General features: G+C 46.2%; 4 protein-coding genes across 7 annotated transcripts; 1 reads left to right on the forward strand and 3 right to left on the reverse strand.

Moving 5' to 3' along the window:
* Positions 1 to 279: 279 nt before the first annotated feature.
* On the reverse strand, positions 280 to 26087 carry LOC129208663 (alpha-2-macroglobulin-like protein 1). 3 transcript variants are annotated; one of them, XM_054831807.1, is made up of 27 exons: positions 25963 to 26087; positions 25169 to 25352; positions 23856 to 23900; positions 23376 to 23520; positions 22680 to 22732; positions 22343 to 22363; positions 21628 to 21787; positions 20926 to 21010; positions 20436 to 20550; positions 19027 to 19135; positions 18078 to 18187; positions 17121 to 17285; positions 15642 to 15875; positions 14704 to 14767; positions 14063 to 14208; positions 13356 to 13502; positions 11985 to 12158; positions 10323 to 10428; positions 9020 to 9199; positions 8754 to 8875; positions 8526 to 8577; positions 8121 to 8204; positions 7375 to 7551; positions 6060 to 6141; positions 5807 to 5963; positions 4329 to 4403; positions 280 to 394 (listed from the first exon to the last, which is right to left on the reverse strand). In XM_054831807.1, the coding sequence occupies exons 1-23, from the start codon at positions 26028 to 26030 to the stop codon at positions 7442 to 7444; spliced, it is 2679 nt and encodes an 892-aa protein (XP_054687782.1). In that variant the 5' UTR covers positions 26031 to 26087; the 3' UTR covers positions 280 to 394; positions 4329 to 4403; positions 5807 to 5963; positions 6060 to 6141; positions 7375 to 7441. The 3 variants fall into 3 exon arrangements, with proteins under 3 accessions (XP_054687782.1, XP_054687790.1, XP_054687799.1); XM_054831815.1 differs by lacking the exons at positions 280 to 394; positions 4329 to 4403; positions 5807 to 5963; positions 6060 to 6141 and having other exon boundaries at positions 7514 to 7551; positions 8028 to 8204; XM_054831824.1 differs by lacking the exons at positions 280 to 394; positions 4329 to 4403; positions 5807 to 5963; ... (2 more) ...; positions 8121 to 8204; positions 8526 to 8577 and adding an exon at positions 8379 to 8525.
* A 1755-nt stretch (positions 26088 to 27842) lies between these two features.
* LOC129208645 (alpha-2-macroglobulin-like protein 1) lies at positions 27843 to 54995 on the forward strand. Of its 2 annotated transcripts, XM_054831736.1 has the most exons (36): positions 27843 to 28065; positions 30475 to 30661; positions 31000 to 31162; positions 31910 to 31962; positions 32262 to 32282; positions 33677 to 33830; positions 34264 to 34348; positions 34900 to 35020; positions 35854 to 35971; positions 37056 to 37165; positions 37510 to 37680; positions 38250 to 38474; positions 38609 to 38672; positions 39200 to 39345; positions 39499 to 39648; positions 40501 to 40698; positions 41389 to 41476; positions 42113 to 42266; positions 44106 to 44334; positions 44688 to 44811; positions 44978 to 45099; positions 45523 to 45574; positions 45961 to 46044; positions 46438 to 46614; positions 46942 to 47023; positions 47638 to 47794; positions 48594 to 48668; positions 48837 to 49008; positions 49448 to 49662; positions 49974 to 50189; positions 50629 to 50744; positions 51425 to 51515; positions 51805 to 51873; positions 53109 to 53211; positions 53894 to 53935; positions 54822 to 54995. In XM_054831736.1, exons 1-35 carry the CDS (start codon positions 27995 to 27997, stop codon positions 53932 to 53934), a joined length of 4404 nt encoding a protein of 1467 aa, XP_054687711.1. In that variant the 5' UTR covers positions 27843 to 27994; the 3' UTR covers position 53935; positions 54822 to 54995. The 2 variants fall into 2 exon arrangements, with proteins under 2 accessions (XP_054687711.1, XP_054687721.1); XM_054831746.1 differs by lacking the exons at positions 53894 to 53935; positions 54822 to 54995 and having other exon boundaries at positions 27849 to 28065; positions 51307 to 51515.
* Positions 54996 to 55711: 716 nt separating this feature from the next.
* Positions 55712 to 79923, reverse strand: LOC129208649 (alpha-2-macroglobulin-like protein 1). Its single transcript, XM_054831760.1, has 35 exons — positions 79865 to 79923; positions 78914 to 79097; positions 77793 to 77955; positions 77177 to 77229; positions 75067 to 75087; positions 74422 to 74581; positions 73914 to 73998; positions 72464 to 72575; positions 71691 to 71805; positions 71160 to 71269; positions 70492 to 70659; positions 69258 to 69363; positions 68780 to 68925; positions 68337 to 68486; positions 67944 to 68096; positions 66893 to 66977; positions 65985 to 66099; positions 65106 to 65331; positions 64850 to 64976; positions 64122 to 64243; positions 63565 to 63619; positions 62863 to 62946; positions 61685 to 61861; positions 61462 to 61543; positions 60524 to 60680; positions 60210 to 60284; positions 59662 to 59824; positions 59030 to 59244; positions 58679 to 58894; positions 58447 to 58571; positions 58038 to 58128; positions 57245 to 57313; positions 56828 to 56930; positions 56656 to 56697; positions 55712 to 55842 (listed from the first exon to the last, which is right to left on the reverse strand). Exons 1-34 carry the CDS (start codon positions 79921 to 79923, stop codon positions 56657 to 56659), a joined length of 4113 nt encoding a protein of 1370 aa, XP_054687735.1. The 3' UTR covers positions 55712 to 55842; position 56656.
* A 4168-nt stretch (positions 79924 to 84091) lies between these two features.
* LOC129208712 (alpha-2-macroglobulin-like protein 1) lies at positions 84092 to 108837 on the reverse strand. The gene is made up of 36 exons (XM_054831915.1): positions 108753 to 108837; positions 107988 to 108171; positions 106931 to 107093; positions 106529 to 106581; positions 105574 to 105591; positions 104906 to 105065; positions 104211 to 104295; positions 103261 to 103375; positions 102812 to 102926; positions 102292 to 102401; positions 101655 to 101822; positions 101100 to 101330; positions 100631 to 100694; positions 99693 to 99838; positions 98541 to 98690; positions 97989 to 98105; positions 97278 to 97425; positions 96702 to 96819; positions 95203 to 95428; positions 94956 to 95082; positions 94548 to 94669; positions 94032 to 94086; positions 93261 to 93344; positions 92828 to 93004; positions 92560 to 92641; positions 92043 to 92199; positions 91771 to 91845; positions 88248 to 88410; positions 87398 to 87615; positions 87000 to 87215; positions 86376 to 86500; positions 85914 to 86004; positions 85415 to 85483; positions 85093 to 85195; positions 84959 to 85000; positions 84092 to 84318 (listed from the first exon to the last, which is right to left on the reverse strand). The coding sequence occupies exons 1-35, from the start codon at positions 108809 to 108811 to the stop codon at positions 84960 to 84962; spliced, it is 4335 nt and encodes a 1444-aa protein (XP_054687890.1). The 5' UTR covers positions 108812 to 108837; the 3' UTR covers positions 84092 to 84318; position 84959.
* Between the last annotated feature and the right edge of the window lie 32594 nt (positions 108838 to 141431).

The following is a 141431-nucleotide window of genomic DNA, read 5'->3' on the forward strand; positions in this document are numbered from 1 at the left end:
GCTCAAGTACTTTGACTACACAAATTAAGCATGGATCACCTCTGCTGTTTTTGATTAGATTTTCTGGGTCTAATAAAGCTAGAGACTTTCACAGCTTCATTAAATTACCATTTTCTGACAGAAAAGCCAATCAGAATAGTTAAGTTTCCCAAACCACTGCAATTAAACCCTACAGATATCAGGCCTTAATCACAGTCATTATCTCTAGAACCTGAAATCTTCTAAACAACAACAACTTACAAGTTTCCTTCTCTAGCATATCCAGGAGCTGCTGTTTCATCTCCATGTCCTTGCTCAATGTGAAGACATAAGCCATCAAGGCCTTGACATAAAGACTTGTCTTATCAAGTGTTATATTCTTGAGGCAATGTAAAGCATTATCCAGCATGGTGTCCTGAGAAAGGAATCCAAACCCAGTGAATTTCCTCTGACCGCTTCTTGTTGTGAAAATCTATTCCCAACCCTTAAGCATGCCAGCTACACACTTGATGTATTTCAGTGCTAGCATATCTCTCAGGCTGTGGAACGTGGAGTAGACAAAGACCCACTCACTGTGCATTGAAAACAAAGATGTGATGGGACATATCACTGGAACAGGGGATTATTAATACACTGGAGAATCCAGCTGTAGGAAGTGTCTAGTAACATGCTGGCTCAGAACTGTCAGACCTGCGTGCTATGGGTCTCAGCTCCCGAGGGACTACAATGCTGTTTTCGGAGCTTCTAATAGAATCATAGCATGGTTTGGGTTGGAATGGACCTTGAAGATCATCTAGTTCCAACCCCCCCTGCCATGGGCAGGGACACCCTCCACTAGACCAGGTTGCCCAAAGCCTCATCCAATCTGGCCTTGAACACTTCCAGGGAGGGGGCCTCCATAACTTCTCTGGGCAACCTGTTCCAGTGCCTCACCATCCTCACAGTGAAGAATTTCTTCCTAATAGCTAATCTAAATCTACCTTCCTTCACCTTAAGGCCATTACCTCTTGTTCTATCACTCCATGCCCTTGTAAACAGTCCCTCTCCAGATTTCCTGTAGGCCCCTTTCAGGTACTGCAAGGCTGCTCTAAGGTCTCCCCAGAGCCTTGTTGTCTCCAGGCTGAACAATCCCAACTCTCTCAGCCTGTCCTCATAGGAGAGGTGCTCCATCCCTCTGATCAGCTTCATGGCCCTCCCCTGGACTCACTCCAACAGTTCAATGTCCTTCTTATGTTGGAGGCACCAGAGCTGGACGCAGTACTCCAGGTGGGGTCTCACGAGAGCAGAGTAGAGGGGCAGAATTACCTCACTCAACCTGCTGGTCATGCTGCTTTTGATACAGCCCAGGATGTGGTTGGCTTTCTGGGCTGCAAGCGCATGCTTCCGGCTCATGTCGAGCTTCTTGTCCACCAACACCCCCAAGTCCTTCTCCTCGTGGCTGCTCTCGATCCATTCTCCACCCAGCCTGCATTTGTGCTTGGGAGTGCCCCGACCCACGTGCAGGACCTTGCACTTGGCCTTGTTGAACTTCATGAAGTTTGCATGGGCCCACCTCTCAAGCCTGCAAAAGTCCCTCTGGATGGCATCCCTTCCCTCCAGAGTGTCGACCCCACCACACAGCTTGGTGTCGTCGGCAAATTTGCTGAGGGTGCACTTGATCCCATTGTCCATGTCACTGACAAAGGTGTTAAACAGCACTGCTCCCAATACCGAACCCTGAGGAATGCCACTCGTCACTGATCTCCATTTGGACATTGAGCCGTTGACTGCAACTCTTTGAGTGAGACTGTCCAGCCAATTCCTTATCCACCGAGTGGTCCATCTGTCAAATCCATGTCTCTCCAGTTTAGAGACAAGGATGTGATGTGGGACAGTGTCAAATGCTTTGCACTAGTCCAGGTAGATGACGTCAGTTTCTCTTCTCTTATCCACCAATGCTGTAACCCTGTTGCAGAAGGCCACCAAATTTGTCAGGCATGATTTGCCCTTAGTGAAGCCATGTTGGCTGTCACCAGTCACCTCCTTATTTTCCATGTGCCTGAGCATAGTCTCCAGGAGGGTCTGCTCCATGATCTTGCCAGGCACAGAGGTGAGATCAACTGGCCTGTAGTCTTCCCCGGGTCTTCCTTTTTTCCCTTTTTAAAGATGGGAGTTATGTTTCCCTTTTTCCGGTCAGTGGGAACTTCACTGGGCTGCCATGACTTCTCAAATATGATGCATAGTGGCTTAGCAACTTCATCTGCCAGTTCCTTCAGGACCCACAGATGCATCTCATCAGGTCCCATGGACTTGTGCACTTTCAAGTTCCTTAGATGGTCTCAAACCTGATCTTCTCCTACAGTGGTGGTTCTTCATTCTCCCAGTCCCTGCCTTTGGCTTCCATGACTTGGGCAGTGTGGATAGAACACTTCCCAGTAAAGACTGAGGCAAAAAAGTCATTGAGTACCTCAGCCTTCTCCATATACTGGGTAACCAGGTCTCCCATTTTATTCTGGAGGGGGGCTACATTTTCCCTCATCTTTCTTTTATCACCAACATACCTGTAGAAGCTTTTCCTGTTGCCCTTGACATCCCTGGCCACATTTAAGTCTATATCAGGGCTTTAGTTTTTCTAACTTGTATTCCTCTCAGGCTACCTGCCTTTGCTTCCACTGTCTGTAGGCTTCCTTTTTGTGTTTGAATTTGCCCAGGAGGTCCTTGTTCATCCATGCAGGCCTCCTGGTGATCCTTGAATACTAGCCAGCTGTCTTGGGCCCTTCTTCCTTCCAGGATGTTGTCCCATGGTATTCTACCAAGTAGGTCCCTGAAGAGGCCAAAGTCTGCTCTCTTGAAGTCCAGGGCAGGGAGCTTGCTGTGCGCCCTCCTTGCCGCCCTGACATCTTGAACTCCACTATTTAATGGTCACTGCAGCCAAGGCTGCCCTTGAGCTTCACATCCCCTACCAGCCCCTCCTTCTTGGTAAGAACAAGGTCCAGCATTGGCACCTTGAAGGTGACAGAAGTTATCATCAATGCATTCCAGGAACCTCCCAGGTTGCTTATGCCCTGCTGTGCTGTCCCTCCAACAGATGTCAGGGTGGTTGAAGTTCCCCATGAGGACCAGGGCTTGTGAACATGAGGCTGCTCCTATCTGCCTATAGAGGGCCTAATCTGCTCGGTCTCCCTGGTCAGGTGGCCTGTAGCAGACCCCCACTGTAATGTCCCCTGTCCCTATGCTCCCTTTAATCCTGACCCATAAGCTCTCAGTCAGCTCCTTGTCCATCCCCAAGTGGAGCTGATCATTGACATAAGAGGGCGACACCCCCTCCTCGTCTCCCCTGCCTGTGCTTCCTAAGGAGCTGGTACCCTTCCATCCCAACAGTCCAGTCACAGGAGCCATCCCACCACGTCTCCGTGATGCCAATAAGATCATAGCCCTGCAGGCATGGGCACGTCTCCAACTCCTCTTGTTTGTTCCCCATGCTAGGTGCATTTGCATAGAGGCATTTCAGTTGGGCCCCCAATGAAACTGGCTTACTGGCTGGAATTCCTTTAAGGTATTTTACCAGTGTTTCTCTGTTGGCTCCTTTTACCTCAGGAGCCCCTGGCTCATCTCCATAAGATTGCAAGTGTGCTGCAGTATATGCAGCACATCTCCGAGCAAGACTAGGGCCTTTGCTAGCACCCAGTCCCTCTGACTTTGGTGTGTCATCCCACAGCTTGTTGCAGGCAAGTCTGATATTATCCCACTCCCCCTTCAAGCCTATTTTAAAGCTCTGTCAATGAGCCCAGCAAGCTCCTGAGCAAAGACCCTCCTCCCCCTTTGAGAAAGGTGAATCTCATCTGACGCCAGCAAGCCCGGTGCCATGTAGGCCATCCCATTATCGAAAAACCTAAAATTGTGGTGGTGACACCAGCCACGGAGCCATGTACCAGTAAGGCTGGAATATCAGCCCATTGTGGCTAGAACAGTCTACACTTGGCTTGAAGATCACTGCTTTCATTTCAGGTCTGAAGGAGGGGGGAGTCCATACCTGAAAGGTGGTCTTTTTTTCTTCCTTTAGCTATATTGGTCAGTCTAATGAAAACTATTGCCTCTCCCCACAAGCCCTAAGCCATTTTCAGAGACAGTTGTTTCCCGTGAGATCAGCTGGGAATGGCAGATGCTCTACTTTGCTGCAAATCAGGCCATTTATATTAAGAACTCCTCACAAAGTTAAAATTTTCCTATTGACCTTATTGTGTACAAAGGTGGGACATGACAGAAACTTTCGCCAACTCAAGCTCGCTACTCCCTGAAACCACAATCCTGGGGAGGAACGAAGGGTGGAGCATGCTCCCAAGCCCTGCAAGAGTTTGGATGTGACTTACATTCTTCTCCAGATGGAGCTCAACCAGTGCAGCAGTGATATAGGCTGTTAACGAGATTGTATCGTCCACACCACCCTGCAAGTCACACAGACAAACATCAGAAAGGGACAAAACCAATCATTGCTTGCCTGTCATTGTAGAGCCACTGAAACTGCTTATGGATGGCGTATCTGAGAGAGTACAGTAGCATGCTTCTGGGTATTCTTGGACGTGTGAGCACCGAAGGAAAGCACTCCAGGCTCACTTACTGAATATCATGAAAGTCTGGTGTTGAGGGTAGCCTCAGAGCCATACTGTGCATACAGCCTAGGCATACTTTCTTGTAGAAGGGCATGGAGCAAACTGTTAAGCTATTTATTTTATTAAATATGTTACAACTGGACACTTGAACAAAGTTTTTATGATGCAGGATTTGCATACATGAAGCAATGCAAGTTTACATATAATTTAGCTGACTGTGAGAACCTACAGGTGAATATGGGTAAACAGGCTCACAGGAGCCTCTTTTCCCATCAGAGGACATTCATTCTTGGGGAAGCTCTACTTGCATCCTCAGACATGAGACAAGACATCTAAAATGAGGGGGGAAATTTGGGCTGAGATGCTGAGAAGCATCATTCACACTAAATAGCAGAAACTTTGCAGTGTAAGGGGGTTTGTGGGGGGGCAAAACCTATTCCAAAAAGTTCTGTTCAAATAGAAAGCCTAAGCTGAGAAATTAATGAAAGTCAGACAAAGATGTACACTCTGGTTTTTACTGCATCCAAATTTTAAGAAAAATAGTGTAACCCTTTGCTTTGCTAAAATACCAGCCTGCATTCTTTCATAAATCTGCCTTGTATTTCATATGGGCGACTTTGCAATCTGACCAGTCTGGATTATTCTTACCTTTACAAAGACAATGAACCAAAGTATTACCATACTACATGAACGTTGTTTGATATCTGAGCACTAGGGCATGTTCACCAGGAGTTTGGTGCATTTCCAGCTACACTGCAGGGATCATTTTGGGGATGCCAGGCTTCAGGAGAAGTCATACTTTTTGTGTGGTGGCGAGACAACTGTGTCTTCAGATAATCCCATATTAGAGCACACAGTCAGGCCTATCTGGAGAGTATTGTGCATCATAAGGCATGAGAAGAGGGAGAATCCAGACAGGGTATTCTAGACAAGCACTAAAATATAAAAAATATTTCTCCCTGTGCCCTTGAAATGCCTTGGCATAATTAGCCATGGCACCTTTTGGCTAAAGTAAAAATGAAGAAAGCCTAGCAGAGATTAAAACCTCACACAGAGGAAATAAACGCCTGCTGGTTTAGGCCACGCTTTTTCATTCTGCTCTGGGAAGCTGCCTTGGCTGTGCTAGACCATGGGGATATTGCTTTGTGCTACCATGCACCATGGAAGAGCCTGGGGAAGCAACCCTGTGCCCCACATTGTGTTCCTCCGGCTCCCACTCACATGTCTGGCAGCCATACCTTCAAGTCGTTGTTGAAGAGCTTCCCCACACTCTGGAAGCAGCCACTGGGCAGCTGATGCTTCTGCAGCCAGAGCAGAGCGTTGCGCACATGGTCCTTATTGATGTAAATGTAAGAGCTGGCTTGTCCAAAGGACCTGGCTACAAAAGCTGTCAGCCTGTGGGCAGAGCACAGAGGAATCCCATGTCACGACCAGGAGCTGAATCAGCAAGGACACTAGGTTTGGATGACAGTACTGACTCTGGTCATTTACCATGTGTTTCCCTGGTTGTCAGCTTTCCCAAAGGCACTGTAGGAGCCATCATCATGTTTGTAGAGCAGCTGACGCTGGTAACCTACGAACACAGGTGTCAGGACAAAACTCTCATTGTGAGGGCCTGTAGCATCTCAAACTGTATCTCTGCTGTGGGAAGAAGGCTTTGTCTCTTGCTGTGGCAAGACACTTCACCAGGTCCTACAGCCAGAGACATTGAGGCAAACCTACCACCCCACAATTCCCCATGCATCCCACAGCATCGCCACGACCGGAAGCATCACTGAAGTGCGCCACGTGACTGCTCTATGTTACTAGAGCTGCTATGTGCAAGTACTGGGGGTATCTGCCCTAATGTTTTGTGAAATGGTGACATGCTCACACACCTTATGTCTCCCCGTGGCCCAGGAAACTCTCACTTGCTGTGAATAAAAAAAGCTGTAGGAGTAAGGAGAAAGGCTTTTACTAGAGGGGACCAATATGAAACCCTGTTTGCTTTTCAGCACTTCTGCTAGCCCTGTTGGGACTCAAGAAAGTGCTTTTTATGGGACATACAGAAAGCGACAAGGCTATGCCTTTAAGCTCAGAGGGCAGAATGCTGTTTGCATCAGTTTGCTCTTCCTCCACCCTCCTCACAGCCTCGCTGTTCAGCCTCCACCTTGCCCCTCTGCTGCTGCCATTCTTTTGAGTATGCCCCCCTCTCCCAGACATCCGTCCTAACTCACGGTACAGGAGAGAAATGAGGAAGGAAAGGGAGTAAAATCCTATGCATGGGAGGCTGCTGAGCTTGCAGTGTAGCAGGATAAGGAGACTGACAGGCTGGAATGTGAGGTACATTGCAAAATGAGACACAGACACTGGCACTGTACTAAATTCAGATTATATTGGACAGAGCTGACATGCCCCCACAATACGTGTCCTAAACCACGGGAAAACACTAAGCTACAAAATTCCTATCTATCCACAAAGGCCATTCTTTATTCCAATTAATAGCTGATGCCCTGTTTCCACGAGGGACTTCGGTGTGCCTTGGACTGATAAGGGAACAAACCACAGGCATCACATAATGATGGAGATCATTAATTACGCACCCCCTTCTCAGAAAAGCAGGCTTAGTACCTCAATAGCAGGCAGAGACAGAAGTCCTGCTTCTTCAGAAACACACTTTTCCTCCCATGAGACATGTCTATTATTCTCTGTGATATCTTCCTTTGTCACAGCTCTGGCGGTGCTCCCACTCCTGCCCTGCACCTCCCCACCAGACCAGTGCCCCACACCTTCATTTTGCAGCAAAAGGAAGATGGACAATGTTTACCTGTTCTCAGGAATTTCAGTGCTTTATTTTCAACTTCTGGGTCCAGTTGTTTAGTCTTGTTCAAGTACTAGAGTATGAAGATGTTTGGTGCAAACTGAACCATGTTCTGTTCGCCACAGCCAAAGGGCATCTCTAGCAGCTGGTCTAAATTTTGCAGTGCTGGGCCCATGATGTCCCCTTATGTTTGAGGTGGAGGGGCAGGAGAAAAGAAAAACACAGACATTCAGCAGTATGAAATGAAGGGACTGTTGCCTTCTCAAAACTCTACTGGGATCCTGGAAAAGAGCCAGCTCCTCACTGAACAGAGATGATTAAGATTTCTGCTGACCCCTCCTAGATTAGACCAGCACAGAAAGGGAAGAGGTCATGGTTCTGGGAGGAGGGAAGGAATGCAAAGATGAGGAGATCTGAAGAAAGGTGAAGACAGCTATCAGTCCTGAGTGGGTATCAAAGAGGGAAAAGAATTATAGAGACAAACTAGGTGGAAATCTGCAGAGGGATGGTTTTAGTTCAGTGAGGTGGATGGCAGTGACAGACATCATAGGAGACACCCCGCCACTTGGGCATCACCCAGGATCATCCCTTATAAAAGGAATAAATATTGCAAAAGATTACTTGATCTGCATTTCTGAGGCCAACGTCACACCCCTTACAGTTTATCTCATGAGGAACTAGGTTGATGCATCGCTAAAGCATTGTGGAAACTCTTCCGCTGGGGACCCAAGAGCAGGGAAAGCCTTTCTCACCAATCACAGAGAAACTGGCTCGGCCAGATCCCTCCAGCACTTCTGCAGGCAGCATCAGGGAGAACTCTTCAGAGACAGTGTTATCTGAGGAAGGCAGAACCCAGAAATTTATCCCGTGGAAGAAATATCACACAGAAGTGTAACATACCAGGGAGACCCAGGTGAGGCTCAGTGTAATGTTGAGTCACAGCAGCTGAGACTTGCAAACAAATGCCTCAGTACAGGAAACTTTGTCAGGTAGAAGACAGACATGGACTAACTATAGTAGTTGTTCTTCCAGGCAGGGACAGTGCCACCAGCGCTTGCTCTCTGACAAATTCTCCCCACCTCTGGGTACTTGCAGTAGCCCTGTCCCTTCCATCCTGCTCTCATGATCAATAGCAGTCAAGGATTTTTGTCCCGTACCTGTAGTACAGAGAAAGGCATTTTGGGTCTTCTCTTGTAGGACACCTCCTGGCTGCAGATGGAGAAAGAGTAGTTCAGATAGGGAAAGCAGGAAAGGAAGTCACCATGCCTCAGCAGGCCTGTCTGCTTCCAAGAAGAAAGGGCTAAACTTCCTCTTAGCATCTTGCTAACTTCCTCAGGGGACGACCCGCTGCTCCCAAGTGTTCTCCACCCTGAGGTCTGACTAACCTTCACAAGCAGAGGTTTTATCACAGTGTCTCTCTCCCCTTGCAAAGGTGTCACAGCAATCCTGTTATCACACAGATTGTGTGAGTCTTCTGCCATGCTGCTCACAGTGACATTCACTTTACCTGCAAGGAGCACAGGGGCACATCACTGAGCACTTGCAGCAGACAACTGTATGTACCAGCATTGGGACCAGACATGCAGAGGCAGGCAAATTCCACCCCTCCCACCTCCCACTAGCTGCCACTCATCCCTCTGCTCAACCTCACCCAGCCTGGTGGCTATTACGTTCCACTCAAAGGTTTTTGCTTCGTTGGCACAGAGGCAGCTGGTGAACCGGCAGTCTGGACAGGCATCCAGCTTTAGTTCTGGGGTCTCTGCGAGAGTGGTGCGCATCTGAGTGTGGTGGGGTGTACAAGCACACGTTGGCATAGTGTTAGCACCAAGAACTGCACAAAGAACAAACACCCCAGGTCACAAACTGCAAGGCTGTGCTTTGTGGCCCCAATGCCAGTATCTAGGGCTCCTGAGAAGCTCATAGCTTGCCTTTGAGCCAAGTTTTTGCTCTGACAGAGGTGTGTTATTGGGGAAATACTCACCTGGATACAGTCCTTGAGGTAGTTGAAGACAGTGGCTTTTATGCTGAAAGTCTCTCCTTGGATCACAGAGTATGGCAGTGACAGATCTACAGAGAAAGGCTGGAAGACCCTAAGAGTGGTCAGAGGAGAGAACCCAAAGCCAGTATCGGCAACACAGAAGGTGTTGGCATTCCATTCTGTGATGGTGTCAGGTACAGCAACTTGGACAAATGCTTGCCCATCATCCCTACAGCAGGAAGAGGGAGAGGAGAACTTGCTTAGAAGCAGTTAGAAGCCTCCAGAGGTCTCTTTGGGGAAGGCAGGTAGAGGCTGTTACCAACCTGACAGGGACCAAATCCCAAATCCAGGTCTCTGGGAAAAGTGTCCGTGGTTTTGGCTTCCTCATGTTATTAGAGTGAGGTGCAGAATCACTATGGTCAACACGATTTTCTGCAGATAGGCAAACAATACCTCAGAAAACAGCATGTGTAGCTCCAGGTGAAATTAGTTCTTCATTCACAGGCAATCTAACACAAACTGTAAATGCTTTGTGACACAGAACAAGAATGGACAGGGTTGGCTTTTCAGTGAGGATCTGGCACAGTGTATCTTTGAGGAACACAGCTTTAGGGAGACAGAGTTGGGTGAAGTTTAGCCTGATAGATCCAGCAAGTTTGGTCTGGATCCAGGGGGAGACAGCATGCTCAAATGGAGTTGCACTCTCTTAAATAATCTGTGAAAGTGCTGGTGAAGAGCATACTACATTTCCTGTGAAGAGCACAGAACACAGGGACAGCCAGTAAAGCACAGATATTTGAGCTTTTATCTGTGATTTATAAATCAGGTCCATTGAACTGGACACAAGCTTCATTCCGCTCATATACAAACAAGAAACACAGCAGAGGGAAGCAAGAAGCAGAGTCTCAGCTGCAGGCTGGCCAGAACTGGGAGAAGGGCCTCTTCAGTCAAGGAGATGTACATGTCCGTTCCTTACCAAGAAGGATGTCTTTTCCAGAATACTTCTTTTTCTCAAAGCCTGGTTGCATACAGGAAACTGGTTTCTTGATTCTTGTATTGGTTAATATTTTCATGCACAATAGCTGGGAAAACAGTGAAGAGAGTAAATCAGTGATAAATAAAAGGGAACAAGGAATGTTGAAAATATCTCATGATAGCAGGTATCATAAGGGGGCTGGTGATAGCTGAAATATTTTTAAATGCTGCTTGTTTATATACGTATGCATAGACTTACAGGCTTAGACTCTGGCCAATGCAGGAAGAATGAAAAACAGCTTCTGAGCAATACTGGGGCCAATTATTACCTCTCATAAAAGTAAATTTCAACTTCACATGCCTAACTCTAACAATGAGCCAGAGTCAAACACCATATATCCCATGAAAAACTTAAGGAAAAAAAAAAAAATCCAAGCTTTGAATCTCTGCACAATTTTAGAATGGAAAGATCTGACTGGTTGTTCACACAAAACCATTCTTAACAGTCCTGGCTTAAAAAACTTGACGGGGAACTCAGTCGCAACTTAGTATGGATTCTGCTTTTGTCTGAATGAGACTCAGACTCTCAGAGCCTTTGCTTTGCAAGGTGGGAATGTTGGACTGAATGCTCCCTCATGTGCATGGAGAAGAAGACATCATCACACCAAAAGAACACATTTGATCCTGTGAGCAATCCTTGCTTTGATTTAAGGATCTGCAAGTCACTGAGAACTCTTCTTTCTTGAAGTGTCAAAACTCTTCATGGAGAGTATGGGTCCTCACTCTCTCTGTGGAGGCTGCACATGCCTGTGGATTTAATCATATGCTACAGGACAGTCATCTGTTACAGGGTCACTAATAATTGAGATATAGTAGCATCTCCTTTAACTAGCATCCAACATAATCTAGGAGTAAGTATCTAGAAGACAGCGGAGTACCATGCCTTTGGAGGCAATCAGGATCTGTATTTGTAAGGAAGAGTTCTGTCAGCCTGAGAAGCCCATGCAGCTCAGACTACATTTTGGGTTGCTTTCAGTGTGTTGTTACCCTCTTCTCCTATTTTGAGGTGCTTTTGCTTGCATATATTTCTTTAAACAGCATTCTGTCAGAAGCAGCACCACTTGGGTTTCAGTTAGCAGATATGTTGTTAATCTTTTTCTGGATATTGTGCTTGTTAGTAGATAAGCTTCTTCTGTCATTTGTCTTGACAGTTAGCTATAAAGTCAAATTGTGAAGGACTTCTTTTTATTAAAACTGCTTTGAGGAGAAGTAACAAGAGATTCAATGAAACACAGAGTAAAGGAGTTTGCAAATAAAATAATAGCCAAACAGTGATTGGTAAAAACATGATGAGGTCCTCAGGTCTTACTGGGATATTCTTGCCACTCCCTCTTTGTAGATATGGTAGCCTAAACTAAGTTTATTCATTTTTACACTGTCTTTCTCTAATCAAATGGTTTGCGCTATTCTTACTTGTAAGTTTCATTTTTCCCCATAGTCCCCAAATTAGTGTGGCCACACAGATGGACAAGGCACAGATGACTTGTAGCAATGAAAATCAGGGCAGCTGAAGTTTGCTAAGAGTAAATTCTTGTAGGCATTCCGGGTTGCATAGTGGCAACCGCTGGCTCAGGAAGAGTTTGGTACAAGTGTAAAGACTCACTTTAAACAGATTAAAGACATCACCATCACTTTGGTACCATGGTGCTCCCATCTGAGTCTTTTTGTGGAGACTGGACTGCTGTGGCAAACAAGGGTATGCTTCAAAGTCTTCCAAGTGATTAGGGAACCCTCGTCCTCCAATTACGAAGCTGTCATCAAAGATCTTCTCATACAGCTGCAATGGAAAAATAGAGGTCTTCATAAGGAACTGGCCAACAAGCATGAGTATGGGTCAAATATTTGGATTGTAGCCCTCTATTATACTTTGTAAAGTTTTGCAGTTGAGGAAGTTGGCACTGGCCCAGCTTATACTAAATGACATGAAGCCCAAGGAGTGGATGTAAGCAAGTAACTTTTAGTCTGCAGACTTTCATCTCTGACAGTTCAAGCCTTTTACCTCTAGGGTGCAAGATTAGGATAAAACGCATGATTCAGTTTGAGCACAAGTCATTGGCACATCTGACTCACATATTTAATGATCGCTACTTTATATAACTATTAGTACATGATGCAAGTGTTCTGCCCTAGAAGAGCATTCCTGTAAAATGCAACACCAGATCACACTCTCGGTCCTACCTACAGGTGCAGCAAGTCCCCCTGGATTTGATGAACCTTCCTTGTAACAGGCTGGCCTGCTATAACCCAGGTTACAACTTTGCCCGAGGCATATATATGTGTATTATCTCTGATATACATTGTGGCATTATGTTAGGATTTTCAATTCTTGCAGTATTTTTGTTCTAAGTCTTAAATTCATTCCTCTGAAACACACAACTGCTTTAAAGTAAGTTCCTTCTGCTTTAACCTAAGTTCCTTCAAACCTCCTAGATTCTCAGAATGCACCTGGGTGCCGACAAAGTCCTGACCACTTTTCACCAGCCACTGTCTGCACGGGGTGTTGTCCCCTAGCTACTGTTTTCTAAAGAACTGCTCAGGTGCTCAGCCTGATCTGTCGTATGGTTATAATTCAGCAATGTTTGGGGCAGAGGGATAGGAGGACCCTACTGGGGCAGAATTCCATTTGAAAAGTTTAGCCTCACTGCCCGTTGGAAGATGGAAGAGCAGAGAGACAGGTGGATGTGAGGAAAGCTGCTAAGCACTGTCTTTCCAAGGGGAAAGCACCAGCATCTCTTTGGAGCTGCTCTCTCTGCCTACCCCTGCAGTGCCATGCAGCATCCACCACTCTCACAGTGCAGGGCTGATCCACGAGGAACATGATCACCACCTCAGAAGAGGCTGAGGAGGGGGATGCCAGGGCAGCCACCTAACACTGCAGCCGTGTCCTGGGATCGACTATGGGCTTCCTCCCACCAATGCGTGGAGACAGAAGGCAGGCAGACATTAGGGGCTGATCACTGCAGGCTGCACTCACTGTGTCTGCTGTTAGGGTATTATTATTCTTCAGGAGGACACTCTTGTCAACAGCTTGGACAGAGCACAAGGACCCTGGAGCAGCCTTGAGGTCCAGACTGACTCTCGATCCCGGGACTTCCTCTTTGTGTGAGAAGTCCAGTGCCACCTGCAAAAGAAGACAGGGTCAGGGGGCTTAGCGTTGGAGAGTGGGACCCTATGACTCTTAGATGTCTAGGCAGCAGAGGGAAAGACAGAGAATAAGGTAGGGAAGGGTGCTGAGATGCTGAGACAGGTCCTCCTGGAAACCCATCAGGAAGGTTACAGTGTGTACAGCGCAGCCAGAATTTTCCTACAACCACACACCCACCACCCTCTGATCCAGAGCTAACACAGAGAGCTAAGCAGGCAGGGTTCTCCTCTCTGTTAGGGAGAACATGGGGGACAGCGTGTTCCAAAGTCAGTCATGGGGAATGGGGCAAGAAAACAGAGTTCAAGGATGCCTGATTTACTCCTTGGGAAAGGCTTGCCCATCAGTGTTGGGGAGGGCAGACTAGGAATTCAGGGAAGAAGGAAGTTACCTGTTTTGTTTCCCAGACAAAAATAGTGGGCATCTGGTTAGGCGTGTATCCAGCTTACACCACTTGGCTGAGAAAAAAAACAGGTCCAGGAACCACAGCAGGCCAGAGCACATCAATGAAGCTGTCGCGCTTGTGCGTTTCTACTCACCTTGTGTCTAAAGCACTTTTCTACTTGAAACTCTTCCACATCAGCCACCACCTCTCCATCCAAGAAGACTGCATACAGTAGAAGCTTGATGTCAGGCAGGAAGTCATTGCCAATAGTCAGAGTCAATGAGAAGGAGCCCTGCAGATCTGCACAAGATAGCAGCAAGGAAGAGAGGGAAAACATTTGATTGAATCAGCTCATTGGGGTAGGACACACAATAAGAATAAAAAGAGGGAATTTAATAATTTTTGCCTGCAGATAAGAACATCCCACAAATACCGTCATAGATTATCAACAGGATACTGGCTACTTCTTTGGCTCAAGTTTGGCAAAAATATTCCTCTTCCCTACTGCACCTTAGATAAAAAGGCAAGCTACACAAATTTTATATCTTCTCCAAAAGTACAAGCTATCAGCAAAGTCATAAGGTTGGATATTAGAACAATTAGACAAGGCAGGAGAAGGACAGTCACCTAGAAAGACACTGAACTGAGAGGAGATTGTGTTGGTCTAATGTGATGGACCACCACTAAGAACTCAGATCCACCTGTGGATAAGAATAACACCTGCAGAGATTGTCACTGAACAGTGGTCACAGTTTCTGCGGTGTGTTATGAGGCACTTCATGCGTTTCTACTCACTCTCATGCTGGATAATTGGCATCTGCTTCTCTCCACTGAAAAGGATCTTGCCTTTTGCTATCACCTGAAGAACAAAGAGAAGAGCCATTCAGGGGCCTGGATTCTGACAGCATGAGGAGAGTGGGAAAAGAACAAGAGAAGGGAGAAGGACGACTGACAGATGTTGTCACAGAAGCTCCTCTGGCAGGACATGACCCAAAGAGCTCTGCAGCAGAGATGGTGATAGCATAGCTAGGAAAGAATTTGAGAGGTGTTGGTTAGGCAATGAGGAGACATGGCTGCTTGCAAAGCCAGAGGTACATCTGAAGCTAAGAGCAGCTTTTAAGCCCCAGTGAACTCTGATCTTCACATTACAAAGATACAGCACTTTTTGACCACAAGAATGAGCCCAGTTCAGTAACCAAGATACTCATGACCTCTCAGCTAGACTGTACTCCTACTCTTGCTTTGGACTCACTTCCTCGAGAGTGGACTTCATCAAAACATGATTACATATCTCTGGAGTGCATCAAAACCCTGTGCATTTTTTCCTGTAAATATGCAGGCCAGGGGAGGTCAGCTGCCCCAGACATTGCCTCTTAGTTCACAGACAGATTGTCCCAGACCCAGATGGAAATCTGGGGCAAACCTGCTGGGCAGAAACCAAGATAGTCTTCCACTGCCACCCATGTGAACATAATAGAAAGTAGGATAAATGGCAGGCATCTATCACCCAAGCTATGTCAAGACACTCCTTACAAAGCAAAGCAGCGGGGGGGTAGAAGCAGGTCCAGGAACTGGAAAACAGGAGGAGGTTTGGGCAGAACAACTCACAAACTGACTTATACTGGCCTGGGAGTAGCTTACCCTTTCCCGTGACTATCTATGTGCTGTGTGAAAAGGGTAAAATGCCAGTAAGCATAATCTTGCCCTGAGATCCAGCTGTCTTCTGTGCTCACCAAATAGTAGAAATCAATGTGTTCTGCTTCAGAGCTGAGTTTATTCCGGTCAAGAATATAATCCACTTGCACTTCCTGCTCTTGATCACAGGGCATCACATTATTCCTGGCCTTGATCTCAAGGAAGCTGTTGCTCTCAGAGTAGAAAGATTTCAGCCAGTGAAAGCTATCCTCAACTCCTGGGTAACTTTCAGAAGAATCTTGCTCATCGTAATTTCCAAGGTTGTAAGTACCCTTCAGAGCACAAAAACATGTGTTGGCAATCAGTATCAAGTGATACAAGGGAGCTTGTATACCTGCTGAAAACACTAAGTTATTACCTGAGCTGATGGCAGACCACATATCTGTATGCTTAAAATATTCTTTTGTTTAAATGTAATTTTAAAGTGTCTTATGAGACTTTCTCTTACGAAGTTTTAGCAAAAATCTAAGTCTAGTAGATTTGCCCGCAATCTCATTTTTCTTCCTTTATCTTTCCATGGGGACACAACCCACACCAGACTTTAACCACAGCACCCCTGTTTTCAGTTTGTGTTTCTGGTCAGATGCCCTGAAGCACAGCAGACACCAAAACAGCTTTTGTATGGTAAAGCTCTACTTCTCTGCAGATAATTTAGGGCTCTGTGGACAATAGCCATGGGCCTAGGAACAAGAACAAGAGCCTGTCCCCAGGCTCACTGAGGACAGAAATCTACCTCCTAGATAACAGAATCTCTGATCCCCAAATCCTACCCAAACAAAATTAGGGAACCTCACTCTGGATAGACAGGGGTCTCAGGGAAAAATGTCCAGAACAATAGTTGCAGTCTCTGAGAAATGAATGGCAACAGGAGATAGTACTGCTTGGGCATGAATCCCACATCAGCTGCAGGAATGCAGGTAGTGGGAAGATGACTGTACTGCCAGGTTGGTAACAACAAGCTCCAGGTGTGGGATCAGAAGTTGTGAGAAGAAGCCAAGTGCTTCAAGGCCTGGTATTCAAAGTGAGGTCAAGAGCCACTACCTGCCAGGCTGAGCCTGCACAAGCTATGTGCTGCTGCGGGGCAAGGGCAGCCACTAGAAGTGGAGTTCAAGAGAGACAGGTGTCAACTGCCAGTTCTGCTGAGCCACCTCCAACATGTCCTAGAGTGGAGAAGGGGAGATTTCCTCCAAGGAAGTATTCAGAATAACAGATGTTTTTAATGGAGTCAAAGGAAGATAAGGCCAGAGGGGTTGGGGGGAGGGGTACAAAAGATTAGGGTTGTGCTTCAGATCAGGACAGCAGAGCACCTTTGGTGACCATTTGGTTTAACAGTTGCAGCACAGCCTCCAGTTTCCCTGAGGAGATGGCACTGGAGAGTAAAGATGCTTCCACAGACATAGTCAAATGAGATCAGAAGACAGAGGATGGTGCTCCAAAACCTCAGATTTCTTCCACTTTCTATCCCTTTCCTCAGTCTACCTTCACTTTATCCTCCTTTTTCTTTGGCTGATGCTCACCTTCAGAGAAACCAGTGTGCCATTCCAGCTGGTGGTATCCAATGAAAAGTGGACTTCCCCATTCTCATCTGTGAGGAATGACAGGTGTCTCTCCTCATCGTTGACATCAACTGTTAGGTAGACCGTTTCATGTCTGAGGGGAGACTCGTTACTGTGGCAGAACATCTGCAGGGAAGGGGATGAAGTTAATACCCCATTCTGCCACACTCCAAGGCACTGCCAGTGCTTAATATTGTTTCTACCACTGGGTTTCCTCAACCCATCTAGCTTTCAGACAGGTTGGAAGGATCCAAATAAAATGTGACAAATACACAAAACCAACAATGTGCAGCTGTTCGGGACTAGAAATAAACAGTAGGGCAGCCAAATGAGACACCTATACTGAGGGGGGGAGGTGATTTCCTCAGATCCTGAGCTTTTTCTTGGACAATGCTGTAGGATCCTTGATGATGAGAAACAGTCTTGTCTCCAGCAACTTAACTCTTGCTGTTTCTTGTCCTTCTTCATGCTGGGGTTAGTAGTGGCCCAGATGAAAGTGTTTCTAGGCCCCATGGGACAGCAGTCCTAGCATCGCCCAGGGAACTTGACTTAGAAATGACTGCCAGTGAACTGATATGCAAGGCTTCAGTGATTTCTGCCAAGTTACCAGGAATATTTGTCCAAAGGGAATGTTGTTTCCCTGTCGACCCCACCCCTGTTCCATATGCCTTTTATTGCACAGACTAGTTTCAGGAGCTACTCCTGGGGAAGCCTCAAGAGACTGCAGCTGGCCCTAAAATTCCTGACCAGGGAATATACTAGGTTAGGATGGGGAGAAGAAATTGCTTCTACAGGATGCTTCACTCATAGTTGCTGGGTAGCAGCAGAGCAGCACGTACTTTCCTGGAGATTGTTGCTTTCTGCCTACAGAAGATTAGACCTATGATGTGTAGCAGAGAAGGGATCCATGGGTGTTACCTTCCCTGTGTACGGTAGTCCACGTTTGTAGAATGGATGGATGTTGATAAACTCTATAGACTTCATTCTTGTCGCAACAGGAATTCCAGAAATTTCCTTAGTCTCTGCTCCTGGGTGGAGAGATAAGAAATCTGTTAAACCCTAGCAGTGCTCTCAGGGAAGCAGAAGACAAGAAGATGTTTCAACATCCTACAACATACCTACAACACCTACAACCTCTAAATTTAGGAAAGAAAATGCATTCTTCTAGGATATGATTCACTCGACCTTTCTGGGGCCTCTGCTTCATGACATGATGCATTGTATCCTATAATTACTTATTTCTCTTTTTGAAGATAAACTAGAAGACTGTTTAGTTACAGACAGCTACACTATAGATGCCTAAAAGTGGCCTGAAGGACCCCACCCACAGTGTGACAGTTTGAACAATGGACACGTCCAGCTGCCAGAGCTAGGTGCACATTAACACTGATATTGAAAACTTACCTCCTTATAGTCAATATTGTGTCAGACTAAAAGTGAGCAGAATGGGATTCCTGACAGCAGGAGCGTGCATAAGCAGTCCTGCCTGAGGCTTAGGAAAAGAGAGGACAAGAGACTGTGGGTAGGGGCTACCTGTTAGGGTGGTGCACTACAATTACCAAGGACTGCAAGGGCTTGTTGCAGACTTTTCCATGGCTAGCAAGGGCTTTGCAACTGGCTGAGGAACAACTTGGTGTCCAGGCAATCACTAAAATGTTATATATGTGCTAGTGGAGATGAAGGGTGGAGAGAATTAGGAAATCTGGTAATAGTACATGGAAGAGGTACCAGAATAGAGATCATCATCATGCCAGAAGACTTGGAAACTCTCAAGTTACTTTTTCAAAAGGAATTCAACTGCCACAGAAAGGCCAAAACCAAAGAAGTTGCCTGCAAGGAAGAGAATGCTTCACATATTCTCCAGTACCTGTTCCGTCTTCCACCATTTCTCCTATCACAATTACGTAGCTGTTAGTTTCATTTAATTCCAGAGTCTCTGTCTTCACTGTAAAAGTAGTGCAGCCATCCTTGTTTGTCTGCAGAAAAAGAGATATAAACAGAGAGAAAGAGCATGTTGTGGAGGAAAACAAACTATTTCACAGATGCTGGGCAATCCTAAAGAAGTATTTCCAAATATGTGTGGAACGGATGGAAGCTCAAAAACCTGTAACTGCAGAAACCCACCATGGATACCTTAGGCAGAGAAGAAAATTGACATGCTTGGATTAAAGAGTCACCAAAAAAGTGACAGAAAAAAGTGCTTCAGGCAAATCACATAAGGGTTAATTATGTTACAGACAAACTCAGGGGACTGTATTAAATCCAGATCCTGCAGCTGAAAGAACATGAGTGTCTTTACCTGAGCTAAAGGTAACCTCCTCCCTGAAATTATATGGCCCTGATGAATAAAGCCTGACAGTGTGGCTTTCCAGTCAAGACCATCTCTGTGATGTGGCCATGTTAAACAAAGGCATCCAACCTGTTACAGATTGCAAGAGCTTTGCCAAGCATGAAGGCGGAGACTAGGTACAGCCAGTCTGCCAGAGAGGGGAGGTGGACAAAGTGGTTTTAGTCATGCCTGTTAAGTTCTGCACAGAACCTTGCAGGGCCTCTTACATGCCATGTGAGAGGGAGCTGGCATTCAGTTGCTGTTTTGCGCAGCTAAGACTGTACAGCATTCCAGCTAGAGATATTTTGCTACTGTGTGCATTTTAAAAGATGCAGAGATCCAGCTGGATTTTTACAGTTTGGCTTGTTACCGACTGGTCTGACATTTAGAAATATTTTCTTGTGACTTTCAGGCTGAAAGAGCTGCATCTGAAAGCCATGGGAACAGCCAAGTGTGGAGCTTAAGCACAAATGTATAATGAACACAAATGTGCATAAACTGTAACCAGCACTGGACATAATCTCAGACAGGAAACTATCAAGCTTAAGATGATCCATTAACTGCATGGATACAGCAAGAAAGAGGGCATTAAGCCACAGACCATCTGATGCTCTGATAGCCTGTTCATTGGTGGGAGCGGTCACAGGACAGAACAGACCAGTGATCTGAGTGCATACAATATGATATAGACACTTGGGAAAGACCCGAGGCATCATTACTTACACAGAGCTTACACCTTCTCCTGAAACACTGAGTCAGATATGGGCAGCTAGAGCAGTAATTCAAGTCACAGGAAGAGGAATCAATGGTCTGGTAAGGTCTAAGCAAGTGGGAAGACACCAGACTAAACAGGTTGGTGCACATCAGAGGTGCATCGAGGCAGGTTAAGGTGACAGACGTACATTTCCAGCAGGTTATACTTTCCACTCTCCTATTTGTTCACCTACCCAGCTGTTTTGCTTCCTCATCTCAGTAGAACTTGATAAATTGCCTTCCGAGAACTGGGATAATGTGATAAAAGTAATACCTATTTTCCCTTGAACGGGCTTCCCATAGGTATACCTGTGTTAAAGGGGAGAAACGTTGACCTGAAGACTGGCCACTTCAGCAGAAATATTGATCCAGGCCACACACACACACACCCCCATCAGTGGGGAAGTGGAGCCTGGAAGAGCTTTGTACCTTGTATGCTCAGGAACTTCAGCTCATCCCTTAAGATCAGTTTGCATCCCTCTCCACCACTGTACCCCGCATCCTTAGTGTCTTTCAGCGTCACAGTAAGTGACCAGGTGTGAGAAGGAGCCCATTCCAGAGAGTGATCTGTTTTCCCCAACCACAGGGTAATGCAAGAACATCATACTGGAAGCCACTTCTTGGCTATGGGCAATCTGGAGGTGATTGCGGAGTCGAAGGCCAGAGATCACATCAGGTACTCACTTGCTACAGACCTTCAGCTGAAATTCTTCTTCCGCTGTAGTGATAAATGGAGGGTGCTCAATCTGTAATTCAATTTTTTTCAGCACTGCACAAAAGAGAGGAAGATAAGGATGGAGGAAAAAAAGCAATTCTAAGTATGGACATTGACTGTAAGTTTCTGTTACAGCTGTGGTCCAGATGCGGGGAAAGACAGTAATGTCCCAAGTTACTCATCACCATGTTGCAATAGGGGTTACTCCCTTCAGCCATGCCACCTTCTATTTGCTCCTACAGTTGCATGTGGGACTGCTTTCTACTCCAGCTCAGTCAAGCATGAACATTGTAAATGGCACGGGGTTTTGTCCTTACCTGCATCACTGCAACTGAATGGGACTAAGACATGATGCCACTTCCTATTATAGCAGCTGACTGGAGTGGATAGTAAACCTAGCTTAGAAGAGGGTGACAATGAGCAGCAGAAAGCACTCATTACAGGGCCCAGCCACAGCTAGAACTAGATGTTAGACCACAGCCTCTCCTTTGTACCCTATGCAGCTGCAGAACCTCCAGCCCAGCAGGAGATGTATGCATAGACTCATCTGTCCCTGTCCCCAGTCTGCTGTTCTCCCAGGGAAAAGGTCTGATGAACATGGCTGCATCAGCCTGCTCTCCTCTCCAGCTACCCGCACTGCTTTCCCCCCACCTCTGTTGTCCAAGTCTCACCATATTCATCAACAGTGAAGGTTTTTTGAACCATGTCTTGTTGCACTGAGATGGTATACTCCCCAAGGGGTGCTTTGGAGGCCAGGGGGAAGGATAGATCCACAATGCCATGTCTTGACTTTACATTCAGCCACTCAGCAATGCGGTTATATTCAGGATCCTGTTTGGGAAAGGACATGCAGAGCCACCAAGTCACACTGGGAGCATGGGTACCTGGCAGGTCCAGCCACAGTCAGGCACAAGAACGCACCACGAGGGCTTACCCTTGCCCCAGTAGAGAGGACACCAGATCACCAGGCAAGATTCCTTCTCCTCTCTCCAGTATCCTTTCACTGAACTTTTGAATTGCAAAGGCTGCCAAGAACAGTAAAAGTAAAAGCTTTACTTCCTAGTAAAGCTACTAGGAAGACACCATAGCACTGTGGGAAGGAGAAGCAGCTGTGCTGCATCTACTGAGCAGTTAGCCTTGTGCTCTGTGCAGACAAGGTGTTGGGCAAAGGTTCATTACTGCCCTGCCTCTAGCTCAGCTATGTGCATCACAGAGGTGCTGGTTTGAATGAAGAACCCAGGCTGACCAGGTAGAAAAGACTGGAGCTGAACCTGAACCATAACCATAACCTTATGAGGTTACATTTGTGGCACAACTCTGTCCAGGAGTGAAAGGGCACAGTGAAAGAGACAGACATCTCCCTTTGGTCAGTTCTTTGTCACTTACCTCCAGCCATATCTGGGAATACTGTAAAAACAAGAGAAATAGAAGCTCAGTTTCGTACAGAGCAGAACAGCATCCATGTGAACCAGTATTAATAATACTGCCTAATGTGGACCCTGACCAGAACGTTCTGCCCCATCCAGACCCCACACTAGGTTTCCTCCTCCCTCTGTACTAGCTTACGCTGCAGTATTTCTCCAAGGGACCAGTGGATGAGTGGTTTCCCTTCAAAGATCATTTGTTCTTATGGTTTAACAGACATGAAGGGAGATGTCTCTCATGAGCCTCTCAATGTGTCTCATGCTGAGGTTCCTACTTCTAGTAAAGAACAAGGTGATACCCCGTTTTTAATGACCTTAAGATCCTCGTCCAGGTTCACAATTCGAAATTTCACTGGAGATATAAAGAAAAGGATAGTAAAGCATTCTGGCTGCAACATGTCCTCGCACAAATCTGCTTATCCTTTTCTGTGTTCCAGTATTCTTGTGTCTCTGTTTACCTCAGAGGTATTCAAGTCTTTCCTCAAACAGCCCTCCCCAGCATCTCCCACCCCAGGAGATTTTGTCTGGGAGGTCTATATGCAGCTGTGAGCTGTAGAAACTCACTTCCTTTACCTGGAAAGATTACAATGATGTGTTAAACAGTGGGGGTGGTCTGTGTGCAGTCTGTTCATATTGTGAAGACTGTGGACTAACTCTGTATTTCTATAGCTTGGAACTGTCGCTCTAGGCTTTACTCAGATATTAACAACTGTCTTCAAAAAACATGAGATTTTTCAGTGTCCTGGAGAGTCCTGGCTTTCCTTTTAGGTGTCACTAGAGATACCACACCAGAACAACACCCCGGAGCAGCGGGCTGGGAATTTGGTGTAGCACAGCTTGGAGGGGAACATCCTGACTCATACTGTTCCTGGAAACAGCTGATAATAGAGATCTACATTCTTTCATCTCCAACAAGCTTAGCTTGCTGCACTTGGTGAAATCTTCCCGCAAGATGTGGCTGTTACCTTGTTCCATATACCACCTTCTTGCCTTACCTGTTTCTCCAGGTTTGTATAAGCTCTTGTCTGTCTCTACCAGAATTACATTCTTCTGGGGCTTGACCAGAACTTTCTTGCGACCCTCAAAGAGCACGTTGTCCCCACTGTGGATCAGGACATGCAGAAAAACCACCTTCTCTGGCTGTCAAGTTAAAAAAAAACCAAACTGCCTGAGACTACAAGTAGCTTGAAGGAGAGAGGAATCAACCTGTCCTACCAAAATCTCCGGAGAGCCTCCCTTTCCCTCCTTTGATTTAGCTCTCTCCTTTCCCTAGTCATAGTCTTCTCTCTGATCCCCAACTTCCTCATTCTCTTTTCTCTGCCTTTCTCCTTGTCACGTTTGCCTCTTTTCACATTTCTTTTTCCCCATTACTATCTTTCCCACCCTGCCTCTCCAACATTAACATGGCTCAGTCGCAGGAGAAGCTGAAGCCCTCTAGTTTGTTAGAGGAGAGGCAGTCAAGAGACGTGTCTTACGTGTGATGTGGAATCATTTCTTTTTCTGGGAATCAATTCTGGCACCTAGGTTGATTGATACAAGACAACAGAAAACAAATTCGTCAGAAACTTTCCATATTATGCCAGATGTGAGACATCATATCACTGTTAAAAAATCCCCAAAATTCAGTGTCCAAATTCCACTGTATGGTGCTGTCTCTAACCCACTTGCCATTATAGGGAGAAGAAGCAGTCACTGCCTGTCTCTTATTCATGAACCTGAGAGCAAGTGAACTGACATGTCATTCTCCTACTTCAAATAAATGTGAGATTTTTATGAAACCAAGAAAAAACATAGGGAAGTCAGATCTGGAGCTGACCAAGACAGTAATGGGAGATGAGATACTGATCAGGAACACCAGGACATCTCAGTATCAGAAAGACCGAGCTCACCAAGAGAAAGGTTCCTTTTGCTAATGGCAGACTTTCTTGGCTTTCCAGACCCAGGACTTGTTCTCTCCTAAGGGGTGGCACCAAACACTTGGTTAATCATTGTCTTGTTGATGCGAGAACCAGAAGTGACTACAGCCCCACCTTGAATCCTGCTGAATCTGCAGGACAATCAGGGCATAGGCACAGCGACTTTGTACAGTGCTGAGAAAGACAGGGGCAGTTTGTAGAGCCTCAGCACCAGGCACATCTCCATGGCTCTCTAAAAATGTAACTGAAGGTCCTGTCATGCCTCAGCCTTAGTGTGTCTAGTTAAGCCAACTAGAGCAGCAGAGTTGCAATGACAGGAACTCAAGCCACCCAAGAAACATCCAGGCTGCTTAGGTGAAATTCAGTTCATTGTGGGTTCAGCGCTGTCACCACCCATCACAGCTAAATTAAAGCAAGCTCAATGTCTGTGCAGGCTGCAACTACACCTTGCAACATAGATGCAGCTTTAGAGAAGAATGGTCCTCTTGGAGCTGGAGGGACAGGCTTCTGAGGAAGTGAGAATGAAAAGAATATATTCCTAATGCATTGACTTGCACTGTGATATACAAGCATTTTTAGGGACCAAACTCTGAGTAAACTGAAAGTCGATGTTTTCCAACAGGCTTTAAGTAGGATGAAATGGTCTAATACAGATCAAAAGAACAGGTTTTTATCTACACAGGGAAGATTCCCTACTTTGTCAGGCTCCAAGACACTGCTGTATTCTGCCTGGCACTGGTAGGAGAATATACTTAACATGCTTGCAACCCATGGCAAGGCAAAGGACAGTGTACCCAGAGAAGTGCTGGGCTCCTGTCTGAAGAGAAGGTGAGAGTTTCCACTGCCAAATCAGCAGCCACAGCTACACTCACCTGGAAGGTGATGCACTGAAAAGTGCCTGGCTTCTCCACATCCTGTTCCACCAGCGTGTGATTCTGGGTTGTCACCTCCAAGGTGACAGCCAGGTGAACGGCTTCAGTCAGGGACCTGAGGTGAATGTAGAGTTTCTCGTCTTGGGAATGGTGAATGACAGCAGGAAGCACCACCATATAGTGACTAGAATAGAGCAGGAGATGTTCAAAGACAATTCAGAGGATGAGGTGGACAGGCCAGAATCCATCTCTGCTGCTTTCATGAAGAGGTAGACCAGGGGTCAGAAATGTCTGGAGGCCTGCAGTGAAGTGCAGCTCCCTTTCCATATCAGAAAGAAGCAACATGCCCAGTGTGGAACTAGAGAGCTCCTGATATCTGTCACCACCTTGCCACCAGCCAAGACTCAGCTGCCCAGTGTACAATATTCCAACTGCAAGCACACAGAGCAGAACAAGGGTGAGTGAGGAATGAAGCCAAAGACTCAGTGACTGAGGCGTAAGGCTTCAGTCCTCACACCAAATTTCATCTCCACCAGCACAGGATGAACAGAGGCAAAACTTGTGACCTCTGAGCTTTGCAGTGTGTGCAGTGCAGTGCCTGCACAAGCAAACACCAGGGGCTTCACCTGCAGTGGTGCTCGACACCCAGTGCTCCAGCAGGACTCAGTAGGAGCTGCTTCTGCTCAGCCTCCCCACCATTCAGCTGTGTGATGCTAAATAGTGCAGGACCTCAGCACCACTTTGCAATGACAGTCCCTTCCACCAAGCCCCCCGAAATCAAAAGATCATCTCACGGTTCCAGGCTTGCTGCAGCTGCGACTGGGAATAGGGTCAGGGCTAATAGGAGCACTGGTGCTCCCATTGCTGGGGCTGGGACAAACAGCTGACAAGATCCACACAGCAGGAGAGAACTGCCTGTGCTTATAGGCTGGAGCAATCCTAAATATCGCCCTCAGATGCTCCTAGGTCCAAAGAGTGGGGGAGTTGATATATGGAGATAGTATCTCTTTCAGGCTAATGACATTAGCTAATATTTACTTGCTTCCACCAACAGCAGAGTAAAGGCCACAAAGCACAGTTCTCCACCCACATCTGCATTTGGATGGTGTTCCAGGCCATGGGGTACCAGAGCACTGGATGGGGGGGAGATGTGGGGTGGGTGAACCCTGACCCAGGCTGAAGGGGACTTAGGAGAAAAACTCATCTCAGCTGTGGCTGGTCTGGATCCTGGCTGTAGCATACGATGAGAGCCAAAGCTGCACACCAGCTACTGTGCTCAGCTTGTAAAAAGCATTGTCAGTACTCTTTCTGTGCACCATTAGTGATCTTTCCCTCATGTAGTGTTTAATCAGAGCTTGGAGTAAAAACCTTTCAATTCACCTCCATACCCTGCATTGCTACCTCTGTCCACCCATCCATCCCAGCCATGCCTGATCCTCCTGGGTACAGAACCTTTTCCAGGGCTGCTCCTGCCACCCACCACCAACTCCCCTTGTAGCTCCACTGTAAGTCCTTTCCAAATAAAGCAAGAGATTTTAACTCCCTACATATTTTAGCAAATCTCTACTTTACATTCCCTCAAGCCAGATGTCCGATCATCTGCCAGCCATAAGGTAGTTCCACACTGACACCACCACTGGTCTCCTCCAGACTCTTCTCAGGCACTGCAACTTTTTGCTTCCTTTTCCTGGGTGGCAGCAGTGAAGTGAACAGGACTTAAGTGTATTTGCCCTCTAGTTACAATCTCATTTGAAGGTGGATGTCCTCATCCTACCCTGCTCCAGCTGTGTTTTTGCAGACCATGACCAAAAGTACACAATATAGAGTGAATTTGCCATCCACTCTTTGCTCCCAGCTGAAGCAATCTCCTGGATTTACTTTGGCACAGTCCCCATATGTGTGCTTAGCATCCACCCTCTTAGAGCACAGTCCGATGTAACAGGAACACAGTAGCCTTTAACCTAGCACTGACATTGCAGATAATCTGCAGGTTTAAAGCACTGTATGTCACTGATCTGGGAGCATATTTGATTCTCCAAAGTCAAGAGCGTTTTGAGTTCAAGCATAAACTATCGGGACAAAAAACCAATCTGAATTCTGTCTGATTTCAGAAACACTCCCTGTGGCTCTGCATCTCTGAATGGTCATCAAGTTGGCTGTCTCTGAAGTTAAATGGGAAGAGATAGACAACAAAAAGATAATAACATACTAAAGTTCTTCCCTTCTTCCAGGGAGGAATAGGTGCACTGGCAGAGCTGAGTGTCAAGCTCTGGGCTGGTCTGGCTGGGGTCTGCAGGGCAGGAGTGAAATTTCAGTAAGAAGTAAATAATACATAAAAAATAAGTTCTACAGAAGAAGAACCCTGAAGCAAAATCCACTGACATCACAAAGAACGGATTTGCCCCAGGATGTTTCCGATGAAATCCTGGTAAAGACATCTTTCTAAAAATTGGGCCTCTGTCCCAAATGTAGCAACTGAGCACTCCTACTCCCATCAGCTGTGCTGCATAAGGCAGAGCAAGACACTTCCCAGAGAAATATCCACAAGCCTTACAAAGTCTCAAGGCAAGTGCCTTTGGTGTGTAGGCAATAGACATTGTCTCCGCCCCTTCCACCCGCCCACATCCCAGCCCCAGCCATGCGCAGCGTGATTTCCACCTTCTTGGTTTCGAAGCCAAGAGAGAGACAGGCACCCTGTCGGGGCAGGAGCTGAGTAGTCCTTCAGCTCTGGATGAAAGGGAAGAAAGAAGACAGCAGAATCAGGGGTGAAGGGGGGACAGAAGAGAGACTAAGCTTTCTGTAGAGGGATCCGACCTGCAATCAGCTATGTGGACCATCGCTTTCTTGTGGGGCAGCATCCTTCTCCTGCCTAGCACGGCTGGAACATCCTCAATGCTGTAAGAACCTCAGCTGCTTCGCATATGCGCTCTGGTCTGTGGGGTATGCTGGAGGGGTGGAGGTGTGACAGAAACAGGACAGAAGTTCTAAGACCAGGAGTGTTTTTCCAGGGAGGCATAATTTCTTGTATTCCCAAGGTTTCGCTTATTTCTCACCCCCCCGCCCCTCCTCACTGGTTCTCCCTTTAGTGCCTTTGATGTAAACCATGTATTTCTGCACGACTCAGGCAGAGCAACTCTGCCAGTTTTCTACTTGTGTTTAATTCTGACCTGCCAACATCTCACGTCTCCTGCTGTGCTCCAGAATATATTTCCTTTTGGGCTATGCTTTTCTACCCAGAGTCATAGGTAGTCATAGGTCACCATTTAAATCTAGTGGACAAAGCTGAGTGCCTTTACAAACTGGGAAAATGTGAGCTGGAATGCTCTCTGTAAAGCAGTGTGTTCATTCTGGCTTGGCTGGCCATCTGCTCCCTCCATGCCTTTTCTCAGACCTCTGGCAAGGACAATTCCCAGCACTGCTTCTCTTCATATACTTTATCAGGAATGCAACTCCTGTTCCAGCAGGCACTGCTGTGATATACTGGCTTGTGAACTTGCTCTTGCTTTTTGAAGGCCTTTGCTTTTGCAGCCATGGCCTAAGTGCAAACAGAAATGTGGCTGTGCTTGAACAGTAGATATTACAGCAGGAAATATGTTGCTGGGTTGTAGCTGGGTTCTCTCCTGCCATGTGGTGTGGCATGCACAAGTCTAGTTTTAAAAATCTTTTCCAGTGGGAGTACAGCCTCTTCCTCTAGGACATAGGCTGACACAGCTCCCACTCAAATGATGTTTTACTGCTACCTGTTTCCAACTGTGACCTTCAGCATGAAGCTTTGCTTATGGAAATACTGCTTGCTTCAGCAGGCTGTCTGCTGTCCCGCCTGTATGTCAATGGTTTTTATAGATTCATGAGAAAGTAATCCAGCCTGGCCTTTGGGATCCTTCAATGACAGCCTCAGATATGCTGTCTAGTATTTTTATAGCTCAGAAGGCAAGGACAAGACATGAATTGTCAAAGGGGTGTGAGAAAATGTTCCAGAGTAAAGGGTCTTTAGGAGCAAAAGAGGTATGGGAGGTTCAAGCAGTGAGTCTTTAGTGCTCATTCCATCCTTTGGCCCAGTGGCAGGAAGGAGGCACCATGAGTCAGCTTAAGTAGGAAAATCAAAATGTTGTCATGTTGTAGTTTAACCTGGCAGGCAGCTAAAATTGTTCACACAGCCGTTCGCTCAGTCCGTCCGTCCCCCCACAGTGGGATGGGGAGAGAATCTAAAAGGTAAAATTTATGGGTTGAGATAAAGACAGTTTAATAAGACAGACAAGGATGGTGATGATGATGATGATGATGATGATAGCACATACAAAACAAATGATGCACAGCACAATTGCTCACCACCCAGAATGGATGCTCAGCTAGTTCCTAAGCTGCACCGCCTCCTGGCCAACACCCCAGCTGGGTGCTCCAGATGGAGCATGACGTCATATGGTATGGAATATCCCTTTGGCCAGTTTGGGTCAGTTGTCCTGCCTGTGTCCCCTCCCAGCTTTTTGGGCATCCCTCACCTTCTTGTTGGCAGACCAGTATAAGAAGCTGAAAAGTCCTTGACTGCTTGGCAACAACTAAAACATCAGTGTGTTACCAACATTATTCTCATACTAAATCCAAAACACAGCATTATACCAGCTGCTAGGAAGAAAATTAACTGTCTCCCTGCCCAAACCAGGACACGTTGTCATCTGTTAACAGATCCCCTAATATTAGCATCAGACAAGCTGCTCAAGGCAGCTTGACAGCAGTCAAGCGTGAAAGCACTCAAGACTCCTGGCAAGCAGGACTTTGACTCCCTCTTCCAGGGTGCTGAGCTCCAATGAAGAACTGCCACCAGGTCACATCCCTGCTTCTTGCTGTTCTGATCTTTCCAGGCCCTGCTCTCCCGTTGCTGCAAAACATGCCACTGCTGAACCTGTCCAGAGGCAGTAAGCAGGATGAGTCAATGATAAGAGTTTTCAAACCTGCTTGAATGTTGGCTTTTCTTTGGTCCTAGTTGCTGCAGTGCAGTATAAAAAGAAAAAAAAACCAACAAAAAAAATTAACATCATCTTGGTGTCGTCCATGGGCACAGCTATGAGAGTAGCCACAGAGGTGTGAGATCTGGCATAAGAGAGCAAGGAGGACAGGAGTGTCAGGAGCTGAAGAGATTCACTACAGTACCTATAGATGAGAAGAAGGGTGTGATCTTGTCCCACTGGCATCGTGACAGTGGAATGAAGAGACCAGAAGTCTTGTTAGGAAGTACCCAAATCCTGTGGTCAAAACCTGTCCTCTTAGCAAATCAATTTCACCTGACTTTTTTTTTTCTTTCTTAATAGAAATTATGCCGTGGCAATACCATCTCAGCTCTACTACCCCTTCTCAGAGACAGTGTGCCTCCAGCTCAGCAGAAAGCAAGCAGTCCCGATCCATGTGACAGTAACCTTGCAAAGCAGAGCTGGGAATGAGACTCTGATCACTCAGTCCATCTCTCAGCTCACCTTCTTTCATTGCACAAGCTTCCAGGTGAGGAAGATTTTTTCAAGGGTTGTCAGTAGGGTGGACAGTGCATGAGTTCTGCTCTTGCCAGGCAGGAAGGCAAAGAATTGTGTCTTCCCATGGAGGCATCTTAATTGGGCACTGAATCTTCTGCTTCAGCCTGTATAGGTCTGCCAGTGTCCTTCCTGCTGTGTAGTCCCACTGATGTTTTACTCTTCTAGAAAACATTCTGAAAAGTACTGTGAGGTCTTTCAGAGCAAGAAGAACTGGAGCAATATAAAAGCAGTATGATAATTGTTATTCCAAAAGCCTAGGGATCCATGGATGGGATCCACCCTGAATGATGGTTACAACTATGCCTACAGGTCCCTCCTCCTGTTGGAAACCCCGATGAAGTGGCTTTTATTGTTATCACAGTCCTGGAAGCCAACTCAGAATTTCAGAAGAAACAGAAAGTCCTAATCAGGCATGCAGACAAGAAGACTTTTATCCAGACAGACAAACCTGTGTACAAACCTGGACAGATTGGTATGGACAGAATGCCATGTCTTGTGAGAGAGGCCACAAAATACGGGGTAGCCTTTAGCACTTGGAGTGGGACCTGCTCTGCAAGGGACATGGGTCACAGGCTTCATCTCCCTTCTAGGCTTTGAGGGATTTGGGGATACCTCTCTCCTACATCAGCACAGCGCATGTTTTCTCCAGTACTAGCCATACTCAGACAGCATGCCAGTGTGAACAGGGCTTGTGTGTTTTGGCTGATGCGTGATGAAACGTTCACATGCCAGTGTGCTATATTCATGATTGCTCCAGTCAAAGCCACAATAGTCTGTCAGTGCCCCAAACCCCTCTCTCTCCCACAGACTCCCTCAGAGGAGGATCTGGTCCTGCTGGCCCCATCACTACCTTGGCACAGCTCAGATCACCACAGGGTCCAGCTGTTTCTCCCATGCCTCTCCACACTTTCCACTGGCATGACCTTCACTGCAGGCAAGACTGAGTGTCCCACCACAGGTCCAGTGTCCAGAAAAATGCTGTTTCTCATCAGCACAGCCAGCCTTCCCAGAAAGCCCACACAGCCTCTCTTACCTCTTTTTTTCCAGCAGACTGCCAGCTCACAGCAGGGCTTTGAGCATAGGCCCAGGAGTGGATGGCTCTAGCTGCTGCCCACACTCAGTGAAGTGCATGGGCATGTCTTTCTTAGCCATTCATTCTTATTGTTATTAACAGACTTGATTTCATTTCAGCCAGTCCTGTTTTTCTTTTGCTCTATAGTCAAGTTGCGAATTGTAACCTTGGATCAGAACTTTATTGCCAGCAATGAAACGGTAAGTCCAGAAGGGAGAAACCTTATTAAGTCTGAAAATGCTATGGGCTGCCTCCATGACTTCTTGATCGGTGCTTGGCCCAGCTGGGTGATCCTTTTGTGGACAGCTAGTCTCAGTGTTGCTTTCGCTGCTTACAAACAGCATTGGGCACCACCTGCAATGAGGTGCTGGGTTACAGGAAATCCCTGGGAATTGCTTAGGAAAAACTCATGGATGGTTGGGGGATAAAGAAGTCCAGGAAGGTGGATGGCATCTTACCTGAAAACATCCCACCAGTAACTGTTATTTCCTCCCCACAGCACCGCCTGGTGGAACTGAAGGTAAAGAACCTACTTTACTGAAAGTGGTGATCTCTTCTCACCTTGGGGAAGACACAGGTTTGGAGATGGTGGTGGGGAAATATGGATGCAGACACCTCAGAATGAATGGGAACAGTCCTTGATGACTTGCCCTTCCTTCCTTCCTTTAGTATCCACACAAGTTTGGCAGTGCAGAGTCATGATACTGATCACACAGGGGTCCCTAGAGTAAATGATGGGTGCCACTGAAAATCAGTCCAGAAAACTTTTCTAGAGTGGTCACAGGACTTTTAGTCCCTCTGCCCTGTGAATTGAAGATTTCTGAAAAGTCTGAAGTTTCTTTAAGGAGGCTTTTATATTTAACATACAGAAAATAAAAGTTTGACCAGTTAGTGTGGTGGCTACACAGCTAGAGAAAATTCCTAAAGCAGCATTCAGTATATTGTTCTCAAAATCTCTTAGTTTAGTTTCAATATGATAGGTAAAATATGGACTGCAATCACCTGAGCTAAGATACCTGAAAGTGGTGGGGCATTTGTAATAACCCATGCAGAGAGGTCACAGTTCCAACTAGCAATTGGCAGTAGCTAATGCACATTTGCATGCAGTATCAAACAAGCAATCAATACATAAACATATGGTTTCAGAGACACCTATGCAATGCTTTATGCCAGTTTATACAAACATTGTACTCTGATCCAGCGTCACCCTTTCAAACAACAGTTCCCATTTGTTCCATATGTTTATAAAGCATCCATCAACTCATCAGAGTCCTTCCTGGCTGGGCAGTGTGACTGTAGCCAGAGTTCTGCATCTTGCCCTCCCAAGAACCAGCAGTGGGAGAACACTGTCCATCATGGATTGAATGTGACAGTTAACAAAGCCTCCAAATGCCCTTGCATCCCAGGTCTTTACAGCCTCCTTTCTATACTGGGCCTCATGGTCCCCTGCATTCTGGGGACTCATTTCCCTAGACTGTCCTGGGGATTCAAGACATCAGACTCCCCAGTAATCACTCCCAAGTAGCTCATGCCTCAGGCATCATGTGTTGTCAGGACCGACCTTCTCCACAGTGATCTGGGGGCTATGCCAGCTCAGATTACCACAGGGGTCTCTAAGAGGGACCACCTCTATCTCTTAGTGAGACAGGTAGGCAGTAAACCACAGTTTTGCAGTAGTCATTGAGATGGCCGTGCCACCAGAGAGCAATAATATGATAGACTTTGTCAATGAGACAGGGAGAAAAACCCTATCCTCTTCGAGCTCAGACTCACCTGAGCACTGTAGCTGTCATAGACCTGGACTCTCAGAACAAGATGATATGTGCTCAGACCATGCGGTGGTAGCTTGGACATCCTGCAAAAGAGTCTCTTTTTGCACTGGGAAATAACTATGCTCTATTACTGCCTATGCAGGACCCCAAAGGGAACCAAATTGCACAGTGGCTCAATGTGATGCCTCTGGGAGGCATTGTGGATCTGTCCTTCCCTCTGGCTGCAGAAGCACTGGTTGGAGAGTACACCATCAAAATGCCTGACCGCACACATACCTTCAGGGTCGAGGAGTATGGTAAGAGTTTCAGGGAGCTGACGGCAGCAGAGAAAGATGTATTGCCTCCAGCCCCCCTCTCTCACATGGAGTTGGATGGCCCATGCAGCTTGTGAACAGCTGTGCTAGTTGTGCTAGCACCTGAGATGTCCAACTGCCTGCCAGCAAGTGTAATCACTGACTTTTGCTCAGGCCCACTGGCTTTCTCCTCCCCCATGTCCTAAGGATGGACTGAGGCGCTGTTCCACAGCTGTGCTCTGGGGAGGAGACTAAGGCTGTCTGCTCCCACCACACTCCTCTGGCTGGGCTGCTGGTGCATTGCTACCAGGCCCTGTGCTGGTAGTCAGGGAACAAAAGGAGAGATTTGTTTTCTGTGAACAACCATTTGGGAAGGATTAGAACAAATGACCTGTCTCTGTTCTCACTGAATTATATTTCTCCTGCTTTTGCACAGTGCTTCCCAAGTTCAGTGTCTCCATCCAGATGCCTCAGGTGGTCACCATCTTAGAGGAGAACTTCCGTCTCCACGTCTGTGGCATGTGAGCTGACTTATTGTGACAGAAGGTGCATTCTTACTGGTTTGAAAACTGCACAGCTGTCAATAACTGAGCTCCAAGTGGTCTCTGCCAACCCTACCCCCACCCCAAAGCCTGGTACCCTGTCATCCTTTGCTAACGAATTCTCCTAGACTCTCACCTTTCTCCATATTCTCTCTCCCTACTTCTTTCTCTGTGAGTTTGAACGTGTGGCAGTGGATCCCCTCAGTGGGCCATGTGCCCTACAATACAGTACCTCTGCTGCATTGATTAGTGCCCATGCGGAAGGAATAATGAATCAACTTGTGACCAGCACAAGGTCCCCTAGCACTGCCTGGTAGAGCTAGTGTTGTCTTGGAGAGAATTCACCCTCCACTGCCTCCTGTCTCAATCTGATAAAGTCATTTTAACTTCTTGGCCTCTGCTGAGCTCATGAACCATGAAGATAGTGCTGGCTGCTGGGTTGTATAGCTGCAAACCACAGGCTAAAGCCGATACTATTCACCCTTACGCCAGTGTTTCTGTATGTAAGTCCTCTCTGCTATGTTTCCCAGGTACACGTATGGGAAACCAGTCCTAGGTAGTGTGAAGGCTGTGGTCTGCCGTAAACATATACGCTATCATCGGAAGTCTTCCAAAGCCAAGCACAGTATTTGTAAGGATTACACTGGCGAGGTGAGCACGTGGGAGATCCACTCCTCTTGCAAAAGAGAGCAACAGGGGCCAATAGAGGGAAGAATACCAAAGGAAGGAGTGGTACAGACATCAGCTATTGAAGCAGCATGCTCTTTGCTTGGGGATGAATAATGAGTTAAGGACTGGTATGTCCTTAACGTCCCAGTGTAGCAATCTTAGCCCCTGTCAGTGACTTCTCTGACTGCACTTAGATGCACTCAAAGTAAGAAGCATCTGTAGGCAAGCTAACTATTTCAGATTTTCCTACAAAACAGGTATTGCAACAGGGCAATAAAAAAATACAAACACTGTTCACATCAATTCACTTTCACTGGATGCTTTTTAGCACCACCTTTTAATCTGGTGGAAACATCTATGTGCTGTTCCCCAGAAACAGCTGTTTTGGAGACACAGAAATTACCTCTTGCATCTAAGCAAGCAATTACGGTTCAGCACAGACTTTACTCATTCATCTCTAGGATTGAATGAATGTATCTATATTTTTTAACATATTTTTAAGTAACCCAGCACATCTCTTAAAGATAAATCCTACCCTAGCAGAAGAAATCATATTGTCAGGGAGAAATGACAGCTCATGTTTGCTACTGGCACATAAGTGAGTGTGTAAAGATGAAACATGTGTGAAACAGCATCTCCTATTAGTGACAGCTCCACAGAAAAGAAGTACGTTTCATGCCAGTGTAGGAGTTGCTCCTTTAATTCAAGTGTCTTAGTCATGTACTTTTAGACTTCTGGGCCTTGGGTTTGATCTGCACTGCAGAAGGGATTAGTGCATTCATGAATGGTTAACAGATACAATTTCACATCCCCAGACAAACAAGAATGGCTGCTTTGACACTGAGGTGAATATTAAGATCTACCACCAGAAGCGTAGTGACAATTATGATTTCAACCTGGAAGCTGTGGCTTTTCTGAAAGAAAGTGGAACAGGTAGCAAAAACTGATTCCACACTTTGTGGAAAATCTTTTAATTTTGTAACACTCATACAACATGCTTGTAAGACTCCTTATAGATCCTTGCGTCTTCCCATCAAACCACTGGAGCTTTCTGCACTGGCTCCCATGGGGTCAAGTGTTCAGAGGGTTGTGTCTTCCCTGGGAGCACTATGGCAGCATGGATGTTCTCGTGTACCATACCACCCAGGGCTGACTTACACAGGACATGTGAGTTCTCCCAGTTGCAGAATGGATTTTACCAGTAGACTTGCTCCTCCACAAGCTGTTGTGGCCAGTCCAGCTCTGCCAGTCACTTTGGTTTAGCAGAGATGGGAAGAGCTGCTTTTTCTCATCTTCTAGTCACAGAAGAAATGTGCATAGAGGTGGGCCAGGCCAGGTGTTTTTGTTCTTAAACCATACTTTAAGAAAGTCCATTGGAATGAGGAGATACTCAGAGCAACCAGCGACAACCAAGACCCTGACTGTGTACTGTTAATAGCTCCTCGTCAGATTTATCTCCACATCCCAGATAGGGCGATGAGGCTACTTGTCCAGAGCTACTGTTAAATATTCCATCCTGTAAGGTTCCTTCTCTTACAAAATTTTACAAACACTTCCTTACAAGAACATGTTTTGCAGCCCCTTGCTGAAAGCAGTGACGCACGTTCACTTAGCAAACAACTGCAGTGATTTCAAATGGGCACCACAAGACAAGACAGCAGATTGTAAACTAATGTGGTGAAGGCAAGGAAAAATATTGCCTTCTAGTGACTCAGCTGTGAGAATGGGAGGAGAATGGAAGTGGACAGTTATGAGTAGGACCATCTGAAACAAAGTCAGAAAGAGCATTTGAGAAGTGTCTGGCAGAGACCTCCTGGTTGACTGCTGTCATTCTAGCAGGTCAGAATGTAGGAGGCACTATTGCTGAGCGCGTGTGTATTAAATGACTCCCGAAGTTATATGGAGAACCTACAATCCCCTATGAGTGATAGTCCATCCCTTACCTCGGTCCACCCAATCTTGCTGCCTTTGCTCAGATGCATGATACTCACCTGCATGCACCTCCTGTCTTTCCTAGGGGTGGAATTCAACACTACTGAAAACTGCAAGGTCACTTTTGATATCACAACTCTCCAATTCTGGGGGACAAGCTACTACTATCAGCAAGGAGCTCCCTACTATGGACATGTAAGTGAACACGGCAGAAACATGGAAAGCCTGGCAGCTGGGCCTAAGGGGATGGTGGGCACCGAACTACTGAGGGGTCCCCTTGCTCTGCGCTGCCCAAGGCTGCTAGAACAGTCCTCTGTCCCAGTCTCTCCTTTGACATCTCTGCCAAGATGTAATCCAAAGGTGTGACCACAGGATAGACACATGGCTTTGCCAGATGAGATGGCTGCTGCATAAACGGGGAGGGATTGGAGGAATTAGAGTTCACGCTGAGAGCCCCTTGCAGAGAGGGGAACTGGGACTTCTACCAGGAGGTAGATTTTCAGTCTCCTATTCTCTGACTGTTCTCTGCATCATTACAGCTGGAACTCAAAAGTGCCAATGGGACACACCTGAAGAACAGAGAGGTGATTCTTACAGTGTCCTATGGTAGCAAGAAGCAGACCAAGACCTACTTCACGGATGACACTGGGATGGCCTCTTTCACCTTAGAGACGTTAGCATGGGACAACAGCAGTAAAGTTCTACTACAGGTCAAGCCCAATAATTACATTGGATTTGGCTAGCACTAAGCAATGCATCCCTCAGACCTATAGACTATGTCATTGTCTCGGTATAGCCAAGGAGACAGAGGCATGGAGCAGTGAAATGACAGATCTAGGGCCAGAGGAATAGCCCACAGCAGAACCAGAGTTCTGTCCCCTGGTGCCACACATGGTCCCTGAGCAGTCAGGAGACATGATGAGAGATGGGCCAGTGAACAGAGGCCCCATGAAGTTGTGACTGAGGTCTACCTACATAGCACCTCTCTCTGAGGTGGAAAGGGCTTTGTGGGGCTGGGCAGGAACGGGGAGCAAAGGAAAAACTCCAACATGGTATGGAACAGAAAGACAGGAAAAGAACTAGGGAAGAAGCATCCCAGAGCGTGGTGGAGCGGGCAATGCCAAGCACCACAGAAAGGGTCTTACTGAGCTTGGCTTAGGTGGAAATAGACACCTTACCATGGCAGAGTTCAGAGACCACTGTCCAGTCAGTCTTGGTTTTGGTGTGGGGAGAGCTGTAAGAAACCTTCAGACATCAAGCCACCTTTTCTGTGCCACAGGCAAAGACCCAGCCGGAGGACTTAAGCGGTCGAAATGTGAGGGTGTCTTATGGCACTGCATCCCTCACACTGAGGGCCTTCTACTCTTCCAGCCGCAGCTCTGTGAGGATCCAGCCAGTGCAGGTGATGCTGCCCTGTGGGGATGTGCAGCAGGTCACTGTGCACTATCGCATCCTAGCCACAGAGCTGGAGGACAGGGCTGCCAGAGCAGACTTCTACCACCTGGTGAGTGCAGGGCAGAGCCAGCAATGAGGTCAGCTTTGTGATGGGTCTGTGTCAGCACAGGGCCATTTGCTGGCCCAGAGACACGGAGCAGAGAGAGGCACTATCAACCCTTTGCTCTGTTCATTACTCTTTAGGTTTTGGCCAGAGGATCCCTTGTGCATCATGGCCAAACAACAGTACTTCTTGATACAATATTAGGTAAGAGCTTCTAAATACCAGGAACAGAATAAGGATCCAACAAGAAAGCCCCTCCAGCCTAAATGGGGAAGGAGAGAAAAGAGATCTGAGACCAACAGGAAACAACAGAGCTAGCACAAAAAATCAAGAGGAAATGGCAAATATGCTATCTCTCTCCTGTCTTTTAATTTCCCTAATTTTTTTTCTGATCAAATGATGAAGTTGTCACAGTTTATCTGCCAAGCAGTAATTATCAGAGACCTCCAAGAAAACTCACGGGATCTTTTTTCTGGACTCAAGTGGAAAGTCATTTCTCTTCCAAGTGCACACTGTTGCCAAGATCCCTCATGATGTAAGGTCACTGCTATGAAATGGACTAACCTACATCCTGGTCTAGCTGTGGCCTCCCCAGAAGCAAGACAGAAGAGTTTTTATCCAAATAACTGTACAGAAGTATTATAGAGGATGAGCATGTTGCTGCTGTAATCCTGGGAGACAGACTTCCTTGCCTCTTCCTATACTTTTTCTGTTTTTCCTTCTTCCTTCAGGTCAGTATAGTGGGGATTTCAATGTCACTCTGCCCATTGACCTCATTTCACCCATGGCTACCCTCTTTGTTTACACTGCCTTCCCTGAGGGACAAGTGGCAGCTGACACCTTCAGTCTGAAAGTCCCCAAGTGCTTCAGGAACCATGTAAGTATTGCGCAAAACATAAAGGGACAGGTAGGCTGGAGGGTAGCTCATTAACTACAAATTGGCAATAGATGTCCAGCAGAATCCAGTAGTCAGTCTCTCCTTTCTTTCCTCTGTCAATGTCTTCAGTCCCTCTTTCTTCTGCTGTTTCAGGTGAAGCTTGGCTTCTCAGACACAGTGGCTCTACCAGGATCGGCTGTGCATCTCCATTTGCAGGCTGCACCAGGCTCCCTATGTAGCATCCGTGCTGTAGACCAGAGCGTCCTTCTCCTGAGGCCAGAGGCTGAGCTATCCAGGGATAGTGTGAGTCGCTTTAGTGCTGAGTCTTGCTAATATTGGAGATGCCTTTTGAGTATCTGGTGGCAGGCACTGGTTAATAAGGCACAGTGGATATACCAACAAGTACTTGAATAGGGACAGGACATGGGAAGAAAATGAAGGCCAACATCAAACACCAGTCAAAACTTCCAGTCTCCACGGAGGGATCTAATAGAATAACCCACTGTTATTCCCCAGTACAGCCCAAAGTCACATCCTTGTTAAACTTAGAGTGCTTTGCCACATTGGCAATCAGATGGCAAGAGAGTTCCATCTCCTGGACTAATTCACGACAGTACTCTGAAAAACAGAGTTACATTGAAAAAAAAATGCCCACTGTGTGATAGGCTCCATGTCTCTGTTCTGGCTGACATGAACCAGACAGTCCTTCCGTTCAGAGACTGGACTGTAAGTGGTGCCTTGGGAGTGGAAGGGCCCCATTTCTCCTCTAGACCGGGGATGCATTTGGACCCTTGAATTGCCTCTTGCCACTGTCTTGGTGGATCCAGGATGTGCCTTTGGTCAGACAAGAAGCTGTCTAATGACTCTTACAGGGAAGGAGTCCTCACTGTATGCATTGAGTTCACAGGTACAATCTATGAGCTAGAACTGGCCACAGCTATGCAGCTGTACCCTAGAGGGGTTCACGTTCATCTCTGGTGCTGTGCATCTAAAACTTGTGGAGGCTCTACCTGGAGCTCAAAAACCTTTGGGGCTGGGCTTTTGTGGCAGGCAGGATCCAAGCTCTGCTTCTGTGGTCACAGGAAATCTCTGGCTAGAAATAAAAAATTGCTACTTCTCACACTGACCTGTACTGTTTTCATTCTCTGTCTACAGGTGCACAATATGTTCAGCTCTTCTCAGGAGCACCCCAGCACCCTCACAGACTCTTACAGTGACTACTGTACTATCCACAAGAGCCCAGGAACCATTGGTTCCCCTCAGACCACCCTTCCACCAGGAACAATGTCACCATTCATGTACAACAGATACGCTTATGCAGTGTCCCAGCCAGATGTTTATGAACTTCTGAAGGTAAATCCAATTTCCAGAAAACCTGAAATATCAGAGCTGAGCCCTTTTGTATCCCAGGTCAGCACTGGGTAGCTTCACAGAGTGTCTTTCCTGTAAACACTGGCAACTTCAGGTTCCGAATTTGCCAAACTTCTGAACTAGAGATCTCTGACACTCCATGCTCCCAGCTTAATAAATTCCCATTGATCAGGCAGGTCCCTAGAACCCAGCTGCCCATTTATCCCAAGCTCGACACCCTCAGACTTTCCAGGGGTTGGAAGGAGAGCGTCAGCCTGAGTCACAGAAAATTGGAGGTTGGAAAAGCAAAGCACCTGAGAGAAAAGGGGTACTGGGGAAACGAGGGAAAAAATACTAGAAAGGAATAGCAGGTGAAAGACGAGAACAAGTTTGTGTTAGGGTGGGGAGCAAACTGTGGCGCCAAAATAATGACTTTGGGTGTGGGCACACACATCCGAGTGGTCAGCCTTACAATCCTGACAGGAGAGAGCCTCCTTTGGCGTGAGGGGCCAGGACCAGGTTTCGGGAGCAGGGTGGTTCTGCATTCTCTCCCTATACAAATTCACGCGTCAGGCTGAGGTGCAACAACACAGGGTGGTTGATATGCTGGGAGGCGGGGGCAGAGACAGACCCTCAGACACACCACTCCGTCCACTGAAATCTACCTTCTTTTCTTCCCCTTCTTTCCTCCAGAATTCAGGTCTGACATTTTTAACCAGCCTTAAAATCAAGTCTCCAATTGAGTGCCGCACGCAGACCACTTTCTACTACGACTACATGTGTACATCTCGATTTATCCTGTTTCTTTGGAAATCACGGGTAACATACAGGCTGCATGAGGGCAGCTGAACATGCAGTATGCTGAGGAACTGGGGATGGCTTCCAAAGATGAGTGGGAGGTTGCACAGGAGATGTGCACTACAGGAAGAGGGGAAGGGTCGTGACGTGTGTGTGTGTCCAGTGCACTGGAGGGGCGGAGAGGTGTCTGCATAGGATGAACATGCCTGGAAGCTTCTGCTGGCAAACAGGAAGATAAGATGGTGAAGGGGGGAAATGAGGCAGCTGTCTCAGGAAAAAGACATCTGTTTATAAGACTAGGAAAGGTCTTGCTGGAAACCAGAGAATGAGCCAAGATTGGCACTGGGCAGCATCTAGGCCCTTCTGCAGGGGCTGAGAGGAAAAGTGTGAGCAGGTAGAGTTCCTCATGGGGGAGCACACACATACTGGCATCCATGTGGTCTCCTGGGTCGTCTCGTGGAAGACAATACCTACTTCATGTAGGTTGAGGGTATCTTGCAGAGGACAAGGGGGATTGGAGTGGGAGTGGGAGGGACAGAGATCTGAGCTTTTCCCAGCTGAACTCTATCCTGATTTCACAGTTGCTCTGCCTTTGAATGAATGCTTGTATTCCCAATAGCTTATGGCGAGCTGGCAGACTTGGACAACTTGGACCCAGAAACAGATGCTGCTGTTGAACGTGCTGAGTCAGAGCACGTTGAGCTGGGTAGCGAGGCAGGGCCAGTACGTACCTGGTTTCCAGAGACATTCATCTGGACTCTGGTTCCCATCAAGTGAGTAATTATGGGCTGTGGCGTCACATGGATCCAGACCTCCTACCAGCCACAGCAGAGAGGGAATGGGCAGGAGCAGAGCCAGGGCATTATTGCCTTCTGTGCCCACAAAGAAAAGGGAGGTGTGAAGAAGTGGATAAGGCCAATGGAGGTTTGGTTCAGTTCCTGGCTCTGCCTGAGATTTTCCAAATGATCCTGGGGAACTTAAAATCACAGACTCCTACAGGGTGGAAGAGGCCTCCAATTCTCTGTAGCTCAAAATCCTGCACAAGGCAGGTCCAGTTAGATCAGATTGTAGTCAAGTTCTCTGTATCTCCAAGGATGGAGATTCCACAAACTGGGCACCTGTTCCAGTGTTTGACCATGCTCATGTTATTTTTTTTTTCTTATCTCAAGTCAGAATTTCCCATGTTCTAACTTGTGTCTGTTACTGTTCATCCTATCAATATATACCTCAGAAGAAACTGGTTCCATTGTCTCTACACCCTCCCAATATGTAGCTTTAGAAAGCTGAAAGATCTCTCCCTAGCCTTTCCCTCTTAAGTTTGAAAACCCTGGTTCTTTCAGCCATTCCTTGTACATGAAATGTCCCAGCCTTCTGACGATCTTGGTAGTCCTCCACTGAATACATTCAAGTATATCAGTATCTTTCTTATACTAGAAGGCAAAAATGGGACACAATACTACAGATGTGGTCCCACAATGAAGGAATACAGTGAAAAAAGAACTTTCCTCAATCCAGTGGCTGCAGTCTTCTTAACACAGTCCAGAAGTAGATGGCCTTCATTGCTGTAAGGGCACATGACATGTCTCGTGCTCAACTTGTTATCCACCAGGACCTCCACCTCTTTTTCTGCAAAGTTGCTTACTAGCCAGTCACTGCCTAGCCTGTACTGTTGCATGGTGTAATTCCATCCCAGATACAAAATTTACCCATGTTTGAGCCCATTTTTCCAGCTTGTCAATCTACATTTTAATAGCAACCTTTCCCTCCAGCATATCAGGAACCCCTTCCCAACAAGGTATAGTCTAATACACAGCAAGATTAGTCTGCTAATTGCTGAGGATGTCCTCTCTCCTATTATCCAGATCATTAATAAAGCCATTAAGCAGTATTGGCCCAAGCGTCAGTCCCTGAGGGATGCCACGGGTAAACAGCCATCAGATGGACTTTGTGTCACCAATAACCATCCTTTGTCCCCAATGGTCCAGTCAATTTTCTGCTCACCTTATCATTGACTTGTCCAGTACACACTAATGTGACTACAAGGATACTATGGGAGACTGTGACAAAGGCCTTGCCAAAGTCAAGTTATGCACTGTTCTCCCCTTATTCACACATCTCATCCTAATTCTCCCACGTGCCAATGTTCTCCATCTGTAAAACAGGATCTCTGCCTCTCCATCTCATTTGGCTGGATTATGCCCATTTCAGGGCAGGGACCATCTTCCATTTTGTGTATGCAGATCTGTAAGTGACACTTATAATGATGTCTGCCGAGCTGTGGTTGCAAGTTTGGGTAGTAGTGCGGTGGAAGTGTCACACAGTAGTCCCTGGCACAGGCCAAGTATATAACATGGATCCCTGGGAACCCTGTGTGCCCACACAAAACAACAATTTAAAGTGCAACACTGTCAAGAAGTAAATTTTGGATTGCATTTGCCTCTCAGTCCTTCCTTGCCCACCTATTTGCTAACCTTCCCATACATCTGTCCTACTTCCCAGGAATCCCCACATCTTCACACACCCTTCCAGTTCATAGTCCTTCTGTATTCATCTTCCCAAGAGAAATCTTTACAGGGATGGAGACAACGCCTTTCATTCTGTTTTCTCCTCAGTGATTCAGGGGCTGCTGAGCTAGCTGTCACAGTACCTGACAGTATCACAGACTGGAGAGCCATGACCTTCTGCATCTCAGAGAGCCATGGCTTGGGAATCTCAGATACCACCAGCCTACGGAGCTTCAAGCCCTTCTTCGTGGAACCCATCTTGCCCTACTCTGTTTTCCGAGGAGAGTCATTTCCCCTGAAAGTCAAAGTCTTCAGCTACCTGCAGCAGTGCATGGTGGTGAGTGGCTCCCTCCAGGATGGTTTTTGGGCTGGGGGATGTGTGGTAACAGTACTTCACTGACAGAGACCCAGAGAAGGGGCTGCCTCCCCAGGTGCTGGGCCAAAGAGACCAAGGAAGCTCTTCACAAAGCTCCATGCAGAGCCATTTCTGTCCAGCTTACCCCTCCCCATAAGCTCAACCCTACAGGACTGCAATGTCCGCGGGCTGTTGGTTCCCCACAGATATTGCAACAGGGCCATCATCATACTCACCCTGGGCTTCTGAGCTTGACTGACATTTGGATTAAGGACCAGAAAAGAAAAACAAAGCAGCAGCTCTGTAACCCGAACTCCCTTTTGTTTCACCTCTAGCTCCAGCTTAGCCTAATGGACTCCAGGGATTTTGAATTCGTGCATGCAAATGTCAAGTTCACTATTTGTCTGTGTCCTGATTCAGCAAAAACATTTTTCTGGGATGTGAAGGCTACAAAATTAGGTAAGGGAACAAGGGAGGGGCAGGAATGGGAGGCACTGGCTTGAGGAAACAAAAGCTGGGCTGGAAGGGAGAGTGTGAGCAAAGCATGAGTGAGCAGCCTTAGGCTGAGCAAACTAAAATGTATGCATGGCTATGCCAACTGGCCTCTTGATGTTTTGTTCTTTAGGGAAGGTGAATGTCACTGTCACTGCTGAGGTGATGGAGCAGGAAGATGTTTGCACAGAGGGTACAGCTGTTGTGCCAGAGTCTGGAGGGAAGGACACAGTGGTTAAACACCTGCTGGTGAAGGTGAGAGTATGCTTCAGGGTCCTGGCAAGGTTGGAACTGGGCCAGGCTTAAAACAGCCGAGTGGGAGGCTCTGGGAAGGGAGAGTTGGCCAGGCAGGTAAGCACGTGTCTTGGGTAGGCTGCTGAAGGAGTGATTCTAAGGGTAGGTTGGGTTGGTGCATGAGCTGAGCACCTCCGCTTGATGGGACAGACACTTCAGAACTGCTTGCTACCAACGCAATGGGGGCAAAGGCCACGTAGCAGCTTAGAAACCTGCTTCCCAGTGAAACTCCACTGTCGGCACGTACATCCCTGCTGTCTGCATGAGGCCCTGTCCATGGCCCATGAGGATGGAAAAGGTGCTTGCAGGAAGGTGGGGTGCTGTGCAGCTGCTTTCTCATTCTACTGCTCTCCCTCCTGAGCTGACCAGCCTTTTCCCCATCAGGCAGAGGGACTGCTGGAGGAAAAGACCCACACCTCAGTCCTGTGCCCTAAAGGTAGGTGCGGGTACCCCAAAGACAGGGACTGTCTTACCACTGGAGCTGTACATGCACACAGAGCAAGGAGACCAAACAGAAGCAGTGTGGTGTGTGAACAATTCTAGGTCTACCTGAAGGTGCATGGGGAGGGGAAAGTCAAGGATTTTGGAGCTTTTATGGAGAGGCAAAGCCATTCAGCTATACCCAGTACTACAAGCTCCTGGCAGCACCAAGTCACTGCCTAACCACCTCACAGTGACTCATGAGTCATCCTCTCTTTCGAATGCTGATTTCAACAACTGATGAGGTGATCCCAGCCTTGTTTACACCATCTCCTGAGTATGCCTGTGGGTCTGCCATCTCCCTCCTGCCTGTCGTTGTTCTGATGCTTTTGCCATTTGCAGGAACTTCAGCTTCAGAGACGATCACATTCAGTATGCCAGAGAACATGGTCCTTGGGTCGGAGAGAGCCTACATCTCTTTCTTAGGTGAGATTTAAGACGATCTTAGAAAGTAAGATTTTTCCCAGCAGAAGTCTTTTCTTCTGGTGCCACCATGTCTGCTTCAACAAACAGAGTAACAAGAGGGAATGTGTACAGGGAGGTGTGATACTGGGCCCTTATGTCTTCCAGAGAAGCACCCCATCTCTCGTATACAAGTGACGCTGGGTCAGATGGGTGTATAATTTCACCAGCCAAGGGAAAGATAGACAAGCACAATATCACTGTTCCTACAGGGCTCTATAAACATTAAAGTCACTCCAGTGTGAGCAGAGGTGAACTGAGACCAGTCATAGCAGGTTATCTGAGAATCAATGAGACCAGATATTTTTTACATGCAAGAATAAGTAAAGCCCCCAAAGCTGTGGTTCTGTCCTACAGGTGACATTTTGGGGACAGCACTGGACAACATAGATGAGCTCCTCCAGATGTCCAGTGGCTGTGGTGAGCAGAACATGGTTCATTTTGCCCCCAATGTCTTTATCACACGATACCTTGAAGAAACAGGACAACTGACTCCAGAAATCAAAAAGAAGGCAATTGGCTATCTGGAAAGTGGTAAGTGGATTTCTGCTCATGTTGGAGTTATTAAGCTGGTGATGTCCACTACAGTAGATTGTGCAGTGGGGATCTCAGCAGAGGCTTGGTGCTGAACAGGATTTGTGCAGCATCACTTGCCTGACGCCATGGGAATTACAGCACCGTAAATCAGGCTGCTGTATCTCAGCTGAACAAGGGGTGCATGGCACCCCTCTGAAATCCCTTTGCTGAATTCTTCAGAGACAATGCTCTCTATAATGATCAGCAGGATTGGTAGGGCAGGTCTTCACCTTGAGAACACAACAGACACAGAGCATCTTCACTACCCCCAGCCTCTTCCTGCAGGATATCAGCGGCAACTCCTGTACAAGCACACAGATGGCTCATACAGTGCCTTTGGGGAAGGAAGTGAGCCAGGGAACACATGGTAAGCAGAGATATCCAGACACCATTGAGGAACAACAGCTTGACATGGTCAGGCTCAAGCTGGCTTGGATTTTGGTCTGGGGAAACAGGGAGACTGGAGGTATGGAGTTTTGAACAGAAACTGCTCCTGAGACTTTTTGGAAGAGAATTGTGCCAATGAACTGACTTGAATTACACTTGTTTGATTGTTTGTGCTTGGGCACCCAAACTGAGAATGATTCTGAGAGCTTGGCTGCAAAGACGCCCTCTTCCCAGGTTTTACAGAGTGCTTTGTGCCCAAACAGTATTGGGAAAGGGGCTGAATGAGCTCACTAAATATCAGTCCTCTTGGCTTTAAATCACACAAGTGCACCCCGTTGGAACTGGCAGAGCTCTGGGGGAGGCACTGAACTGTTGGTGAATTTTTTCTCTCTTCCTGCAAATGGATCTGAGCTCAAGCTTCAAGAGCACCTAATTCATGCGTTGCTTCCAATTCTCCATCTGCACAGAGGCTCTGGCCTGCCGGTATTTCTCCAGGGCTGAGATAGTGGAAGACACAGAGACTCCTGTCTCCTGCTGGAGATGGGCATCAGTGACTGGTTCAATTCGATTTTATTCTCTCTTCTTTGGTTCTAGGCTTACTGCTCTTGTCCTCAAGACCTTCAGCCAAGCCCGGGATTTCATCCACATAGATGAGCAGAATATAAAGGATGCTGCCAGTGCCCTGATTAAAAGTCAGACTCCATCTGGCTGCTTCAAGAGTGAGGGGAAGCTCTTCAACAATGGTCTGATGGTATGACATGTCCTGGCTGTTCATTAGGTACCTCAGAGATCCTTCACTTTCTGATCCAATTTGGGTGCCAAGAACAAACAAACCCTACTGCAGGAGGGAGGCTCTGATGTGCCCAGGGTCACCCTTGGGTGACACTCAGGGTTGTGCTTAGTCATGGTGGCACTTTTTCAAGTTATGAATGATGGAGGTTTGCATGGGAACTGAACCAGTGCCCTGCCCTAGCCCCATCTCAACAGCTACCATATGCCTCAAAAAACCAAACCAAACCAAACCAAACCAAAACAAAACAAAAAAAAAGTTTTCAAGCTCTGTATTATTCCCTTGGTAAACTGGTTTAGCTTCCTTTCCCATTATTGAGCTGCCATTTCTTCCTTCAGTCTTAGTTCCCCCCTGTACAGAGGGAGTCAGAAATTGAGTGGATGGAGATTGATGGCAGCCACTCATGTGAGATTCACCTTACCAGGGATGTGCCCTGAACACTCAGAAACACAGCATTTATGCATGCACAGACACACACAGAGTACCACCAAAGTGGAGCTAGCAGCAGTTCGGTGGACAGGACCTCAGATAATCCTCTAAGTGAAGAGAATGGTACCTTTCACTTCCCCTTGCAAAAGATACCTTTTTTGCTCCTCCATACTCTAGCCACTGTCCTGGCCCTCAAGTGAGGTGCTGCCTTGCAGTGGGGTTGTGGGAACATCACTTTCCCCTGGCACTGAAATCTGCTACTGAACATTTTTTGCAATCTTTTTCCCTTCTCATGGCAGCCCTCCTCTTCTCTGTTTTGTGGTGGCTGCAGGGTGCAGTGGAGGAAGGACTGGGGCTGAGCTCTGCAATCATCACAGCTCTCATACACTCAGGGATGTCACGCTCCGTGAGTATCGGCAGCAGGGACGTTACCCTGGGGTGCACACAGGGCTACGTTACCAGTTTTCTCCCCATGTGTCCCGTCCCTGTTTCCACCCTGGTCTGCACACATCGAGACTGCATTCCCTCCCCATACACCCTGCCAGCAAACGGTGTGCTTTTGATTGTATCCTAGGATCCAGTTGTGTGGAAAGCTCTGAAATGTATAAAGGACCTGGTCAATGCTGATACTGGCAGTTCCAACCTCTACAGCCTGGCACTAGCCGCAAATGCCTTTGCAGTAGCAGGTGATAAGGCCCTCAGGCAGAAAATACTCAAAAGATTGGACAAGGCTGCCATAATATCAGGTACCAAAGACTGTGGGGCAGGAGAGAAGGCCATTGGCAGAAATGTGTGGAGATCCCAGGGCTCAACGACCAAAGGAATGGTGGGCAGGAGTGGGGGGCACTGGCAGAGCTCTGTGGGGAGCCCAAGGCTTGGACAGCCTCTGTTTGCCAAGCTGTCACAGGCTATATCCATACTGTGAGACGGACTTAGTCTCATAGTCCTGGTCTCCCAGTCATCCAAACTAGGGGACCTTCATGGATGTTGTTGAGCTCCTTCCCAGCCCACAGACCTAGGTTTTTACTGGGAAAAGCAGGGTGTGGGGGGCAAATAGGGAGATATGCACCCATATCTTGTCCTAATGTACATGTTCACTAGGTACCTAGGCACAGGGGCTGAGTAGGACTCCAAGGTCATTAGATACAGCTATGCACTCCATAAGTGTTCCCACTCCTCCTCTAGATGACCAAATATTCTGGAGTCAACAGTCCAAACAGGAAGAAGACTCCCTATATTGGTATCGGGCTCCATCTGTTGATGTGGAATTGACATCTAGTATCCTCATGGCTCATCTTTCAAAGTCAAGTTTGTCTTCAGATGAAATCAGAAAGGCATCCCAGATTGTGTCATGGCTCACCAAGCAGCAAAACCCTTATGGAGGCTTTGCTTCAAGCCAGGTAATCCCCTTGAGCCATCATTAGCAGAGAACCTGCCGTCAGTTATGGTTTGTGCAATGGGTTCTAGCACAGCCCATAGTAAAAACAAAACAAAACAAAACAAAACAAGAGATGTATGGATTTACAGCTCCTGTAAGTTGGGAAAAGACAAATACTGGTATTACTCTGAGCTAATCCCATCCTAAAAGTCCAAGGGGAAAGTTCAACCCCTATTGTGCTGTGGCTGCAGTTTGAGGGAGGGAAAGGCTAAGGACTGTGCATGCACAGGAAGCAAGGACACTATTTTGCCCAATGTGTGTCTCTTTCCTCAGGACACGGTGGTTGCTCTGGAAGCCCTAGCCTTGTATGCAGCCAAGACCTTTAGCAAGGATGGCCCTGATCTTGAGGCTTCTCTCTCCTCTGAGGGTTTCAACCAAAACATCCAAGTAGACAACACCAATCGCCTCCTGCTGCAGACAGTGGAGCTACCAGCCATTCCCCAGGATTATACTGTGCGTGTGCAGGGCCATGGGTGCCTCTTCCTGCAGGTAAGCCCAGCCAGGCAGAAAAGGTCTGTCGGGGGAAAAGCCTTGAAAGCCAGAGGACCTCTCACCTTGCTACTTAGCCAACACTGAAAACAGACTACAGCAGTGATTTGCAAGATCAGGGCTTCAAGGCTGGTAGGAGTAGCTGGGATCCAACAGGAAGGGAATATCAATTTCCCAAATGACATCTGGACCATCTCCATCTAGTCAGAGCTGCACCTCTTCCCCAAGAAGTTCAGTGAACACCACTAGGAGCAGTGCACTAGCAGAACCTCCACTTCCACAACATAGTTTTCTCTTACACCAGTGCAGGGCAGCAAACAGCAGCCAAAAGCTAGACAAGGATACTCTCCAGAAAAAAAAAAGAAAAAACCAACAACAACAACAACAACAAAAAAAACCCTGTTATTTTCTACCAGCTAGCTTCTTTCTGTCCTCGCAGGCCATTCTGCGCTACCACATCCCTCCACAGAGGAGTGACGTCACCTTTGCCGTATCTGTGCAGACAGAGTGCACCGCACCCAACGCCACCCAGTTCCCTGTCACCGTTCATGCTCGGTAGGAGACGCTCAGCTGCCCCTTGCCTCCCCTGTGCCGAGAGGCTTCTTGCACCACACCAGTCTCTTGATGGCCAGGATTCTCCTTCACTCATGAGGTCTAAGTGCTATGTCCCCATTCATTTAACTATGCTCTCTTCAGCTGGGTGAAAGGTACAAGGCTCCAGAGGGATGGCACAGGCTATAGTCCTGTCTTGTTATCATGCCAGTCACCACAAATTCTCTCAAGGTCTGTGGTCTCAAGGTCACCCCCTTCTAGGATTAGGACTCAAAACACTAGTGATGTGAAGGTCCTGTGGGACTGACTGCTGACACTTATTCCTAAGTCTTCCTTCCTCTGCTCCTGGTTGACTGTCACACCACTCTCCTCTGCTGTACCCCTGCCTGACTTGGGACAGAAATGCCAAGAGAGCAGGCGGAGACTGTGATACTCCCTGTCATGCCTAGAGAAGATAACTCCAGAAGCCTTCCAAGGAATTTATTCTCCTTGGCTCAACACAATTAAAAGAGAGATCAGGGGAAGCACAAAGATTTGTTACAGTACAGAACAGGTATGCTTACAGGAGAAACACTGGAAGGAAAGGCAGATTCCTCCACCTGAGTACCAAAGCTGGGCTGGAGTATCTGGAGATCATGGCTCAGAAAGTAACATTAGTGCTGTCCCCTGGGTTCCTGCTGCAGCTACACAGGGAACCGCGTGTCCACCAACATGGTCCTGATCCAAGTGGAGCTGCTGTCTGGATACAGCCCCATGGCAGGTTCACTGGAAGAGGTGAGACCGCGAGTTTGTGTCCAGCTGGGGTGGGAACAGTGATGGATGTCCGCCATGCAGAATTATATGCAGAACTGTGATCGCTCCTGTGGGCAGAGAAACACAGTTCTTTTCTTCCCAAGAAATTTTTATACCCAAAGTCTCTCCCAGGCCACACCTTGCCTTCCCCTACCCCAAGGGCTTCCTTGGCCATGTGAACATATTGTCCATGCTCTTGCAAGGGCAAATATCCCTGAATATTTCTGCTTTCTGTTAGAGTCTTTCTGACAATTTCCCCCCCTATTTTCAGCTAAAGAAAATGCCTTTAGTGAAGAAAGTTGAAAGCGAAGCTGACCAAGTCATTCTCTACCTGGAGGAAGTGAGTGGAATTTAGGCTAACATCATCATTAAAAGGACTACAGACTGGCAGATAGCTTTTAGCTTACTCTTGTATCTTGGTTCCATTAGTATTGTAAGTATCCAGAGCTGTTGTTCCTGCATACCAGCCACGTTTGCTGACCTGAAAAAGCGTGTTGTGTCGGGCTGCAGTAGTTCAGCTGTAGAGCTTGTATACAGGGTCACTTGAGTGAAATGAGGCTAGCTCTGATGTTAAGCCTACATCTGTTGGCACTGTTCAGAGATTGTTGAAAGTCCATGTACAGTATCTGATCAGGATTGGGGAGTAGTAGTAGGATCCATCTAGTAAATTCAAACAAGCCCAAATTCTTAGAAAGCCCTTAAGCAGCCTGAATGTAGTAGGGAGCATCCAAGATTGCTCATGGAGTTTGCCAAGATCACTCAAATTAAACCAGATGGTTGTGTGAGCAGCAGTGCTTGCTCCACCGCCTCATTAATCAACAGATTAACAACCACTCCCACTCCAGCCTTTCTGTAGCTACAGCACCAGAAACAAGATCTGGAATGAATTTTAAAACTTCAGAGTTTCCAAGGAACACTTCTACATTTCTGTGATTCTTCATTCCCAGTCATCAATAAGCTGAGCTAAGCTAGCCTCATATTAAGCGGGTTATTGTCATGTGGATGCAGCAGACTTGCAGAGGTGCTGCTTTCGTTACATCTACAGCACAGAGCAGAAAGGCAGCACAGAGAAAGATTTCAGCTCAGGCTGCCAGGTAGCACAAGGTGGAGCCCAATCAACAGAAGGTCATGTAACTACTACCATCCAGCAGATGTTTATCCACACCTTGCATTTGTCTGCTTAATGATGAGGGTTGTGTGAGACTGGAGAATAAGAGCTGAGATAATGGGACTGTGTATAAGAAAGTAGCCACTGAGGCAAGATGCATGAAGGAGCTCAGAGCAGAGCTGGATGAGAATGTGGAATTCATTGGGAACACTAGTGCTACATTTAGATATCTAATGCACATTGACTCTGCGGGTTTGATGTCTCTCATGAGCTGAGTTAAATTTGGTGATCAAAAATGGGAGATGGCCACAGAACGTAAAGTAAAAGGTATTTCTGAGATGGACTGGAAAGCAGAACAGATCTGTCACAGTGGTAAGGTCTCCACGGAGCCTGAGTGAGAGCAGATGGAAGGGATTGTCTCACAGGACTTTGGTTCTGGCTGTAATCCTTGCATCTCTTGGTCTTAGCTGACTAGACAGCCTCACGCCTACACTTTGCTGGTGCAGCAGGACATGCAAGTGAAGGATCGTAAGCCAGCTAATGTCAAGGTCTATGATTACTACATGCCAGGTGAGTTCAGATGTTGTACTGCAGAAACTACCCAAATGTACCACTGGAAAGAATTTTTTTTAAGTTTTCAAGTCTATTAGACACATTTATCTAACTGCCCCTTAGAAGTTCTCTAGTGATGGACTTACCCTCTTGGGTTTCAAAATGGTAGATCCTTCTTTCTCTGGTCCCAGAACTTGCAAGCTTTAAGCTGGCATGTAGATCCACTTAGGGTCTAACTCTCCCAACAGGAGGGGAGCAAGGATCTCACAGCCATGATTTTGTACACTCATTTTGTGGGAGGCAGGAAGGGCAGAGGGAAGGGATGGCTTAGAAGAGTGAGGACCCCCTTAGAAGAATGACACTGAAAACAACTTGTCCTCTGTGGTCCCCAGTGGGAGGAAAAGCTAGAAATGTGCCAGGGATTGCTATTGCTTCAGAAAGTGAGGAACCCATAACTGTAATGCAGCTGTTTGGGACTTATGGCTTCAAAAGATGGCAAGCCCCATGACTTGGGCAAATCCAAACCAGCTGCACATAGAGTCTTTGACACATTCCAGTGGTTTGATGTCTCACAGTGGAGGGGAGTCATGGCCTTTAGGCTGAGGGAACGCCTCTCCTAGAAACAGAGGCACAATGCTGGGTTGTTTTAGTGAGTTTCTGGCAATTGTATCTCACCAGCACTTGTTTTCTCATCTTCCAGAAGAAACTACAGTGATGAGCTACAGTGCCCCATGCGAATGAGGTGAGGACTCAACGCCTCTTTTGTCATCACAGGCATGGTCCTGAAGGGTATGGAGAGGGAAGGAGATGCAGACAAAGGCCCTTGGTCAAGCAACTTGCCAGGCTGCAGGTTCAGTGTAGGAAGTGATTAGCAATGCTAAGTAAGGATGAGTTCCTGTATCCCAGTGGTTAAACTGAGGGAAAGGGAGAACTTAAGTGGAAGGTTTGAGGTGCCCAGCTCATGACAGAGTTGGAGGTATGTTACAGAAATCAAGGGCTGCCTGTCCCGAGTCCTACCACCAGTCCTAACATTTTGCATCAAATATAATTTCCTCAAGTTAACATAGTTCCTTTTCCTGGCATTTTTCCTGCGGTTCCACAGTCCTCCAGCCCTGTGCACGCAACATGCCACATTCACCTTCACTGCAGGGCCTGACTCCTTTTCATTGCCAAGCCTTTCACAGTCTCAGCCTGGCTTCTGATCCATCCTAGGGAACAGGCACCTGCCCCTCCTCTTTCCAGGCTGAGCAAAGGCAAAGCTTGAACTTGACCAGTGCCTGCTCCTGTTCTAAACTTTGCTTGCAGCTGTATGCTTCCTCGCCCACAGCACACGAGATGGAGAAAAACACCTGCTTCATCTATCACCTGTGGGAGGCACACAGCCCTGCTCTGGGGTGCCTGTCACAAGCCCCACACTCTTAGTAGAGATTCTGCCATAGGCTTTGTATGGCTAGAGTCAGAGAGAGCCCTGTCCTTGATGGTTTGGCAGTCCCGTTTGGTCCTGAGGTGCAAAGCACACACCTCACACACACACAGACACACACCCCGCCACCCCACCCCGAATTCCCAGTGGTTAGTTTTAATACTTCAGGAACACAGATTTTTTTTGTCCTTTGTTGTCTTCACAGGAACAAGGACAGACCCATCCTCTGCAGTCTCTGTCCATCAGTCCTTTGTCACCCCTGCCAACAGCCACCACATGGAGATGAGAGGCAAAGAGAAAATACTTGAAATTTCCTGCTGAACAGTTAGCTTCCAAAAGGCTCAGACTGTGCCTGGCATCTTATTAAAAGTCAGGAGACTAGAACTGTCTGATTGAGTGATTATTCAGGTTTACCGTTTTTCTCCCAAACCAGGAAAACTGCATTTAAGAGCACCTGGGAAAAATAACTTCTTCATCTCTGCTCTGTGTGTGTGTGTACATGTACACATGCAAAACTCTGCCCTCCAGCAGCGGACTTGCACAGGAGGAGGTAGAGCATGCACCAAAGCAGAGTTGCTGTCTGGGGGAGGTGACCATCACACAAGCTGGAGCTGAAGGCAAGGGAGAAGTGGGATATGTTCAATAGTTCCTTTGGCCAACGGTTGCATTTAGAGACCTTTATCAAGAGCAGTTGGCAAGGCTGTACTGCTGAGGGCAGTGAGGGGCTAGAGTCTCAATGCACTGCATTACTATCTGGACACTGCTTCCAAGAAGAGCTGATGGCACAGGAGCTTGCAGGATGGGCACAGGAGATACAGCTGTCATAGCATGTTCAGTTGCATCTTGTATGCCAAAGCTGCCTGAGTCATACGGCAAGAAGTATTAGGAGAAACCACAGGAAGCATGAGGAAAGACCAATAGAGGAGCTAGAAGGTTTGTACATTGGCAATGGCAGAAACCCAATCTTCATGGGTTAAGCCCATGTTCATCAACAATTGGCACAATGGCAGCGAGGTCAGGGGTCATGCTTACTTTAATTCTTCTTCCCAGGTGCGTACCAGATATGTGACACCCCCTCCCACCCCAACCCAGGCCCTCACAGTGCAGGCACAACTGCTGGACTGTTGTGATCCATCAGTCCATCCACTCAGGCGCAGAACCACATGGGGTCAACTTTAATGTGGGTTGTGTCCCACCTGGGGCACTTCCTTCCATTCTGTACCAACCTGAAATATTGGGCAAAGGCAGGAGTCATGGTGTAGCAGTTCCTCTCCTTTCCTTTATCACAAATTTGGGAGCTCCTACACCCATTTCTGAGGAACCATGTGGGGACAGAAGGTAAGACAAGCAAGGAGGGCATGATCCAGGCCCTCCATGGCTATCACCAGGCTGCGGAAGGTGCCTTGTCTTGGCTAGTAGTGGGGGTGGCTCTCCAGGTAGGTCCCTAGGCAGCACTCTCTCTGAGGAATGGTGTCAGGATGCAGCATGTGCCATGTCAAGATTCTGTCTTATCCTTCCAGAAGGGACTTCTCCAGACCTGTCCTGGCTTCAGGCCACCCCCCTTCTGGCAGTTGGGTATGTCACCCCACAAGACAAAACATTACATCTTCCCAGATTCAGCTTGCTCCTTTGGCTCCCTGAATCCCCCTTCCTACCCTGCAATGAATGTAGCAGGGAGTGGAGAGAAAGGAGCATTGTCCAGGTCTGAGGGCCCTTGTTAGCACCGGCTGCTATAGCTCTGCATTCTCACTCCACATGATGCTCAGCCCTTCCTTCCTCACTCTCATTTTGAGAGACGCTGTCCCTGTCTCCACCTTCCATCAGACCCTTCCAGCTGCCTCCCTGGCTGTAAAAGAGCTCCAATAGCTCTATACACCTAGCCACAGGCAACTGCCAGTTCATCTTTCCAGCTGGATATATGCTCCCCACTGATTACCATCCTCCTTTCTGTCTTTGATTGCTTACATTCCTTTTTTCCCACCCAAGACTCATCATTTCCTGATGCCACTGTTTGTGCCATGCAGGGACTTGCTGCCTACCTCAACTACAGACAGCACTGTAGTCAGCCAAGGCTCGCTCCTCTGCAAAAGGAAATGAGGAAGTCGATTATACACATGCATGCACACGGAGAAGAGTGCACAACATCTTTTCCAGTCAGAGAACTAGCAACCCAGCTCCCAACCCCACAGTAGGAGGGACTCTGCAACTCACCTGGCTGGTAGTAATCGTAGACTTTGATGCTGGCTGGTTTCAGGTTCTTCATCTGAATTACTTGTTCCAGTTGCAGAGTGAAAGTCTGAGATTCATCATTGAGCTTGTGGAGATGGAAAGAAATTAGCAAGGAAGGGGAGAAAGAAGTCATTGCATCTTCATCTTCCCTAGCTTGAACGTTTTCCTGTACTAAATCTCTCTAATCCATTAGAGATTCTGGATTTTAGAAATGGAGTATGTGTGAGGAATAGCAAAAGTTAAACCAATAACAATGAAATTGGGGAAGCTTCCTCTGCCCACAGTTCTACCAGTGCTCTTTCCCCATGCCTAGCCCAGCCCTGAGCTGCTCACACAGCTCCTTGTCCTCTGGCCTCTTGCTCTCGCTGTGCCAAACCAAATGCTTTTGTTTCCACTTACCTTCTCCAGATAAATGTAGACCACATCAGCTTTCACTTCTATTTTCTTAATGATAGTTCTGCGCTCCAGCTGGGATAGGAAACAATAACACAAGGAAATTCGTTAGCACTTCCCTTAGGGCTTCCCGACCCTGGGGTATTGAAGGTATGGTGTGGAGTTGGACTCTGTGTGGAACTGCGTCTTTCTCACACGTAAGGGTTTTAGTGGTTATATCTTTGGTAGTCCCCCCTGGACATCCCTTGTGAGCATCTTGGTGATGAACTATGCTGTCCCTGATCAGTTAGAGAAATCTCCCACTCTGAGGACAAAAGGCCGTGTGCATAGGACTGATGTCAGCAAACACATGCAGGCACCAGTAAAGATTCTTGTTATCTCACTGACTGCTAGACTGCTTTTAAAAACCTGCCTGGGGGCTGTGCAAATCATAGGTCTTTCAGTTTTATGACTCAATTGGAAAAATATAATCTTTTTGGCTAGAACTAGAGTCTCTCTTATAAATCCTGTCTTAGAATTTCTGGCAAACAAATCCTGGTGTTTAGCACACCCAGCAGCACATTTTGTTCCTGGCCCAAGGCAGAATAGTGTCAGTGGGAGACGCTGAACCACCTCTGATCTCCCATAGCCAGCCTTTGTGGGCCCTTTATGGAAATGAGAGGTTTTCATTCATTTACAACACCAAAGGGCCCCTGCGAATTTAGTTACCTCACGGCCTGAAACGAACGGTTCCCAACAGGAGCAAGCAGGTGGCACCCTTCACCACAGACGCTTTTTTTTTTAATTCCAAAGTCCTTACCAACATCCTGGATCTGGGAGCCAGGGCAAATCCAGACAGCAGGGAGACCTCCACCATCACCATGTTGGATGTGACTCTGCTCCCGATGTAGCTGTAGAAGAAGAAACTGTCAGAGGGTCTGACTCTGTGAGAATAGTGTCCTCCCAGCCCCCCTTCCCTCCACCACCATGCCCTGTGTGCAGGACCCTGAGCCAGGCAGCCCATCAGGGACTGGGGACGCAGCAGCCACTGCTCCTCTCGCAGGAGGTAGTCAGCACCTTCCTTCCCCACCCCTTCCACCTATGAAATTCACCCTCTATCCTGTCCGCCCCAAGTGCCAGGTCCCTCCATCACAGCTCTGAGACACTCCCGGCTGCTGTCCGCAAGCACAGCAGGTCTTACTGGAGGAGGAAACAACCCTCGGGGTCACCTGGCAAGGATGTGGACAGTGAGGACACGCGCATTGGCCTGGCTACAGTTGGTCAGCTCTGTGTTGACACGCAGAGTGAAGGTTACAGCAGCCCGCGGGGGAGGCTCGTGGTACCTCAGCACTGTCTGCAGGGCGAGGGCCAGGAGGGGAAAAGACAGGCCAGGCATGATCTCATGCTGGGAGAAGAGGCAGAGTCCTCTGCTTCTCTCCCATGCTTGTCCCACCACCTCACCTGAGCAAAGATGCAGCTGCTGCCATGGACCTGCACCAGGAACTGCCCTGGGACCTCTGTCAGTGCTGCCTGCTGCACCAGCAGCCGCTTCTGGCGGTTGACTTGGAAAGCCTTCCCGAAGCCCCTCTGGGACTTCACCCTCACAAGCGCCTGGCCTGATGCGCTGAACGTCCTTGCTGCGTATTTTGCTAAGGCTTGCAAGGCAACAACTGTGTCCTAGGGAGGGAGAGACAGTCACCCCTCTGAAAGCAGCTCTAGTGAAGCCGACTTGGAGCAGGAAGACCTCAAGAGGACTCCCCCTGCCAACCTCGGGTGCAAAAGTAAATCAATCTACAGGTAGCTACTTGTTACCTGGGTGGAGGCAAAGCCCCCGTAAGCGTTCTGCTGCCGGGTCAGCCATGCCACAATACCAGCTGCAGTTGTCATGTCACCTGCATGCACCCGTGGCTTAGAGACGTACGCCAGGAGCACGTAGGCTGTCAACTCTATGTCCACTGACTGAGTACCAGGCCAGAAGTCTGTGGAAGCTGGAGAGCTTGGCTTGGGGCTCCAGTGGATTTCTCCTCCTGCAGAAGGAAAAGGAGGATGCAGGCTATCTAGAGAGGACATAATTGGGGGTTCACAGGAAACAAAACCCAGAGTGCTTTTAGGGCTCCTTCAGCTAATTCCCTGTACTCAGGCCAGGATCACTTTCTTCAGTTTATTCTCCAGGACTTCATCTGGTCTTAGCTGACAGATTCCTACCTCCTTCCTACCTTTCAAGAGGATCTTGAAATCCTCCAGGCTGAGGAAACTCTTTCTGATAAGTCACCCTCAGTTTGTGAAATAAATTACTGTATTTTTAGTCACACAGTTCAGCTACTGCACAAATACAAGGAATATGTGCAAATGCATATGTCATTTTTAACCGCTCCAGCTGGGCATACGTTATTCCAGATCCCAGCAGGTGGACGAGAAGCATTACCCCAACCAGCAGTCAGCACCTGATTTGATGGCCTGTTCCTCCAGTTTATACAGCAGCTCCTGAGTTGTCTCATAGTCCCCAGCCAGGGAAAAGGCATAGGCCAGCACGGCTTCTGTGTATATGTTGGTGATGTTGTGAACTGCCCGCTGCAGGCAGTGGAGGGTAGTCTGCATCAGCTTGCCCTGCATTAGGAAAAGAGACGCATACCAAACTCTTGACAGGAGCAAAACAGGGGGCAGGGAAGCTCATTCCAGGGAGCCAGACTATGTCTGCCTGATGTAGCTCCAGAGAAACCCATTAAACTACACACTCTCTTGAGAAAACAGGCAGCGCAGCCCCAGTGTGCACTGGGAGCCACAGCCACCAAACACTTGCACCATGCCAGTTTCAGAGCACTGTCTCTTTAGAGGAATGACTTCACAGTTTGTCCAAACATTGGCTTCCTCCCAGCAGCTCCCGACCTGTGCCTGGCCTGGAGATGCCAGCATCACAAGCTGACGTATCCCCATAGCGGTGCCCGGGCATGGGAGCGTACAGGAGAGCACAAGGGAGGGGGAGCATGCTCACCTTCAGCGGCTGACCCAGCTCCAGCAGCGCTGCAGCAACATATGCCCCCAGGGAGATTTCATCATCCACGCTGCCCTGTGAAGGGAATGCACCTTTCACTCACACAGTGGTGTCTGGACATCACAGGCAGTGACTCCCCAGAAGGAAAAGCATCCTTTTCATGTTCCCCACCCAATACCCTGCTCTCTTTAAGGCTGGTTGCACAGGTTGCAGGAGTGACTTTCCAGGATCCGTTGGGATCCCACAATCTTTTGCTGCCACAACATCTCTCCAGCCATTCCCCAGCTGTGCTGCCTGGCTTGGCCCTCATTTACCTTTAGGGAGGAGTGAAAGAGGCTTCCTTTGGTCACAAAGCAGCCACTGGGGAGCTGGTTTTGCTCTAGCCAGCGTAGGGCATCCTGGACATTCTTGTCGTCTACATAGATGTATTTTCTGGCTTGGCCAAAACTCTTGACTACAAAAGCTGTCAGCCTACAAAGAGGATGAGTTGTGAGATAAAGAGAAACACAAAAAAGGTAAAGAGAAATTCAAAGGCCTCCTGGTGCTCGTGCCTGAAGTTAACACTGATATAGTGGGGTGCGAAAAAAGAGTCATTTTCTTACAGAAAAGCAAGCTAAAAGTGGAAATGGTCCACAGGACCCAAGTGGCTCCTCTCCCTCAGCCTGGCTCCACAAATGTGCTATTCATGTATTACTGCTTTACCCAGTCATTTCACAGGTGAAAAACCTCTTGCCCCTTCTACTTTTACCCATTCCAGTTTATCTCCCCCAAATACCTAGAGACAATCTTGAATTTCCCATTTCTTCCTCCCTTCCTTTCTCCATTTCTCCCAGCCCAGACACCACAGGGTCAAGCTGGGCCAATGAAGCTCTTTCAAAATCTCACAACAAAGACAATTTTTTATTGCTCATCCTGATCTACCTCCAGTCAGTATTGACCGCTCTTGGCTGCTGGGACACCACCAGCAGTACCTGGTGTTGTCTGTGGGGCAACAGCAGGGCCATAGAGACAAAAAGGGACGTCCCAGCCCCCTGGGACCACAGCTTTGTTGTTCCACTTTCCCAGAAAGTCTGCTGCCCTGCCTCACTGCTTTTTCAAGTGGCTGGAGTCCCTCAATCTGTCTCCCTGCCAGACAGCTCCTGGGATCTCCATCCAGAAGAAGGAACACACAACCCAACAGCTTTCCCAGGCACATTAGCTGCTCTGGCCCAGACAGGAAAAATCAGGAGTAAAGGATATTTGTAGTGCTTACCAAGTGTTCCCTTCCTCATCCTGCTGCCCAAAGACACTGTAGGATCCATCTCTCTGCCTATAAAGAAGCTGCATCTGATACCCTGGGGAGATGGGAACAGTGATTAATACAGCACAGCAACACAGAGGTGCCAAAATCAACAGAGTGAGAGCAAAGGGCAAGAGCTATTGGTAGGCTGGACGCAGGGGAAGGCAGAGGAGCAAGGTGGGTCTGTTGTCCTTGCCATTGCGCAGGAATCCTGTTGCCCTCTCCTTGATCTCAGGGGTCAGCTGCCTTGTCTTCTCCAGGTACTGCAGCACATAGACAATGGGGGCAAACAGCACCATGTTCTGCTCCCCACAGCCATGGGGCATCTGCACCAGACGGTCCAGGTTCTGCAGTGCCGTCCCCAGGAGGTCACCTACGCAAGGATGTAAGAAACAAAGCAAGTGTAAGTATGATTTGAGGAGCTACTTAGCCAGGCAGTGGATAATAGTGCTTTATCTCAGCACAGGAGGAAAACACTCTTCCCAGTCTGGCATCATGATACAGGGTGACCACACTATGGAGTCCCTGAGGAACTTTCCCTTATCAGCCTTTGCAGTCAGAAGGGCTCCAACCGTAACAAGTACTATTTGTAAAAGGCTATGAGCAGAGCTGCAGTTGCTTAGTGTGTGTCACACAGACAAATATTAAAGCACTTAGGGAAAGGTTGAGATATTTCTGGTCTTTAGCCAGGCCTGCTCTACCTGGCCATATGTCAAGCATGAAAATGTCAGTAAGCCAGCAGGAGTGCTAGTCAGCTGGTGTGAAGGTGTCCATATGTCCTCCAGCCAGCCAGAAAAGCCTTGTATTCAGTTTCCTCCTTTGGGGCTCTGTTGCATAATATCCATAATATCCATGGCTACTTATGCCAGGCCTGGCTTCTTACCAATTCTGGCATGGGGGCAAATGAGCCCAGTGCAAAGAAGTGTATTGAATGGTAGGTATGTCTGGTCCCAATAGCCTCTCAAAAATGTTCTTTCGTATCTTAGCAATGCTGAGAAGGATTTCTTCTCTCCAGGACCTTCTGTTATACCAGTAAAACTTAACAGGGAGACAAGGTGGTTTGCTGATTGTATATACACAGAACTAGCCAAGGTCCCAAAGTCCCAGTAAAAATAATGGCCTAGAGTCTCTGCTCCAAAGCCCTAGCTAGAAAAATAAGGATTATTCTCCTCTGCAGATTACTTTTCCCATGAAAGCCTAAGTGCTGATCCAAAAATCTGAAAGCCCAGTGTTGGCAAACCTTGCAGAGGATAGAAACACAGCATTGTCTCTTTTGAGCAGTTTCATGTCAAATGGATCCCCTGACACCATCACCAAGTTAAGCCTTGCTCATCTGTAACAGCAGTCAGTGAGCCCACAATAGAAATCACTTACCTGAGATGGAAATGGAAGCCCTGGCAGATCCCTTTACTACATTGTCAGGGAGCTGAAGGGACACAGGTTCTTCAACCATGTTTCCTGATAATGACAGGATAAAGGTGTAGCATGAAAAATCAAGCCAAATGCATCTAACCAGAGGGACTAGACTGGCACAGATAAATGGGACACTGCCTACATCCCATCCTGCTCACACAGACCACTCCCTACAGTCTGTCCCAGCCATCACACCAAGCTCCATTGCCTGGAAACTTTTCAGATTAGAAGACACATGAGAGCTGCTGGCCAGGCTGAGGGCTCACCAAGCTTCACAACTCAATTCACTATGCTTCACAAGCTTCACAAGAATCACAGCTGGCCATCACTGGGCAGGGGGACATCCTGGAGAGCCTTGCAATGCTGCAGGGGCAGGGTGGGAGGGCTGGAGCAGCTCTCGCTATCAAGCCCCAGGAATGCCGGGGACTACAGTGTGAGAAGGAGGCTACAGGGCAGGATTTTGTCATCTATACTCAGTGGCAAATTCAGTAGGACAGCACATGTGGAAATAATATTTCTTGTTCTTTCCTGTCTAATAGGAAGTGAAATTTCCTACATGAAAAATCATTTGAAAACATTCTTTCATCAGACCTCCCACAGTTTAGTCCTACTCTCAGGTCTAGTTATTTCAGGCTGGAGAACCCATTCAGGCTGTCCACATACCTCCTCTCGGGCACAGAAAGGAGCTGTAAGACTTCTCCACTAACACACCTTCTGGCTGCCAGGGCAGAAACACGAACATAGGACAGGAGAAACAAGATCACACACAAAATTTCCAAAACAGAAGCAAAATTTCAGAGTAATTTCAGGTCTTTTAATTCAGTAGTTAGTCCCCGGGCTGTCAGGGGACTCCATCCTCCTCACCTTTGGCAGGTCTGCACTAAAGCTACCTGCTTCACTGCTCAAAAGAGCAAGAGCAAGCCTGAGGAACAGGGCTCTCTGGTCAGTGAACATATACAAAAGCTCTTGTACAATGGGTGATTGAGCGGGGAAAGGTACAGGGAGAAACACAGACATGGTGTATGAATGCAGCTCAAGAAAGAGTACCACAAGAAGGGAATAGGCTTGGCTACATCCTGCGGGGAACAAAGCAATCAGATTTGGTATGCTAATGCTGGCCAAAAAATGAGGAGAGAAAAGTCATTTATCCCAGCTCAGCCTCCCTTCCCCCAGTGGCAGGGGATACTCAGAGAAAGAAGAGAGCCTGCTCTCATACTGACCCGGACCAGCAAGTGTTTGACCACTGTATGCCTCCGCCTCATGGTAGCTGGCAAGGGCTTCCTGCCCCCACACCGTGGCGTGGTGTCCAGTACCTCTGTCCTCACTGTGATATTCAGAGTCCCTAGCAAATAAATTGAACAGAGCCTGTTTCTTATACCAATAGACAAATGGAGTCAATTTGCTTTAACTGACAGTGGTCTGAAATCCTTCAGGTGGCTGGTCTTCGTAGCCTCAGCGGTGTGGCCAGTAAAGGTGAACAAGCCAGTACTGATGGCTTGTTCAGACACCCTAAGCATGAGGGAACTAGGTAATGTATCACCAACAGTGACTTCATTGCGCTACATATGACTATAACCAGAGAAGGTCCAGAAGCCCCTTGGACCCCAGTATCCCCTTCTCATTGCATATGAAGCACAGCACCAGCAATACAAGGTTTCCCCACCCACATCCACGCAGCCCCCTCCCCCCCAGCTGGTACCACAGCCCTCTTTTTAAGAGTTCTCCATGCCACCCATTCAGTTCCTACCCTCTCTGATGAGCCTGTCTAAGAAAAGACAAAGAAAGCAGACATGATGGATCACATGCTTGAACCACCACACATAAATTTCGGGATCCAGAGGAGGCAAGGCTCTGCCAGCTTCTCTGGAACTCTCACTCCCTCTCACTCAATGGTGATGGGTTTCATTCCATTGGGAACCCATCACCATTCCCATTTTTGCTGCCGTACCCAGCTGGACTGCTGTCACATTCCACATGAAGGTCTTGGACTCCTCTGCACACAGACACTCCTTGTCCCTGCAGGTCCGACATGGCTCTACCTGGAAGTCTGAGGATTTAGCCAGGGCCACATGGATCTGAGAGAATGACAGATGCAGGTGAGCAACTAGGCAACTCAGGAGAGATGGCTTGGCAGAACACGCTCTAAAACTGGAAGTCATGGTAGGTCTGTCCTACAGAGTGTTACCTGTGGCACAGGCACACACCTGTACGCACTGCTGCAGGTAGTTGAAGGCAGTAGCTTGCAGCACAAAGGTCTCTCCTCGGATGACAGAATATGGCAGTGTCACATCCACAAAGAAGGGCTGGACCGTTCTGAGGCTTGTAGTTGGGGCAAGGCCAAATCCCCTCCCAGCCAAGCAGAAGGCCTTGACTTTCCACTCTGCGGCAGCAGCAGGCGCTGTGACCAGGACACTCCTGCTGCCGTTGGAGCTAAGAGGAAGAGAGCACTTGCATGAAGAAAGTCATCCCACTCCGCTACATGACCCTGGGTGAGGGAGGCTGTGCAGGTCCTCATGCTCGGAACAACCTCTGCTATATTACCAATGACTTCTGCTCCAGTGGCTCACAGCAAGGCATCTCTCAGTAATTTGTTCCCTAAAGCCATAAACCCTGCTTAAGTGCCATTGGTAATGGCTTTGTACCCTTCTCCTGAGCAAGACATTGCTTGAGCATTCCAGCTCTGAACACTCAGTCAATAGCACAATGTTCTGGAAAGCAGCAGCACCACATCCTCCTGAGTCTTAATCTAAGCACTGTGGCAACTATGGCTACAAATTTAGCTGGTGCACCCACCAAATTGAGAATTTAGTAGAGTGTACCCCAATGGGTAAAGAGAGAATACTTGGTGGTTTGGTCTTGAACTGTATTGTTCTTCTCTACACCTGTGTAGACTTCAGTTCTACAACTCAACATCTATTAGTCCTTCAGTTTGACACGCTACAAATGCAGGGAAGAGCCACAAAATTCACATGCAGACCTCTCTTTACACCTATGGCTGGACTTTTGCACAAATGCAAGTCAGCCAAGATTCAATAACAAAGGGATCATCCTTCTGTCCATTTCTAAAGTCTGGCATCACTTACCCAACAGAGAATAGATTCCAGATCCAAGTCTCAGGGAAATAGTGGTGAAGTCTTTCATGGGTTGTAAATTGGGGTTGTTCCTTAGTGATTCTTTGGTCTTCTGTAGAAGGCCCCCCTGAAAGAGAGAATAAGGAGTCCCACCAGAGCAGGAGAGGGGAACTCTGCCAATGATAGATAGCATAGCACTGGGGCAAGAGGCAAAGCAAGCAGTAAGAGAGACATGGGAAGAGTTTGGCAGAGGAAAACACAAGGGAGTGGGCTGATTTGGTAGGAGAGGGAAAATAAGAAAGGAAGAGAGAGTGGTAACAGGAGAACCAGCTTGCAGTGAGCTGGTTGCAAGTTTTCCAAGACTTAGACAAAGCCTCTTGTTGACCTGACCCAGAGTTGGTGCTAACAAGACTTTCAGAGAGTCATTTGAACCAACACTTCTGTGAATAACAATATTGTTTGCTTGTCTGCAGAAAACTCACAGGCCTCTGCAAGCAATGGTTTAAATACAAGCAGGCATGTGAGCCAGCTTAGTATGATTATTTAGCACAAACTGAGACACAGAGGAAGGAAGTGGCTGTCCCTGCAGCCGCAGGTGGGGACAGAAGCCAGGTCTCAGCACAGCCTGTGGGGTAGTCACTGGGAAACAGATCCTGGCCCACACTTGGGTTTGTCTGTGCCAGGAAAGGGATTGCCATCCTTTAATCTTAGGGAACGTCCAGCTAGTGATATTCTTCAGAGCCCTTTTTACAGGGACTGGGTCATTCCTGCCAAGGCCGGTAGACCAGGCTGCTAGGCTGCGGCAGCCATACCCATTACTCCTCAGAAAGTCAATATCCACCACCAGCAAACCCCAGAGATCAGAGGGTTCTTCCATGTCGGTGACCTCATGTCCCAGGTAGGCTGAAAGTGCAGCTCACCAATGGTCAGCTTCCTATCCACCCGATGAAAGCACTGAGATGGCTTCTTGATTACAAGGTTTGAGAAGATTTTCAGCCCCATGTTCTGTTAGGAAAAGAAGGAGGGCAGGGAAGGCAGAAAAGCATCTGTGAGTGGGGAAAAGCAGCCACTGCTCTTCAAAATTACTCTGAAAACCATCGGGGCTAGGACAGCCCCCAGAGCAGCACTGGCCCAAGCAGACGCAGTGCTGAGGGAGGCATGGCACAGCCTCCCTGGTCCCTTCTTTCTCAGGACATCACTAAACCACCACCTCACTACTGGGGGACACCGGGATGTCTTGCTCTTCTCAACACATTTCCAGTGGCAAGATCACAGAGGAGAGGTGTCAGTGTCCTGCCCTGTCCCCTCATGCATGCTGGCGGGAACAGCTACATGAAATCTGCTTTCTGAAGTCATACAGAGGTGTGATGGGGAGCACATCCTCCCATTCAGCCCTTGGGGCTGTGACATGGTCCTGTCCACAAACACAAGAGATGTCCCTATGCTGTGAAAGAGCCTCTTAGGATGTGTTTCTATTGCTAAACAAAAGAGGACAGGATCTGATCCCAGGTCCAAGGCCAAATGGCACTGCCTATCTTGTGTCCATGCTGCTTAAGGCTAGCACTTTCTAGAGGAGATCTGCCTGGGAACAGCCCAAAACAGTGCCAGAGAACAGGCTAACAACCAAGCCATGTCAAAGATCTGTGGTTTAATGCTTGGGATCCCTCCATGTCTCTCTTTTCTCTAACACTGTAGATAAACAGTACAGCCCAGGATCTCATTCCCAAGCCCAAAAAGCTGGGTTTTGCTGGTCCAGGATCTCATTACTGTCTTGCTTTCTGCTTCTGTGGAGGGGAATACAGATGTTCATACTCATAATGGGATTGTACATCTCTTGAGACAGCACAGCTAGGTTAGGACAGACAGCAGGGGCTGTCTGGAGAAGGCAAGGCATTCTCAGACTGCTTGAGGAGAAAGATGTCTCAGATGGTCATAGTTTCAACAACTCTGGGAAAAGCACAAGGTGATTACCCGGAAGAGGTTAAAGATGTCAGGCTGAAAGGAATGCTGTGGCTTCCCTCGTAGCAGAGGTGACGTGGACTGGGGCTGAACACAGTGATGTGAATGCTCTTCTACTTGGGCAGGGTATCCATGTTTGTAGGCAGCAGGGAACAATCCATAGACCTAGAGAAACCCACAGGTAGGGAAGAATTGGGCAAGGAGCAGATACCTCCAAATGCTTCACTCCACCCTCCCCTGGCATTCATATCTGCTTCTGTCCACCTCCCTAGGCAGAGCTCACTTTCTCCTCCACACAAAGTCCTCCTCATCCATTGGCCTCTGGCTCTGCTTGCCACAGCCCCTGCCTGCCTCCCCAGCTCATCTGTCACGCCTGTTTTTTTGCCCAGTTGCACAGACACTCACCATTTGGCTTGTTAGCTTGCTCTCTGGTCTCACAAAGAACATGTTTTCATCCGCTGCCTGTACTGCACACAGGGAGCCAGGGGCTGCCTGCAGTCGGAGCTGCACTGTTGACCCCGGGTGGGCTTCTTTTGCTGGGAATCCTACCTTGACCTTGAGCAACACACCAGGAAAGGAAATACGAAAAAGAGAGAAAGAGGGGTAAGGAGGCTGATAGACAGGCAGCACAGACAGAAAGAAGGAGACCAGCTGGAGTCTTCCCCACTCAGCCACTGCTATGAGCAGAAGTAACTGCTGAAGCTTTCCTGGTCTGTGGGCACTATGCTGCAGACATCCCCTTCTCTCTTCTCCCCAGTTCTCTCTTTGAAGGATCTGAGGGTCTCCTTCCCTCAGACCTGCTGACTCCTGCTTGTCAGCTCTCCCTCAGCCACAGGAGTAAGTCTTACCTGATTTTCAAAGCACAAGGCAACATCGAAACGGATGCTGTCTGCTGTTACCCCTCCATTGGGGAAGATGGTGTACACCACTAAGGAAGGTGATGGGGTGAAGTCAGCGGTGAAGGTCAAAGGTATGGAGAATGAGCCCTTCAACACTGAGGAAGGAAAGGTAAAATGTTTTCATCACAGCCCCACCGAGATGTCCTTCTGCCCTCCTTCCTTGTTCTGCTTTATAATCCCACAATGTCAAACCAATTCCTGCTGCTGCTCTGTCTGCCATCTCCTCCATTCTCTGACCCCAGGTGCTCCATCTTCCCACAGGTCCTCCTAGCCTCTCTTCCATAGTTCTGTCTTTTCAGCCTCTTCCAGCTGACACAACTGCTTCCTCAGCCTCCCTCTGTCCTGTTCACTGACTGTCCAGGACCTATAGGTTCAGGGAATTTGGGAGAAACTCTGGCAAGTCTCACTGTCCAACCTAGAAACACACCAGGCGCAACTGTTTCCCATGGTTCGGCTGCCACAGACTTACTGTTCAGCTTCCCAACCTGGACAGTCCTCTGGCCCCTGACAACAATTCCAGCCTTCCCAGTGACCTGCAGGAGGAGTGACACAGGATGAGCAGACTGCTGTTTGCCACCGGAGTGCAGTCACACTCATCCATGTGCATCTTGCTCTCCTAAAAAGCCTCAGAAATAAATTGTGGGTCCAAACCAACCCCACACCTCAGGTCCAGCACATTTGCAGACATCATAATGTGGGAAGAGAAGCTTTAACGTGTGAGATTCTGGTCTGACCTGTCCAGTTAGGGCAATGGATGGGTAGTGGGTTCACTGGAGATGATAACTGAGAGACAGTCAAGGTATTTCCGCTCTCCTAGGCAGCACTCCAGACCGGACCAAAAGCCATTTCCACTGAGCAGCTGTTTGATAACCAGAGTGAAAAAGTGATCCCCCATCCAGTTTTACAGGGGGAAGAGCTTGACAGCAAACTCTGCACAAGACACTTCCCACTGCAGCCTTGGCAGAGGTTAAGTGGGCAATGGGCTGCAAAGGTAGAAGCCTCCTCTCATGCATGGAGGTGACTGGGGGCCTGGTACCAGGATCACACTGTGGCCAGGATGAGCTGTACTGGGTATAGCATTCACCCAGTTCTCCAAGAACAAGTTTTTCCTGTCATCCCTCCAGAGATGATCTAAATTACACCCTCAACATTTCACTGGGGTCTGGTCCCATCAGTGCAGCCTTTCCCCCCAGGTTCTCTACTACCCTTACTCACATAATACGCAAAACCTATACGGCTGGTATCTTCTCCCAGGTCATCCCGACTGAGAGTGAAGGTCACCTGGATGTTCTGCTTCAGCCCACAAGGCAGTATTTCTGCGAGTGGGTGTATGTCCAAGAAGCTCTTGGTTGTGACATGGAAGGGTTGCAGGTGATGATAAGCATTTGTGTAACTGAAGTCAGTTTTTCGAGGTGTGTGTGTGAGATCCTCCAGTATGAACCTGCCCTGAGAGGGGACCAGAGACACACAGAAATCAAGAGTTTCATGCTTCAGTGCTTTGTCAGGCTGTCATCAGCTTGGTTTGGGAAAAGCTGCCGCTTGGTGCCTTCCAGGCACGGAGCCCAGGCCTGAGCTGGCAGGGGGGCTGCAGGGCAGCAGTGGGGAGCACTGGCAGAGCTCAAGGATTCTCACTTTCCTGTATGCAGGAAAGTGGGATTTACCTCCAAAGAGACTGATGAGCTGTTCCAGGCAGTTGTGTCCAGGTTGAATGATGCTATTCCACTGCCATCTGTGATGTACGTTTTGATAAACCGACGCCTCATGAACTTTATCACAAGGTAGACTTTTCTGTTTTTCATACCATTTCCATGGTGATCCTGAAGCTTAATCTGGTGACAACAGGGCAAGGCAGAAAAGCCAAAGTCAGATATTTCTTCCAGTGTCGTACCCAAAACATTCCTCCCTCTGACAAACATAGAGCCTCCTATGCAGGTGGCCTTAACTTCAGCCTGGCCCCAAGAAGACAGGAGACCTATAAAACTCCCTCATCTCTAAAGCTAAGTTGAGAGTGATTAAAACCTGTCTGCTCCAAAAGGTGTGTGTGGCTAGAGCATGAAGAGGTCATCTCCTAGCCAACAGCTGAGACATCCTTGCAACCCAGCATCCCTGCTGAGACATCACTCATCACTCTCAGCAGAAGCTGGAGGTATAAAAACATCAGGGAATCTGAAATGCAGAAACTGGAGCTGCATTGTCAAGTAATGTGACACATTGCAAGGTAAAGTACTCTGTCTCAGGAACAGAAAATGGTTTGGGTCAGCAAAATTTACTAGACACTAAATTCCTTGGCAAATGATGGGGAGGAAGAAGCAAGGGAAAAAAAAATCACCTTCCCCCTGTAGGGTACTCCAGGGATGTAATATGCATTTGGCATCTCAAACACTGCCCTTGCAGCTATTCTGGAGATGAGGATTTGGCTGGAGGTGTTGATCTGCACCCCTGTTGGAACACAGAGTGCAAGGGAAGAAGGATCAGTATCGGAGGTGACTACCACACCCTAGTTTAATCTCACTTTGTTATTCCCAGCCCCTTTAAGCAGCGTATCTCAGACTTCCCTTCCAACACCAGCACCCTTCAAGGTTTGGAGGCTGTTCCTGTGGCAGCTCTTTCTTTAGTTAAGATGTCCCCAAGCCCCTTTGTGGCCTCACGGACCACGCTCCCAGCCACATCTCATCCGCCTGCTGCTGGCAGCATAGCTCTCCGTGGGCACAGCGAGTTTCTTGGGTGGGACCGCTTTCCATGTTCTGTGATGGTCCCAGCACCAGGCAGAGGAGAGGAAGAGGTGTGCCCACACCGACTCTCATGCCCCCCACAATGGTCCCTCTCACCCTTGCACCTTCTCTGCTGAACCCGTGGGTACCTGTGCCCATCTCTAGGAGAGAGGCTTCTGCATAGAGCTTGCCATCTTCCTCGCCAGGAGCCAGGTTGAAGACTGACGTGCTTACAGAAGGGGTGAAGCACCCCTTGCTCACGGTCTGCAATAGGAAGTGGTAGATATTATTTGGGGCTGGGGAGGAGGGAAGGAGTCAGAAGTACAAGGTATTAGTCATTCTGTCATAACTGTTGACTGCAACAAGAAATAATGCAGAATCATAGATAGATAGATATGGTTCACATTTTAAATGCTGTATTTTCTATTTTCTATGCATGAATATGTGTGATTCACATTGTACAAATATAAAACAAAGCACGCATCACAGTTTTATCAAAGTTACAATGCAGGCAAGTTTCCAGCTTCAGTAGAAATCCAAAGACTGCACTAACTGGATCACAGAGCAAATATATGAGTATTTTAATAGATCTAGCTAGAAGAACTGCAGCATCAAATGAAAATTCAAAGTAACGAATCATTCCCAGAGCTGGAAGATTACAACTACTGTAACAAGTCATAATGACAAATCATAAAGCATGAAAAGTTTTCAACCATATATGTACAAGGGAAGAGTCCAGCTATGAAATACTTTGTTAGGAATGCATTAATTGAATAAAAACAATTACTTATTAGTCTACATACACATTACAGAGATGGCAAACCTTCCCCACATAGCAATTCAATCTGCTCACTCAGCCCTTGACACTTCATACTGTGTTGTGCTCCTTCACTACCCATGTATCTTCCAGGACTTTACTCACCAGACCGCTGTACTCCCTACAGATGTCCCTGCTGGCATTTTGAGGACGCCTCCTTGCCTTCTGGCACAAAGTCACCCGCATGGTCCCTTGCACTGCTCTCCCATAGCTGTACCTGCAGGGAGAACACCAGAGGAGCTGCAGCGCAGAGGCACTGCGTGTTTTGCCGAGCACGTTGCTCCACACAGGTGGCCTTCCTGATGAAGGGCTTAATGAAGCCTGTAAGCAGGCAGGCATAAATGAAAATACAGCACACTGTGTACTTGGGGCGTGCAATAGCACAGTCCTGCATCCAACAAAGGCAGAAACAAAGCACAGACAGGAAAGGACCCACACTCTCCAAAGCTCTCCCACTTCTGGGCACTTGCTGTCCTGAAATTGCTGGCAGACACAGAGAGCAGACCTGAGCTGATGTGTCCACGCAGCACAGAGCAGCACCCAGTGGAAATACTAGCTCAGGTGTGAAAGCAGCAGAAACCTGTGTCCCTGTAGACAGCAACAGTAAGTGCATGTTATGGCAGTAACAGGGCTACAGAGTGACCTCAGACCTGCATCACTATGGGCTTATTGCATGATCTGAACTCTCGTTTTCATCATCAGGCCTGCTCTGCTCTTTTTTGCAAGGTACAGCAGAATTGTACCCTTGGCAGTGCAGGCATTGCCCCTGCCTGCCTTGCTGCCTTTCCCTGCTTTGACTCCTCTCTGGATTTCCCTTTGGAGCAATGCTCCTGACAGTATCAGTAACAGGAAGACATCTATGACCCATCCTGGGGATGCAGAGTGCTGTACTGTTTTCTACTAGAGCGTCATATGGTCTAATTTTAAATGAGAAATTATGTCAGACCAGCAGCAAAGAGACACAGTCTCTGGACAACCCAGCCCCAAATACAAATGAGTTCACGCCCTTTATCTGTCTGCAAAGTGCTTCCCAGATGATTCTCCTTCCTTCTTTGTGCTTATATTGTTCTGAGGTCATGCCTTCCTTCACACTCACATCTGCTCAGTTTTTGCTAACAACTACACAACTGGAGAAACCCACTTGCTGCTTCTAAGAAGGTAATAAGTCCAGCAGCATGTAAATGAGAAGGAATAGCGTAACCTTCTAAAGAAACAACAGTTCCTCAGCAGATCTGTCCCATATCAAACATGTATTTTCCCCCACATAAGGTCTTTCAAGGCTGGACACACACAGCTTCCAGAGCAGGGTATCACTTGCCTAGGGCAAATCTCCCTATAGCTGGATGGTCTCTCCCAAGTATGACTCATGTACCTCTTCCCCAAGGAAGAACCCATTGGTTTGACTCTTGCACTATTTGGGATTCTTCGAAAGGAACGACTGTGTTTGGCCCTTCTTCAGCCACTTCTCCTTGATGGACTCAAGATATAGCAGACATACAGAAGGAGAGACACAGTTTTGATGAGCTCTTTCCTCTCCTCTGAACATCCTCCTTACCTGCCACACACACGCAGTGGGAAAGTTTTATCTGAAGCGTAAATCTGAGCTGGCCCCTCGAAGAAAACATCAAACTTTTGCAACACTGGAACAAAAACCACAGAGTTACTCCATCAAAGGCAACAGACTACCGAGACATGGGATCACAAAAGGGAAGAGTGTGGTCTTGAAGGAATGCGTTCATGAGGTAAAAGCAAGGACTAATTAGAAACAGGGAAACCAAAGAAAGAATCCCCTTTTTTCCCCCCAGTATATGAACAGTCTGACAGAAGTCTTTAGTGTATTCTCACTCTGTGCCAGCCTAGTTGTTAGCAGATACCTTCTCCAGGAATCTCCAGCACAATCTCCCTTGTGTTTATTTCTGATATTGCCCACTCTATAGATTTGTGCTTAATCCTAGTTCTCAGGCAGTAAATCTTAGTTTACAATGTTTGGCTATGTATTGTTATACAGATAGAAACAAGCAACTTTTTCCATCCCATTCTTTGTTCTCCATGCTCCATCTTACCGCGTTCCTCCACCTTAAAGGTACTGGACGCTTTTGGGTTCTCCACACTGATGGTGTAAGTCCCCAGAGAGAGTTCAGCAGCCAACTGGAAAGACAGATCTGCAATGCCTTGTTTTGGTCTCACATCCAGCCACTGGCCAATGCGGTTGTGATTTGGGTCCTGCGGTCCGAGAGAAGGAAAGAAGAAGCAGTTTTCAGCAACACCTGCTCTTCTCTACCCAGAGCCCACTGGATTCAAAGCCATTTCAGAGATTTCAGAGGCTTGCACAAGTTCCTGGTGTTTTTTCCCCAGAAGGTGCTGGAGCACCAATAGAGGTGAACCCAACCCACCCACAGTTACTCTGTACTGCCATCGAAAAATAATGTATGAAAGGTTCTGACATATAGACTCTCCAGTCTTACATAAAGATGAACTGTAATAGTTAGCTAAAGCCTGGCTGGCATTCCTGAATGTAGAAACGGATGGAAGCTGAACCATCTGGATTATCAATGCTTGTTAACAAGATGCATGTGGACAGAGTATGCCCATGCATGTGTATACACAGACCCTAAGAAAAGTAACTTGACTCAGTAAGACAGCAGCCTAGGTATTATCTATACTGAAATACGTTTCCTCATAACACCTGAGGAGTCTGAAACACCCACCTGGACTTCCACCACGGAGTACTGCAAAGCAAACAGACAGCAATATCAGAAAGTGGCATGACAGAGCAACCTGCTTATAAACTTATATCTTACCCACCTAGCCCACATGCTGTGACAACACCACCAGTCCCAAATATTACAGTGCAAGGAGTTTGATCCTACCGAAACCAGGAGAATGGCTTTGAAATAGTAAGAAAAATATGAAACATAAAAATCTGTGCTATTCTTTGGACATGCTTTTTGATCACTGAATTTTTAAGATGTACCTTGACAGATACTCTGCAGCTGTGAAAGCTAGAATTTACTATTAAAAAAAGGAGAAAAGTAGAGGCACTCACAAATACCACCATCTCAAGTTCACAAATATTAAAAGACATCAGTTTTGTAACATAAATCCCAAGAATTAGAAAAACTGCATCACCTATAGGAAAACTACACCCCATATTTTCCTGTAAAATCCCTGGCCTAGGAGGTAAGGCTTGGAGATATGAATTACTGCTGACTGAAGCTGACAGTAACAGGGAGGGACAAACAAGGACATACTTCAGCCCTTCTAGGCCTATTATTTCTCCTTTTGTTCATATATCACTGCAGCTATCAGCCAGAAGGCAGCAGTGGTGAAGGACATGTGATTTGGGAGCACAAGGCATAAGGAGGCAGGAGCAGGGGCTTGGGAGAGTAACTGGTCTGTAAACAGAAGGCCATATGTAATTCACATTATTCATCATTCTAAGCTTTCATGCAAGTTATCATAGGCAGCTCTGTTTTCACTGAAACAAAAAAAAAAAAGTCCAGGTTAACTATTTTCATAACTTGAATCTAATGTCAATGCTAAAACAAAACATGCTGGTGAACGGCACCCATGTTATCTCCAAACCATCTAATTTACAAACTATATATTATAGCTTTAATGCTGCAGTGCACTCAAGTCTCATAATAGTTTTGGTTAAACATGACCTATCTTGAATTTTTCATCACAGCATTAACAGTTATAACGCTAATTTACTTATACTCACACATAGACATCAAACATTTATGGTCAAATATCTTCATGAAACAATTGTAGGCCTGGAAGCAAACTTATTGTTTACTCTATTATCTAACTAACATGAGAGATATGACTTCTCTGTTGGGAGGAGAAAGGAGTGTGTGATCCAAAAAAGAGGAAATTAAGTCAGCAATAAAGAAGCCCGAAGGATCTCTCCCTTTATTTCAGTCTAGAGGGATTTGATCCAACTCTCTGCTCACATGTGCCCTTCAGCATTTTTCTGTCATGGCATGAACTCCTGTTGGCTCTCCTTAAATTGCTTGAGGACAGGAGAGTGTGAAATAGCTATAGCTGCTGGCCTCAGGTATAATTGCTTACCGTAGAAAGACGCTAGTCTTGCAGTTTCCTGGCTAGCACATATGCAAGTTTCTGGCACCTTCTCACTCCCTCGACATGGAGAGAATGAGCTGCTGCCAGCAGCAAGTCAGTTAAGCTGTTATTTGGTTAAAAGTTGTTAACTTAACCAAGTCATTTGGTTAAGCTGTTTTCTCTCTTTTATTTTGTTATGATCCCTTCATGCGTATCCTTTCCCATATCAATTAATTTTTCTTAAAAGTTTGCAGATGCATCACAGCTTGCTTCAGACCCTGCTGCCACCCTTAGGTCCACAAAGCGCTGAGCTTTCCAGAGCTGCGGGAGGAGAGCTTTGGGTCTGGCTGAGTCTGCACACAACTTGTCTGCTATGCCCATGGCCAGCAGCCCACAGATGTCCCCAGAAGCCCTGCCTGGTTTTTTGGTGGGGTGGGGGGTGAGCAGGTGCACACAGCTCCCGGGCTGCCCTGTACTAATTCAGCTATCAGGGAGCGCTGGCACACTCCCTGAATACCATCAGCAGCACCAGCCCTCCCCACCAGCCAGCAGCCGTCCTGTGAGTGCGACAGCACAGCCATCGGCAAACAGGCGCTGCTGTTCCAGTGTAGTTTATAGAGGGTTGGTGTTGGCCGCCCTGGGTGCTACAGACATTGGGACTGTCTCTGCCTCCACGGCGTGGGGCTGGCAGAGGAGGTAGAACTGACACAGGGAGCCCGGAGACTCCCTTGCCTCCACTTAGGTGGGCTTTACCTTGCTGTTAACGGGAGCAAAATCTTCAGTCAACGTTACAACCCGGAATTTCACTGAAGGGCGAAAATGGAGAAGAGAGCGTTATAGAGACAGAGTGCATTTTGGAATGGACTTGCCCTGCACTTGCCTTGCCCCAAAAAGCACAGCTCCCCTCACAGCCCTACCCACGGCCCCCTGCCTGCAGCCCCCCATACCCCTTGCTCAGCCCTGCTCACCGCCTCTAGCCCCAAAACGCGTGGCAGCAGCACAGCAGCCAGCCTCACAATTTAGGGTCTTTCCCACAGGCTACACCCGCAGTTACCCTTACATTTCCTTGTCTGCAGTGTGAGCAGACCAGTCCCACCTGGCCCTGGCTGAGAAGACCACATCTGGGTCTGCTCCCTCTTCCAAGCCAGCTCTGCTCCTAGAGTGTGAGACCAACCCTTCCAGTCCCCTCCCACCCCTAAAACATGGTGCACACATACAGCATTACAGAGGGCAATAGATAGCTCACCTCCCTGTCCCCATGGAGGCCGCGTGGCACAAAGCACTTGGCACATCACTCACGGGAAATTGGGAACAAAGTCCAGACAGAGCAGGGCAGGGGAACTGTTGGGGTGCTCCATGCAGTGCTCACCTGTCTGTCCTGGGTTATAGACAGGTTTATCCATCTGGATGAAGGTGCCTGTGCTAGCCCTGCGGATCAGGACTTGCTTCTCTTCATTTGCACTGAAGTAGTGGCCATTGGAGATGCGCAGGTGGACAGTGCCCACCTCCTGGCTGCCTGCAGGTTGGGGGACCTAGGACACAAAAGAGGAGCTACCAGGTTAGCCCGCCGTAGGAGAGGACAAGGTGGCATCAGAGCAGTGCTCTTGCTCCTGCTGCACTGTGAGGCCAGTCTCTTCTCTGTCTTACTCTGAAGACCAGCACAGGGTGTCCCCTTGGTGGCTGAGGGCTACGTATGTGGAAGCACAGGGACAACACCTTTGCACTTGGGACAGATTTTGGACAAGAGGAAAAGGGAGCCTGTTCTGGCACAGAAATTGTGTCTGCCCCTTCACAGGACCACTGTTAGAGCCTGCATGGAGCAAGGTGAAGAAGACTCAACCCAAGGGAAGAAAAGGTCTATTTTGATGAGAAATCTGTTTCCTAGAGTGTGCAGGTCCCAGAGGCTGAAATACACTCTTATTCATCAGTGCAAATCAAGAAGATAAGGTTCATGAGTTTGGCAGATTAGAAAGATTTGTGCTGAGCTTGTGTGCAAACCATCCCATGTCTTTCCTAGGCCTCCAGCACATTTTCCAGCCCTTAAGGAGAAGCTTGGAGGGATGCAGACATGATGGGAGGCTGTCTGAGATGAAAGGTCTGGCTCATCCTGCATCATGATTCACAAACACCACCCTGTGACAGTGCTTCCTTCTCAGAGGAGAGAATGAGCTGCACAGCTGACATCTGGGTGCTTCTGAGCGCCTCCGTCCTCCTCAGTCCTTTGGTGCCTGGCCAGGCAGCCTTCCCTCCGTGTGCTACCAGAGTGGATTGTGAGATACCCAGCAGGAACAATATCATGCAGACAGGCAAAGGCAGGGAGCAGACATCAGGCTCCCACTAAACACTCTCCCTGACTTCGCATTCACTTCTTTCCATGCCCTCTCTCCTCCTGTCATCCTCATTCTCTCTTTCTCTGGTGAGAGGAGTTGTGAACCAAAAGAGCATGCTGGGAGCTGCCAGCTAGAGGTCCCTGCCAAGAATGGTCCTGACCTGAAATTTGGAGCACTCGAAGATCCAGTTGTTCCGGACGACCTTGCGGTAAAGGCTGAGGTTGCCAGATGGTAACACCAGAGTTAAGGCCACACGAATAGGCTTCTCCACCCCACGGAGGTCCAAGCATACCCTCTGGGAAGAGGGGTAGTGCAGTGCAGCTGGAACAATGATCAGGTATCTCCTGCAGTGGAGAAACAAGACATCACATCCTGGGAGTAGTCTCACCCACTCTTGGCACTAATAGTCTATGGTCTGAGGAAGTAGGAAGGTTTACCACCTCTCTGGGGGCAGGAGGTGCTGCTCTGCTGGAGTGAGAGGGACAGATCAACAGTCAGACTGTGAACTTCTCACAGGGGTGACGGAAGGTATATAGTTAATTTCAGATAAATACAAGAGAAATGCTTTCAGGTGACCTCAGACCACCCTAGTGTGTACATGGGTTTGGAGGATGCCACAGTAGTACAGAGAAACATATACAGTAGAGACCATCTCTGCTTCTTCAAAGGGAACCATTCTTAGGTGTTCCCAGTACACATGGAAAATGTAACAGTCCAGCCCCTCAACAGAAAAGGATTTGCCCTTCTTGCTTTGAAATGGCTCCTCAACTACCTTGGCAGCAGACTGGTTCCTGCTTAATCATCCCCAGCCCTGCAGACCTTTTCATTTTTCCTTCACTTTATCCTACACCTTTCCCTTCAGCCTGCCTCAAACTGCAGTCCTTCACTCTTGTTCCCACCACCAGTCCTCACCTAGTTCTTGTACTGCAGCAAGAGGTTCCCACCTTCAGAAGGATCCTGTGTTCGTAACAAGGCTTGTGGTGTGCTGCATACCACCCATGTCTATCCCCTCTAGAAGATGACACGCAGGTTCCCACGCTCTCTCCCTGCTATCCTGGCTCGTCCCTCAGCATCACAACTATCAATCACCAGATTTTTAAATGGCACTTACGGTTGTGCCACTATCCCCAGGGTGTAGAGCAGGCAGCTCAGGAGGAAGGGAGTCCACATTTTCATGGGAGACCCTCAGAGAGGTGGATTCCTCTGGAGGGCTGGTCAGGAGAGAAGGTAGGGTACAGCTTCTCTCCTTCCAAGGTCTCCAGGCCACCTGCTGTTGTTGCCGTTTCTCCCAGGAAGCAGACAAGAAGCCCCAAAGCTTCCTTCCTCCTGCCTCATTCCTGTGTTTATAGTGCTGCAGGCACAGGGTTGTACCATTCAGGATGTTCCCCAGCCAATCCAAGTCTTTTTGGACTCCAGCCTCTCTGCTCTTCTACTCCCCTGTGGATGGACCAGCATCATTCAGACAAATTTGCTTTTTATTTTGCTAAGCACCAGCCTGTTTCCTGTTCACTGCGCTGACCCGGCTCCCTGTGCCAGTCGCAGCCGCAGTCCCATTGTTTTGCCTCCAGCTGGATTGTCCCACGACCCCTTGGCTTGTGCACTCAGCTGGAGCTCACAGTGAACTCTCATGGTCATACTGTCCCCAAGTTTTCTGAGTCTGTACCTCCTGAGGCAGGTCTCAGTCTTGAACTGGAAACCAGGCTTTGTACAAAATAAGTATATATGCACCGTGCTCTGCTCCTTTGCAGTGCTGCCTTCCTTACCCAGGAAGAGAGCACAGAGAGCAGGCAAAGCTGGAGTGCTCACCTTATCTCTGCCCTACAGGTATTTCTGACTGAAGCAGAAATCTAACAGCTGCAGTTCACTCCAGCTATATCACACGGTCCTCTGTGGTCTAGTTCAGGGCCAACTTACACACGCACTCACTACTGGAAATGAGGGTTGAACATTGGTCAGGCAGGTCAAAAACTGCATGGCTTGAGTCCTACAGGGTTATCTTTACCTACCAAGAGGCTGTGGCTCTAGCCCTATGTGATGGGAACACATATACTATCTAGTTTGGGAGCTTCTTTCCATATTCTAATTTTATACCTGTTAGTCTACTGATTATACTGAACTTTTCCCTGAGTATCTCAATATAATTGAAAAGGAAATCTGGTTCTTGAAACTACTTATTCTTAAAACAAGGAAGTTCTTCTACTTTAGTGTAATGGCCATTTCATTTCAAAATGCACCACTAATTTATCCTGCAGTACCAAACTGAGCTCTTAAATATGTAGGGCCTAGTAATACTTTCCTTTTCTTTAGGGAAGACTGATGCATAACAAGGAAACTAGGATATAGGGCTTTTTTTTTTTTTTACAGCCCCCACATACACACATACAGTGGGCAGACACAAATCCTCTCTCTCCTTTTTCTCCCTCGCTTTGCCAGGCTTTGTTCAGCTCAGAGCTGCTGGTGCCAATGGCTGAGAAAAAGGTGCAAGTGCACCTGGATAAATAAGCAAACAGGAACCAGAGCAAGAATGTGAATCACTCTCTGGCACTAGGCTGCCCTTCGTTTCTTTCCATGGGTCTCAAAAAGTACAGGCAGTGCCTGCTGAACAATCCCAGCTGACATTTGTTTGTTCGCAGTAGACCCACAGCAGTTCCAGGGTACAGCCAGATCCCTCGTAACAGCACAGGGGCTCACAACGGCAAAGGCATTGACAGTCCTGGCTCCTACTGACTCCAGCAGCTGTTTTGTGAGAGCGGACACATAAACACCTCTAGAGTCCTGGACTTAGCACTGATTGGAAACCTACATCCTGAGCAATCAGCCCAGTCCAACTCCCAGACAATGAAGCAGAATGAAACAAATGTTGGAGCAGCAAAACCAAAGTCGTAGGCTTGCTGTGCATGATTCATCTGACTCAGCCCCATCTCCATCTCCATCTCCTATTACCAGCATGGTGACCAGATGCTGGTGGCCAGGAGGCAATTGGGAAGCAAGCATCTCTTAACAGGGCTCTGCGCCCACTGGAACTTCTAGCTGCTGTCTTGTACTGAGACCCTTCCCCAGCCCACAGACGCATTGATCACTTGTTCCAGAGACAGGCAAGAGCCACACAAGGAGCTGAGGTTGGATTTGTGTCCCTGGAGGCAAGCAGTCCTTGGTGCTCAAGCAGTAGAGCTGATCACAAGCTAGATGGAAGCACACGCAACACTGAGACTCCAGGTTGAATCACCGCAATCCCTCAATTTTGTGAAAGATGAACAAATGAGTGTGATGTTTGACACTTCCTGCTCCAAGCAGAGATGGGGGGAGTTTAGGCCACAGAGAAATCAATGTGTTTTGTACAAAAGTGGTTTTTTCCCTGTCTTTAAATTCTCCTGGAAGACAGTCACCTTCCTCCAAAGTCTCTCTAGTAGTCATACACCACAGGTACCACAGTTTAAGTCTGAGAAAGAACCTTTTGAAGGACCCAGAAGAGATGTTAAGAAAGTGGGCACATAAATTGCAATGGATATCAAGTAAAAAATGTCACTGTGTGCAATTTTTACACAGAGCGTGTGTACACATATGCATATGAGTGGGGGCTTTTTGTGTGTGTGTGTGAACTCCTTCTGCAATAATGGGCTTATGCATGAGCTACCCCTCCTGGGGTCAGCAAGGAGTAGATAGAATACATGCATGTGCATGACAACTACAGCAGTTGCTTTCCCAATAAATCTCTATTCCAGGGAGTTTTAGCAGACCTGTTGCCTGTGCTTTGCTAAGCACTGCAAATGGGTGATAAGAACATGGTGGCATCGGCAGTGATAAGCGGGGTCCCTCCCTCTCTGCACGAGCTCAGTCTCTAGCCAATGGTGCTCTGTAAGTACCAAGACCAGCTGCAGGCCTGACTGCTACTGACTACAGCTCCGGGTCTGCTTTTTGATATCAGCAAGGACAGACATCAGCAGAGGTAAAGGCAAGGGGGAGAGGAGACATTTGCAGAGAAAGCTGCAGTATCTGCAAATTTGTTTTTAAAAAAGTTTCAGAGAAAGCAGTATTCTGGCAGAAATCCTCTTTTCCAGCGTTAGGCTCTGCATTGCTCATGGACTGCTGAGGAAATTGAATAAAGAGAAGAAAAAAGCACCTGTTTAAACAAAGGTGCAGAAGGAGGGAGAAAGCGATACCTGGAATGAAGCCAACCCCAGCGCAGCCACTTCTGGCACTGCACAGGGCACTGGTAACACCTAACTGCTGTGCTGAATTTATGCAGTCATTCTGGTCCTGTTAACCTGCACGTGAGGCACGGAGCAGGCTTTCAGCAGCCTGCCTTGCTAGCAGATCTCCTCAGTGCGTTAGGGAGAGCGTTCGCTCTTAACCAAAAGAACTTGCAACGCTCCTGTCTTTACCTCACAGAGGGGACTTGCTGAGACTTCAGGGTTACTCTGAAACTTCAAAGTTGAAATTTAAACAAGCTTTCCACATCCCTCCCTTTAAACCACCACAAATCCCAGCCTTGCTGCAGGGTCTGGTCTAGAGAACTTTCAGGGCTGTAGCCAAATCCATACCCTCAACCCCAACCCTCCTCCCAGACCTCCCACTCCTAAACCTGACTTTGTGCTTAAGCCATCACACTCTCATAACCAGTGAGGATCTGTGGAGACCCACCTGTCTATGCAGGGATGTAGCACTGCCAAGCTTGAAAATCCCAGGTCGTGAGTTAGACTTCCTTAAATCATGAGGTTTGACTTTAAAAAGCAGCAATAAATGTTGAATTTTCACATACGCTTTGGGTGTTGAATTGCACTTGCATCTCCTTGTCATGTGACAAAGACCCTCTTCACTCTCTAGTAGCTCATTAAGGGGGAGGTCCAACCTTGGGGCACCATCCCTGCCTGACAGCTCATGTTTGAATTGCCTTGTGCAAGATCCCTCTTCACAGGAGAGGCAGAAACTAAAATTACTGCTCTCCCTCTTTCTGTGCTAGGAGGACAGAGGGTAATCTGTGAGACACACAGCGGGGTAGATTTTACTTTACATCCGTGTAAAGTGCAGAATCAGCCACGGCCTTATTGCTCAGCTACATCTGTGTGCAGTAGATGATGCTTAGTGGGATCACTCTCCATACAGGGCGAGGAGCCCTCACCCCATACTGCTGGCTGCACAACACTGCTGGACTGGAATCCCATGCTGGAAGAAATGAATGCCAGGTGCACAGTTTAGCTACACTCTCTCTATGAGAGTTTGCTTCTGCTCTCTCTCCTCCAAGGTAATCCTCTGTCACAGAGTTAAAATACATACCACAGTACCCAGATTTGTGATTTATATTTTATTTTTATTCTTTTACAAGCAAGAAAATCCCTAGATTAAAACAGTTAGAATTAATCAGACACCCCAAAGAATTCACCAGGAAATGGCTGTCAGGATGGGCAGGATGGCTTGGGCTGGGTTTAGTCCTGAAATCCAACTTGAGATTTGCCCCAGCCCACTGAGATGTGACTTTCCAGGTGATGCACGCCCCCTCATACCAGAAGCAATAATCCAGCAGCCCTGCTGTCCTGTGGCATCTCGCACTAGTGGGATCCCTGTGGGCTGAAACAGTGGACAGTAAGGGAGCAGACCAAGTTCTTGGAGAAAGGAGAGGAGGTGTAATCCAGAGAGCAAATAATATGACCCAAATTATTAATTCTGGGATGCTAACAACTAGGGAGCCCCAGCTCTCGCTAAGGACTCTAAAAGGAAAGGGTTTCTCTGGTTTGATCTTGTTTTATCTCAGCCTCTTCCCAGGAAGAGGTGCGACTCTCCATACCCGAACAGTGTAAGCTGAAACTGTATTCTGCTTGGAAGTTCTTCTGGAACAGTGCAAACCATCTATGAGCACTGCCACTCAGCTGGCAGGCATCCCATGCACTCTACCAGCCCAGAGAACCCTGCAGAGAGTGCCAGAAAATGCACGTGACTGGTCCTTCACAGCATGGCCACATGTTAAACACTTCATGTCCCGCCTACAGGGCAATCCAGCAAAGACTACGTTACAAAGTCCAGAAAATAAGGCAGAGATTAAAGCCCCTGAAGGCCTAAGGAATTCCAGATATAGTGCTAGACGAAAGGAACATGCTGAATCAGAGATATACAGGGCTCCTCTGGGACAGAGAGAGGTAGCTGGATTGCAGAGGAAAGATCACAAGGCTGCTAGGTCTGTACAGGGGCTGAGGAAGGGACTCACACCTACCTCAGATGCAGAAGACATTATAATTAGCCAGGGCCTGCTCCTCTGCAACAAGACAGGAGAGACCTAAGTTATCCTTGCACAGAGGCAAGTGCAAACACTCAGACAGCCCTGGCACCCCATGGTCCCACGCTCACCTGGATGGTAGTAGTCATAGACCCTGACATGGCCTGGCTTCAGGTTGGTCACCCCAATCTCCCGCTCCAGATGCAGGACATACGTCTCAGATTTATGGCTCAGCTGGGGAAGAAGAGCAAATGATACTTCACTTACAAGCTCTTCTCTTTATTCCTCACCTGAATTTGATCCTACTGATCAGCAATAACAACTCTGTGGAGTCAAAGGCAGGACTTCAAGATGAATCTTCAATATCCTGCTCTGCTAGCCCAGTCCTGGATCCTCCACACAACTCTGCCACTGTCTTCCACTCCTGCAGCTTCTGTAGTAGCACATACATACCTTGTCCAAGTAGATGGCAACACCTCCTTTTGTTTTCTCAGTTCTTCTCACAGGGTGCCAATGCTGCAGCTAGGACAGAAGAGCAGAGGAAGCAATTTAGTTGGGTCTTTTGAAAAGCAAGTGTGAGACATCCCAACAAGGTTTATCTAAGGTTGAGTGGGAAGATTCTCATTCACTCACTTCCAGACTTATTCTGGGCTCTCAGCCCTTCAGGCTGATCTCCCTGCAGGGCCACTCAGCTCCTGCAAAACCCAAGGACAGGAACCTAGGCTACTTAGCTGTCAAGGATATGCTGAGTGAATTGGGTCAGAAGGATCACCATCCTCATGGCACAAAGAGAGAGCCAACAGTACATGTTCATGTTTGATGTGTGGCAGAGGGGAAGGGATGGTGAGATTGCTCAAGAGACAGGCAACACCTTCCTATGCAACCTCCCCCTCTCCTTGGGCATGGATGGTCCCACTGACAGCACACCACCATCTGATTCCAGGCTTCTTACAGACATCCCAGATCCTGGAGCCAGGACAAATCCAGACAGTAGCGACACCTCCACGATCACCATGCTGGAAGTGGATCTCTTCCCAGTGTACCTGGGGGAGAAGATCAAAAAGAGTCTCTCTCAGCTTCCCCTTCCCCCCACTACCATATCCTGCATGCAGGACCCTGAGCCAGGCAGCCCAGCCAGTACCGGGGCCAAGGCAGTCACTGCTCCCTCTCACAGGTGGCAGATGATGGCTGCGGTGCTCTGAGTATCCCCAACCTGAACTCACTACTTGCACTCCTCTCCCTAGCAGGAACCAAAGCCCTCAGAAACATTTCCCCTTCCCCCAAGACACTTGTATCTTTCTTTTTCCATCTTGACCTTCTGCTGAAACTGCCTGGTACCTCCATTGCAGCCAAGAAGTACCCCTCAGCCATGCCTGGCTTTCCTTCCCAAGGGGAGCTGTGTCTTTAGAGTCACCTGACATTGACATAGACAGTAACAGAGTGTGTATCATCATCGGTGCAATTGGCTGGCTCGGTTTTCACTCGCAAGGCAAAGGATGTGGAAACCTGTGTGGAGGGCGTGTTGTACCTCAGCACCATCTGCAGAGAGAGACAAAAAGACAGAATAAGACATGGATAATTAGTTCAACATCATCTATCACACCTTTTTTTCACTATTCTAATCCTCAAGATTAGACTCCAGACAGTGACTGGATAAACCATACACCACGAGCACACTCATCCCAGTACCCAAAATAAAGGTCATTCAGATTGGAAACATTCCATGATCCTTCTAGCTTGGGCTCCTTCTCCTCACCCTTCTCCTTGAGACTGTGCAAGTCAGGCACACAGCAGTGGGACCACTATACAACACTTCCATCCTCCAGTACCCTGAGAGCCATGGAAACATCACTGTCCTCACATTTGGACACATTCTGTCTCTGAGTCTCCTACAGCACACAGGTTTATTGCATTGGCAACAGACTGGGATTAAAGCTCAGTTAATGCACATTTCCTTGCTTAGAGCTGCAATGGAGGCTTTTGGGTTTTGTAAGATAATGAGCAGAGGGTTGTCACAGCAGGGTTTGCAAGAACCTACCCGGGTAAAGACACAACAGCTCCCGTGGGCCTGCACCGAGAACTTTCCTGGGACTTCTGTCAGTGCTGCCTCCTGCACCAATAGCCGGTTCCGGTAGGAGACTTGGAACCTCCTCCGAAAGCCTCTCTGGGACCTCACCCTCACTTCTGCAACCCCTTTTGTGCTGTATGTCAGTGCTGCATACTTCGCCAAGGCCTGCAAGGCAACTACTGTGTCCTAAAATGGAAGAAACAATTACATTTGCAGCTCTGAGACCCGAAGACACTTGAACTCGCTGTCCTGAGGACCTCCATATACAAAGGCTCCTTTCCTCAAAGCATTCACACTTGCATAAATTGTGCCTAGATTGTGCAGAGGTTCTTTCTCAAGCAACATCACCTTCCCCGACCACAAGTTACCTGTGTTGAAGCAAACCCTCCATAGGCATTCTGCTGCCTGGTGAGCCAGGTGACGATGCCAGAGGCTGTGGTGAGATCAGACCCTGTGACATTTGGCTTGGAAAGCAGGGCCAGAAGGACATAGGCTGTCAACTCCACATCCATAGACAGTGGCTGTGACCAAGGGCTGGTGCTGGGTCTGGACTTGGATGAGGTCTGACTCCAGTGGATCTGCCCACCTGGGAAAGGAAGGGAGTAGATGGCATTAAGAAAGAAATCCTGAGGCCTGGGAGGTACAGTGCCTTGTGTCTACGAAGATGATTGAGTAAATGCCTCTTGGCTGGGTCATTATGTCACTGGGTGAACTGCAACCCCAATATTTTGCAATACCCAACACTCCATATTACACACCGAGGCGATATACAAAAACTAGTATGCCAATAACCTGCATACACAGTACCTCCCAGACATCCAACTTCTCCATTGTCCTGTTTGTCAGGTCCACTAACTACCTGATACTAGCTAGCTACCCACTAGCCAGTCCTAGGGGTCAGGGACTAACAAGAAGCGGGGCAGCTTGCCAGCTTGCTTCCCTCTCTGGCGCTTTGCACTCCTGCATAAGAAAGCCCACTTCTCTTGGAACCCAGATTCCACTTTGGGTACCAGAAAAGGATGATAGGGTTGAAGGAGATCAGCACCCACACCACGCTATTGCCAGCACATACCCTGAGTTTGTAGACTGGCTGTCTGAAAACTCTCTTTGGTGAAGGACTTAAAAGGCTGTGGTCCTTCCAAGGTTGCATGTAACCAAGGGCTCAGAAAGGTCACTTGTCCCTTCTCTGATATTCACCTGGCACTGAGGTTCCCATACCTGCTCTGATTGCCTTTCGATCAAGCATATCAAGTAGCTCCTGTGTGCGTTGAGAGTCCTTAGCCAGGGCAAAGGTGTAGGCCAGCAGGGCCTGAGTGTAAGTGCTGGCAGCTTCGGGAAGGGAAGGAGCGATGCAGCCCAGAGCTTTGCGCACCACAGTACTCTACAGAGAAGAGTTACACGGGTGTTGGTCACGCACAAAGACACGTGAGGCAGGCAAACACTGAGGTACACAGGCAGAAGGATGCATTAGCACAGAAAGCACCCCACACATTCCCCCAGGTGTCTCTGTGCTTGAGCCCGTATCAGTGCAGCACCAGTAAGCAGTGTCTCCAGCCCTTGGTGCAAGGTGCTTGACAGACCGTCCCAAGCTGGTCATGGGTTTCAGCAGTGTGCTCTCAATGAAGTGAACGCCTTACTGCTGGAATAACACCACCACACCTTACTTTCCAAGTCTGAACACAACAAGAGCAACAATGCACAATTGCAAATGCTTACACCCAGCCTGCTGACCAAGATTACTATGTTCAATTCACCTCTACAGTGCCTTACAAGGTCGCTGGGATTTCCATTTTTCCCTGGAACACCTGTACTGCTGTTGGGAGGAGGCAGTAAACCCACTGGTCTCAGCAGCATTGTGTTCCAGCGTTCAGCTATGCTATTCCAAACATAAGCCAAAAGCTTGCAGTGGTTGTGTGCATCTACAGCACTTTGTGGTTTCTCCTCTTCCAGTGGCCACTTGGCTATAAGGATCACAAAAGTGCTACATTTGAGATTTATTCTGACATGTGACATGCTCTTCTTTCCCTTAAGGGAAAGAGAAAAAGGTTATGTCTGTGTCATCTTTGTGCTCTCTAGATGGTGAAATAGTATTGCTGGATGAAGTCACCAATTCTCAGCAATGCTCAAACTATCTACTCATGGAGTACCAGAAGTTCCCAGGGTCTAACTGATGCTTTTTGGTTGCTCTCTCTGTTGAAGCCCAGCAGAAGCAGTAAGCTAAGCTCCCATCATTTCAAAAGTCCTACTTTTCTATTTGCCCTTAAATATAATAACTGCAAGGAGCGCAGTAACCTTTGTATTCTGTAACTGAACAGACCTAAGTAGAATTACATTTGTGAATTTATTCAGAGGCTCCTTTATTATTCCTTTTCCTTCTTAAATGTCTCACTTTCTCAGATAGTTAAAATGGACGTAACAGCACTAATGTTTGTACAACTACCAAACTTCAAGTGAAAAACACTTCATGTACCACCTGTGAAGTGCTGTTATCATACATCTTAATACCTTGTCTAGGAACAGCCTGACATGTATTATAACTTATCTGGCTCTGGTGTCTTCTGGTGAAACTAACACAAGAACTGAGTGTGCCACTCTATTGGAAGTGTTTTCACACTTACTGTGCTCATCCTGGTGTTGACAATAGCAGTCCTAAGTGCATTTAGCTTCCATGGGAGCAGTCACGTGCCAGCTAAGAAACTGCTACTCTACAAACGTCATTTGTTTCTGCAGTCAACATAAACAATCTGTTTTGTTCTGAGAGATCAATTTCCAACACAGAGTGGGTGTAGAGAGCTGTTTGTATCTGCCTAGATTTTTTGTCATGCAAACCATGCTTTAAGATAAGTTCATTCAGGACAGTGTAAAATATCTCCAACCTTTTTCCTTGCATTTTAACTCCTAATGACTTTTACAAGCCTTTTAGGTATGCTTGTAAGGGAAAGTAGGGTCTGTTCTGAACATCATGAGTGCATTAGCAGGACATGCTCAAACTCTCAGAATTTTCACCTGCAGTGATTGTGTATTCTTTGTAAAAACATTTATAACACATTCAAGGACACTCTTTTCCTGGGTGCTATGGCGTGCTTTGTGTTTCGCACTTCATCTACCTACAGACCTACTCAGCAAATTCCTTCACTGGGGCTAGGATAACTACTGTGAGACTTGTATTTTTACCTATTTGTTGGTACTTTTGAGTGCCTTCCATTATCACAAGCATCTTTTTTTCAAACAATGGTTTATGCGTGTATGTCCAATTGAATCACTGTCTGCTTACTTTCACATCAACAAACCTGCTTCTGCAACAAATCATTCCTCACTCCATGGACAATCATTTCTGAGCTACTACTGTTGTCATCTTCTCTGGAACATAAGGAATCCCATGAGGTCTCCTACCCTGTGGTAGCCTAAATTTTCTATCAATCATCACCACTATCAGGGCACTAAGTCACCTCCATGGATTCATTCAGGACAGAGTGGCTTCCACTAGCTCATCATGCAAATTGCTTTGAGGTCCTGTTTGTCTCCCTTTCAGGGTTTTACTCAGGGATTTGGAGCACAGTCTGGTCTCTTCTCAGTGACTCTTTGCTTTCCTTCCCAAATGACAAAACTGGTTCCTAAGACCTACAACAAACTCTTTGTTAATTTTATACCAGGATGAAGGTCCTTGTCCTTTTGTTTCATTCTGCTGCAGAGTGCAGTACATGTCAAATATTTGTCATCCAGTTTCATGAAAAGCCTCCTCAATGAAAGTCAGCCAAAACTCAGACAGTTCATAGAATTACCAAATGATAGAATAATTCAGATTGGGAGGGACCTCTGAAGGTCTCTAATCCAACCTCCTGTTCAAAGCAGGGTTAGCTATAAGATTAGACCAGGTTGCTCAGGGTTTTAACCGGTTTTAACCATTTGAAAACCTTCAATGACAGAGACAACTAAACCTCTCTAGGCAACCTGTTTCAACACTTAATTGTCCTTGTGGTGAAAAAAGGTGACCTGAAGGACATCTGTTACCAGAAAGAATGTTAATTTCCATCTGTCTTGCTTTTTTCCCCTAAGCCCATTGCTTTCAGTTGCAGTGAAAAGCACTGCTCTTTCACTTTTCTTATTTCTGGAGAATTTTTCTTCTCAAAGTCTATAGCAATAGCACTTCTGCATCAAGTTGACTATATTTTTTTAACTGCCAGTACCACAGAGTAATTAGTTATGATCTTTAGCATGTGTAAGAATTCCCTCTTGTTATTACTTAGGTGTACAATTCCAGCTGTCCTACTTCACATGTATCTCCCTACAGCACTCCATTCCCAGACTTCCACTTTCTGGGAAGCTAAAACACATTAAAAATGTCATTATGGCTCTTTACTTAACTGTGGGAGCAGCTACACTGACCTCTCCTCTGTAACAACTCACACTAGCTCTCAGCTGTGTGTAGTACAAGGGGGTAGGAGAATGGAGGAAGTGGAGCAACAATGAGCAACCAAAGCCTGGGAAATGGGCATAATATCTAGCCATGAACTCCAGTGGCTCCCTGCAGTCTAAATTCACCTTCTCCCCTGTCAGCAATGTCCTCCACAAGGGATAGTTGAGGCTTTTTCCTGAGAAGTGTTAAGTTCTTCCTCCCCCACCCTATTACTTTGTCCACAAACCTCTCCAAGACACTCTGTTGTCTGCTTCAGTGACGCAACTAAGCTCTTCAGGGTTCAGATCTTATGGCAAAATCATGGCAAAGAATCCCAATATTTACCTCTGGTGTCTCTCCTGCCTCCAAGTATGCAGCAGTGATGTAGGCAGCCAAGGGGACTTCCCCATCCACACCTCCCTACAAAAAGCATAAACACCCAAAAAGCTGGGAGAGTTAATACACAAACACCTGAAGCTTTTCAGTAAAGGTCTCACCTATCCCTGGCTTGCCCCTGCACAAGAAAGCAGAACAATACAGGAAAGTGAACTAAACAATTACCAGTACACTTAGCAAGAACTGCTTTGAGTTGTCCTTCAAGGTGCTCTGGTTCCTACCTTCATGGCTGTGTGGAAAAGTTGGCCCACATTTCTGAAGCAACCATTGGGAAGCTGGTGGAACTCCAGCCAGGTGAGAGCAGCTTGGATGATCCTGTTGTCCAGGAAAATGTATGACTTGGCTTGGACAAAGCATTTAACCACAAATGCAGTCAGCCTGGTTGAGAGAGAACAGAAAAAAAGGCATGAGAGGGAAGAGAGAAGCAGAAAGAGATGGAGTGAATGACAGGGAAGGATGAGTGGAAAGAAAGAATCTAAGCAGAAGCTGAGGGGAAGAAAAAAGTGGGAATTTAAAACTGGTGGGTCTCTCCTCACCTATTGTTCTGCTATTCCTTATTTGCTGGTCCGAGGACAGTTCATCCCAAGGACAGCTGCATACCTGTGGGATGCCCTAGCTCACAAAGCATCTGGTACACTTTGGGTCCAATAGGATGGAAAGGATTCAAGAAGCAGAAAGCTGCCCACCTCCAGGCTGTCAGACAGTAGGTAGACAGCAGAGAGCGAGCCGAGGACTTACCAAGTATTACCATACTCATCCTTGGTACCAAATTCACTGTAGGAACCATCAGGGTGTTGATACTGCAGCTGTATCTGATACCCTGGGAAGCAGGATAGGACATTAGTGCTCAGAATGGTTTTCTCAGTGAGGTCACTGTGCAGGGAATGAATGGGGTGGTGTTAACGTTATAAGTGGTTGAGTGCTCTGGGGGGAAGGGGAGTAGGCAACCACTGGTAGGCTGGACACAGGGGAAGGCAGAGGAGCAAGGTGGGTCTGTTGTCCTTGCCATTGCGCAGGAATCCTGTTGCCCTCTCCTTGATCTCAGGGGTCAGCTGCCTTGTCTTCTCCAGGTACTGCAGCACATAGACAATGGGGGCAAACAGCACCATGTTCTGCTCCCCACAGCCGTGAGGCATCTGCACCAGGTGGTCCAGGTTCTGCAGTGCCGTCCCCAGGAGGTCACCTAGAACAGAGCACAGGCACCCTGACCACCACCTGGGCAGGAGGTTTGGGGATTCATCTCCTCCTACCTGTGACCCATTCCCAGCAGTGCATCAGGCAAGGTAGCCCCTGCACAGCAGTGTGGGGACACCTCTGTCCAGCCAGCTTATCAGTGCCACTGTACCCTCCACACAGTGGAGTTCTGGGTTTGGGCCTTCCTAGGGCTAAACTCAGAGATATGGGATTTGGAAAGGTATTATCATAGTTGAGTTCCTTACCTGTGACGGAGACGGTGGCTCTGACTGAACCTTCAACCACATTTAGAGGCAACATCAGGGACACAGACTCCTGTGCTGGATTCCCTGACACCAGCAGGGTTAGGTGTGTGGGGAGGACAAAAAGAAAAAGATTCTGATGAAAACAGCCTTCAAAATCCCCAGAGACTGTTCAAGACTGTTCTGTGCTAACATCCCATTTTCCTGTCACAGAGGTTGCAGACGACCTCAAAACCCCTGTCCCATTCCACCCTGAACTCCCTCCATCAACTTCATTGTGACTGCGCTATCCTCACAGCCTTCCTTCTAAAGAGCCTGAGAGGATCTTCTCCTGGAAACCCTCTGTGGTCAAAGCCACCTTCTTGCTTTTCTTTACAAAAGTTATTCCATCTCATTTCAGATTTCAGTTGCAGGTATGTCTTCTCAATGCGCCTCATACTCTCAAAATCTGCTAATGGTCCTGTCATACACCATAAAATTCAAGACAGGAGCAGCAATCCTAAATCATGACCTCCAGCCTCACCATGTACAGTAGACTGGTTTTATTACCACAGGTGAAAAAGGCCTCAAGCTATCACCTTAGTATCAGGGATGCTGATGCTAAAAGATTGGACCTTACATCTTACCCAGGGGAAGCTCTAGCTGGCACAATTAGAGTATGCTTCTGTAGCTTGGTTGTGTTGATGGAGAAAATATTTCAGCACGCGGAAAGAACCAGGAGGTAGTTAGGCAGAAAGGGGGGGATGAGCAGGGTGAAAAAAGAAAATAATCTACCTTTTTTGGGACACAGGATGGAGCTGTGAGCCTTTTCTACCAACACTCCCTCTGGCTGTTGGAGCACATGAAAGTAGCATTATAATGATTGCACAGAAGAGAAACAGGATTACAAGTGGATTAGAAATAGATATGGGCAAAATCCTGATTCAGACTGGAAAGTTGTAACATCATTATCACATAAAAATGTAAATTATTGTCAATCGTTTTCATTTCAGATAAGAAAACATACCATAACTTCTGAATGCCTGTGAAACTGATGCTGTAAGATTCAGAAGAGAGCTCAGGAACAAGGACATAAAAAAGTGTACATATTTAAATTTACCATGGTATGAAGTGGAGGATACCCCTCTACCTCCCACATCCATCAGCCCTCATGGTCAGGCCCAGATCAGGCCCTGAGATTCTAATTATACACCTTTAATAGCAAGGGCTAACTCTCAAAATTAACCTGCACAAAATCTGGGAATTGCACAAAGCCCTTTTAGGTCTGGGTAACAGAAGAGTTTATCTGACCCGGACAAGAAGGAGTTTGGTGATCGTGTCCTTCTGTCCTTGGTTTGGGACAAATGGTATCTCTTCACCACAGAGCTCTTTGGTGGCCACAGCCTCTGTGGTGAGGGTGATGTTCGCGAGCCCTGAAAATAACACACAATTAGGTACATAAAACATCTTCTGAGGAAGCACTTCCCAGTAATACAACAGAAGTCACCTGTTGACAACAAAAAAGTGGGTCAGAGCCCTACATGATTCTGTACCTGCTAGCACAGACTGGCAAGTAATCATGACCTTAGGATGAATGCAAACAAGCACTCTGGTTAACAGGGCAAACAACTCCTCTCTCCATGTCGACTCCTTTAAAACATGCCCACCTTGGTCCCATCCCTTCTAAATTCCACCACCCCACCTCCCTGTTCTTCTCACCTAGTTGTTCAGCTGTGACGGTCCACTGAAAGGTCTTGTCTTCATTGGCACATAAGCAGCTGCTGTAGACACAGCCTTTGCATGGCTTCAGCTGGAAGTGTGTAAGCTCCTTCAGGGTCACTTGGATCTGAAGGGGCAGCAGGGGTGGCAGGTGGTAACACGATAAACATCACAGGCCATAGATTTCAGCCATCTCCTACCTACCCATACCCTGCTTTTCTTGTAGACCCTATCAGGGCTCACCTACCTTCATGCATCGCTGCAGGTAATTGAAGACTATGGCCTTCAAGATGAAGGTCTCGCCCTGGATCACAGAAGACGGCAGCGTGAGCTCCACAAGAAAGGGCTTGAAAACAAGCAGGCTGGAGGTTGGAGCAAGTCCAAAGCCGTTACGTCCTGTGCAGAACATCCCTGCTTTCCATTCTGTGATGGTGTTAGGCACAGTAACAGTGACATTTGTGCTCCCACTGGGACTGAGAAGTAGACAGCAACAGAAGCATTTAACTGAATCTTGCTGTACGCAGCACCAGGTGACCTAGTCCGTGCCACTCTCTCCAGTGCACCCCATTCCCTAAATTCAGTCTAACCCCTAACCTCTGCTGAACTTGTAGCCCTTGTAAGGTTACAAGTAGGCGCTTGTAGAAGTAGGGACGCCTGCCTCAGATGCTTATATCAGCAGAACATTTTTGACAATAGGTTACATGGCTGCAAGATGCCATCAATCACACTCAGTGCTTTTCTCAGCACTTGCCCCGTGCGCATCTAAAAATGCTTTACAGATGTCAGTAGTTTTATTCTTCTTGGCCTAGGGAAGGACAACCAGATACCAGAAGAGCAACAAGACTGGCTCAACATCAGTAGAACTTAGCAGAAGAAACAGATCCAGCCATTCACATTCCTGTGCAACACTGACAGCTTAAAGTCCAACATGAAGACAGGGCAGAGACTTGGCTTGTGCCCACATCACAACTTCTGAAAGCAGCAGACTGTTCTGTGGCTGCTACCACAGCAGACAAAACCAGCCCTAGCTAAAGCTAATTATATTATTTGACTCCAATAACTGGAGACATTTGCTTTTGCCAGGCACATACAGGAAGGCAACACATACAACACAGAGACCTTTGGTTGCACAGATCGGTCTGGTGGATAAATCACAAAGGAAATATCTGGTGCTAGGGAGTGAAGGGATGAATGTAGCTGAAAGGACAGTGAAGGTGGGAGAGGGCAGATATGGGGGCATCTGGCCTGAGCAGACTCCAGTCTCCAGACAAGAAATTCTTGAAGTCAGAGATGAAAAATCTCCAAAAGCTCCCTCAGCAGACCCTGTGTACTCACTGAACCTTTCTCAAGGACACAACTCGTAGTCCTGTTACAGACTTCTGTGTAGATCAGCTTCCCCTGCATCCCAGGATACATCCTGTGAGCATAGTTTGGGAAATGCCAGCCCACAGGGCTACCACAAGCAGAGTGTAGGCAGTAAACCAAGCTGTTGTGCTGCACCACACCTGCTTTCCTATCTTCCCACCTCCCATGGATGGACATTACTTCTGTATGATCATCTAGTACCAGAAAATGCATTTGATGCAGACATCAGCTCTGATGAGAAACAACCTGACAGGTATGAGCCCCATGACATACATCCTTAGACATCTTCCTCAGCAGCTTATGATCTAAACTGAGTATCTGCTGCCATTCCCAGTCACACTAAGCCACCCAGACTAGACCCCCACTGCTCAGTTTACTCACCCCACAGAATACAAATCCCATATCCAGGTTTTGGGGAAGTGCTTGTGGACTTTCTCGTCAGCTGAAGAAACAGGTGAAAACATAGCAGGCTGATAGGTAGATGTGGTCAGATGCTCTGCTGGAAATAACAAAGATCCGGTCACCACAGGGTCCTCAGTCCCTGGTTTAGAGCAGAGGGGCTCCAGCCCAGCTCAGGCTGCAGGTCAGCCGGTCAGCTCTTGGGAAGGACAGCACTGGAACAGAAGGTGCTATCCCAAATTTTAAAGTTTCTTGCCTCATTTCAAACAGTAGAGGTGCTGTGGGCCTTACTTGCATTTGTAGGCACCAAGGGAAGGGCAACCATTCCCTCACCTCAGAGGTGAGACCTGGGATCCAGACAGCTGACTAACATTTCAGAGCCAGAAGCCATGAGCCCCAAGCAGCCTCACACTAGCACAACAGGTTCAGAGACAGGGAACACTCTCGCTCCTCCATTTGCAATTACAGCAAGTACTGCCTCTTAGCTCAAACCCAGGATTGCTTTCACATGAAAGACTGAGCATCCCATGTAAGAAGAAACAGTTGGCAAATGCTTACTGTTATGTGTTTTATGGGGCTGTGCGAACATCAACATGGGCCTGGAAGTAAACATTACTGTTTCCTGCAGCATAGTTGTTGATGGCGTGGTTGGACACACTCTGGGTTTCTTGATATTGGTGTTGGACATAATTTTCAACCCCATTTCCTGCAGGAAATAAAAGAACTGATGCACCAGAAGCTTGTCCTCTCCTCTCTGCTCTCTACCCTGTGCCTTCTTGTCCCGTCACACAGTGGGGACTTGGCTGTCCTCTGGCTTGGCAAAGCATTCTCTTGCTTCATTGAAAAGGGAATTATTCAGATTCTCAGCAATGGGCAAACAAGGTTTTCTGAGCTAATTCATCTAGCCTGAGTCAGACAAATTTATTCTTTTTCAAACACATGGTCATTTAGGTACTATGCCTTCTCAGCTTGCAGAGTGCAATTGCTCATGCTATGGAGATTAAGCATACTATGTGAAATTCAATTAAAGCAACCAATCATCCTTGGCATCCTGAATCACACAACCAAAGTGCAGTAACCGCACAAAAAATTATTCTTGGTCAACAATTTCAAGTCACTTATTCAAATAACAAGTGAGTTACAAGGGCCTAAACTGGGCCTGTTCCCTGTACTGTCTGTAACAGCATTCCTAGGATATTGGTAGAGTCAGAGGGCCACAGTTCCCTCAATTCATGAATTATCCCAACTCATCAAATTAACCATTTTTACCCTGAATGCTGTAAACACATCGGGCTCATCAGAATTTGGGAACCCACATGAATGATCATCTTCAGACACTTGGCGAGGATACCTGGAGTTATAAACAGATGGGAACAGCCCATAGATCTGGGAAAGCAAGAAAAAGCAAAAAAAAAAAAAATCAGCACAAATAAAACCTGGCATTTCCTTCCTGTCATACATCCAAGCCTGTCTGAATTGTTCCTGGCTACCGTGCATGAACGCATGCCAGAAAGCCCAGGCTCACTGTCACTTTTTCCTGGCTCTCCTCTAATAGAGCTGGCGCAACCTGCTGAACTGAACAGGAGGCAGAACAACAGAAGCTCGTTTACCACCAGTGCTCTGAGTGATGTTCAGCCTCTTTCTTAACGCATGCCCCCTAATCCTTACCCGTGCCACACAGAGTGCTGGTGATCCTTTCGGGCAGTGCTTTGAGTTCCTTGGGAGGTAAGCTCTGCACAGATGCAACGGCCTGTCTGTCTGTCTGCCTCCCTCTTCGTGTCAGTACAAGGGAAGGGAAGAAGTTGGAGCAGGCTCACTCACCAAGGAGCTGCTGAGCTCTTCTCCTGGCTTCAGCTGTAGGACACTCTGATCCACAGCCCAGACAGCACACGTGGACCCAGGAGCTGCCAGAAGGTGGAGACCAACCTCTGAATCAGGAAGGATCTGGGGTGTTGAGAAGCCCAGCTCCACCTGGATGGGAAGAATGCAAGCAATAGTTAAGTGACATTTCTGCTGCTGGCCACCTGGTCGCTTCCTGAGCAGTGAAGGAACCTACATGAAGAGAGTTTCCATCCTAGGCAAGTCCTTGGAACTTGCCTTGGATGAAAACCTGAGGAATCTCCCACAGACCCCCAGAAGGTATTTAAAAAAACATCACATTGAGATTCTAACAGGAAAGATGGCAGAGGGGCAACCATCAGTGTGTGCAGCTAACAGTACTGGAGACATTCCTGTGTCAGAACACAGCGTTCTCTTTACCCAGCAAACCAGCCAGCCATGATTACACACCTCACGCAGCTGACTTTCTGCTCCTTTTGGAGCCCCAGATCAAAAATAAGCCTAGTCCTTATCTCCAGGCTCTTTGTGGGGTTGGACTCAGTTTCCTGAAGTGCTTCCTGTTCTTGCTTGAATCTGACTGTCCGTGGCAGATAAACAGCTGTAGAGCAGGGCTAGTGCCAGTCCTCAGAAGTTCATCTTTGGAGTGCAAGACACAGCAGATTCCCATGGATGTCACAATGACCACAAGTGCTCAGCCCTTTCTGGATGGCTAGTAAAATGCACTTCTTCCATTGGCCACTTTCAGCTGTCTTCCCAACACCACATACTAACAAGTGTAAGTGTCTGCTGCAGCAGCAGAGCAGCCTTGAGCTCTCCCGGGAATCAAACCAATAACCTGTGCTGGGTTACTGTGATCCTACCCCATTGCAGTTGCTATACAAGCCTATGGAGACAGACACAGCAATTCTCTGCCTTTCCCAAACATTGCAGCAGTCCCCACAATGCTCAACATGTACTTGCTCCATACATCACAGCACGCTTTACCATTCACATACTGCAGTTCACGTGACAGCATCCCACACAGTATCAGCCACACACAGCTACACATATTATGTATTCCTCAGTCTCTTCTTTCATTACAGCAGACACATACACTCTCACACATTTAGTCATGGCCTCAGACACAAATCCTACCTTATTTCTGAAACACATGGAGACACTGAAGATGGCAGAATCAGCAATGATTTTTCCATTAGGGAAGATAACATAAACAACAAGTCTTGGAGCTGGAGCATCAATCAAGCTGAAGGTAAGAGGGATGGAGAAGAACCCTTTCAGCACTAGATGGAGGAGAGAAGGAAGAAGAGAAAATAGATTCGATAGTGAAAATGTACTCTGATCAGCTTTTGCCATTCTGCACGTGCCTGTTTAATTCTTTTCCTCAAGTCTTTCAGGACCAAGGAGATTTCTGGAGACCACTGAAACAATCAGCACATCTCTGGATCTGGTATTCAAGGCCAGCAAAAGACTTCCTGATTCTGTTCATTGCCTTAAGGACATGAAACAGCTCTTTGGAGTTCAAGCTTAGCTCCACAAAGAGTGAGAGTCTCAGATAACTTTCAAAGCCTCCCATCACCAAACATCTCCCATACCATCACCAACAAAGAGGTGACCTTTATTCCAAAGCACTTATTATTTAGGCTTTAAAAAAAAAAAAAAAAGCTGGAGAAGTAGATAACAGTGAGTCAATACCCATCAAACTGATAAGGTGTGGCATCCTAACTACTCAAAGATTATTTTTAGACACAATTGAAAATTAAAGCAGGAGAGTTTTGATAGAGGGTAAGGCCTTAGTTTCATGCTGCTTGCAGGGGCAGCAAAAGGAGACTTCTTTGAAAATGAAGAAAACAGAGGATGAGCCTATGGGCTGGGAAATGTTGAATATTGTTCTCTCAGTACCAAGCAGGAGGGTAAAGGAAACATGAAAGCTGGAAAGGCATGCTGCTTGATGCAACAGAAAAGTGGTGAGCCAGCTCTAAATTGCAAAGAGGCTTATGCCACATATCCAAATAAGACAGGACACCACAGACCACCGACTGTTTGCTAGACATGAAACAGCAGAGTGCACTTACTTCTTGGCAGCCCAACCCAAACAGTCTTCTGACCTGCATGGACTATCCCTCTTTTCCCTGTGACCTAAGGAAGAATACAGAAAGGGAAGGGAATACCAGTTACACAGTCTTTGAGACCACTGTGCACATCAAAGTAACCCTGAAATTGGAGATTAAATGGGGCAGGGAGAGGGATATGAGCTTTACTCACTCTCAGGTAGCAGGGAGAGCTCAGGGGATCAAGAGACTTGGGGGAGGACAGGTAAGGCCAATACCTGCCCTGCACCTGTGCATAGCCCAGAAGAAACGTGTTGCCTTTCTTGCTATTACAGCAGCCCCAGGATCGAAACCAGGATCCAGCCCCATGATGGTGGGATGAGCTGCCTGTCCTGGGCTGAGCCAAATCTATCACATATCAGGCTTGAATCTGTAGGAGATGCTGATCTTGTGCCTTGAGCCATCACCCACTAGCACTTCCCCAGAAACTCACAAAGTATGAGAAAATGACACGTTTGGGCCCATGTTCCAGGTCCTCCTGGTAAATCCTGAAGTCCACCTGGACAGCCTGCTTTTTACCACAAGGCATCGTTTTCGGCACACGGACAATAGAGAGAAAACTCCTGCTCGTGCTGTAGAATGGATGTATGAAATGAGAGGCTCGCTGGTAACTCAAATCAACTGTCCCAGGCTCTTTATCCAAATCTTGATGCAGGACACTTGCCTGGTGAGACAAAACAAAACCCATGGTTAATTTCTCTAGTTAAGCAAGTCAGCTGCAAATCACCCCAGCTGCAGCTTGGTAAGAAGCTCAGATCAGGTCTGAGCAACACCATAGCACAGGTCTCTGTGTGGAGAGTTCATGAGGAATGCAACAGGGATCCAGAGAATAAGCTCTCAGAGGAAGCTAAGATCCAGAACATGCTGAGGTGTTTCAGGTTTGAATTACTGTCCTTCAAGAAGGAACAGGGGAGATGTCTGCAGGGCAATAAATAGCTCTGAGATGCATGTGTACCCCTGCCAAAAAGACAGACCCTTCCTCACTTACCTCCAGGGAGGCCAGGGTGCTGTTCCAAGCAGTTGTGTTCAGGCTAAATGAAGCTGTCCCAGAGTCCCCAGTGATGTACATCTGCTTAAATTGCTGCTCACCGCAGCTTACTATGAGGAGGGTTTTTTTGTGCTTCAGTGCCTTGCCTTGGTAGTCAATGACTTTAATCTGAGAGCAAGAGAAGTGCAAAAGAGTCTAATCAGCAGACAGAATCTCCTGCTTCTCCGAGTCAGGAGTGGCATTTCCAAAGACAGCAAGGTCACCCTTCCAGTTACCGACAACATTACCAACACTGCTGCTGGTCACCTCCTATTATCACTTGCACTGCCGTGTTCATTCACCCCCATGCTCTCTACCCCTTCACAGCAGAAGGCCTCCCGGCTGCTGAAATTCCAGATGTTTGGGTTTGCACCCCACATATGGATCCTCATACCTGCTACTACTCAAGGCATATTTGGCAAATGGCAGTCTTGGGGTTTTTTCTCACTTTTGACAGTTCAAGAGTTTTGTCTCTGGGAGTCATTCCTGCCCTCCCAAGCCCCTGGCTGGAGGTGAGGTCAGACAAGACGTTACGTAACAGTCACTGTGAAGGCATTGCTCACCATCTCCCCTCCAAAGGACTGTAACTGGGAATTACCTTCCCCCTGTACATCTCTCCAGTGTGGTAGTAAGAATTCACATCACCAAACAAGGCCATCCCGCCAATCTTGGAGATAAGTAATTTGTGGGAAGCATTGACGTGTATCTCTGAATGAAAGCAGCAAGACAGAAACATAAGGGAGGGAGCAAGGAAGCCAAGCACCCCTCAGCAATTTCCCTGCAGAGTGACCCACTGGCAATACTGATGCAGATGTTCAGCTGCACACATTTCATACCATGGAGATGATCTGCCCAGGGCTCTGAGTATCTAGTCATCCTTCCACTTACTTCTAACCCTTAGAGAGGTCCCTAACCTTCACCACCTGGGACCGCAGGCACTCAGAGTGGCTGTGTTATGCTGTCAGGAACTGGTGGCTCTGTCTGTATCTGTGAAGTTAGATGGCAGGCCCCGATGGGCTCAAAAAGCTCAGAGCCTTGCTAGCCTGAAAGTCTCCAGTGTTCGTGCTAAGATTAGTGCATCTTCACATGCCTCTTCCCAGAGACATTTCCAGAGTTACCTGTGCCATCCTCCACCAGCGAGGCCTCTACAACTATGCTGTCCTGATAATACCGAAAGTCTCGGCTGAAAGAGGACAGACTCACGTTTGTGAAGAAGCAACCCGTCTTGTCTGTCTGAAAGTAGAGAGAGAGGAAACGAGGTCTGAGCAAGGCACTTACGTTAGAAGTTACCCAAATAGGGCAGAAACAGCAGCGCAAATCCCCGCTCTCAGGGAGCTTGCCTTTTGACATAGCAGTTGAGGAGGTGGAGCAGGCACATGATGGACACCCAGTCATAGTCACCAGGCACAGTTACTAAGAGGCAGCACCAGCAGACCAGTGGCCAAGCAGCCAAAACCAAAGGGTAACATCACTACTATTTCAGCTAAAGCCTCCAGCAGCCTTGCCTTACCCTGGGGCTGAGCACAAAAGTCTCTGAATACTGCTCAGCTCCTGCTAAGCATCTCACCTGGTTGTTAAATTCCTGACAGAGATCAGGTTTTGAAGCACTGGGCAGGAAGGGTGCTATCTTCTGACAAAGGTTCACATGAACCATCCCCTGGACACCTTTCCCATAGGTGTATCTGTTTGGGTGAGCAGGGAAAGAAAGAGACAGTCATACATAGTGAGAGAACACAGGGCTTGCTTTGCATAGCCTCAGAGACCACTTATTCACAGATACTCACAATATAGCACAAGAGTGGCGGCCATACAGCAGGCCCAGGAGCCCTGCCCCAGTAAGCAGGGTCAGGCTAGGGCACTGCAGTGATGGGAGATCAAGGACTCTGTGATATAACTAAGGCCAAACTAATCTGTTCTGGGAAACCAGACTGTTGTAGGTGCTGACTCAGCACACAGCTCTGCACTTTACATCAGCATCACCTGCAACAACCCCAGGATATGCCGAAGGCATGCATCATCTTATGAGCAGAAGCATGGGTGATTAAGAAAGTGCCTTTCATTAAGAAAGCACCTTTACATAAGGCTGTTGACCCTAGCGTTGTCCTTAGACTGTACCTGGGGCAACTCCTTTTTGCCTCTCTCTAGTTTCCACTAGAGCATAATCTGGAAAAGCTTCCCTTCATTTCCCATGACTTTGTTCTGCAGGGAGATGAGCACCAACCATCTGCCACGTTCTGCCCCACAAATGGCTGCCTGTCAAAGGGTAGGTTGTTCCCCCAGGTTTTGTGTGTAGAGACTTGTGGAGTGTTTCTAGAAAAGGGGCACTAGAGTACCAGAAGGATAGTTATAGGAATGTTTTGTCTTGCATTACAGTGCAAACAGCTGCCGTGCAAGATTCTGGCCTCCCATAAACGAAGTGTAGTAAATTTCCCCTGAGCTCCTCATGGTTACCTAGCCAGTTTGTGCTCATCAGGCCAGAAATTAACACAGGGCCATCCCTTCAAGCAGAGTCCTCACCTGCCACATACCCGGAGCGGGAAGGTTTTATCTAGTGCATAAATCTGATTTGGCACCTCAAAGATCACTTCAAATTTTGTCAGCCCTGGAAGGGAAAAACAGAGGACTGTAGGAAACACTGGCCAGGGACAGCCTTTCCAGAGAATCAACATGAAAACAGACTATGGTGGAATAGGAGCCAGGAAATGGAGAAGGAAGGTTGTGAGAAGGGGAAAGGGAAGATTTCCATTGTTTCATTAACAGATTTGTGTGTGTTGTCCCTGGTTGATTGCTCTGTCCCAAACTAAAACTCAAACATGTCCATGTCTGTGCACTTCTGACAGCTATTTGCACTGAGAGAAGACTAGCCTCCCAACCCAGTTAATTAGGGGATGAAAGAGAAGTGGGATGGCCCTGGACTTGATACTCTCTGGAAAAGCCCATCCTAAATGACTTTGTTTTGTCTGACACAGAGATCTGCAGGAATCAGCTATGTCACAGGTCTGGGGCCATGCACAACATTTCTCCCATACACTGACCCAAGGTCCCAAAGTGGTCTCTCTTCTGAGCCTCAGCTCAGATTCTTTTCTATGACAGATGCTATTACTTTTCCCATTTGCTCCCAGGATGGTTATCATGGAATAAACACCCAGCTTCCTGGATCAAGAGTGCAAGGTCCTCTCTGCAGCTCAGACATATCCCCCACATGCTCATACCATACTCCTCAACGGAGAAGCTGCCATACACTTTCGCATTGGTTACGTTGATGATGTACGTCCCCAGCAGAGGCTCATCACTTAGCTGGAAAGACAAATCTGCAATGCCATCTTGGGGGACTACATTCAGCCACTGCTCTATCCGGTTGTTCTTAGGGTCCTACACTCATAAGAAAGGAAGAAACAGTTGTTCCAGCAACTCACAGATTCATATCCCATAGAAATCGAGCTTCAGGATTTCAGTGCTGCAAGACTATCAGGTTTTATTGCTAAGGAATCAGGTTTGGTATAGGCTAGTCAAGAAATTTTGAACACAATATAATGCTCACATTCTGCTCCCAGCATGTGAGTCTCCTTCTACACTTACCTAAATTCTGATCTCAAGGAAAGATCCTTCACAGTTTTAACTTTTTTCGTAAAGGTCTAAGTTGATCTGTCTATACTCTTGCAAATCTAGAATAACTCAGATTTCTACTGAAGTAACTGGGAGCATAACCTCAAGTAAGTGCATAAAAAAGAAGCTGTAAGGAGTAAGTTAGTTTAAGAACTCTTGAAGTTCTACTACTCCACTCTGAAGTCTGTAAAATTTACCAGGAACTGAATACAAACAGCCCAGTGAAATGGCTGCCATCAACATTACTGCAACACTAGATTTCAGCATCACTTACCTGGAGAAACAGGGAAATCTGGGGGGAAGGAAAAGGCAAAAACATTAGAAGACAGAAACACATGCCAGCAACACATACAAAGTACTTCAGATGCAGGGCCTTCTCTGAAGGATGTGCAACTAGTGATTTGGAAACTTAGAGCACTACAATGATATAAAGTAAAACAAAAGTCACCAAAAAGGAGAAATACTGAGTGGGTCCATTACGGTAAGGACTGGAGAAAAGGAAATGAAAAGCCAATCTGGAGGTCACCCAGCACTTGCTAGTGACTTCCTGGCAGAGTCCTCCATCAGGTAAACTCACTACCCAAACAGACCTAGCTGTGGCTCAGCTGCAGTCTTGATGGGGTTACAGTGGTATAGGATCACATAGTTTAGAAGGAACCTCTGGAGGTCATCTAGTCCAACACCCTGCTGAAGCATGTCTTCTTAGAGCAGATTGCTCATAGCCTTCTCCAGCTAAGTTTTGAACATCTCCAAGGATGAAAATGCCTTTTCTGGGCACCTGTTTCAAAATCTGATCATTGTCACAACAAAAAAGTTTCTCCTAATGTCTATTCAGAATTTGCCATGTTCCAACTTGTAGGAGCCAGATTAAGAGCACCCCTCCCCACCACACATGCAGGAAAATCTGACTTGCAAACTATTCACTCCCCACATGACACCATCACATCAGGAATCAGTATGTCTCGTGCTTGTGTTTGCACAACCATTTTACCAAGACGAGCAAGAGACATGTACACCTCTGCCATCTTCCTGAGTTACCAGCTTTTACTTGAGTTACTATTCTTCTCTGGACACTCATCAAGCCTGGCCCAGGGATGAATGTGGAAAACTTGGAGCTTTGGCAGACGAGCAGGGTAGAAAGGAAGTAGGATCCACGCAGGGTAGAAAGGAAGTAGGATCCACGCATGGGACAAGGTAGCCTTTTCCACAGCCCCCCAGGGCTGGCTTACCGAATCATTGAGTGCAATGAATTCCTCATCCAGAGTCACGACACGAAATTTCACTGAAGGCAAGGAAATCAGGGAATATATTTATCAGATCTCAGTCCTTCCCTACAGACCCCTGCTCTATTTGTTTCCCTAGCTCCTGTCTCCATTCTATACACATTTGTGATAACATCTGACACGGACATTCCCACATGTAAGATACCATAATGACCTACTGCCTCCTGCAACTTCACAGTAACTACAAGCTGGATATTACAGCCACTGAAAACATCCCATCAACAAGAAACATTGTCTCAAGGCCTTCTGCTAGGGCTGTCCATGAATTTCAGGCAATTGCAGGCTTTCCATATGGTGTTACCAGCAGAAAGCCGAGGGCCCGTGGTTGCTCCCATTTGCAGCTCTCACCTGTCTGCCCTGGCTGATAGATGGGCTTGTCCGTCTGGATGAAGGTACCACTGCTGGCCTTGCGGATTAGGACCTTTTTCTTCTCCTCGACATTGACGCCTTCGCCTGCGATGATCAGTTTGACGGTGGCAATCTCCTCTGTGCCATTACCTGGAGGTGCAACCTGTACACAGAGAGGAGAGCACACAGCGCCCAGGTAATCTTCTGGGGGCCCTGAGCAGGAATTGAGAGTAAAGTGGAAGAACTAACCAGTTCCCCTCCACCTGTCCTACGACATCCCCTCCAATATCTGGATCCAGATCACATCCAGATCTCACTCAGTCCTACATGAAAGCAGGAGGCCCTGCATGTCATGGAATCTATCCTTTTTCTCACTGGTTAAGGAATTTTGCTTCTGGTGACAAGCAGGTGCCTGACACCTCTGAGTCTTCAGATTTAGTCAGGAAGATGGGCAGATGCCAGAAAGATGGGAGATGGTAGCAGAGAATCAAAGGAGAGAGGTCGAGCTGTAGCACAGTCTTAAATGCTAGGCCTTCAGAACTACCCAGCATGTACAAGTAATAAAGGCAGATTAGAAAAGACAACCAGAAGGTCTTCCTGAATCCAGCAACCAAAGACCCCCGCAGCCTCAGCACAGAACATACTGTATAATAGAAAGGATACTGTTTAGGCATGCCTGCCTTATCCTAGATCTTTGCTAAATTCTCACCAACAATGAATCAGCTCCAAGATGCTGTTTAAAATTAACAAGCACATCCATTTCCACCCAACTGTTCTTCAGTATCTACTAAGAGCCGAGTTGCTGCCTGACTTCCTACAGAAACTGCGGCATGCCATGCAAACCACTGTTTCCCCAAGCTTTAGCTGTGGAGCTGGGCAAGCCCTTCAGAGAAGAGCTAAAGCTGCTTCATCTGGTTTGGGATGGAAAAGAAGGAAACAGGTGGGTTCCTCTTATGTATCCAGAAGTGTGGTAGACTCTAACAGACATAACTTTCAATTTAAAAAATTAGATTCAGAAGGGGAATTCAGTGCTGACCAACTGCCTCAAGTGGCTCACCCAGAACTTAGCGCACATGAAAGTCTTCTCCTTCTGGATAGTTTCTTGCGCTAAGAGCTCACGTCCTGCAGAGCGCTCCAGGACTAGATTCACTTGAAGCTTTGCTTCATAACAGGTGATATGGAGGCAGGCAACTTGGGTGGATGGATAGCGGAGATCTGCAGGGATCACCACCAGGTAATGTCTGGGGCAGGGGAAAGAAGACATCAGAAATGGCATCAGGTTGAGGGCTCAGAGACCAAAAGAGCTTCCCTGCAGCAGCCCACTACTGCAGAACTCCTCAGCAATGTGCCACAGCTGCAGTCAATAATCAAAAGCAACAATGAACCCAGCAAAGTCATTGCTTCACTGATAACTTTAGAAATAGTTTCTGCTCGATTAGCTTAAGTACAGCCCTATAATCTCTTACAAATCCCTTACTGCAGTTAACTCCTAAACTCCCCAAAACCATCCCTTGCAGTCTTCAGAAGAAGTGGCCTAACAATCTTGCAGTCTAGACACCAGTGATTTGATCTGGCATGGCAACTGGAGAAGCAAACATCCCTGGGCCTAAGGTCTAACTTGGAAGCCCCCAGAAAAGGTGGCTTGTATTTTAACTCACAGGAGTCAATCTAATGCATGGGAGGCAAGGTAAATGACTCAGCCACCCTTTAGGGTGATCTGATAGACCAGGAAGCACAAGAGCTGATGGCATAGGATGTGGTCCATCTACCTAGACTGATGCCTTCATGAAAGAAACTGAAACAGAAGTTCAGCGTCACTCACAGTTGGTGAAAAGCAGCTGCCATGTGGAACAGAAGGCTCAGGAGGATGGCTATCCTCATCTTGGGGGCTCTTGCTGCCCAATCTCCAATGGCCTTCTTCCTCTGAAATCACTGAGGCTGTTTTAAGGGGGAGTAATTCCTTTCCAGCACAGCCTAAATGAAAAGGTGGGATGTGGTGAGGAGACAGCCTCTCTCCACCTCTTCCTTGCTCCTGAGATTATACACAGGCAGCGGTAGGGCTGGGTGTACTGTGCCAAGTGCCCCTTAGCCAATAGCAGCCACTTTGGCTGCCATCCACCAGTTCAGAACATCCCCTCCTGCGAGGCTGCCATGGAGACATCTGACCAAATGGACTTTTCATGGCGGGGGGGTACCCAAACAAAAAAAACAGTGAGAACTTTGCTGATCAGTGACCCAGACCGGGTCCTGATCACTTGCCACTTGCGTCCCTTTGTTTCAGCTGGAGATGGATTGCTGCTGTGCAGCCAGCAGCAAGAGCTCACCCCAGCACACAGCAGGCAGTGTTGTCATTCGGGACAGAGGCTCAGTAGCTCTGGCTCAGGTTATGGGGGTGTGGATCTCCTTAGGCTGTTTGGCTTGAGAATGGAAGCGAATCCTTGCATGTGCACAAAGAAATACTGTAGCAACAGTACCACCAACCAGCAACCACTTATGAGCTAATGACTTTGCTTTTTCCTTCCCCACATACAATGAGGGAAATGGAAATATATACTGGCCAACATGGGTCTCCACTAGCTCCCTGCAACACCCATTAGCCATGGCACCACCTGCAAGGAGGGGGCCTCAAGAACTGGTTCCCATTCCTCATCGTTCATGTCTGGATCTGAAAGGTCTAGGATACAGGGATGCAGCCTTTTGGTTCTGTTTTTGAACCTGAGGGTTGGGTTAAAACTCACAAATTAGACATGTAGAACATCTTCTAGCACTGATGATAACCTGTACAGAAGGGTAGACAATTGTGCTGTTTAATCAGCCTGGCCTCCAGAAAAGCACGGTCACCATGTAAACTGTGTACTATGAGTGGTACACGGTTTGCATGAACTGACAAACTACATCCGAGACTTGTGTGAGACAGGATTAGTTAGGCTGAAATGTAACAGGGACTGTCCTAATAATACAGAGAGCTGCAATTCTGTGCCTGGAAGTATTTCCCAGCGCTGTTTAATAGTGCTGATACAGCCTAGGCTTTCCATATCTGGGTCCCAACATGGTGTTACTCAAGCAGGCAGTTGGGATCTCTTTGGCAAAACCAGGTTCTAGGACACCCAGAAATTTCCAGTTAACTTGGGATCCCTGTTCCCAAGGCTCTCCATACTCTTTTTCCAGATGGAGTTCAGAAGACTGATCTCCATTTTATATCTATCCCTGGGCCACTCTAGAACAAGAACACATCATGGAGGCTAAACGTTATGCAGAGGAGTTGTTAGTGCTAGCACTGTCTTTGTCTCAAGTGAATATTTCACTGCTCAACTGATGGAGATAGCCGGCCAGAGGCCAAATATCCCAACTGATTTCAGGAATTAGCTTTGAGTTGGTCTAAATCAGTGTTAGGCTCCTAGGCAAGGAAGGCTGAACACTTTTTATTTTGATGGACACATTCTCCCCATTCTCTCTGTGAAGGAAGGTCACGTTACTGAGAATGGCAGGCAAACTTACAAATTTTTGTCTAAAGCCTGAGATTTTCCTACAGAAAGCACCAGCCAGATCTGTCATAAATCAATAAACCATAGCCAAAGAGGTCCAGCTGCTGGCAGACTTCTGACAGGACCTGCGCCCACCGGGCCAGCACTAAGGAGTTCTCTCTGACCCTGTCCCACCATGCTCCTCCTACCATGTTTGCCCAGGTGCGTTCTCTGTTCCTTGCTTGGCTTCGACAAACCTGGCTCTTGGTCACAGGAACATACATTTGAAGGATCTGCATTGAAGGCAGTGACAGGCAGCTGCACAGGTGTCATAGATCTGAACAAAGTCTCTGAAATAGTGAAAGCACAGCAAGGCTGTGCAGTTTCTAGTTCTGCAGTTTCTTTCTCTAAATGGAGTCAGAGAAGGCCTCTGTGATAGAAGTGCTGAGCCAAGAGACCCATGGGGAGTAAGGTATCTACCCCTCCTGAAAACACACTGTTCAGCTGGAGCAACTACATGGTACATACTATCAACACAAAACCATACAGAAAGATACCTGTTCTCCACAGATAACTTGAATCAAAAATGAAAAGGAAGAAGAGGAGACTTAGTAAAGGTCACACCTATGATCATGGAAGATATCTTCCATGGTTCAGAATGAGGACCAGGAGCAATGGCACCTTGGAAATCACTCCAATGTTTTAGTATCTTTGAAGAAAACAAAAAGGCAATAGCATCAGTGTTCTGTATAAGAGTACCAGGGAAGCACTGATGTCTGCAGAGCACTTTGACAGGAGACTGCAGCGAAGAGGAAGTCATCAGTTTCTTTAAAGAATCACATCTGTCAGAGAGCCTATAGTATAGAATAATTCATCAAAGCAACTAAATCATTCTTCGTTCTCCTCTATACACTCATTACTAGCTTCTTACAGACCTAGGGCCTTCTCCGTTGTTGCCCTCGTTCCTTTCCAGTCACAAACTTCATGCTCCTTATCACTACCATTTCCAGCTCACCTCTTACACACACATACACACACTCTGTAACTACTGTGTAGCATCTTAAAATACAATGGGATTTGAAATCCTTGTGTTCTGATAGTGAAGTATACTTTTGCATTAAGGATATTTCACAGTCCATGCAGGGTTCATAAAAATCTGTGAGGCCATAAAGTTTCTGCAACCTGACCAGCATCCATAACAATGGAATCCCTCAAAAGAATCTCTCTGTAATGCCAAGGTAGACTGCTGCACTCACTTTCTGCTGCCTTGACAGCAGAATTTGTCCACTGCACCAAAGCCAAGCAAGGAACTGAGAACACACCTGGACAAACACAGCAGGAGCAAGAACTGACTGGGTCAGAAAGCTTGATAGAACATAGGCAACTGTTCTATGCCTCTCTCAATGCCTGGCTCCTACACCAACATCATTCAAGAAGTGCAAATCTTCTGAAATTTTTGCCCAGAAATCTTCTGCAAGCCGTTAGATTGTAGGCTTTAAATTTGTTAATTGGAATGGTGCTTTGGAGAATTATGGAACTATGCCCAAGGGAGTTTGGAAACCTTCACAAGAAGGCTTTCAAACCATAGGCAAGGCATGGATCTCTCTCCAAAGAACAGATGTGAACCCTGAAACCTGCAGCTTTGCATACTTTTCACAAAAGGGCACAAATAACTAGTGCAGTTTATTTCTAGCTAACACTCCAAAAATCCACACAACCCATTGAAAGAGCCCATTACCTTCTGAACCTTCTTGGCCCAATACCAAAGGTCTGGTTCCTGCTTCATCTCTCCTACTTCCCTCACTGAACTGAGAAAGTCTCACCAGCACTCCAGGCATAGTGACTTCTCTGAACCATAACATCATGAATTGTAAACTCAAATCTAGCCATCAAGTAGATCAGCACTCATGGAAGTTGAAAACTGTTTACAAGTTGGTAAACTAGCTCAACCAAAACCACAAAGACATCCAGATCTGAATGCTGTGGCTTAGGAATCATCTCTAGCATTAACAAAGAATCAAAACTCAAACCAGAACCTAGTAGTAAAGTTTGGAGTCCTAGATAAAGCAAGTTCTACCAGAATAATTGTGGTGAAATTTCAACTACATGTAATATATTTGTGGAACCATTTGTCAGGTGCTATGTGAGATTCTTAATTTTGGCAAAGCCACTTACTTTCTCAATTAAGTGGCAACTTGATTACACCCAAGGAGCTCTTTCTTTGTGGAAGGACCAAACAAAACTCATTTTGTATGGAAATAGTACTAGTAAAGTGACCTGAGACATTGCAGTAGCTTGGAAGAGCTGATCTTTGTGAAATACCTTGAACACTGCCAGACATGGGCAGGAGGGTACACTCAAAGTCAGGATATTTCCTAAAAATCTTATTACTGTACCTTTTTCATTTAATGTAGGACTGAGCATACAACTGGAGATGAACCATGCAGCAAGGGATAGAGACCTGCCCACAATTACTGAACACAGGCTCAGAAGTTTAAAATTAAAAGGTGTGTGGAAGAAGCATCAATGTAAAACAGATATTAGACACAATTCACAATGCTGGTCTATCTGCACCAGCTATTTTGATGACACACATATGCCAGGTACACAGGTGTGCCATCTTTCTGGAGGCTGCATGAAGAAAGTGACAGAGAAGATTTCTTCCTTTTGAGAAAAGGTATCAGAGATTCTTCGTCTTCCTCTGGCAATCTCGGTCTCATTAGTCCATTCTCCTGCTTCCCTCCCCTTCCTCTGCTATCTTCTTTGGGTAGCCTTCCTTTGCTGAGCTGTAAAGGATAGGACACAGTAAGCAGTTGGCCAACTCACAGATGAGCAGCTAGTCCCTGGGCACTTGGAGGGAATGGACCTGCTGCACAGGGTAGTTCCCTTCCTGGACACTGGTGTGCTCAGTCAGGGGGATAGTCTCTATTTAACAAAGCTCTTTTCTCCTCTCTGAGCTTATTCTTCTCCTACCTCGCAATTCTGCTGTGATTATAGCTCCTCATTTTACTGCACATAGAGAAGGCAAAAATATTTGCTCCCTACAGCAGAGACACCAGCTATTCTATCCAGCATCCAGACTCAAGCAGAGATGACAGTTTGAAGGAAGGTGTGATGGCTATCGAGGGACCTATCTGCTAAATACCAGGAAGACTTCAGGGACACTAAAGATAGTTCAAAAATTTCTGTCTCTGTACGCACTCTGAGGACATCTTACACCACAGTGTTATAGGGCTGAGCTAGGTGGAGTACTCGCCTAGCTGTTTAAATAGCTGTGGGGCACACTACAGCAATTAAGCATATTTGTATTCCATAGGAAGCAACGAGATAATTTACGCTGTATAGCCACTGTTGTTCTGGTTATATGCGCAGAAAGCAGGGCAACATCTGGACCTCATGCTGTGGCTCCACCAGCCAGAGGGTAACATGTCAGTACTGCACCCGAGCAGGGGATCTCCCGGGTCCTGTGTTTGCAGGCACTCTGGCCAGCAACTTGGACCTTACTGGTTCCAGACCACTTTTCTTCTCCTTCTAGAAGAGTCAGAAGAAAAAGGGAGAGGTGGGAGAGATAGTCCTAAAGGATTCATCATCAGCTTTATGCTGACCTTCCCCTCGCTGTGAAGCCATAGCTCACAGAGTTCCCATCCTCAGCATGGGTGCACCAGGGGAGCTTTAGATTGAATATAAGGAAAAATTTCTTCACCAAAAGGGTTGTAAAGCATAGGAACAGGCTGCCCAGGGAAGTGGTTGAGTCACCATCCCTGGAGGTAATTAAAAGACATGTAGACATGGAGCTAAGGGATATGGTTTAGTGGTGGACTTGGCAGCGTTAGGTTTACGGTTGGACTTGATAATCTTAAGGGTCTTTTCCAACCTAAATTATTCTATGATTCTATAGGTCTTTCTTCTAAAGGGTTCCCAGACTTGCTTCTGAGAAGCGAATACAGTTGCTTCTCATACCTTGCTTGTCACATGGAACAGCAGGATTAGAGTGTTCAGAGAAATACCCATCAAGAAGTATCCCACGTTACTGTTTATTATTCCCTCTCTTAGTATGTAAACATAAGCAAACACAGCCCCTTGCCAAAATTTACACCTGTCATGAAGAGAGACAAGTGAGCAACGGCAGGCCTCCTGGCTGCATGTCTATGGCCATGGGGAAGAGCTGCCACACATTTGCACAGCAGCCATTCTCCTGCTGCTTCCCAGCCATTTGGATGATCCTGTCACCTATGAAGATGTACTGCCTGGCTCTCAGGAAGCATTTGGTCACAGAGGCTGTTAGCCTAGAAGAGAGAGTCTGAGAGAGCAGAACAGGCTACCAACAGTCAGGTCTACATAAGTGATGACAGAGAATTTTGGAAGACTAGCTCTTTACTGAGGAGAGAAGGGCATTTGTTTACCAGATGTTGTCTTTCACACGATCCTCTCAAAATCCAGTGGAGGACCCATTGCTATGTTTGAACACAAGCTCCCTCTGGTAGGCTGGGTGGGAGAGAGATAAGAGTGAAATTTTTTTGCAGAAACAACAACTACTTTCCCTCTGCCATAATCATATTGTACTCCTGAAGAAGGAACCACCTGATAATGGAGTTAAAGGCTTGCCCTGTTCTGGAATACTTAGTTATTGAAATGGAGTGCCAACCCCAAGACTCTCACAGGATTAGAGAGACCAATCATCCAGCATAGCAGAAGCAAACTGGACAAGACAGACTCCTGGCCAAGGTCAAAGAGCAAAGCAGAATCCTGGATTAGCTTGAGCCACGGCCTGAAGAGCAAAGCAACTCCCAGATGACTTTCTCTTATCCATCTCCTCTGCTTTCTCATCTATGTTGATGGCTGTAACATCTCAATAAAAAGTCTTGGTCTCATCAGCACATGAGCAGGCAGTGCAGTCACAGCTCATGCATGACTCCAACTGGCACTCCTTGGTCTTGGCCAGCATTAGCTGGATCTGTCCCAGATATATGGGATGTCAGAGTCAGCAGCCGCTGATAAGACACGTGGAGGCTTAACAATGGACATCACTACAGGACAAGGAAAGAAGTGGGTGACATTTTAATACACTTTTTCTGTAATAGGAAATTTAGCAGATGCTGGAATTGCAGTGAGCTATACATCCCATTCAGACCTGCTATGGATCTAAGTAGTGTCTTGATACACAGACAGGGAAGTAAAGCTAGCAGCCTTCCAGTACCTAAAGGGGCATACAAGAAAACTGGAGAGGGACTGTTTACAAGGGCATGTGGTGATAGCACAAGGGGTAATGGTTTTAAACTGAAGGAGGGTAGATTTAGATGAGATATTAGGAAGAAATTCTTCACTGTGAGGGTGGTGAGGCACTGGCACAGGTTGCCCAGAGAGGTTGTGGATGCCCCCTCCCTGGAAGTGTTCAAGGCCAGGTTGGATGGGGCTTTGGGCAACCTGGTCTAGTGGAGGGTGTCCCTGCCTGTGTCAGGGGTGGTGGAACTAGATGATCTTTAAGGTCCTTTCCAACCCAAACCATTCTATGACTCTATGCTTTTGCCACTCTTGTGCCATCAGACCCTTTGTCCAACATCAATGCAAAGCTGTAAAGTAGTTAAGGTAGGAAAAATTTGTGAATCTTTCTTACCATGTAGGTGTTCACAGCAGACCAAGCTCTAAAACTCACCAGCCCAAATTCTGTCAAACAGCTTCTGTGCTGTTGCTGCTATTCCCACTGAGCCAGCTGTAGCAGAGAGAATCACAACTATCAGGTTTGCTAGCTCGTTTACGCAAGATTTAACAGAGAGCTCAAAGGCACTGCATACCTCACCTAGGAAATACAGCCCCACGGTTGCAATACACACACAGCAGAATGCCCTGGGATCTTTCCCAGATACCTTGATTTGAGAGAAATCAGATTGTCACAGGGAAATCAATTTGATCTAAACTTACATCTGCAACCTTTCAAGTGTGCCAGTTTGATCCTGGTGAAGTTAGGGGACAATTTGCATTTTTGTTAGTAACAGGTATGTCCTGCATGGTACATGGGAGGCAAAATGAAATCTTTTCAGGTGCTAATCACTTCAGCAAAGACAGCAAGAGGAGGAAAAGAGTAAGCAATATCTAGTTCAGCAGCTGGATGCAAAACTCCTTTAGCCAGAGGAAAGCAGTTACTGGAATGAGGCAGTTCAAAGGGGAGACTGCAAAACAATTTGCAGCAAGTTGAGAGAGAACAATGGAAACAATTCTCCACTGCTCTGAGTGACCTTTTTCTGAAGGTTATCTAGGGATTTAAAATTTGAAGGATCTATTGCTTGCTGAGATTAAGAGAGTAGAAGTCAAATGCTGTTTTATTGATGCACGCAGGTTAAGTCCCATGCTGCTGCTTCATCTGCATGATGGTAGGTGTTACGGTAGCCTGGAAGCTCCAGGATTCCAACTGAAGTTGTTTCTGTCCCTTGCTTTGCATGCTGAATGTACCCTTATGTCTATACCTATGATTTCCTTTGATTTTTTTTTTTTAAGTCCTGCATGTTTTCACAGCACTGTAACCATCAACTGCCACTTCTGCAGTTTTCCAGTCACAAACATTTGGAAATCCAGATGTTGTTGGAGTTAGTAACCAGGAAGCTCCTCTTTCAACACACTTTACCCACAGCTAACAAACCAAGGAACTTAATTTTCAGAAATAAGCTTTATTTCTACATTTTGACCAGCCCATACCAGCATGTTTTGCTTTCTCCTGCCCTCACATATAGGGAGGGTGATTTCTGGGAAGTATCCCAAGCACCATGGGAAGGGTTCAAGAAAGCTCTGAGCTACACTGCAAGGCTGACAAATCCCTGGAAGTCCCCACCAACTGTTGTACTGGCACACTCACTTGAAGGAAGTAACACACGATCATGTCAATACCCTCATTTTGAAAGAACCTAGATGTCTGAAAACACACGTTGCCTTGCCATCATCCATTTGTCCCTTTTCTTGTAGACAAGCCTATATGGAAAAATGCTTGAGCTCACTTACTAATTTATGACGTAACATGCTGTCCACACTGCAAATCTCATCCCAGGTGAAGAAGCAAGAGTTGCCTGCCTGCAATTCACAGACAACACCTGCTGCTGAAGAGCTCTATAGTACAACAGGTCAGCTCTGCCAACCTTACTCCTCTGGGCAATAAATGACCATTTTCCTGCATGGGCTGCCAAAAACACAGAAAAAGTGGTTGCCCTGCTATGTTATGCCTCCATATAGGCTGCGGACTTCACTAGAAGTGCACAGAGCCACTGCACACATAAAATGGGCTCCATGCAGTCTCCTGGCTTCTGGGCCTGATACACACTCAGGAGTTAAGTACGTGCAGTTCATAACATGCATGGTACTGCTGCTCTTAGCATATTTCTTAAGCACAGCAGAAATTCGTGTGAGAGCCCACCATTCAGCTTAGCATGTTCTGCACCCTGGCTCCTCCCATCCCATTCTATAACATGCCCAGAAGTTTCTCCTGCCTTTCCTCTTTTGATCTAGAAATCCAAAGTTTCACTTGCTGAGAAGATGTTTAGCTTCGCTACAGTGAAAAGGTTAGCTAAAACCATAGTTCCATAGGTATCAGTATCAGCTTGGGGCACTGCCAATTATGCATGTGATCCAGACAAAGTGGGAGCACACAGTTGCAATTCTACTGAACATACCTAGGTGTTTCCCTGACCTATGGGACTGCAGGTGACGCCTAATCAGGCTTGAAGCCTGCTAGGAAAGTTTCCTCTATCAAAAAGGAAAGAAAAGCACCTTGAACCTGCAGGACACTTTTATATGTGTTTCACTCTGTGCCACACGGCCACAAAGTTTATCATCCAGTTATCCAATACGCAGGATTTACTGTTGCATAGAATCAATCTGGTACCCAAGTGGAGCTTGGAAACTCCACTTCTAAACCAGCATTCCAAAATGGAATAATCCCTTTTCCATGCTCAAGCCAAGTGAATTTCAGCCTCTCCCTGCTGGCCCTTAGTGGTCTTTGCATTCTACTGTGGGGATTACTAACGGTCACTAAAACACAGGCCTGCTGTTAGTGCACACGCACTTTTGCAATACAAAATTCTACATTCTTACTGGAAAACCTGCAGGAAGACAAAACTTTTTTTTTTTTTCCTAAAGGTTGTGGATAGCTATATGAGACCTCCTCTTCACTCATCAACTGCTCCCACCTGATCCTCTCCTTTGTTTCAACTTGCATACATGGATGTGGCATTCATATTCCTAGGACATTAATGCTGCTACGAAGCCACATTCCAGACCGTAATTTATTTTAACGATGTGACCTGCTCTGGCAGATCTGCTTGAGGATTCCAAGTTTGAGGTGGGGAAGGACAGTGAGGAGCACAGATAAAGTCAGAAAGGCCAGAGAAGGGAAGATAAAGATTATGCCTATTTACAATACACTTGGCTTTTACTTGCCTTTACATGATTTTACCTTCCTAAAAAGAGCATCAGTTTCAAGAAAGGAAAGCAGACTCACAACCCAGAAACTATATGAAAGTTGTTAAGATCAAGGCAGCAGAAAAATGTTTAGAGTGAAGCTGGACAGGTAGAGTAGATAAAGCTGAGGGATCGTGGCAAATTTAGGCTGAATACCAGCAAATCCTATTTAACAATAAGACTACTTAGGAATTCTGGTAAGTGCAATAAGAGAGTAAGATGTTAAGAAGCTGTCACTTCATTCTTTGAGAAGTAGACCCTAGCCTGAAGTTTTTAAAAGACATTTGAATCAGTTTAATCCCTCACACACTTACAGGGGTGAAAACAAAGTGTGTTCTGCTCAAAAGAAATTCACATTTTTCATGACAGAGGTCCCCAAGCCCACATATCTAGAGCAATTAAATGGGATGTTTCACTTACAGTGTAACCTATATACTCTGCTCTTTGCACATCTTTTCCCCTGGTTAATCCCCAATTGTCATTTTCTCATTCGCTAATCTGTTTTACTCTTAGCCTTCTCTGTATTTCCTACCTTCACCTCTGCCTCCACTTCAGATCTCGTTAGCAGAATGCAAGAACAGTGCAAGATCAATTTCAAACCCCTTAGAGTCTGCACATGCTCCTGGTTTGCCACACTTTTCCCAAAGATCCGTGCAAAAAGATATACAGACTAGAGCTATGCCACCAAAAAGCAATACTGAGGTTTCAAGCAGGTCATGATCACTGTTGCATTCAGCACATGGCACATAGTCTCACCTCTCCCTAGAGCCGCACCAAGATGGACAAAGTTATCAACATGGGTGATGTTATGTCTAATTAGGTGCATGGATATTCCTGACGGGTAAGTCTGGCTTCCAATAGAGCATCATCTGATTAAGCAGAATTTACTACCTCCAGAGGATGCCTCAGTTAGAGCCTGAGCTGCTCTTAATCTTCCAGAGCAGCCAGAGGGAAGTATTTTCCCATACATGGCCTAGAGGAATATTGCAATTAACTCTAGAGATATGCAAGGAAAGATTCACAAATGCTCTAAGGTAGTAGTCCTCTTCCACCCCCCCATCCCTGCCACATCCTCACAGTGCTGTACATTGCCAGACTAACATCACACATTGTCCCTGCAACCTGCTTCCCATGTTAACAGGTCAGCTGGGGAAGTCTCAGCTTCAGTTGCAGACTTCAAAAGCCAAGTCCTCCCAAACCAAAGCTGATGACTTGAAGATCATTATCTTCCCAGCTTCTTGTTTATAGGAAGCTGTAAGGGAATACAAGACACTGCCTGCTGTTTGACATCCTTTGAATTTTGAGTATCAATATCCTCAAGCCAGTAGACAAACCTGGCAGGTGAAAGGTGGAATAAAGTTTCTGACAAAGTGAGAATCCAAGAACCTTCCCAGAGGACTCACCTCATTTTTAAAAGAAAGACTTTCAGAACTACTGCAAATAAACTCTGGGAACTTGATGCTAATTTCCCAGGGCTTTCCCACTATATGCAGGGGTACGCTGCCCAGGGACAGACCTTATCTTACATGTACAGTCCCCAGCATCTCCAGGTGGTCTTTGCTCTGAAACTCTGCTCACGCCCATTGTAATGGCCATAGGAAAGAGTGGAAAATGTTTGACACCTAAAAATTGGGTACTTTTGTTTACGACCTAGTCTCCACAAACTAAGACACCCAAAAAGGGGAGGAAAAATGACACACAGACCCTTCTCAGAGAGCTTTCGTTTACATATAGATGATGGCAGGTACGTGTATAAGACATGAAGTATCATTACCATCATGATATTCATAACTGGCACAACTGTCATCCCTTGTGATGTCTAAAAGCTGAATATTCCTAAAGACAAGTAATTTTTTGAGTAGTTTTCCTTAATTCAGAGAATCTACGTTCATTGCTTTTCATTCAAGACTTTGCCTGAAACAAACTATTGATAATTTTACAGTTTCATTTTTGTTAGGACTTAGTAACTACAAAGGCATGCTCAGATATTGCAGAAAACAGATTTGGAAGACAGACAAATCTGAAGGCAAAGCACTTCTCTGCCTCAACGCAAAATGAGATCAGCTGCAGACAAATAATGGGTTGAGATGCTAAATCAATTAACAAGAACAAAAGATGTTTTTGAAGTCAGGGAACCACATCAGATAAAAACAAAAAAAAAGGGAGCATTTTACTACAGAAGTCTTTACTGGGCTTTTATAATCCTCTTTCTCCTTGTCTGCAGCCTAAGCAAAATACCTGGCACTCAGGACTTCTGCCCAGAGCAGAAGTCTTTTCCACTGAAATTCTCAAATGTGGATCACAGGGAACCACTGCACTGCTTGCTCCCTGAGAAACATCTGCTCTCTGGAGTGAAGGAATGTGACTAATAGAGTTGTGCCCTACAGGCAAGCACGCCTCCTTTACAGAAGGGCTGAGCAGTTATTGTTTCAGAAGGGATTACCTAGCAAGGTCCAGTAATCGTGGCTGCAATTTCTGCTTCTGAGCAAACTAGGGGTTTGCTTGCACACATGCAGACCATGCAAAACCTGCTCCTTAGACAGGATACTGCAGGCCAGAACTGACTTGTGAATCCAGGTAACTCTAAGAAAAACTGTAGTACATCTTATTAAAGCTAGTTCTCTGCACTATAACAAGCTGTTTTCAGTTGCAGTTAGCAGTCCTGGGTGACATTTTCCAGGGCACGCATCTTCCTCGCACCAAATTTTTTGAAAGCTTCTGCCAAAATGTGCACGCTTTCCAAGGATGAAGAAGGGAACTGTAATGTTGAATTTTAGCATCCAATTTTTCTGGTGATCCTTCCTTATAACTCACTCACATTGGAACTGCAGCTTGGAAACAAGCACAGGCTCAGTCAGAACATGCTAGAGCTTAACAGCTTGTTGAAGCCTCTCTGCTAGTGCTGACTAACCCACTTTGTGTACCATCCCCATCAGCAAGTTAGCAAATTCCTTTTTAGTGCTCCGAAAGTGAGGATAGATGTAGCTTTAACAGCAAGAAGTAAATGTCTGTGCTGAGCAAGGTGCTGGCCTTGTCTGCTCTGAATGCTTGCTCACTTCTCTACATTACCATGCAGACAGTACATGAAAGGCAAATGTCAGACTCGCTGCAGAAGTGCCAAAAGCACCACCCTGAGGCACACAAAGGGGATTACTGGAGGACAGCCTGCAAACAGGGATTGAGAGTGGCCAGACTAGGCCACAGAACTGGGTAAAAACCAGAACCAGTGGCATGGAAATTAAAGGAAAAGCAGGGAAAGAAATTATTGGGAAGTTTAGATGCGTCCAGAAGCCAAGAAAGGTAAAACCATTCAAACGTGGGGAATAAGGCAGGGCATGGGAGAGCTCTCAGCCTGGAAACCAGTAGTAATAGGAAAATGATCACTCTGAGGGGAATTGCCTGAATGACCAGCTACTACTTTTTGAGATCTGCAGATGCACAAGAGTCCCATGCACGGTAACTTGGAAAGATTTTTGCAGCCATCTGCATCAAGGGTAACATATGTACCTACCACACTCTTGTGTTCCACTCCCAAGCAGTAAGGAGTAAGTCTTCACTTAATTTCTTTTTTCTCTAGTATCCTAATGCTAAAATAACAGGCTAAGGAGAAAAAGAAAGGGTCATGGGATTTTCTCTTGCCAAAAAATAGAGAGATCAATGAGTCTTGGAAGTCAACAACAACCTTTTTTCTGTAGATCCCATTTACGGCGATGAGCTAACAGCCCGGTTTTACCAGTGGACTGAGGTGGGATTTCATCTGAATATTACCTCCCTACAAAACTAGTTGGTAAAAGTTTGCCGCAGCTCTTTAAACTGCTTTGGGGGCCATGCCGTGGAAGATTCAGCTTGTTTACAGCATGGCCCATTCCAATGGATGTGCAATCCGCTTTGTTAGCCTCCGATCTAAATTTTCTGTGGTCTCAAAAGAAGGTATAATCAAGGAACCTGCTAAGGGATCTCATTCTGTTTGAGTCTTTGGGCTTAAAAAAAAAAGCAAATCTATTTACATTGATGGGACAGTTTTGCTTCATTTCAGGATGATTAGGCTCATCATGAAAAACAAACACCCAGCTTTAAAAGCAAAGGCATTCCTAAGTCTTGATCATCATGAAAGTCTAGCACCATTTTTTGAGATAAATGTGGGATGATGTTTCACAGCTCTGAATGGAGTACTTTGACTGGAAGGATTGACATCTATCTTATCTTTGTAAGCCAAAATAATAGCCACTAAAAAGTCACTTTCATTGATAAATAATAGACTGAAGAAGAAAATAGTAGTTCAAACAATGTTTTTTTCAAGTGTTGAAAGACCTGAAATCCTACAGTGATAAAATCTTCCTGGCTAGACAATAAAGGTTTGGTCTGAGAAATTGGATTCATATTGTACCGGTAAGTGGCAGGCAGATATTGCTGTCGAAGGTACCTCTCTTGTACTGTAAAAATAGGTTCTAACAATGACAAACACTCCAGAGTAACTGATAGGGAAGATTGTCAAAGATGCTTTCTTTTCAGCTTTGAAAAATATTTCCACTTAACAGCAGTTCTGGCACAGAAAAACTCCACAATAGCATTCTCTAGGTATCTGTAAGCAATCTGTTTCCATTGATGTTGTTCAGATATGCTCTGTACCATGAGCTGAGGAGTATCCATCTTCATGGAACAGTAATTCTAAATTCTGCAACATGCCATCATTAGGGGTAGCAGTACTGACTTCTGGTGATCGTATGAATAGAGAATACAAAATCCAGAGTTACCAGGGTAAAGCTGAAATTAATACCATTATCTGAGCACTGTCTTGCCCGCTCTTTCCCTGAACTCCATGACTTCTGAGAGATGGTGTGTATCAGCTAAGGAAACCTCTGAAGTATTCGCTAGTGACATTGAGCTTTGTTCCTGAGAACAAAGGAAGACAATTTGCATTGTCTTTGGTCACAATGAGATCCACCTCAGGGATATCTATGGAATACTCGAGGTACTACAGGTAGCTTTAGGATGCACTTTGAAAAGCATCTTAAAATAATGTTGGGCTGTACTATTGCTGAAATTAGTAGAATCAACCTTTTCAACAGGGGGATGGGTCTTGGATAACCTTAGGCTGATGATCAAAATATACCTGCAGAGACCATTTGGGGTAAACACAGGCCGTCTTGCTCAGATGGGTCTGCCAATTGCTTGCCCTCCCTGCAGAGATGCATAGCCAGTGAGTTTACTTGATTTATGACGGTCAGTTCTCAAGACACATTAGCTTCCTAACATAAACAGCTTCCTTCCCCTTGCTTGCTTAAGGCTGTTAGTCTAGGCTCTCACACAAAAAGTTTCTTTTCCAAATCCAGTGAAAGATCCACACATCTTCCAGTCCCCAAACACTTCATGTGAAGTCTAACATTTGTTTTTGATCATTCTCCATGTATCAGAAAATGATGTGACTAAGGGATTAGTAGGCTCTAGTGCTCTTTGTTGGTAAACATTTTTCTGTTCTTTCCACTACAGAAAAGGTAAGAAAGAATTCCAGATTCTTACCGGCAGACTGTTACTGTTAATATTCTGACTTCACTGATCTCTAAAGCTGTCTGAAGTATGACCAAGCAAACTGTCACAAATATGCAAGCTGCTAGATATCCCAAAAGACTGTTTTCATTTCTGATGAACTCTGGATTAGCTAGCAAGTCCTATTATTTGAAATCTTCTGGATGGCTGAGAAAGAAGAGTCCTTATGATTCTGAAATCCAAGACCCCAAAGTCTTGAAGGGACTGTCCCTACAGTCTCTTCTCCCTAGAGTGCAAGTGACAAGAAAAGTCATAGAGATTGCTCATTCAAGGACCTGGTTTATCCAAGGAGTACGTACCATTTCTGATACCACCTCGTCATTCTTAGTACAGAATACCTTCCATACCTTTTTGCCATATCTGAACTGGCAATAGATGGCTCAGAAAACATCCCGACAGAAAAGGCAAAACTAATCTCCCACGAGCAATCAACCCAAAGAGTGGATCTCCATGGAGATAATTAGCAAGCGTGCAGCAACAAATGGAAGATTTGTTACACCAAAGAAAGCTTGACTCTCTAATCTATTAAGGAGGACATTCTAAGAGGACTTCAGAAAAATTCAGGCTTTCACCACTCACACCAAGACAGTATCCTCATCCTAGCATATGGAGTCAGAACTACTCTTATTTCGTCCTCCTTTGGCTCCAAGTCTTCAATTTCTTCTCTCCATGCAGCATAGATTTAACAGAAAGACTTTCACAAGCCTTGCCCACCTCACTTGCCTATACCTTCATGGCATAGGCACTGTAGGAGTAGGAAATAGAGATAAAGGTTCTTGGCACCTTGAAAGGGAGTAACACCATTTTTTCTTCCTGCACCATCAGGCAATTTTGGAATGAGAGGCCATGACTACCATACTCGCTGCTGAGTTTAGTTTTGCTGGGCCACACAAAGGACTGTCCGAAGATCTTATGCTCTAGTCCTCTTAAGACAGATACCAAGATGCTCAACACAGCATGTTCTGTTCATAACAGAACTTTAAATGACAAGCATGGGCTTTTGTCCCTTGCACTTCACACCTCTGAACATCTCAGACATTACGTATGAATCTTGCAGGGCCTCTGCTAGATCTAGACTCTACAATTTCATCTATGTTAGACACACATTGAATAAATCTTCTAGCATGGAAGCTTTAAGGCCTTAAACCTAGACTGTACTTAAAATTGCTATGGTGTTCCAAAAAGCTTTGGAAGAGCTTTGTACAGATTTTTGCAGTACAAATTTCTTCTTCTGAGTACAGTACAATCGTGAAGAAAAGCAACAGCTTTTAAATTTGCATATGCAAAGCAGCTCTAAAATATTGCTACTATAGGCATGAAAATCTAAATAATAAAAATAAGGTATGGAAAAATACATTTTAAAACTCCTTATGAACCACTTGAAAAAAGATTTTATATGGCCTATCCAGACTATATAATCTAACAATTTTTTATGGGGGCATGATGGTTATTAACTATTGCTACTTGTAAGGAAGATCTGAAGTATGGTTTTAGCTTCTACTCATTTAAACACACACACGTGCACAAATTGCACGTGAGTTTCAGGAAATCAGTATCATTACTCCCCTTGCAAATCTATACATCTCAGCTTCTAGATGACCCAACGCCCTAATTTCAGTCTTTTTTTTTTTTTTAATCTGTAGCAGTTTTACAAATGGAAACGAGTAAAATGGATTTAAAACAGTGCCACTTGTCTTTTCATAGGTTTTTTTTTTAATCTTAACATGCAGTGCAACAAATGTTCAGATGAATGTTATAAATTTCCATGTAATTTAGATCAGCTAATCATGTCAGACAGAAGTATGAATCTTCAAAAACATTATCGGAGGGTTACCAAAGTGTTTATAAATTACCTTAGATGAGTAAAAATAGGAGACACTGAAAATTGTCATTTTGCCTCTTCAGTCTAATGCCTCCCTTCCCTCCTGCCCTCCCCCCCAAAAAAAAAAGGTAACATGCATATCACACACAGAAACATTGGCAAGTCATCCTAGTCCAATGTTCTGCTCAAAGCAGAGCCAACTTTACATCCAGATTGGGTCACTCTGGGCCTGGGCCAGCCAAATGTGGAGCATCCAGGCAAGGAGATTCCACAGCCTCTTCAGACACATCTTGCAGTGCTGTATCACTCTCACGGTGAACAATTTCTTCCCATGTTCAGTTCAGATCTTCCTTGCTGTAGCTTTAGGCTATAACCACTTCTACCCTAAAACACTGTTTTTACATAATCTAGAAGAAAACCTCTACATACTACTTCTTGACACTTGAAGAACACAATTAACTACATTAACTCTACTCCTGTTGATAGTTCCACTTCAGTATGTCAAGGAAGTATTATTATTATACTCTTAAAATATTTCTACTGCCTCTGTTTTTCCCTTAGCGCTTCAAGTTTGTATTTATGTACTGTTTTTAAGGATACTGTTTACAATAGAAGTTTATTTAACTCATTAGCACTGTTGCCATTTCTTTCTTAATTTTATTTTAATACACTGTATTTGCTCACTGAAGACAGTTTAAATTTTCTTGGGATTACAAAGAAGCAGTAGTTTCTGGAGCTTGGTTTTGAGGAAAAAAAAAAAGTCGGCAGTATTAACTACATGCCAGCAGAGGGACACATAACCTCAAGAAAACTAACTCACCCTCTTGGAGATGTTTTTTACCCATCACATCCATTCAAACTGACTCATTTACCCAGGGAAAAATTAGACCCATTGAGATGCGGTAGGATATGTTGTCTTGTATCTTGTATTTACTATGTATGCTGACAGAAATAAATAAAAGTAATCTCTGCTTTGAGCTGTATCTGTTAATATATTGACTTGGACATCTTGGGCTTGGTTTTTTTCCAAGTTGGAAGTGTTTCCTACTCTCCATGAAGTTAAGGAGTCCAAAGTGCATGGGACAAAATATGCTCTAAACCCAGCACAGTTAGAAGTGACTTCTGGATGTTGGAATTCACACCTTTCACCTTGGAAGATGTCAGTCAAACACCGGCCACTGCGGCAGTAGGTGCTTGTGACAAAACCACTTCCGGAAAAAAAGAAACAGAACGAATACGCATGATCGGCAAGCTCTAACAGCACTTCTCACATGCCAGTTCAAGGCTTCTCTGTCCTGAACACTGATGACCCACACCCCTTCTATGCAAAAGAGCAGTATTAGGCTAGGTTTTATCACAAGTTCACACCAGAAGGCTGCACTGCCATTCAGGGAGATCTTGACAGGCTGGAGAGTTGGGTGGAGGGGAACTTTATGAAATTCAACACAGCCGAGTGTAGGGTCCTGCCCCTAGGGAGGAACAACCCCAAGCACCAGTACAGGTTAGGGGCTGACCTGCTGGGAAGCAGCTCTGCAGAGAAGGACCTGGGAGTCCTGGTGGACAACAAGCTCTCCATGAGCCAGCAGTGTGCCCTTGTGGCCAAGAAGACCAATGGGATCCTGGGGTGCATTAAGAAGAGCGTGGACAGCAGGTCGAGGGAGGTTCTCCTCCCCCTCTACTCTGCCCTGGTGAGGCCACATCTGGAGTTCTGTGTCCAGTTCTGGGCTCCCCAGTTCAAGAAAGACAGGGCACTGCCGGAGAGAGTCCAGTGGAGGGCTACAAGGATGATGAGGGGACTGGAGCATCTCTTGTGTGAGGGAAGGCTGAGAGAGCTGGGTCTGTTTAGTGTGGAGAAGAGGAGACTGAGAGGGGATGTGATCAATGCTTATAAATATCTAAAGGGTGGGTGTCAAGAGGATGGGGCCAGATTCTTTTCAGTGGTGCCCGGTGACAAAACGAGGAGCAACGGGCACAAACTAGAACACAGGAAGTTCCATCTGAACACGAGGAAAAACTTCTTCACTTTGAGGGTGACAGAGCACTGGAACAGGTTGCTTAGAGAGGAGTCTCCTTCTCTGAAGATATTCAAAACCCGCCTGGACGTCATCCTGTGCAACCTGCTCTAGGCGATCCTGCTTTAGCAGGGGCATTGGACTAGATGATCTCCAGAGGTCCCTTCCAACCCCTACCAATCTGTGATTCTGTGACAGGAGAGCACTGCTGCCTTATGGAGGTGTGTTCAGATAGCAGGTATCCAAAACACTGGGAGGGCTTCCAAAACTAATGGGGAAGGTAGGAATTGTAGAAAAAGCATACCAATAGCAGGACTGCTTAAGAGCATGAATTTCACCTCTCTGAAAGCCCTTCCCCACTCTGGGCTCACAACATCTGCTTCCAAATCCCTCCAAACCAGCCAGCTTCTCATACTCACTGTTCTAGCTCCTAAGGGTTAGATTTGTTAAAGGACACTTATGAAAACATGTAATTAAAAGATGCTGAACTCCTCCAGGCAACCAAAGCAAACACACATTATGATCTGCTTGCCAACTCTATACAAACAAAACAATGCACCACAGTGTGCTCTGCTCCAAGGGACACTGCATGCAGTGATATTAAACACCAGTCATTTGGGCTAAGGGAAAGAGATGGAAATTTAATTAAAAGTTGATGGCTATGACTAGTAATTTTGCAAGATTTGGCTGCCTTAAGAACACATTCTTTTCTTTCCCTCCCCCACGTTTGAAGTCAGCTACAGCCTCATCCTAGAAGTTCTGAGCACCTTCTTTTTTCTCTGAAGTAAGAGGCACTGACAAAATTAAGCACTTCGTACCATTTCCCACAAAGCATCACAAATGCATTCCCCTGACTCGTACTGTACTCCTGCCCCCACCATGCGGAAGACTTCGGTGCCACTGCACGCAGAGACCTGATGTGACTTTGTGAATTTTAGTCATCAAAAGTGGGCGTGCACAGCGTCCTTAAAGTGTTAAATTTCTGTGACTGCATCCTCACTTTTGTCACTGGCACATTCAGCTGCATGAAGCTCACCGGCAGCTCCCTACATGACAAAGAAAACTGTGGCAACTCAGCCTGGGAAGGTGGGTCATCACTACCCTTCCGGTCAGTAGGTGGGCTAGGAAATATATTAGCTGCTCAAGAACAGAAGTCCATTGTTTCTACCTGCAGTATATGGTATGACTCTGGCAGTAGTACCATATATAAGAGTGAAAACCAGGATGCATGCAAAGCATACAAGTCAGCCAACATACAGAATCCTGGTAGTTTTTAATCCCTCTCAATCCAGTGGATCCTAAAGCAGAATGGGTAGCTGTCACTGCATCGCAGATATGTTACAACTATTAATTATTGACATGCTGTTTCCCTGTGTCCTTCCACCTTGTCATCTACTTTGACTGTATGCCTTCCAGAGCAGGCTCATCTTTTTGTACAGTTTAGAATAACACATATTCAATGCCACTTTCATCTCAACAAATAACTGCACTTCCAAGGAAACACAGCTAACTCAGCTGGTGTAAAAACCAGCAGGAGCTCCCCACCAGTGATGACGCAAAACAGTCTTGCACAAAGGGACATTAACCACAATCCATTAAAATCAAGAAGAAAAATGTAATTCAGTGTTCGCCCCACAACCTTTCAGGCAAGGTGACAGACAGAGAGATTTTTGAATTTAATGGCCGGTCTTCTAAGAAGTGCCACAAGACCTTAGCTCAGTTGCATAAAAATAACCTGCAACAGTTAAGAACTGTTGACCTTTGAAATTAAATCAAAAGAGCCAACTACCAAATCACTCTACAAAACAGTATCACAGTAGAGCAACGGGAGGAAGACAGTTTAGAGAAGAAAGCATCTTTAGGGAGCCCTCTCATCCTTCTGCTACTATGTCATCACTACGCCAAGCAGCTGCATCTAACCAAAGGCATACTCCGTAAGATCTCCCATCCAAGCAAACTGACTTAACGTGACAGCTGATGAAATCAGAACCAGGGGTGTTGTAACAGAAAGTTACACACGCACCCCTAACAAAATCTGGAAACTTAAGATACTGAAAATACTCTTTTCTTTCCTTCCCTCTACTGGGCCTCTTCTCCCATTTCAGGGTTTGCTTGTTCCAGAGTGAAGTCTCATAACTGGGCTGCAATTTTTCATTTCTATTCCGTTTGCAAATTCAGCTGTTTACAAAGTATGTGAGCTATTACTAAGATTGGGCCAAGACGAAAGATCACCAATCCAAGCCATGAAAGGATTCAGGCTGCAGAGAACGCTTTGAATGATTTTGTGGGACTTCTTCCCTCAGAGTCTTATCTTGCAAACAGGACCACAGAAAGCTGTGTGGTGTGATGTTACGGGGAAGACTTAAGGAGATACTCTTCCCTGTAAAACAGCACTGGCAACAAGGCTGGAAAGAGGGGACTAGAAAGCTGTGAAGGTTGCTCCTTTAATCCTCCAAAAGCCCAAGCTCTACACCCTGCCTCTTCCCCACCACAGATGGGACCGCTGGTCCATTGGCGACTTATCACAGCTGGAAGCGACTGTCCCTTCCTTCCCTGCGTCCTCCTCTCTCAATTTCATATTCTTACAGAGACAAGCACTGTCATCACGAAACAGCTGAACGCAGATGGAGATCAGGGATGCTAGAAAGCAACATCCCATTCTTTTCTAGTGGAAGCTCACCACTATATTCTTCTGTATCTCTTCGTTCTGGATCTTAAGGGCTGTGAGGAAGTAACAGTACAGACAGCTCTGACAGCTGCTGTATGCTCTCTCTAGGAAGGACAAGATAGGCAGAACTAGGAGGGGGACTTCTTCCTTCAATAGAAATCTTCAGAAGCACTGTCACAAAAAAATATTAAAAACATTTTCATGAAAAAGCTGAAGAAAAATATGGAGCAGTTGTAACTCCATCTCTGACAGAAACTCTTCCTAGAGCGTTTCACATGATTTTGGAGTCCAGTATTACACATTTTCCTTCCATAAACTGAGATAGTAGGTCCACAGCAGATCAGGGCAAACATGTAGGAGACCAAGGGACTTGCCCGAATCTCAGAAGCCAGCATTTGCAAAGCAGGAAAGAGCACAGCAGTACTGACACAGTAATCACTGATCTCACCAACTGGCAGGGAGAAGTGCTGTTTATCCCAACCACTGCAGCATGCCAATGTCTAAGATAAAGTGCATAAGCCAAGAAACAGCGTAGGGCTCAAGCTTATTAGCTTGTGCTTTGCTTATGCACCAACAGCTAAATTAAGGGGGAAAGAAGTACAGAGCAGCAGCCTCTCCCCCATGGATTCCACCCTTGAGGCTTTTGAGACTTCGTCATTGCATTACATGCTCTCCCTTCTCAACAACATTACCATCTCAGCAGAGGAAGCCCTCCAAAGTAGCGTGTCTGGAAAAACATTGAAGTGATGACAGCATGGGATGAGAGAGTCACAGAGAAGATGATGTGATGTCTAGTTCCACATGACACCTAGATTTTGCAGACGACCTAGAGGTAAATGTACAGTGATAAACAAAGTTGTTCGGACAGGGAAAGAGCAGGTTGGAAAGGCAATGAAGGTGATGAGGTAAAAAGTAAGGAAAGTGACCCAGAAAAACAAAATAGACAGCGGTCAAAACACAGCTGTCTGCTTCTATCATGCACAACTGGGAATGCAGGCCAACCAACTCAGAGGTTTTTCCAGCTCTTATACTAAACAAAATTGCAACCTCTCTCACAGTTTGGCCTCAATACAAATACACTCCACCCCAACATCTCATTCTACTAAGCAAACCAGAATTTTACAAGTACTCCACTTCTGTAGCCGGTACAAAAGCACAATTCCAATTAAGAGGAAATGCGGAAGTGCAAAAGGAACTGTTTATACCAGGTTTCCCCAGCCATCACAGCATAAGTCAATATTATCACTACAGACCTATTATTACTGTTTTCATGTACTGTACAAGCAATAATATAAAAATATTGTATTATGAATATCCAATTACTACTTGATTATTGATACTCAGTATTCGTATTCAAAGGAACAAAAGACAAAATAAAACTTAACATGTTACTAACATGCTTTTGACCACTGCTCTTGAATTGGAGTTTTTAAGTGAGATACGGGAAGAGATAGATTGCGAGGAGACTAATCCTTCTCATCAAAGATAGCTAAATGAATGCAAGAGCCAGGGACTTATTGATCTTTTTTTAGCATTGCAATTTGCTGATTCTCGCTCACTTGAGAGATTACAGTGAAACTGGAAACCTCTATTTTCAGTAACTTCTTTTACTTTAACTTTCTATTTAACTTCTAATGCATTTTGGGCTGTGAAATACCAAAAGAAAATGTGTAGTAACAAAACCTTTCTCCCCCTAAAAAAGGAAAACATGCTTTTAGGGTAATTCACACAAATAGCAAAAGAACTGTTATCTATAATAGACATCAAATAAAAAATACTCTTAAGCTACTCTCTGTGTGCCCGGGACAAGGAGAACCAGTAGGGCCAGTGGTTAAGAGTAGAAACAACAGCAGGCCTTTTCCTACGACAAGCAGGCAGGAGCATTTGGAAGGAAAAAAAAAAAAAAAAAAAAGCCATTCTGGACTACGAAGGCAGGAGGAGCAAATCTGTAAACTTTAGGCAGTAGAACAGGGAGAACACTGCTGAGCATCCACAAAGAAAAGGGAACTAAAATACAGACAAGGGCCTGGAACTAGCTTACCAAGATGGGATATATGAAACTAAGAAGGAATTTAGAAGGTTCTCCACTGTTCTACTTTTATAACATTAAATATTAAGGAAAATTATAGAAAAGCACTTATGGAAGCATTAGCATATGTATCAGCATACTCCTAAGTACTGAACCACAGGAGATAAGATGGCTACAAGATCTGCAGCGGTAGCCACTTGAGCTGCTTACCAGGGGTCTGGTTTGACACACAGATTTGCAAAACTACCAACCACAAACTGTAGCTATTTGAGGAAAGGCATAGCTGCAGACGGAATACCAGTCACACTCCTAGCTTCCACTGACATGCGAATAACCGTAACAAGCATACAGAAAACAGGAATGAAAATAGCTGTACCACCACATGGAGACTTCTTCAGTAGCAGCCCTCACTCTTTGACAAGTTTCAGAAAACAAGTTCCTGTGCTGTTTGTTATAGTATTAGAGAATGGAGAACCTATTATCCTGGAAGACATGCCTCAATGCGAGGAATTCCATTTCAAATCTGAGCCATCAGAATTGTTTACAGCATTAGAGGTGATGTCTCAGCTTGACCTTGCACAGTAGCATTGAACACCTCTCTAGAAACATCTGAACATTAAATTGTTTGCCTTTCTCATTATTACAAATACACTGGCAGTTCAGTCATTGTGTAGATGAGTCATGCAAGTACTTATAAAAATAAACAACTGCTAAACTCTTGACCTAAAGAGCACTTTGAAACCAATGCCTTCATTCATCTTCTAACCTAAGGGCACTTTCTGCAAAAAGTGATTTATACTAATTTACCCAAACTGTGCTAGCTTTTAGCCTAGTGTGATGCAATCTAACTTAAAAATATATTCAAGATTTAAAGTTCAAGGGGATACAACCCTTTTATTTCCTTATGCTCCCTCTTGCAATTACCAATTAGCTAAAGGGTTTAACATTTGGTTCCATTTTCCACTTCAATTTCACCAATTCTTTGTTTTAAAATTTAATTTAGTCAAGCTTTATAGTGCATTATCACCTCTGAAAGATTTAGCCAGGATTTCAAGGACAGAAGGAAAAGATTACAAGGAAACTGAACATTCTACCTTGTAAAGAGTAAGAGGTGGTGTTGTGGTTTTACCCCAGCTGGCAGCTGAGCACCACGTGGCTGCTCACTCACTCCCCCTCATCTGGATGGGGGAGAGAATTGGAAAAGTTAAAGTGAGAAAACTCGTGGGTTGAGATAGACAGTTTAATAGGTGAAGCAAAAGCCGCGTGCACAAGCAAAGCAAAGCAAGGAATTCATTCACCACTTCCCATGGGCAGGCAGGTGTTCAGCCATCTCCAGGAAAGCAGGGCTACATCACACCTAACGGTGACTTGGGAAGACCAACGCCATCACTCGGAACGCCACCCCACCCCCAGTCCCTCCTCTTCCCCAAGCCTCTTATAAAGTGAGTATGATATCATATGGTATGGAATATCCCTTTGGTCAGTTTGGGTCACCTGTCCTGTCTGTGTCTCCTCCCAACTTCTTGTGCACCCCCAGCCATCCCACTGGCAGGGCGGTGCAAGAAGCAGAAAAGGCCTTGGCTCTGTGTAAGCACTGTTCAACAACAACAGGTCCATATAACAAATACATCAACACTGCTTCCAGCACAAACCCAAAACACAGCCCTATACCAGCTACTATGAAGAAAATTAACCCTCTCAGCTGAAACCAAGACAGGTGTTTACTGATAATGTACCAACTTGGTATCTTGCTTCACCAATACAAAGTTCAAGTAGGCACATTACAGAAATAGCATCAGTATATGTCTAACTCTTTACAGTGTTTCACTAACAATAAAACAGAAGAGATACGTGCAAGATCTGTAACCTATGGTTGTAAAGATTAACTCTCTTCAGAAACAATATGTAGTAAAAATTTACATGACTGTGTTTATAACAAGCCCTGCCACTGTGGCCTCAAAATCCAAAGGCACATTATCTAACAGTTTAAAGAATCTCTGATAGGTTAACAGAGTTGTAGTTCTGTGTCTGTCTAGTAGTCACCAAAGCTATCAGTATAGTATGATTTTCTTTTTAAAACTCAAGAGGCTTGTATTCAGTGACTTAGGCAAACTCATAACATGAGTGAAAACCAAAGACCTAATACTGAGGTTTCCAAGGCATTCAGGAAAGTTATTCATGTCAATATAAAGCATTTTAGAACTCTTAGGAATGAAATTAATGGGGGGGGGGGGGGGGGGGGGAGGCTAATATGATGAAGAATATCCAACAGGTTTTACTTTTCTGGCTTAGCTGTATCGAAGCTGCAAGATCAACAGATTTCTAAAGTTAACCAGCACTTCAAGAAAGAGGACTTTGTGCAGAAGATACCAAAAAGAACCTCACACTCTCATTAGAATTTGTAACTCTTTTATTCAGTTCTCCATGTTAGTAGGACAATGTTCATTATGACTGTTAACCAAGTGTGGGCATCACCCCATTCCACATTGCTGTTGGTCCATCCTTTCTGCCCTTCATCGTGAAGGGGGCATTATCAAGAGATAAGTGTCCCCGTAAGAGGGAAGAGGAGATCTCCTGCTGGTGTAGAAAAACCTAGAGAAACAAACCATTGAAGAAGTTAGTCTTTTCCCCCAAAATATTAATATCAGAAATTCAAGCAGACGTCATAAAAAAAGATCTCTAACTAGCATCCATCTGGCTTCCTTGATAGCTGCATCAGAGATGCACCAAGAACTGAGCCATGGGTACCAAACTCCTCTTCTGACCTTGGAAGGTCAAGGAGTGAGATGCAGTGAAGGCTTTGTTCTAAAGGTAAAAATCTAGTTCCTGTTACCTTTCCTGTGGGTAGAGGAGTTCAATCTCTGCTACTGTTGATCCAGCATCTTTCACAAGCATTACATTCCTGTGGAAATATTTCATGTGGAGGAAAAATTGTATAGAAATTTAGCAAAGTTAAACTGCAGCCTCTTTCTGCCTAGTTCTCTCAGTGATAAAGCTTCAGTATTTGCCATCCGGTAAACAAACATTGCCATCAGGGCAGGGACAAGCATCCCTACATCACATTACATTTGCGCTACTCCTCCCATACACTGCTGTAAAGATGGGTGGGGAGAGTAACCATAACATTTGTTTTGTTTCTGTTGGCCTTGTGTTTATTAGAGGGATGGGAAAATATACACACAAGCATATCAAGCTCCCTCCTGAAAGTTACAAAATACTATACACGTTTCTGACTTAATACGCAATACCACTGAACTGACAGAATCCAGAGAATAATAAATACTAGCAGACAGTGCTTTGCACAGTAGTAGTGAAGAAGAGAAACTGCACGCACACCCCTGGGCAAACCACACTTCTTGTAAACACCAGATATGAAATATTTACAGTTGCATAGTCAATGTGACAGTCCCATTTCTCATCACGGTATAACTGAAACAGTCATCTTGACTCCTGGCCTCCCACTACACAGATAAGACAGAGTTGAAAGGATACCTGTGTATACAGCTACTGCTTAGTCTTCTCTCTCTGCTTCACAGCACCTTCCTGTTTAGTCCACATAACACTGTGTACAGTTGTCACCTCTCCAGCTCCTTTCTCCCCAAAATGTAAGTATTTTACAACACAGATAAACTAAGCATCAAGGAAGCTCAGTAGTATCACTGTTTCCACCATAAACAGGAAATCTGCATAGAAAAAATGCGTGACTGGAGAAAGAGGTAGCAACAACTGGGTTACTGGCTAATATAATATGGATTTTGCCTCCCTCTCTAACAACAAATGCTATTTTGTACATGAGGCATTGTCCCAATAAATTCTGGAAATTAACATATATCCTTGAAAATTTATGAATGTGATAAATTAGTTTTTTCTGATTACAATACTTTATTGAAAAAAATTCCAGTGACTTCTAATAACACTCCATTTCTTTTCCATTCCTGTATTAAAATACCTCAATTATATTGCAATTTGTCCAAGGCAAAAATTCAGTCCTGATTTGGAAAACTGTATATAGCATATTACATTAAACCACAGATTAACAGAATACAATACCTACACCTGGGAAAATGCAAAGCATTACATGACAAGGGAAATTTAAAAATTCATTGTTGATCAAAAGCAACTGCACTTTCTAGTGACAGCTACACAGAATACTATTTGACAAAGACTTCTGCTATTACTGCATATATCACAATAAAAATATACAGATCAGCAAAATCTATGTTAGACTTTAACTCTCTGTCCTCAGCTGGTCAAGGCCCAGATTAACACAGCTGACCGTTCTTGGTTAGAGAGCATCCCACACCTATTCCTCCTCTTCCACTGACCTCAGCCCTACACACCAGAGGCCTTTCAGCAGGCAATAGGTTTTTAGTAAGATACCTGTACAGAAACACATCAAAGATTTCTGAAAGCAAAAAGAAATGGCAACAGAAGATTTAATTCAATGTACACAACACTTTCAAAGTCCTTTCTCAGATGTTTCTTTGTCTCTTATTAAAAGACAGACCAAAAGGCCTTCTCCCCAGCAACATCAATGAGTACTCAACTGACACCAGACTTTGGATATAACTAGTCATGTAGTTCCTATGCATTTCAACTGCTTTCCCTTAACCGTTCTGCTTCCTATAGAGATGGACAACAGAACGACATTATTTACCTCCCCAAACACATTTCCTTCCACACAAACAGAAAAAAATCTATTACCCTAAGACAGAGCACTGTATGCAGTTACATACAGGAAATTGCCTCCAACTAAAAAAGTAGACTTAGCAGACACACAGAAATTCACATAAATCTTTTAAGCCCTTCCCCCACACACACTCTTGGCAGAGCTTAATACGCTATGCAGACCCTGTATATTCTACTAATACTTGCACTCCTAAATGGAACAAAAGGGGAATGCAGAAATACCTTGAAAATGCCATTCTGTCCTGGTTTTGGCTGGGATAGAGTTAATTTTCTTCCTAGTAGCTGGTATAGTGCTGTGTTTTGGATTTAGGATGAGAATAATTTTGATAATACACTGATGGTTTTAATTGTTGCTAAGTAATGCTTGTAGTAAGTCAAGGATTTTTCAGCTTCCCATGCTCTGCCAGCAAGGAGGTAAATAACAAACCAGGAGAGAGCACAGCCACAACAGCTGACCCAAACTGACCAAAGGGATATTCCTTACCGTGCTCATTCCACATGGGATATTCCACATCATGCTCAGTATATAAACTGGGGGAGTTGGCCAGGGGGTGGTAAGCAATTGTGCATCACTTGTTTTACATATCCTTTCGTCATCATCATTATTATTTTCTCTTCCTCTGCTATCCTATTAAACTGTTTTTATCTAAACCCACAAATTTTACTTTTCTTTCCCTGATTCTCTTTCCTATCTCACTGGGAGGGGAGAGTGAACAACTGGCTACATGGTGTTTGGCTGCCTGCTGGGTTAAACCACAACACATGCCCAAATACAATGTAAATGTTAACTTTTCCATCAGCCTAATCCATAATCCACTTTTCAGTCAGCATGAGGAACCTATCCATTCCTCTTTTCACATACATACTACCCCTTGCTTGCCCATAGAAGTCTATGATAAGAATGGAAAATATTCTGCCTTCTTCAAATCTCTACCACATCAAAATTGCATAGAACAGGATGCTTTACTATGTCACATCAAGTAGAAAAAAACCCAACCTTCTGTATCAACAGCCACATATGAAAACGTGGAGGATCTGGGAGAGTACTCTAAATTCCTGCTTGTTTTACACCCAAAAAAATCTTTCCTGAACAGTTGACTAAGTCACCTAGAATGGTCCCCTTGCTCATTAAAAAGTCTTACATACATTTCTATACCTCTATCCCTTACGATGCTGAGAAGCAAAATGTTACAGGTATATCTGGGCAAATAAATGCATGTTCAGGGCCAGATTAACACCATTCTTCCCAAGTATTATTGTCATCTAAACTCGGCACAGTAACATTTTTAATTTACATGACCATCCATTCTAGTAGGCAAGCACTACAGCTAGTTTCCTTATTAACAGCTCAATATCGACTTTCAGCTCTCCTCCTTGATATCCAGTCCCTAAAGGCTAGCATGCCTAGCATATTTTATGTACAGAAAGTCTGGTGACATTCCTCCTTACAACGAAAAGCTGGGAATGCTCGAGATCTGCAAAAGCTGTTTTACTGCCTCGCCTCCCTCTCTGCTGACAGACTGACATATGCTTCAGACTTCTTTGCCTCTACTACCAGAATTCACTTTCTTTCACATCTCCAGTCTGACTGGATTTAAAAAAAACTTTCTCCATGAGCTTCATCTCACACACAGACTTTGCTCATCGTTATAACAAAACTCTTTTCAAATCTCCATCTAAAATATTTTTCACTTTGCACATTTGATCTCCTTTCCTTTTGCAGTAACTCAGCTCTGGGATTTCCAGCCTGTGGTTCACATAATACTTTTAAAGGCTCAATGAAAAGTGAGAAGCTACTGAGAAAAGCACACCAGTGGTCCACAGTCCTAAGTTGCACCTGATTTGCACTGAAGACTATTTAGTTGCCTGAATATCAAAAACTCAGATCCAGCTTAGTTCCTATATGTAAGTGTTGCTCCTGATTTTAATGTGACTACCCCAGATAACGACAGGAAACAGAATTTGAAATTTATGAACTAATACTTAGCTGTAAGTAAACTAAAAACATTTATGAAAGTACAAAAGCTACTGCTATGTTCTGTATATTGGTATATATATTCTGACCACATTTTTTTTCCCAATCCACTTGGACATGTTTCTCTGCATTTTCAACTGATCCAGATTCAAACATCCCCTATGGCAGACCATTCATCAGTGCTTCCATATCCCGCTGTTCTCTCCTCTTTTACTTTCTTTTCAAAAAAAGAAGTCATCCTACTAGAGATCAGCATTTTAATCTCTAGTAGGAGACTCAGTTAAAATGGAGGTATTGTTATGGTGGCACATTTTAATGACGTGTGCAACTACCATTCTTTGATGATGTCTAGATCAGTCTTCTCCAAAGCAAAGTGCACATTTCCCAGGGGGGTATGCAAGACATATAATGTACACAGTAGTACATGTATGTATCTTAGAAATAAACATATATTGGACTGCATGCTCAAAATGTATTTTACTGACAGGGATATGCAATCCAAAAGTTTTAGAGATCAGTGGTCTAGATAACTGAAGAGGTGGCTGAAACTACTAGCTGTTAGCCATGAAGTCAGAAACATTATATACTTCGCATTTCCCACTTTCGAAAAGAATTTTAACTGTTGCTGTTCTGAACATTTTTTCTACCTTGAGATATACGAAGCCTCCATAAAGAACACTGTGCTTTACTATGATGGTGTTTCTAGGGCATCTATCATTTAATCTATATGGTGCTCTATAAATACCGTTACACAATAATTAATATCTACATAAGATTCACAGAAGAGAATAATGGATCTGGGGTTTAGGTTCTCCTAGTTTAGAGCTTTTATGCAGTACTTCCAAGTTTGGGACTGAGAGCATCTGGGTGCCTGAAAACATTTTGCACTTTTATTTTGTGCCTGTATCAATATCTTATCTCCCCCTTACACAAAAATCTTTTAACATTATGTAGAAACATTTTTTCTTAAGTGTTATGTAAAGACATTTGAGTATCTCAATTAATAAGAAGTCCTTAAATCCTTTTCATTATATTGTGATGGGCTAATGACTAGTACAAATCTAAGAAGCGATTTATCTTTTGTACTTACCAGTTTGGATTTATTGATGTGACTAGTTAAACTAATCAAAAAAAGGCCAGGATTCAGAAACAGAGGGGAAAGTCTCAAAGAGGTTTTTTATGTATAGGAAACTTCATACAAGAATTTCGAAAAATTCATGTAGATTCATTTGAATAAGTGTGCACCACTGTGCCCTACCGGACAAAATTAGAGTGATTTAAGGATATAATTTAGACTTAATAACAAACTATTTATTTGTTATAGGTGAATCCCTGCTGTTGTTCCTAAATCTCAAGTAACCATTACATACCACGTGAAAATTCTGAGTTCTTAAAGTGTCATTACAGTATGAAGCTAGTTGCTTATTATATGCAGTTGTAAACTATGCTCCTTGCACAAAAAGAATGCATGTTGACAATACCAGGACAGAAGTTCATCATGCTCAAAGGGGTACCAGGCTTTAGATTCAAAGGAACCAACATTTGTTAAATGTTAAATATATGTATACAGACATGTAATTCCAGTTATCACCAAGTAGCATGGTGCTAAAATACTCAAGAACACTTCAAGAAGAGACCTGTATGTATGAGAAGTATATAAGAGAATCATCCCAAAAGCATTAGATAGCAGATGGGCAAAAAAGGAAGTAGCAAAAAAAAGTAGATGGGCTCTCAGCCCATGTAGTTGACCACTGGCTGACAGTAAGGATACTTTTTACCTTCGTAAAATAAAATTCCATGGGTAAAGACTGCAGAATCTTCCTCATTTATTCCTTGGTTTTTCAACCAGATTA

The sequence above is a fragment of the Grus americana genome, chromosome 1 (assembly GCF_028858705.1).
Source record: "Grus americana isolate bGruAme1 chromosome 1, bGruAme1.mat, whole genome shotgun sequence".
NCBI lineage: Eukaryota > Metazoa > Chordata > Aves > Gruiformes > Gruidae > Grus > Grus americana.

Excerpts from the sequence above, each read along its gene's own strand:
- LOC129208663 (XM_054831807.1), bottom strand. The coding sequence starts at position 26,030 with ATGGGAGCACCAGTGCTCCTATTAGCCCTGACCCTATTCCCAGTCGCA. Across the intron at positions 22,364-22,679 it reads TTAAGGTCATTAAAAACGGG|TATTCCCAGATATGGCTGGA; the intron begins GTATCACCTTGT and ends TTGTTTTTACAG. Across the intron at positions 8,205-8,525 it reads TGCCTTTCTCTGTACTACAG|ATAACACTGTCTCTGAAGAG; the intron begins GTACGGGACAAA and ends TGCCTTCCTCAG.
- LOC129208645 (XM_054831736.1), top strand. The coding sequence starts at position 27,995 with ATGTGGACCATCGCTTTCTTGTGGGGCAGCATCCTTCTCCTGCCTAGC. Across the intron at positions 42,267-44,105 it reads TGGACTCTGGTTCCCATCAA|TGATTCAGGGGCTGCTGAGC; the intron begins GTGAGTAATTAT and ends TTTTCTCCTCAG. Across the intron at positions 49,009-49,447 it reads CAAGGCTGCCATAATATCAG|ATGACCAAATATTCTGGAGT; the intron begins GTACCAAAGACT and ends CTCCTCCTCTAG.
- LOC129208649 (XM_054831760.1), bottom strand. The coding sequence starts at position 79,923 with ATGTGGACTCCCTTCCTCCTGAGCTGCCTGCTCTACACCCTGGGGATA. Across the intron at positions 66,978-67,943 it reads ACATCTTTAACCTCTTCCGG|AACATGGGGCTGAAAATCTT; the intron begins GTAATCACCTTG and ends TTTTCCTAACAG. Across the intron at positions 56,931-57,244 it reads TCTACATTTATCTGGAGAAG|CTCAATGATGAATCTCAGAC; the intron begins GTAAGTGGAAAC and ends CATCTCCACAAG.
- LOC129208712 (XM_054831915.1), bottom strand. The coding sequence starts at position 108,811 with ATGAGGATAGCCATCCTCCTGAGCCTTCTGTTCCACATGGCAGCTGCT. Across the intron at positions 108,172-108,752 it reads GCAGCTGCTTTTCACCAACT|ACATTACCTGGTGGTGATCC; the intron begins GTGAGTGACGCT and ends CCCCTGCCCCAG. Across the intron at positions 86,005-86,375 it reads ACTGTCTATGTCAATGTCAG|GTACACTGGGAAGAGATCCA; the intron begins GTGACTCTAAAG and ends CTTCTCCCCCAG.